The 144,179-nt window shown below is 48.9% G+C and overlaps 2 protein-coding genes and 5 non-coding genes across 7 annotated transcripts; 6 read left to right on the top strand and 1 right to left on the bottom strand.

Moving 5' to 3' along the window:
* Nucleotides 1-38,221: 38,221 nt before the first annotated feature.
* Nucleotides 38,222-73,339, top strand: KRI1 (KRI1 homolog). The gene is made up of 19 exons (XM_063931391.1): nucleotides 38,222-38,391; nucleotides 40,173-40,249; nucleotides 40,348-40,453; nucleotides 40,551-40,641; nucleotides 40,779-40,833; nucleotides 41,110-41,159; nucleotides 42,155-42,248; nucleotides 42,647-42,724; nucleotides 42,832-42,947; nucleotides 44,771-44,897; nucleotides 51,049-51,144; nucleotides 51,238-51,408; nucleotides 51,486-51,561; nucleotides 51,672-51,784; nucleotides 63,078-63,228; nucleotides 64,535-64,665; nucleotides 64,880-64,944; nucleotides 65,127-65,222; nucleotides 72,664-73,339. The coding sequence occupies exons 1-19, from the start codon at nucleotides 38,265-38,267 to the stop codon at nucleotides 73,202-73,204; spliced, it is 2,361 nt and encodes a 786-aa protein (XP_063787461.1). The 5' UTR covers nucleotides 38,222-38,264; the 3' UTR covers nucleotides 73,205-73,339.
* Nucleotides 73,340-74,130: 791 nt separating this feature from the next.
* On the bottom strand, nucleotides 74,131-98,484 carry ATG4D (autophagy related 4D cysteine peptidase). The gene is made up of 11 exons (XM_063931392.1): nucleotides 98,278-98,484; nucleotides 96,960-97,192; nucleotides 96,756-96,839; nucleotides 96,424-96,597; nucleotides 92,464-92,761; nucleotides 76,415-76,479; nucleotides 76,193-76,335; nucleotides 75,986-76,064; nucleotides 75,836-75,912; nucleotides 74,712-74,831; nucleotides 74,131-74,415 (listed from the first exon to the last, which is right to left on the bottom strand). Exons 2-11 carry the CDS (start codon nucleotides 97,141-97,143, stop codon nucleotides 74,248-74,250), a joined length of 1,392 nt encoding a protein of 463 aa, XP_063787462.1. The 5' UTR covers nucleotides 97,144-97,192; nucleotides 98,278-98,484; the 3' UTR covers nucleotides 74,131-74,247.
* A 451-nt stretch (nucleotides 98,485-98,935) lies between these two features.
* LOC134938365 (U4 spliceosomal RNA) lies at nucleotides 98,936-99,076 on the top strand. The gene has a single exon (XR_010180931.1). It is a non-coding gene; the product is annotated as a U4 spliceosomal RNA (small nuclear RNA).
* Nucleotides 99,077-103,664: 4,588 nt separating this feature from the next.
* Nucleotides 103,665-103,737, top strand: TRNAM-CAU (transfer RNA methionine (anticodon CAU)). Its single transcript has one exon. It is a non-coding gene; the product is annotated as a tRNA-Met (tRNA).
* A 22,940-nt stretch (nucleotides 103,738-126,677) lies between these two features.
* TRNAM-CAU (transfer RNA methionine (anticodon CAU)) lies at nucleotides 126,678-126,750 on the top strand. The gene has a single exon. It is a non-coding gene; the product is annotated as a tRNA-Met (tRNA).
* A 7,002-nt stretch (nucleotides 126,751-133,752) lies between these two features.
* Nucleotides 133,753-133,825, top strand: TRNAM-CAU (transfer RNA methionine (anticodon CAU)). Its single transcript has one exon. It is a non-coding gene; the product is annotated as a tRNA-Met (tRNA).
* A 6,354-nt stretch (nucleotides 133,826-140,179) lies between these two features.
* Nucleotides 140,180-140,252, top strand: TRNAM-CAU (transfer RNA methionine (anticodon CAU)). Its single transcript has one exon. It is a non-coding gene; the product is annotated as a tRNA-Met (tRNA).
* Nucleotides 140,253-144,179: the final 3,927 nt, after the last annotated feature.

Below are 144,179 nucleotides of genomic sequence, written 5' to 3'. Positions count from 1 at the left end.
GGGATATCTGGCACAGGGGGGCATGTATACCTGGCACTGGGGGATATCTGGCACAGGGGGGCATGTATACCTGGCACTGGGGGATATCTGGCACTGGGGGGGCATGTATACCTGGCACTGGGGGATATCTGGCACTGGGGGCATATCTGGCACTGTAGGGGCATTTCTGTATCTGGCACGGGGGGCAATGTATATCTGACACAGTGGGAGCATTTGTGTATCTGGCACTGTGGGGCAATGTGTATCTGGCACTGTAGGGCAATGTATATCTGGCACTGTGGGGCAACGTGTATCTGACACTGCGAGGCAATGTATATCTGGCACTCTGGGGGCATTTCTGTATCTGGCACTGTGGGGCAATGTGTATCTGGCACGGTTAGTCAATGTGTATCTGGCACTGTGGGGCAATGTATATCTGGCACTGTGGGGCAACGTGTATCTGGCACTATTGGGGTCATACATGTATCTGCCCCTCCCCCATATGTGTACCACGCCCCCATTTTCATTGACCACGCCCCATGTGGCATTTGGCCACACCCATTTTTTGCACGCGCGCCGAAGGCGCGCGCACACAGTACCCGTAAGACATTTTTTCTACTTGCACCACTGGTCTCGTCTGACCTCCGCTGCGAGGACCGTACATCATTATACAATCAATAAGCCGCAGAGTGTAACAGCGGGCAGCATCGACGGGAGAGTGGGGACATATCTATCTCCTAGCGGGGCTGTTCTGTACATTATCATTGAGCAACAAGTATACCACGTGTAAAATTGCCAAACGGAACCTTTAGGAACCAACACGGGGGTAATTATACTTAAGCCAATGCTGTTTTAATGAGACTCTAATCACTTTGAATCTTCTGCGGGACATTCATTATAGTAACACACTGGGACGCCAGTGTAACTATATATAAATACCTAATAGGAGAGTAACGTTTTACACCTTGTTATTATGTGTTCAATTACACCGTTATTCTAGGAGAGTAACGTTTTACACCTTGGTACTATGTGTTTATAAACATCCAATTATACCGTTATATAAAGTGTAATCCTTAGTGCTGAATTACAAGTTTTTTAACTACATATATACCATTAACTAGATTTTTTTATACATAAAAGCTACTAACTTACTAATATTTGTATGTTGTGATAAATGTTACATGTTGACAATCTTAGATAAAAAATATCAATATATAAAGTCTCACTGAGTTATTTACTCTACATGACAGACCACACGTAATTAAATTTACAAGGTGTTTCTAAGCGCAGAGTTATTCTTTTTTGTTCAGTTATGTTATGTGTCAACTTTATTGTTGTCCGTTATGTTAAATGTAATTCTCCATTGTCAACCTCTCTATCGCTCCTGTTCGGCTCAGTAAAAAACACTGAGGTACTCTGGGATATGGAGGGGAGGAGTAGTTTCAAAAATGAATTTATTCAGTGCCTTCTTCCAGTGGAAGCCGTCCATATCCCAAGAGTACTCCAGTGCCCCCTATGGATTCAAAGAAAAGGATTTACCTGGTAAGTACCAAAATCCTATTTTTTTATTTGTTATCTTATGTCCTAGAGGATACTGGGAATCCATGTAGTTCCATGGGGTATAGATAGGTCCACTAGGAGTCTTGGGCACTTTAAGAATTTGATAGTGTGCGCTGGCTCCTCCCTCTATGCCCCTACTACCAGACTCAGTTTAGAAAATGTGCCCAGAGGAGCCGGTCCCGTTGCATGGAAGCTCCTGAAGAGTTTTCTGCATTTAATTTCTCTTATTTTCAGGCAGGACAGGATGGCACCAGCCTTCCTGCTTCATGGGACTTGGGGGTGTGAAGGGGGGAACGGACCAACCTCTTGAAGGGTTAATGGTCTTGTTCCCCGCCGACAGGACACTAGCTCCTGAGGGAACTATTCGCACGCTCCACCACGGCAAGCGTACATTCCCACAGCACGCCACCACCCCTAATAGAGCCAAAAGAAAGAAGAGTTGTGAGCACTAAGCCGGCGTCCCGGTAAGCGGGTCCTCTGCAATTATGGTGGCATGAGGGTACAGAGACACACGGCTTCTACGGGGGTGGCGGGGTCTCGGGACTCCATATACAGTGCGGATGCACCACTTCTGAGGGAGCGAACTGAGTCTAGGTGCACTACGAGTGTACACAGTACCCAGACTGGCATTACAGACTTAAAAGGCGACTGACTCCATTTTAAGCATAAAAATTACCTCAGCCAGTATAAAAAAGCGGGAAGACCGCGCACCATTGTAGGGGCGGGGCTTCACTATGAGCGGATCCAGCAGCTCACCAGCGCCATTTTCCCTCTGCAGTGGACACAGACGCTGATTGACAGGGACGCGCAGCTCCTCCGGAGAGACTACAGATTATCTTAGTGGTACCAGGGGGACATAACAAGGGGAGAGCGCTTACTAGTCTACTAAGTCCCCAATCTGGGTACTTAGTCTGCAACCCGCTATCTCTGTCGCTCTTGAAGGGCTCTTTGTGGGTTAATTGTGCTTTTAACCTGTTCCTGTGTGTGTGTGCTGTCACTGTCACAGTATGTCAGACAAAGAGTGTGTTTCTTGTATGGCACAGTGTTCCTCTTTTTTCCAGGGGGTTCACTGCAGTGCACCCTCCCAGGCTAGCGGGACAGAACCAGCTTGGCTGGATTCCATTAGGGGAATGATCTCCAATATTTCCACTAAATTGTCCCGCAATGAGAAAGAGAAGCAATACTTAAGACAGACATTCCCAACCACGGTCCTCAAGGCTCACCAACAGTGCAGGTTTTAGTGATGTCCAGGCTGGAGCACAGATGGTTAAATCAAAATAACTGAGCTACTAATTAAGTCACCTGTGCTGAAGCCTGGATATCGCTAAAACCTGCACTGTTAGTGTACCTCGAGGACCGTGGTTGGGAATGCCTGACTTAAGACAATCGATGACTGTGTTTATGAACAAGGTTTCATACGAGGCCCTTCCAGCTAGATCTATTGGACAAATGGTCCGTATCACATCTTCACATGCACCAGAGGATCCGTCTTTCGCCAAGAGCCAGGATCTCCCTTCTATGGTGGCTACAGATTTCTCACCTCGTCGAGGTTCGGGATTCAGAATTGGATTCTGCTAACCACGGACTCAAGCCTCAGAGGTTGGGGAGCAGTCACCCAGGGGGTACAGTTTCAAGGAAAATGGTCAAATCAGGTACTCGTTCTTCCAATAAACATCCTGAAACTGAGGGCTATCTACAACGCCCTTCTGCAGGCCTTATCCCTACTTCGGAATCAGGCCATTCAAGTCCAGTCGGATGATGTAACAGCGGTAACGTACATAAATCGACAGGGCGGAACATAAAGCAGAGCAGCAGAGGTGTAAAAAAATTCTCCTTTGGGCGGAAAAACACGTCGTGGCGTGGTCGGCAGTCTTCATTCGGGCGTAGACAACTGGGAAGCAGACTTCCTCAGCAGACACGACCTGCACCCGGGGGAGTGGAGCCTTCGCCCGGAAATGTTCAGGTTCTTGACATGTCTGTGGGGATATCCACAAATCGACATGATGGCCTCTCGTCTCAACAAGAAGCTCAGGCGGTATTGTTCCAGGTCGAGAGACCCACAGGCAGTGGCGGTAGACGCTCTGACAACTCCGTGGGTCTACCAGATGGTGTACATGTTTCCTTCACTTCCTCTGATCCCAAGAATTCTAAAAAGAATAAGAAGGGAAAAGGTTAAAGCAACACTCATTGCCCTGGATGCTCCTCGAAGATCCGTGGGCTCTGCCTCTTCGCAAGGATCTTCTGCAACCGGGCCTGTTCGCCTATTAAGACTTACCGCTGCTACGTTTAACGGCATGGAGGTTGAACGGCTGATCCTAGCCAGGAGAGGGATTCCTTATAAGGTCATCCCGACTATGATCCAAGACAGGAAAGGGGCAGGGACGGATCTAGACTTTTCTTTAGGGGGGGGGGGGGCGGTTTACTGTTTATTCTTAACTCCTCCCTCTACAGTCCCAACTCCTCCCATCTGCAATCTTAACTCCTCCTCTCTCAATTCTGACTGAACTTTTTGAGTGAGACTGAGATAGAGCTTTGTGATTGTTCTATGAACATGTGACTGTGCTATGGGGTAATTGTATTTATTAGCCCTAGTACCCACACACCAGCAAGTGAGGGGCAAATGCTCTGTAACCCTTGCTCTCCTGGCTCCTCTCTGCTGCTGTGGTATAAGCTGCAGCCCATCGTTCTGCCTCGGGCTCTCCCAGGAGAGCTCTCTTCTGCTCAAAAGTGGGTGTGGCTATGACTGTGTTAGGGGGGGCGTTCGCCCCCTTCGCTTCCCCCTAGATCCGGCCCTGGAAAGGGGTAACATCTAAACATTACCACCGTATATGGAAGAAGTATGTTTCTTGGTGTGAGAACAGGCAATATTCTGCGGTGGAATGTCACCTGGGACGTCTCCTACTTTTTATGCTGTCGGGAGTGGATGTGGGCCTACGCCTAGGTTCCATTAAAGTCCAGATTTTGGCCTTGTCTATTTTCTTTCAGAAACAATTGGCTTCTCTCCCTGAGGTCCAGACGTTCTTGAAAGGTGTTCTGCACATCCAGCCTCCCTTTGTGCCTCCTACAGCACCTTGGGATCTCAATTTGGTGCTGCAGTTCCTCCAGTCGAACTGGTTTGAATTGTTACAGGAGGCTGACGTAAAGTATCTTATGTGGAAGACCGTCACACTATTGGTCTTGGCCTCAGCAAGACATGTCAGAACTAGGGGCATTGTCTCACAAGAGTCCCTACTTAATTGGTGGTGTCCGCTTCTCACATCAACCAACTTATTGTTGGGTTCGGCTATGACTGACACCTCTGCTACTTCAAAGTCTTTGGATGTTGTGAGGGCTTTGAAGGTGTATGTAAAGAGAACAGCTCCTCACAGAAAATCGGACTCGCTGTTCGTTCTCTATGATCCCAATAAAATTGGGTGTCCTGCTTCAAAGCAGTCTATTGCACGCTGGATCAAGCTCACGATCCAGCATGCTTATTCCACGGCAGGATTTCCGGTTCCAAAAATCTGTACAGACCCACTCTACTAGGTCAGTGGGTTCCTCTTGGGCGGCTGCCCGGGGTGTCTCGGCTTTACAGCTCTGCCGAGCAGCTACTTGGTCAAGTTCGAACACGTTTGCAAAGTTCTACAAGTTCGATACTTTGACCAAACTGAAGGTCCTCAGAGGCCAATCAGTTCTGCAGTTCTCAGCACTCTCCCATCCAGTTTGGGAGCTCTGGTACTTCCCCATGGTACTAAATGGATTCCCAGTATCCTCTAGAACGTAAAAGAAAATAGGATTTTAATTATCTACCGGTAAATCCTTTTCTCATAGTCCATAGAGGATACTGGGCGCCCGCCCGGTGCTTTGTTTTTCCTGCACTGTTACTTGGTTAAGTATTCTGGTTTGTTCAGCCGTTGCTGTTCATATTTCAAGTTTGGTTAGCATGGCTTTCCTATTGTTCTGTGTGTGCTGGTTTGTAATCTCACCACTGTTATCTATCTTTCTCTCAAACTATGTCTGTGTCCGCCGGCAACGGTTTTCTAGACTGAGTTTGGTAGGAGGGGCATAGAGGGAGGAGCCAGCACACACTATCAAATTCTTAAAGTGCCCAAGGCTCCTAGTGGACCCGTCTACGGACTACGAAAAAAGGATTTGCCGGTAGGTAATTAAAATCCTATTTTTTCACGTCCTTATGGGGTATTGTGTGTAGAATTTTGAGGGGAAAAAATTCCATTTTGGAATAAGGCTGTAACATCACAAAATGTGGAAAAAGTGAAGCGCTGTGAATACTTTCCGGATGCACTGTAAATATAGATTTCAGATATAAGTAATTAACCAACCTACCTAATTCCAGTCGGGAGAGGATAGTGTCTCAGTTATCAGAGGTTAACCTGTCACTTGAACTAAACATTGCTGAACCTCTCAGAGAGCAATAGGAGGAAAGGAGACATAGATATTTGGACTCTTAAATGCATTAAAGGAAAGCTTGATAGTCAGCAACTACTTATCTGCTGTGTAAAGGGTACCAACAGCTGTCCCACTGACCTTAAGTGTTGTGCAAAAATCTTTACCTTTTTACCTCAAAGGAGGAGCCCTAAGGAGAGTAAGACGTTACGCAACGAGACCTAGGGCCCTTTGGAATAGAGTTAGCCTATCCCTGCAAATTTTACATATTTAACATAACAGCGCGTGCAGTTTGGCCTGTCGTCCCAACATTAACAGCACTGAGCAGGGTAACTTTTTACAGCATCAATCCGGGGTAGGCCTGCCCGGAGGTGCGGCCTGACAAAGATTGGCAGCAGTGGGCAGAGCATGTCCATTTGTAAGTCTAATTAGTTTACCAGGAAGTCCCTCAAAATTAAAGTTACACCATACACACTGTCCTATTCTATGAAAGTCCACACCATATCCCAGCAGCAATGTATGCTAAAGCAGAGATTTCACCTATTTCCTTGTATTATCATGCATGAAACAGAGAATCCTAATAAAGTGTATCTGTTTCCATAATGTTCTTGGTATATTAAGCTATTACTATCAGCGCTGTGCCAGACATGCTAAACACCATACTTACCGACTGTTTGGCTGCTCTCTCCGGGAGAGAGCAGCCAGGTCGGTTCGGCAGGGGGGGCGGGCTGCGATGTGAGTGCAGAGGGGGGCGGACCGGAGGCGTGGCGTAGGTGGGCCAGGGGCGTGTCGGAGGCGGACCGGGGCGTGACTACGGGATCGTCCCGTGTAAGCCCCGCCCCCGCTGTGTAATACCGCTATTACCGGCATTATACAGCAGGGGGCGTGGCTATAATGACGCAATTCACCAAGAATCGCGTCATCGCCTGCCCGGACCGCCCACTTTACTCGCTAAGTGGGCGGCCGGGCAGGGGGGGACCCCTGTAATCGGGAGACTTGCCTGCTCTTCCGGGGGGCCGGGAGGGTCACCCGATTTTCGGGAGCCTCACGGCCATTCCGGGAGAGTAGGCAAGTCTGCTAAACACTAGCTAGATGGCTGCAAAATGCATAGTGCTACCTGGGTTTGTTAAAAGGCCACATAAGTCTGGGGAAGGAGCAATGGGGGTAATTCTAAGTTGATCGCAGCAGGAAATTTTTTAGCAGTTGGGCAAAACCATGTGCACTGCAGGGGGGGCAGATATAACATTTGCAGAGAGAGTTAGATTTGGGTGTGTTATTTTGTTTCTGTGCAGGGTAAATACTGGCTGCTTTATTTTTACACTGCAATTTAGATTGCAGATTTAACTCACCACACCCAAATCTATCTCTCTCTGCACATGTTATATCTGCCTCCCCTGCAGTGCACATGGTTTGCCCAACTGCTAAAAAATTTCCTGCTGAATTACCCCCAATATTTCCACATCTCTGAACTGCATAGTAAAATTAGGCCAGTGGCTGCTGATGCCTGTCTACGCAGCTATGGAAAGCCTACAGAAGTGTGGCGGTACGGACCAAGCAAGTGGAAATCAGTATGAAAAGCCAGCGGTAAGTTTCCCGATTCCTTCATTTCTGATCGCGGCAATGCCGACAAGGGTGCGTTAGGTACCGTAACCTCCCTTCCCTACCCCATAACACTAACCCTCCCTGTCTGCAACACTAAGCTCCCCTATTGGTGCCTAAACCTAACCCCCACTTTACCGCAGCCTAAGCCTAACTCTCCCCCCTTAGTGCCTAACCCCCACCTCACTGCAGCCTAACTCTAACCCCCTCTAGAGTGCGCCTAAACCTAACCCCCCCCCCTCCCGCAGCCTAAACCTAAGGCGGCCGTTAATACTTACCATTGGGATCCTGACTGTCGTGATTCCATCGTCGGGATCCTGATCCTTTTGGGATTCCATCGTCTGTGTTTTGACGGCTGTCGGGATTCTGGTGTCGGTATTACGCCTGCTGGGATCCTGAACGTATACCAGCAAGTGCTTGAACGCTAAAGGATTAATGGAAGTAGGATGAGATTGTAGAACTGAAATAAGTATCTGTGTATTACAATCTTTCCCCTTTCACATTCCCTCCTAAGTCTTTGGTGCAGTTGCACTTTGACACTTGTATAATCCACTGTTATGCTGAAAATTAGTTCAGTTTTGTTTTAGAGGTTTTCTAGGATTATCCCACTCATGCCTGCAAGTAATACTTCTTAGTATGCTGTAATCTCGGTCAGGTATGCCTGAACTGAGTAAGAGGGTTATGTATATGTAAGTACGTTTCTCTGAATGATTATCAGGGTAAACCGCTTTTACATTCTACAAAGCAAAATAATGAGAGAATCCTGTCAGTTATCTAGTAACCTTTACTACAGATATAGGGGCCCATTCAGAATTTGAGGTAAGTGGGCCATAATAACGCCAGAATTGTGGGCAGGGTTGTAACTAGGGGTGGAAAAACTGTGCTGTCTCCCAGGAGGCAGAGCTTTAGGGGGTGGCACCATCACTCCACTGTGGCGCCAGCATTTGGCTTTGAGAGAGACCTCTGCAGCGTTGTTAAGACGGTCTGCTTGCCGCTGCAGAGCCGGCCGGACCATCCTTAGCTCGTTCCTGATGGCACTGCCCCCTTGTTGTGACATCATGATTTTACATGTTTGGGTGCAGGAGTGGCACAGAGAGGAATTTTGATCTACTATGGCCTTGATTTTGTGCACGGAACTAAATGTGGATATTGCCCGTGGGTATGTATTCAAAGATCGATAGTCAATCAGGTTAAAAGGTCGATAGTTAAATGGCCAACATCGACTTATGTCGACATGGTAAAAAAAATAGATATTCAAATGGTCAACACAGAAAAGGATTACATGTTTTTTGTTATTTTAACATCTTAACTCTAAACCAAACCCTCCACCTACTGCCTAACCCTAACTGTCCCATCCGACAGCCTAACCCAGTGATGGCTAACCTTGACACTCCAGCTGTTGTTGAACTACACATCCCAGTATGCCCAGCTACAGTTTTGCTATTTGGCCACGCTAAGACTGATGCAGGGCATGCTGGGATGTGTAGTTCAACAACAGCTGGAGTGTCGAGGTTAGCCATCACTGGCCTAACCCTAACCTTCCCCCAAGTGCCTAACCTTAACACAAAAAATCATGAAAAACCATGTGTCAACCGGATCTGATTCAGCCATTCGCATGTCGACCATTTAACTTTTACTATTTATTTACTGTCTATCTTCCATCCGGATACCATTGCCTGTATACAGATTTGCATTTCTGCACCCGTTGTTTCATAGTGATCTACTACGGTATGCCGGCGCTCGGGATACCGGGGGCCCAGCATACTGCCACCGGGATCCCGACTGCCGGCAGCGACGTGAGCGCAAAGGAGCTCCTTGCGGGCTATGCGCGCCACGCTATTTATTCTCCCTCCAGGGGTGTCGTGGACACCCCAAGAGGGAAAATAGTTGTCAGATTCCAGCGCCGGGATCCCGACAGCCGGCATATCAAATGCCTCCCGTTTCATAGCGGTCATAATAATCACTGCACACTTGCATTGTTTGAATACAGGCATAATTATGTGAACACACAAATCTGCAAATCCATATACACCTTCACTAAGCTTACATGTGAAGTGAACGCCCCATTACCAATTAAATAGGTCCCTTCAGCCGCAAGTGGATGTGCTATGGAGCATGTGCAGTGTGAAAACATGTAACATCCACCCACAATATGGACTTGCAAGCAAGTATGTTAGGATTTCCTGGGATGGGCTATGAGAGGAGACGATAGTAGATCGTGTCAGGGATTTTGTAGTGAACAAACCTCTTTCTATAAAGTTGATCATTTATGGACAGTCCCACCGCCTGGGGATCAGAGATCCCTTCTGTGTACTGGGCCTCCAGCACAAAACAGAGGTGTTAGGATCAGGGCTGCCATCATATGGCAGTATGGGGCCTGACAACTTTATATTTCTAATTGCATTTAAAGTGCTTTGGCACCAGGTGAAGAGGGCTTACTGCTGCATATTCTGTGTGTCAAGGGGCCTTCCTGGGGTGTGGTATAGCACATAGACAGTTAAAAGATAGACAGTCATTAGGTAGACACCATATGGTCGACAGTCAAAAGTTGTTTTTTTGTTTCTTTTTGTTTTTACCAGTGAACAGTTTGTGTGTCCATTAGACACACACAGCTGATCACACTGCCGGGTCCTTGCACAGCTGATCACACTGCCGGGTCCTTGCACAGCTTTTTCTGCCAGGGGGCAGAGAAAGCTGTGCAAAATCAATAAATAAGCAAATCCCAGATGCGCTGTCACAGCTGCCAGTATTGTCAGTCCCACTAAAGAGATTACACAGGAAAACAAGGGAACTGGCGCTATAATGTATCTCCAATAATAAAGAGTGGATGGATAAAATAAAGATATTTTATTAAACAATATCGTTTAAAATTACACTAAGTTACAATTTTAAAAGGAAGTAAAAAAAGCTGGTTTTACACGTGGTCAGGGGCGTCAGAATGGGGGGGGGGGGGGGGGCAAGAGGGCAGTTCGCTCCCCCCAAACATGAGGGAGGCGCCAACACTGGGGCAGAGGAGTGGCGGTGAAATACCGCTGATGCACCTGTGTACTTTCGCCTCTGCCCCCCGTCACGCTGTCGCTGGGAGCGCTGCTGTTGGACACCCGCCGCGCATTGGCGGAACTACTGCACCGGGACCCAAAGAGGAAGGACGCGGTCCGGAGGCTTCCGTTTCCTTCCATCCCCTCCGACCTCCTCCGCTGACACACTGCTGCCGGCCCCTCCCCTCCTGCAGTTACTGAGCCTACTGATTCATACACACGCACTGTGTGACTCCAGTGCCTGCTGTGCATCCCAGTTCCCCTTGCGCCCTGCTCCGCATCCGACTGGCTACTTATTACGCCCGCCCCTCCTCCCTTTTGACCTGTACAGTCCTTAGCAAGTCTGACATCTCACCACCCTCCTGCTTCCCATGCTCGTCCCTCACCTCATGCTCCTCTGTCATTTTCAGTGACTGTCTCTCACCTCCAATAAGCCCCCCAACCAATGGAGATCGTCCATATTTGCCTGCACTGCTATGGTGACGGGGGGAGTGAAGAAACTTCACTGCCCCCTCCGCTGCTGGGTTGGCCGTATCCGCCACCGGGCAGCTCGGCAGCGGATCTCGCAATATGTAGGGCCCATAACAGGTTGGTTCTGCCCCGCATGCACATCAAAGTAGCTTTTTAACAGGTGAATATTTCAGCCATATATACCCTTTTGATGGGACACTTACATTAATATTTTGTCACGAGTTCCCATAAAGGTATCTTTCTCCTGCTTTTGGTCAAATTTCAGGTAAGCAGATTCAACAGGCCATGATCCAGAGTAATGTGGTTTTATTAAAAGTCACAATAAAAACAAACAATCTCCGTGCAAGTCTCAGGACAAAAAAAAAAAGGTAAGCGTTAAAGGTGCTGCTTCCACAAATACCGGCTGCAAATGTATGGCATCCAAAATGCTAAAGTCCTTCGATATCACCGGACCTCAAGAGGTGTATAAAAACGAATAGAACAGCTTCTGATTGTGTGTTTTTATTGTGATTTCTCTAACGTCCTAGAGGATGCTGGGGACTCCGTAAGGACCATGGGGAGAGACGGGCTCCGCAGGAGACATAGGCACTTTAAGAAAGAATTTAGTTTCTGGTGTGCACTGGCTCCTCCCTCTCCGCCCCTCCTCCAGACCTCAGTTTGATTCTATGCCCAGAGGAGCTGGGTTCTTTTCAGTGAGCTCTCCTGAGTTTGCCGATAGAAAGTTTTTTGTTAGGTTTTTTATTTTCAGGGAGCTCTGCTGGCAACAGACTCCCTGCATCGTGGGACTGAGGGGAGAGAAGCCGCCCTACTCTCTGAAGCTAGGTCCTGCTTCTTAGGCTACTGGACACCATTAGCTCCAGACGGATCGGTACGCAGGATCTCACCCTCGCCATCCGTCCCAGAGCCGCGCCGCCGTCCCCCTCGCAGAGCCGGAAGACTGAAGCCGGGTGAGTATGAGAAGCAAGAAGACTTCACAGGCGGCAGAAGACTTCGTGATCTTCACTGGAGGTAACGCACAGCACTGCAGCTGTGCGCCATTGCTCCACACACCTACACATACTCCGGTCACTGTTAGGGTGCAGGGCGCAGGGGCGCCCTGGGCAGCATTTGGGACCTCATTCTGGCAAATAAACACATATATACAGCTGGGCACTGTATATATGTAGGAGCCCCCGCCAAATAAATAACATTTAAGCGGGACAGAAGGGGCTTCTCCCTCAGCACTCACCAGCGCCATTTTTTCTCCACAGCACGCTGAGAGGAAGCTCCCCAGGCTCTCCCCTGCTGATACACGGTAGAAGAGGGTTGAAAAGAGAGGGGGGGCACATAATTAGGCGCAAAAAAGTATACTAACAGCAGCTACTGGGTTAACATTAAGTTACTGTGTTATTCCTGGGTTATATAGCGCTGGGGTGTGTGCTGGCATACTCTCTCTCTGTCTCTCCAAAGGGCCTCGTGGGGGAACTGTCTTCAGAAAGGACATTTTACCAAAAAGAGAAAAAAGAAAGGTAGTTCTATGGTGCACTTAGTCGATGAGTTTCACAGTTTTAGTTTATTAAAACGTAACTTTTATTAGTATCATAAAATATATAATCTCCCCACTTATGTATAAAAAGCGAAATATTAAAATATAGAGATAGAAAGAAATGAAATAATAAAATCTGGCGTTGGAGCACCCGATATTTCTCCTGTACTTATTAAATGTTCGATCCAAATATCAATAGTGTTATTGTGCCTGAACCATGACGATATATTAATTCTAATTCTCTAAATATATCCTAAAGTGATCTATTAATAATGTCCTTCCTCCTCTTATAAACCAGTCCAATTGTGTGGTTGTGAGGTAATTACAGGAAGGGTATATATAGATCACTAGCTATTAGATAGGTAATATGCAGTACAGTTTGATTGTCCTTTCAATTCAGTGATGTATTTCCTCATGCAATGTTATGAGGTTGATACAATGTATTATGTTCAATCCTTCACTGTTGCAAACTGACTGAGCAGATCACTGTAGCAGTATTATAACGGATGGGCTGCTCACTCACTCCTCTTATGCCTTGATCCAGAGCATGTTCCCAAATCAGTACATCTATAATAATAATGTACTGTGGTATGGTAATACGGGGTTATCCCATTCACAGTTACTGCCTAAATGTGATCTTTTTGATATATATAGTCCCTTGCTATTTGATAATTTGGGCTCGTGCAGGGCTGCAGAGACTTAGTTTATAAGTATACAGTCCTACATTAGACACTCGCAGACGTAATAATAATAATATTGTATGTCAGTTTGGCTATTGGATCTTTCCTCTATATAACCGTGAGGTGCATGGTCCAAATCGCCGCTGCTGTGTAATTACATGCAGATAAATGAATACTGCCCGTATGTTATCACCTGGGGCTGAAATTGATCTCTGCAAATCAGCCTTTATGTCTGCTAACAGTGTACTGAAAACACGTACGTTATACTAAGTAGGAAGATTTCACACAATGACAGTCTGCACGTGCTGCATATATTTAGAGCTTTCTCATAATGCAAGGAACTTCTATTGATATAGGTATACTTGAATTAAATAATTTCATTGGCGTTAATGACACATAACATGATTGTACATTATTACAGGAGCAAAAAACGGGGCTACCAGCGCCTTACTCCAATGCGCATTTCGCATGTAGCTTAATCATGGAGCCGGAAAGGACATTCCCTGTGTGTGTGGTGTGTCGGTACGCTTGTGTCGACATGTCTGATGTGGAAGGCTATGTGGGACAGGAGCGGGAGCAAATGAATGTGGTATCTCCGCCGACACCTGATTGGATGGATATGTGGAAGGTTTTAAATGATAATGTTAATTCTTTGCATAAAAGATTAGACAAGGCTGATGCATTGGGACAGTCAGGGTCTCAACCCGTGCCTGATCCTATGTCGCAGGGACCGTCGGGGTCTCATAAGCGCCCACTGTCCCAAATTGTTGACACAGATACCGACATGGATTCTGACTCCAGTGTCGATTACGATGATGCAAAGTTACAGCCAAAGTTGGCTAAATCACTCCGATATATGATTATAGCAATTAAGGAGGTTTTGCACATCACAGAGGAAACCCCTGTCCCTGACACAAGGGTTTATATGTATAAGGGAAAGAAACCTGAGGTAACTTTTCCCCCCTCACACGAACTGAATGAGTTATGTGAAAAAGCTTGGGAATCTCCAGATAAAAAAACTGCAGATTTCCAAATGGATTCTTATGGCGTATCCTTTCCCGCCAACGGACAGGTTACGATGGGATTCCTCCCCTAGGGTGGACAAAGCTTTAACTCGCTTATCCAAAAAGGTAGCCCTGCCGTCCCAGGATACGGCTACCCTCAAGGATGCTGCTGATCGCAAACAGGAGGGTACCCTGAAGTCCATTTATACACATTCAGGTACCTTGCTCAGACCGGCAAATGCGTCGGCCTGGGTCTGTAGTGCAGTAGCGGCATGGACTGATACCTTATCAGAGGAGTTTGATACCCTAGATAGGGATACTGTTTTATTGACCCTGGGGCATATTAAAGACGCTGTCCTCTATATGAGAGATGCTCAAAGAGACATTAGTCTGCTGGGTTCTAGAATAAATGCTATGTCGATTTCTGCCAGAAGGGTCCTGTGGACTCGGCAATGGACAGGTGATGCCGACTCAAAACGGCATATGGAGGTTTTACCTTACAGGGGTGAGGAATTGTTCGGTGAAGGTCTATCAGACCTGGTCTCCACAGCTACGGCTGGAAAGTAAAATTTTTTGCCTTATGTTCCCTCACAGCCTAAGAGAGCACCGCATTATCAAATGCAGTCCTTTCGTTCACAAAGAAACAAGAAAGTCCGAGGTGCGTCCTTTCTTGCCAGAGGGAGGGGCAGAGGAAAAAAGCTGCACAATACAGCTAGTTCCCAGGAACAGAAGTCCTCCCCGGCCTCTGCAAAATCCACCGCATGACGCTGGGGCTCCACTGGCGGAGTCGGGGCAAGTGGGGGCGCGTCTTTGGAATTTCAGCCACATGTGGGTTTACTCCCAGGTGGATCCCTGGGCAATAGAAATTCTGTCTCAGGGTTACAAGCTGGAATTCGAAGAGGTGCCTCCTCGCCGGTTTTTCAAATCGGCCCTACCGTCTTCCCCCCTAGAGAGGGAGATAGGGTTAAATGCAATACAAAAATTGTATCTTCAGCAGGTGGTGGTCGAGGTTCCCCTCCTTCAACAGGGAAGGGAGTATTATTCGACCATGTTTGTGGTTCCGAAACCGGACGGTTCGGTAAGACCCATATTGAATTTAAAATCTCTGAACCTATACTTGAAGAGTGTCACGATCCGGGTATCTGGACGCCATTACTTGCCTTTCAGATGTCTCCTGAGGCTGGCTCAGCGTTCCAAGGCCGGATCTCATCTGTGTCCACATTCTGCATATCCCTCCTGTCACGCTGAGACGCTGTCACAGCGGCGCCATGTTTGAATCCTGCATGGCGTCTCCTGTCCTCTGCGGCCGGCGCCGCCATTACAGTTATATTTCCACATGGATTCCCAAACCAGTTTTCCCTCCAAGTTCAAACATGGGCGCAGCCATGTTGGATTCAATCACATGCTTCAGTTCCTCCAATCCACTGCCTGGAAATCTGCATAATTGCCCAGCCAATACCTGCATTGCTGCAGGTATAAGTATCCTGTGCCTGGGCTAGCAAGTCGTCAGTGCTTTGTTTGTCATACCTTGTTCCAGTCTCTCTCTCCTGTGGTTGTTTTTCCAGGTTCCAGCTCCTGTCTCCAGCATCCACTAAGAGACCCACACCTGCCTACCATCCTGCGGTGCAGCCTGACTCTGCAGTCCCCCGTGGCTGATCCAGCTTCCAGCTTCCAGCTATTAACCCATCTGCTTCCAGCAGATTCCAGTATCCTTAAAGTGCCGGTGTTGTTCCAGCGGATTCCTACTTATCAGCAGTATCCACTACCACTGGTAACCATCCTTCAACTCCTCTGTTTCCACGCTCCCTAGCATCTTACAGTTTCCACTCCGTGTATCATTACCTAGCTGGTTCCATCCAGCATTCACTCAGTGACTTTGTCACCTGGCTGATCCCACTCAGCATCCACTCCGTGTCTTACCACCTGGCTGGTTCTATCCAGCAAACACAACAGCTGATTCAAGTTACCAGCTTCATCTATTCCATCTACTGGCATGTTCCTTGGTTATCTGCACTACTACAGCCAGGCCTGGTAAGGCTTTTCCATCAAGGACTTTAACAGCTGTTCTTAACCTACCAGTGCTCTGTTACACCTTCCATGGTCAAAGTGTTCCAGGAATATTATTTATTGCCACTGTCATCATTTGCTGTCTGTTGTTACACGGAGTTTGTCAATAAACTTTTAATTTACTTTTACCTGGTTGTCATGGTCACACCTTCGGGTTTCCTTTTAACACTTACATGTCCAGGGGTCTGATTAAACCTCCCCGGTTTAAGTTCCTCTCAGCCCCTACAACTGAGGCTTCCTCCTGTCAGCTAAAACCATCAGTTGTGACAGTAAGCACTGACCATATGAATCCAGCCGGAGACCAGGATCAAGCGGTTAGGCCAATGCAAGAACTGGCAGCACGACTTGAACATCAGGAGGCTGCACAAGGCCATATCATCTGCTGTCTCCAGGATCTCTCTACGCGGCTGGATGGGATTCAAACAACCCTCCGTGAACCTGACACGTCCGTTGCGTCCACCACAGTGACACCAGCTGTAACCCCACCCACCTTGCCCATTTCCATTCCACGTCTTCATCTTCCAACGCCAGCAAAATTTGACGGATCTCCAAGGTTCTGCAGGGGATTTCTCAACCAATGCGAAATCCATTTTGAGCTTCAACCTGGCAATTTCCCCAGTGACCGTACTAAAATTGCCTATATCATCTCCCTTCTCAGCGGCTCAGCCATTGACTGGGCATCACCTTTATGGGAGAAGTCTGATCCCCTGCTGTCCTCCTATACTGACTTTGTGGCAACATTCAGGCGCATCTTCGACGAGCCATGCCGGGTAACCTCTGCTTCATCTGAGATTCTCCGTTTACGCCAGGGAACACGTACTGTGGGACAGTATCTAATACAGTTCCAAATCCTGGCATCTGAACTGGCATGGAACGACGAGGCCCTGTATGCTGCATTCTGGCATGGCTTATCTGAGCGCATCAAGGATGAGTTAGCTACCAGAGACTTGCCCTCTAAGTTGGATGAGCTAATTTCATTATGCACGAAGGTTGATCTACGGTTCAGCGAAAGAGCAATTGAGTGGGGAAGGTCATCCACTCCAAAATCCTCTGCTCCTCCTCCTCGTCAACCGTCTCCGTCCGAAGATGAGCCCATGCAAATTGGTCGTTCCCGTCTATCCCCTGCTGAGCGCCGAAGACGTCTTTCTGAGTTCCTCTGTCTCTACTGTGCAGCTCCGTCTCACGCAATCAATGCCTGTCCCAAACGTCCGGGACTTCAAGTCCTAGCTCGCCAAGGAGAGGGCCGGCTAGGAGTAATGCTCTCCTCTCCATCTCCTCGTGATTGTAATCTCCCAGTCTCGCTTCAAATTGCTCAACGTTACAGGAACGTCATTGCCCTCCTTGATTCCGGAGCAGCTGGGCATTTCATAACCGAAGCTTATGTTAAACGGTGGTCCCTACCCACCGAGAGACTTTCCTCGTCCATCTCCTTGACTGCCGTGGATGGCAGCAAGATATTTGACGCAGTTATTTCTCTAAGGACTCTACCAGTTCGTCTGAGAGTGGGAGTTCTTCATGCAGAATTTATTTCCTTCCTAGTGATTCCAAGAGCCACACATCCAGTGGTTTTGGGCCTTCCATGGCTCCGCCTCCACAATCCATCGATTGACTGGATGACTATGCAGATACTAGCATGGGTTCCCTCCTGTGCTGAGACCTGTTTGTCCAAAGTGCTTCCTGTTTGTTCTTCTTTCCCCAGGTCGTCTGATGTTCCACCTCCTCCATATCAAGACTACACGGACGTGTTCAGTAAGGCTTCTGCTGATATCCTTCCTCCTCATAGAGAATGGGACTGCCCAATTGATCTCATTCCAGGGAAGGTTCCACCTCGAGGCCGAACTTATCCGTTGTCTCTGCCTGAGACGCACTCCATGGAGGAGTACATCAAAGAGAACCTGGCGAAGGGTTTTATCCGACCTTCTTCTTCTCCAGCTGGCACAGGCTTCTTCTTCGTTAAGAAAAAAGACGGTGGTCTGCGGCCGTGCATCGACTACAGAGGTCTGAACGACATTACCGTCAAGAACCGGTATCCTTTACCCTTGATTACAGAGCTCTTCGATAGAGTCAGCGGAGCAACCATCTTTACAAAGTTGGATTTGAGGGGTGCCTACAATCTCATCCGGATCCGTGAGGGTGACGAGTGGAAGACCGCCTTTAACACCCGTGATGGACATTATGAGTACCTCATCATGCCCTTCGGATTGAGCAATGTTCCAGCTGTCTTCCAGCATTTCGTCAATGAGATCTTCAGAGACATCTTATACCGCCATGTCGTGGTATATCTAGATGATATCCTCATCTTTGCCAATAATCTAGAGGAACATCGTTTTTGGGTAAAGAAGGTTCTGTCCCGTCTCCGTGTCAATCATCTCTATTGCAAATTGGAGAAATGTGTTTTTGAAGTTAAATCCATTCCGTTTCTAGGTTACATTGTGTCCGGTTCCGGACTAGAGATGGATCCTGAGAAACTACAAGCAATCCAGAATTGGCCGATACCCTTAACCCTCAAAGGGGTCCAGAGGTTCTTAGGGTTCGCCAATTATTACAGAAAGTTTATACGAGACTTTTCCACCATTGTGGCGCCTATCACTGCATTAACCAAGAAGGGTGCTAACCCGTCCAAGTGGTCTGAAGAAGCTACGCAAGCTTTTCATCTCCTAAAGCAACGTTTCATCTCTGCACCAGTTCTGAAACAGCCCGACATCGACTCTCCTTTCATCTTAGAGGTGGATGCCTCCTCCGTTGGAGTAGGAGCGGTGTTATCCCAGAGGGCTAAAGATGGCCATCTACATCCTTGCAGTTTCTTCTCCCGGAAGTTCTCCCCAGCTGAGCGCAACTATGCCATTGGCGACCAGGAGTTGCTAGCCATCAAGCTCGCTCTAGAGGAGTGGAGATATCTGTTGGAGGGAGCTTCTCATTCAATTACTATACTTACCGACCACAAGAATCTTTTATATCTGAAAAGCGCACAATGTCTTAACCCTCGTCAGGCCAGATGGGCACTTTTCTTTTCCAGGTTCGACTTTAAACTCCAGTTCTGTCCGGGTTCTCAGAATCGCAAGGCCGATGCCCTTTCCCACTCATGGGAGCAAGAAAATGAGTCGAGTCTGCGGACAAGCATCCTATTATTAATCCATTGGCATTCTCCACGGTAGGGATGGACTCTATGCCTCCACCAGGGAAAAGTTTTGTGAAGCCGGTGTTAAGGAAGAAGCTCTTGCATTGGGCCCATGCTTCCCGTTTTGCCAGACAAAAACCCTTGAATTTATTTCTAGGTCCTACTGGTGGCCAACTCTGAAGAAGGACATTATGGAGTTTATTGCTTCTTGCCCGAAGTGTGCCCAACACAAAGTCTCCCGCCAGTCGCCTGCAGGGCAACTGGTTCCATTATCTGTTCCCCGTCGACCGTGGACCCATTTGTCGATGGACTTTGTTACAGACCTGCCTATGTGCAACAAGTTTAATACCATCTGGGTGGTAGTTGACCGGTTCACCAAGATGGCACATTTCATACCCCTCATCGGTCTTCCGTCAGCTTCCAAGTTGGCTCAAGTGTTTATCCAAGAGAACTTCCGACTTCACGGTCTTCCTGAAGAGATCATCTCTGATCGTGGAGTACAATTCGTAGCCAAATTTTGGCGAAGTTTGTGTCAAGCCCTCCAAATCAAGTTAAAGTTTTCTACAGCTTACCATCCTCAGACCAATGGTCAGACCGAGAGGGTGAATCAGGACTTGGAGGCCTTCCTCCGCATTTATGTGTCTTCCTCCCAAGATGACTGGGTTCAACTCCTTCCTTGGGCCGAGTTTAGCCACAACAATCAATACCATTCCTCATCTTCAACACCATTCTTCATCAACTATGGATTCCACCCTAAAGTTCCAGAATTCCAACCGCTTCCAGCAACTTCTGTTCCAGCAGTGGATGTCACCTTGCGTCAGTTTTCAAATAACTGGAAGAATGTCCGCGCGGCCCTGCTTAAAGCCTTATTCAGGTACAAGAAGTTTGCCGATAGGAAGCGTAGAGCGGTTCCTGCTCTCAAGGTGGGTGATCGTGTATGGTTGTCCACGAAGAATTTGAGGTTGAGAGTTCCCAGCATGAAATTTGCACCTCGTTTCATCGGTCCTTTTAAAATTGAACAAGTCATCAATCCCGTTGCTTACAGACTCCAGTTACCTCCCTTCTTGAAAATACCCAGGACATTCCATGTTTCCCTGTTGAAACCGCTGATCCTGAATCGGTTTCATTCTGCACTTCCTCCAGCTCCTAAAGTTCAGACTCAACGGGGAGTCGAGTATGAGGTGGCCAAGATTCTGGACTCACGTTTCCGTTACGGTCAGTTGCAGTATCTTATTGACTGGAAGGGCTATGGTCCTGAAGAACGCTCTTGGACCAATGCCTCAGATGTCCATGCTCCTGTCTTGGTCCGGAATTTCCACTCGAAGTTTCCTCTAAAGCGTAAGAAGTGTCCTGGGGCCACTCCTAAAGGGGGGTGGGGTGCTGTCACGATCCGGGTATCTGGATGCCATTACTTGCCTTTCAGATGTCTCCTGAGGCTGGCTCAGCGTTCCAAGGCCGGATCTCATCTGTGTCCACATTCTGCATATCCCTCCTGTCACGCTGAGACGCTGTCACAGCGGCGCCATGTTTGAATCCTGCATGGCGTCTCCTGTCTTCTGCGGCCGGCGCCGCCATTACAGTTATGTTTCCACATGGATTCCCAAACCAGTTTTCCCTCCAAGTTCAAACATGGGCGCAGCCATGTTGGATTCAATCACATGCTTCAGTTCCTCCAATCCACTGCCTGGAAATCTGCATAATTGCCCAGCCAATACCTGCATTGCTGCAGGTATAAGTATCCTGTGCCTGGGCTAGCAAGTCGTCAGTGCTTTGTTTGTCATACCTTGTTCCAGTCTCTCTCTCCTGTGGTTGTTTTTCCAGGTTCCAGCTCCTGTCTCCAGCATCCACTAAGAGACCCGCACCTGCCTACCATCCTGGGGTGCAGCCTGACTCTGCAGTCCCCCGTCGCTGATCCAGCTTCCAGCTATTAACCCGTCTGCTTCCAGCAGATTCCAGTATCCTTAAAGTGCCGGTGTTGTTCCAGCGGATTCCTACTTATCAGCAGTATCCACTACCACTGGTAACCATCCTTCAACTCCTCTGTTTCCACGCTCCCTAGCATCTTACAGTTTCCACTCCGTGTATCATTACCTGGCTGGTTCCATCCAGCATTCACTCAGTGACTTTGTCACGTGGCTGATCCCACTCAGCATCCACTCCGTGTCTTACCACCTGGCTGGTTCTATCCAGCAAACACAACAGCTGATTCAAGTTACCAGCTTCATCTATTCCATCTACTGGCATGTTCCTTGGTTATCTGCACTACTACAGCCAGGCCTGGTAAGGTTTTTCCATCAAGGACTTTAACAGCTGTTCTTAACCTACCAGTGCTCTGTTACACCTTCCATGGTCAAAGTGTTCCAGGAATATTATTTATTGCCACTGTCATCATTTGCTGTCTGTTGTTACACGGAGTTTGTCAATAAACTTTTAATTTACTTTTACCTGGTTGTCATGGTCACACCTTCGGGTTTCCTTTTAACACTTACATGTCCAGGGGTCTGATTAAACCTCCCCGGTTTAAGTTCCTCTCAGCCCCTACAACTGAGGCTTCCTCCTGTCAGCTAAAACCCTCAGTTGTGACAAAGAGGTTCATGTTCAAGATGGAATCGCTAAGAGCGGTCATCGCCAGCCTGGAAGGGGGGGATTTTATGGTGTCACTGGACATAAAGGATGCGTACCTTCATGTCCCTATTTATCCACCTCATCAGGCGTACCTAAGATTTGCGATACAGGACTGTCATTACCAATTTCAGACGTTGCCGTTTGGTCTCTCAACGGCTCCGAGGATTTTCACCAAGGTAATGGCGGAAATGATGGTGCTCCTGCGCAAGCAGGGTGTCACAATTATCCCGTACTTGGACGATCTCCTCATAAAAGCGAGATCAAGAGAGCAGTTGCTGAACAGAGTATCTCTTTCACTGAAAGTGTTACAACAACACGGCTGGATTCTCAATATCCCAAAGTCGCAGTTGGTTCCTACGACTCGTCTGCCCTTCTTGGGCATGATTCTGGACACGACCCAGAAAAGGGTTTATCTTCTGATAGAAAAAGCCCAGGAACTTATGACTCTGGTCAGGAACCTTTTGAAAACTAGACAGGTGTCAGTGCATCATTGCACTCGAGTCCTGGGAAAGATGGTGGCCTCATACAAGGCCATTCCCTTTGGCAGGTTCCATGCGAGGACTTTCCAATGGGATCTGATGAACAAGTGCTCCGGATCACATCTACAGATTCATCGGTTGATCACCCTGTCCCCCAGGGCCAGGGTGTCACTCCTGTGGTGGCTGCAGAGTGCTCACCTTCTCGAGGGCCGCAGATTCGGCATTCAGGATTGGATCCTGGTGACCACGGACGCAAGCCTCCGCGGTTGGGGAGCAGTCACACAGGGAAGAAATTTCCAGGGTCTTTGGTCAAGTCAAGAGACTGGTCTCCACATCAACATCCTGGAACTAAGGGCCATATACAACGCCCTACGTCAAGCGGAGGCCTTACTTCGCGACCAACCAGTTCTGATCCAGTCAGACAACATCACCGCAGTGGCTCATGTAAACCGCCAAGGCGGCACAAGGAGCAGAGCGGCAATGGCGGAAGCCACCAGGATTCTTCGCTGGGCGGAGAATCATGTAAGTGCACTGCCGGCAGTGTTCATTCCGGGAGTGGACAACTGGGAAGCAGACTTCCTCAGCAGACACGACCTACACCCGGGAGAGTGGGGACTTCATCCAGAAGTCTTCGCACAGATTGTGAGTCGGTGGGAACTGCCACAGATAGACATGATGGCGTCCCGCCTCAACAAAAAGCTGCAGAGGTATTGCGCCAGGTCAAGAGACCCTCAGGCAGTAGCGGTAGATGCCCTCGTGACACAGTGGGTGTTCCGGTCCGTCTATGTATTTCCTCCTCTTCCTCTCATACCAAAGGTGTTGAGAATAGTAAGAAGAAAATGAGTGAGAACAATCCTCATTGTTCCAGATTGTCCACGACGGACCTGGTATCCAGATCTACAGGAAATGCTCACGGAAGATCCGTGGCCTCTTCCTCTAAGGCAGGACCTGTTGCAACAGGGTCCCTGTCTGTTCCAAGACTTACCGCGGCTGAGTTTGACGGCACGGCGGTTGAACGCCGAATCCTAGCGGAAAAAGGTATTCCGGTGGAGGTTATCCCTACGCTGATAAAGGCTAGGAAGGAAGTAACAGCAAAACATTATCACCGTATATGGCGAAGATATGTTTCTTGGTGTGAGGCCAGGAATGCTTATACGGATGAATTCCATCTGGGCCGTTTCCTTCACTTCCTACAAACTGGAGTGGATTTGGGCCTTAAATTAGGCTCCATTAAGGTCCAGATTTCGGCCCTATCCATTTTCTTTCAAAAAGAATTGGCTTCTCTCCCAGAAGTTCAGACTTTTGTTAAGGGAGTACTGCATATTCAGCCTCCGTTTGTGCCTCCGGTGGCACCTTGGGACCTTAATGTGGTCTTGGGCTTCCTAAAGTCACACTGGTTGGAACCACTGAAAACGGTGGAGTTGAAATATCTCACTTGGAAGGTGTTCATTTTATTAGCCCTGGCTTCGGCTAGGCGAGTGTCGGAATTAGCGGCTTTATCACATAAAAGCCCCTATCTGGTTTTCCATATGGATAAAGCGGAATTGCGGACACGTCCTCAGTTCCTGCCAAAAGTGGTTTCATCCTTTCATATGAACCAACCTAATGTGGTGCCTGTGGCTACACGGGACTTAGAGGATTCCGAGTCCCTTGATGTGGTCAGGGCTTTGAAAATGTATGTAGCCAGGACGGCTAGAGTCCGAAAAACAGAAGCACTGTTTGTTCTGTATGCAGCCAACAAGCTTGGCGGCCCTGCTTCAAAGCAGACTCTTGCTCGCTGGATCTGTAACACGATTCAGCAGGCGCATTCTTCGGCAGGATTGCCGTTACCTAAATCGATCAAGGCCCATTCCACGAGGAAAGTCGGCTCTTCTTGGGCGGCTGCCCGAGGGGTCTCGGCACTACAGCTGTGTCGAGCTGCTACTTGGTCGGGTACAAACACCTTTGCAAAATTCTATAAGTTTGATACCCTGGCTGAGGAGGACCTCATGTTTGCTCAATCGGTGCTGCAGAGTCATCCGCACTCTCCTGCCCGTTTTGGGAGCTTTGGTATAATCCCCATGGTCCTTACGGAGTCCCCAACATCCTCTAGGACGTTAGAGAAAATAAGATTTTACTTACCGGTAAATCTATTTCTCGTAGTCCGTAGAGGATGCTGGGCGCCCGTCCCAAGTGCGGACCTCTTCTGCAATACTTGTATATAGTTATTGCTTCAATAAGGGTTACGTTATTGTTGCATCGGGCGTGAACTGATGCTATGTTATTGTCATACTGTTTACTGGATTATTATCACAAGTTATACGGTGTGATTGGTGTGGCTGGTATGAATCTTGCCCTTGGATTAACAAAAATCCTTTCCTCGTACTGTCCATCTCCTCTGGGCACAGTTCTCTAACTGAGGTCTGGAGGAGGGGCGGAGAGGGAGGAGCCAGTGCACACCAGGAACTAAATTCTTTCTTAAAGTGCCCATGTCTCCTGCGGAGCCCGTCTCTCCCCATGGTCCTTACGGAGTCCCCAGCATCCTCTACGGACTACGAGAAATAGATTTACCGGTAAGTAAAATCTTTTTTTTTTTTAATATACCACATTACTCCAGACCATGGCCTGTTGAATCTGCTTACCTGAAATTTGACCGAAAGCAGGAAAAAGATACCTTTATGGGAACTGGTGACACAATATTAATGTAAGTGTCCCGTCAAAAGGGTATATATGGCTGAAATATTCACCTGTTAAAAAGATACCTTGATGTGAATGCGGGGCAGAACCAACCTGTAAGTGTCTGTCTGAAAGAGAGTTTCCTAGACAGCAGGGGATTCTCCGTTTGCTGCACATTCCCATGTACTATAACGCTGTGTTCCAGTCTTTTCTGTTTTATTTTGTGTAATGGTTATTAAGTGTTTTTAAGTGTACACTTGTTCTGAGAACCAGCAGCATTTTTAAAGCGCAAGGCTGCTTCTAAATTGTTTTATTTTAAATTGCATACAGTATGTGTATGACGGACACAGTGGGAGCTGTCCCACTGTGAAGTACTTACAGTTTGTGTTCTAAGTAGCACTACTACTGTGCAGCATAAGGGATCCGGTCTGAAGATCGACAGTGTCTAGGTCGACAATGTTTAGGTCGACCACTATAGGTCGACAGTCACTAGGTCGACATGGATGGAAGGTCGACAGGGTTTCTAGGTCGACATGTGCTAGGTCGACAGGTCTAAAGGTCGACATGAGTTTTTCAAATTTTTTTATTTTTATTTTTTCATACTTAACGATCCACATGGACTACGATTGGAACGGTAAAGTGTGCCGAGCGAAGCGGTAGCGGAGCGAAGGCACCATGCCCAAAGCATGGCGAGCGAAGTGAGCCATGCGAGGGGACGCAGTGCACTAATTTGGGATCCCGGTCACTCTACGAAGAAAACGACACACACAAAAAAATGTTTTCCTCATGTCGACCTTTAGACCTGTCGACCTAGCACATGTCGACCTAGAAACCCTGTTGACCTTCCATCCATGTCGACCTAGTGACTGTCGACCTATAGTGGTCGACCTAAACATTGTCGACCTAGACACTGTCGATAAAACGAACCACACCCGCAGCATAATGTGCTATAAGGGGCATTACTAATATGTGTGCCATATTATGAATTTGGGGGCCCTAATGTGTAGCATAACATGAACTGGGTATCCTACTGTGTGTTACTATGAACTGGGGGTCCTTAACTAGGTTGCTAACTTGGAGGGGTATTCTCTTTTCAGGAGGGACAGGGCTAACAAAAGAGGAGGAGGTGTATGTCTTTATGTTAAACCATCACTTAAACCATACCTAAAGGAGGTTATCTATGAGGAGACTGGCGATAATATGGAGTCACTATGGGTTGAAATCTCAAATGGGGGAATTGATGCAAAAAAAACTAGTCATAGGCACATGCTACAAACAGCCGGATATTAGCATACATGAGGAAGAACAACTATTGCAGCAAATCAAAACGGCTGCGGGATTGGGGGATATCCTTGTGATTAGGGATTTTAATTACCCGGATATAAACTGGAGTAACGATTCATGTGCTAAAGCGAGGGGCAGCAGGTTCTTAAATATGTTTAGGGATCACTACTTGTCTCAATTAGTCGAGGACCCAACTAGGGGTAAAACTACCCTGGATCTAGTAATTACTAATAATGTAGACATCATATCAAACGCTAAAGTTGGGGAGACTTTGGGTAACAGTGATCACTATATGATCACATTCGACATCAGTTTCAGGAAACATAGCTACAGGGGTTCCACCAAAACTTTTAACTTTAGGAAGGCTAATTTCAGTATGCTTAGATGTGCACTTAACGACATAGAGTGGGAGGTTCTGTTTAATAACAAGAACACTTCGGAAATGTGGGATGTTTTAAAAGGGTTGCTGGATAGCAATATTCATAACTTTATTCCCATGGGCAGTAAATGCAGGAGGATTAAACTCAAACCGATGTGGCTTAACAAGAAGGTTAAGGCAGAAATGGATAAAAAAAAAGCGGGCTTTCAAAGCATTTAAATCTAATGGAAAGGATGAGTCTTTCAGGTATTACAAGGAGTGTAATAAGAAATTCAAAAAGCAATAAGAGCAGCTAAAATGGAAAATTAAAAGCAAATCGCTATAGAGAGTAAAACCAATCCAAAAAAGTTTTTTAAATACATAAACGGTAAAAGGTTAAAAAAGGAGAATATAGGTCCATTAAAAGATGAATTAGGAGAATTGATAAATGATGACGAAATAAAAGCGGAAATACTGAACAAATTTTCATCAGTATTCACCAGTGAAGAACTGATGGTGGGAGTAGAGCATAACAATTGTGACAGTAATGATTCATGGTTAGATACTTGTTTAAGCTAAAATGTAGTCCGGGAGAGATTAAGCAAAATGAAGATTAATAAATCACCTGGTCCTGATAGACTTCACCTGAGGGTTCTTATGGAGCTTAGTTCACAACTAGCACAACCCCTATATTTGATTTTCAATAGTTCAGTTAGATCAGGCATGGTACCGAAGGATTGGCGTACAGCTGAGGTAGTGCCATTATTTAAAAAGAGATCCAAAAATCTTCCGGGAAACTACAGACCAGTTAGTTTAACATCTATAGTGGGGAAAATATTGGAAGGAATTCTAAGGGACGGCATACAGGAGTATCTACAGTCCGCTAGGATTATTAGCAAGAACCAGCATGGGTTTGTGAGGGACAGATCTTGTCAGACTAACTTAATTAGCTTCTACGAGGAAGTGAGCAATAATCTTGACCAAGGAAAAGCAGTGGATGTGGTCTTCCTAGATTTTGCAAAAGCCTTCGATACAGTTCCTCACAGGAGACTGATGATCAAATTAAAGGATATTGGCCTAGGAAAAACTATTTGCACATGGATAAGCAGCTGGTTGGATAGCAGGGTACAGCGAGTAGTGGTCAACGGGAAGTCCTCAACCTGGTCCTCAGTAGTCAGCGGAATACCACAAGGGTCCGTACTCGGACCACTACTGTTCAACATATTTATCAATGACCTAGAAATAGGCCTGGAAAGCACAGTGTCAATCTTTGCAGATTATACTAAACTGTGTAAGGTAATTAATTCAGAATTGGATGTGGAGTCCTTGCAGAATGATCTATCTAAACTTGGACTCTGGGCGTCTAAATGGAAAATGAGGTTCAATACAGACAAATGCAAGGTTATGCATTTTGGGAATAAAAACAAACTTGCATCCTACATATTAAATTGGGAACGCCTAGGGGAAACAGAGATTTGGGGGTATTCATTGATAATAGGCTTAATAACCATACACAGTGTCAAAACGCAGTAAAGAAGGCAAGTGAGGTGCTAGCGTGCATAAAAAGGGGAATTGAGACAAGGGACCCGGATGTAATCATGCCGCTGTATAAGGCATTGGTACGTCCGCACCTGGAATATTGTGTTCAGTTTTGGGCACCATTGTATAAAAAAAGACATCAGTGAGCTCGAAAATGTTCAAAGGCGAGCTACTAAATTGATTAAAGGCCTAGAAGGACTGGACTATAAGGAAAGACTTACTAGGCTGAATATGTATACCCTAGAAAAGAGGCGCCTAAGAGGAGATATTATTAATATCTTCAAATATGTAAAGGGACATCACAAAGAGTTATCAGAGGAATTATTTATTAAAAGAACACAGTTTTGGACACGTGGGCACTCGCTGCGACTGGAGGAGAGAAAGTTCCGAACGCAACAGAGGAAAGGGTTCTTCACTGTTAGGGCAATCAGGATGTGGAATTCCCTGCCAGGGAAGGTGGTAATGGCGGACTCTGTAATTGGATTTAAAAAAGGAATGGATAAATTTCTGAATGAAAAAGCTATCCGAGGTTATAATACTTAAAATATCAACGTGGTTAATCCGGGGGTAACATGAGTTATAGTAGCTAACTAGTCATAAAACATTATTCAGCAAGTATGTAGAATCATCACCTCTTAATACAGGTTGAACACGATGGGCAATTTGCCTCTATTCAACCTCAAATACTATGTTACTATATATGGCTTATTATGAATTTGACCTACACCAATGCAGTGCCAGCTTTACCTAACAGAACTAACCAAATACTAAATGTTTATGGCACATATTTTAATCCCCTGCAGGATGAGCTCTGTTGTGTGTATTTTAATACAGAGGATGATGTATACTTGCATGTTGTTCTAATATTAATTATATTTGTAAAAGCATAGACTAAGAAGTAGGAGGAGTCAGGAATAGTAAGGGGAGGAGTCTATGCCAGGAGCCAGATGCAGACACCGAGGTGGGCCTGTGTGTGTTAAATGTCAGGGCCTATTTTTAGTCCCAGTCTGGTCCTGATGCTGCTTCTGGCCGGGGTCTGACCGTGACATCTGATCTCATGACGTCTCCAGTACAAAAATTGAGGAGAGTATGCTCACCGCAAGGTACCCGCTTTTGCAAGTTTGGCAGTATACCAGAAACCAGCCAGTGCTTCCCTAAGCACTATGAGATATTAACTTATGTATATGGGGCTGAACTGTCAAGCTGACAAAGAGACTAGCCAGGGTACAGTATATATTATTCAACTGCTTGCACATTGGGGGTCATTCCGAGTTGATAGCATGTAGCAACTTTTTGCTGCTCGTGCAATCAACTAGACGCCGCCTAATGGGGGGAGGGTATTTTAGCATAGCAGGGCTGTGATCGCTTGTGCAGCCATGCTATGCTAAAAATGTTTTGTGCAGAACAAGACCAGCCTTATACCTACTTACCCTGTGCGATGGATCCAGCGATGAAGGTCCTGGAATTGACGTCAGACAACCACCCTCCAAACGCCAGGACACGCCTGCATTCAGATCTCTACTCCCGGAAAACGGTATCCGCCCCGAACGCCTCCCCGCTGTCAATCTTCTTGCGATCGCGCTAGCGATCACTTTCTTCTCTCTTCTGGCCGTTGCCCGGCGACGGCTGTCGCTGGGCAACGAAGCGTGTGCGCATTGCAGGCGCCGTGCTTTTGCGCAGTTCCAACCCGTTCGCACCGCAGCGAAAAACCGCTGCGTGCGAACGGGTCGGAATGACCCCATTGTCCACTCTGTGAGAACTGAGGAACAAGCTGCTTTTTACAAAAATATATTATTATTTTACTCACACAATAGTAGCATATGCTTTTTTATTGGATGGTATGGGGATGCTGGCGGTAAGAACACCTAAAGCTGCACCCCCATGCGCAGAATCCGACACCTGGGAGTTAACCCTCCCCCTCTACCTCCCTAACCCTCCCTACCTGCAGCCTCACCCTAACCCTCCAATCCCCGCAGCCTAACCCTAACCCTCCCTCACCGCAGTCGAACTCAACCCCCCCTCTTTAGTGCCTAACCTTCCCTCCCGGCAGCCTAACCCTAGCCCCCCCCCCCCTCCCTGCAGCCTAACCCTAACACCCCCTTCCCGCAGCCTCACCCTAACCCTCCCCCTCGCAGCCTAAACCTAACCTCCATTCCCCACTACTTACACCCTCCGTGGCTTACCTCTCCGGTTGCCCGGTACACAGACATCCAGGATCTGGCACCGGGATTGTGAGCCTATTCGGTTTGCCAACGCCAGCATTCCGAGCAGTGTCGGGATTCCAGCGTAGATATTTCGACTGCCGGGATCCAAACCAGATCCCGTGCTTACCATGTTACTGGTAATGCTAATAATCATAATGATGCCTTGACAAATATGCCTTTCATGTCACCCACTATCACAGTGTGCTGGGAAGCTAGGGGCGCCAAACTCAGATTATATCTTGCCCCCCCCCCCCCCCCAACCTAAAAACATTCTGACGCCCCTGCACGTGGTGATGGTAATGTCCAAGTGCACTTTGTATCCTCAGCAGGCAAGCTGTCTGTGCGCAGTTGACTTGGTTTTTCCAATCAAATGCTGTTATGTAGTATGGTCCCACAAAGGTATATTCCAATATCCAGTGAATCTTTCAATAGTCCATATCTGGATCCGTAATAAGGTGGAGCAGTGTAGTGGCAGTTGTTGATCTTAATGCGTTTCCCCAGGCACGGTCACCTAGCTTCGTCAGAAGCTGTGCAAAAGGCTGCATATTGCAGTGCTGCCCTGTGATTTCACCAGCCTGAGCTGGCAAAATTATCACAGGGCACACTGCAATTTTTTTCCCCCCCATTTTTTATTTTTTTTTGGGGGGGGGGGGGGGGGTAATTTCGGCCCATATGCATTTCCCATTATACGTATGAGGAATGCGATCTGGGTTACTAAAAAAAAGTGAATGAAAGTGTTTGGAGCAGTTTTTCATGAAAACTGCTCTAAAAGCCCTTTAATACATTTAAGTCAGGGCTGGCCAAACCAGTCCTCGAGCTCTACCAACAGTTCACATTTTCCAGACCACCTAGCTGGTGCACAGGTGTAGTCATTACTAATTAAGATGTGCTGCTTTCATTCCTAACTGACAATTCTACAGATCTACAGGAGGCCTGGAAAACATGAACTGTTGGTAGATCTCAAGGACCGGTTTGGCCAGCCCTGATTTAAGTGATACTAAAATAATATAAAAAGGGTGTGAAAACACCATTTTCACATTGTTTTAGTAAAAATAATTAAAAAATTTGCTCCTAATAAGTCAAAGTTGCTGATAACATTCCAGTGGACAACATAAAGATTCCAGGGTGGGAGTGAGCAGGGGCGTATCTACCCATTGGCCAGGATGGCACTCGCCAGGGGCGCCAGGCAAGGAGGGGGAGCCACCTGGCAGTGCCACCCGCAGCCAAAGGATAAAAAAGCAGTACTGTCAGACTGTACCTAGTGAGAGTCTGTTACTGCTGGAGCGGCGCCGGTGTACGGCAGCACCGCACTTGTAATCAGACTCAAAATAAACTACAGCTCCCAGCAGCCCTTGTTGCTGGGAGTTCCCAGCAGCAAGGGCTGCTGGGAACTGTATTTTATTGTGAGTCTGATTACAAGTGCGGTGCTGCCGGACACTAGTCTGATCACTTGTGCAGTGCGGTGCTGATGGACACCGGCACAGCGCCGGCAGTAACAGACTCTCCCCAGGGACACAGCAACTGTTATATAGCACAGGGCTAATAAAATTCTGGCAGTGTTTGGGAGAAGGGACTGTAGTACCTGGAAAACCACACGATTTTCATGCATGTTAGATGTTAGTAAGTAGTAAGTAAGCAAAAACATGTTGAGTGTAATAAAGAAAATACATATCTTACCTTTTTCAAGGCCAGGTTCAAGGAAATGTATATCAGGTTATTGTATAATTGATCATTTTATCTTGGAAGTGATGGCACCCTGATGTTTTTTCTAACAGGAAGCACTTCTTCCACCCAACTAATGGTGTTTGGTTAATGGCTGGGCCCATTTGAGGCTCATCTCACAGCATCTAATTAGCCAACACTGTCTAAATGACATGTAGAATACTTGTGTCCTGTAAATGCACAGCGCTGATGATTGTGGCGGCTTTACAGAGGAGACATTGTCCAGCAGTCCTAGAATCAGCTCAGCATGTGTGTAATGACACCCAAACACTGACAGAGAGTGAGGGAAACAGAGAGATGCAGCTCCAGGGTGGGAACATTTGCAGTAAATGGCGCCTGGGGCTGGGGGAGGGGCTATAGGTCAGAGCCTTATCCCCTTGCTGGACTTCACCATTGGGTACTGCGGGGCCTATTTAAGCGGATTATGAGGTAATCCACCCGTGCCCCTTGCCCTGGTGGTCTAGTGGGGCCCCTGTACGGCCACAGTGTCCACACCAGCGTGCACGGCCCGTCTCCTAAACACCACGGCGGATCGCGGTTTTCAGCGGGTCCTGCCTGGGGGACCCTCTCACCTCCTCCCTGTAACGCGGCCACGCAATCCTGGAGACCAGCGGAAAGTGCGTGTGCCTGAAGAGAAACCGGAGCCCTCCACTGTAAGTACCCGGCAACCAGGGTGCGGGAGTATACAGCGCCGCTGGGGGAGCCACAGCACGATATGTCAGTAGCCCTTGAAGTCTTCTGTCTTCTTAAAAAGCTCTTTTCAGGGCTGCCTAGCGCAGCCCTCCCTGTTAGCTGCCTGCACTGCAGGCACCAACTTACAAACTGAGCTCCTGTGCACGGAGGTGGGGTTATAGAGGAGGCGGCGCTGTGCATTTTGGGAACAGTCAAAGCTTTTAGCCTGTTCGTGCCTCGGATCAAGATCCAACTCTACACCCCGATGTTATTCCCTGTGGAACCTGTTAATGCTGATTAACTTTCAGGAAGAAAAAGCAATACCTTTAACTTATATTTGTGCAGGCCGCTGCGACCGCTAAGCGTGTGTGTGTGTGAAACCCCTAACAGATGCGTACACGTTGCGTGCGCATGCCGTCACATTGTAAGTACACAGTAGCAACACGTGAGGCGGAATACACTTTATAACCCCTAGCAGGAAAGGAACACGACACCAATAGTATTTTAAAATGTTGGGATCCGACCCACCAACAGTTATTTACTAAAAGGGGGTTACAACAATAATACAATCACAATAAGAGAAGAGGCTACAATCAGTGGATACATACGTTTGTTCGCCAGCGCCACCCGGTTCCGGTCCTCAGTCTACCTGGAAAGATGACCTTCAGAGAATGTGTCTGACCGGCCAGGCAGCGTGGCTTTTGTACATTAGTCCAAATCATGAAACAATGGAATCTGTAATCTCTTCACCCATAGGTGAAAGGGCTGGTCATTTACAGTACAGGAGGAGTCATAGGTTGGTTTGAATAGGTGGGCGATGCCTGGTCCAGGTGCACTTGCAGATGTTCTCCACTGGGTTCCCGACGAATATCAGAGTACAGTAAATACAGTGTTATATTAATATTCTGTTCCTGCGCATAGATATGCGCAGGAGCGTGCTATCTTCTGCAAACTGCTACCGGAATATTGCTCTTACAATACTGTACAGCTGGATACCAAACACCACCTCCTAACCTAATTCTGTCCCCTCATATCCTGTAAATTCGAATCCCTCTGTTGTTGTACCTTTCAAACAAATGGAACTTGCTGGTGTGGTGCATGTAGACTATGTGTAAATTATGTGCTATGTAAATTATGTGCTATGTGAATTAAATATGAGATATGTCTTTGTGGCTTTTCCATGCGAATGCATATACTACCGTAATTACTCATACCACGCGCTAAAACGTTAGACCGCGCGAGCGATTATACGTAGCTTGCGAGTATGCGCACGCACGGCAGAACAAGCACCCGCACGGAGGCCATCTGTGTGGTGTTTGTACGTGATGAATTATAATATTTTCGACTTCGACAAACCCCAGTGTACCCCGCTGCAGAAAAACAATTTTACATCCCAACTAATCCAAGGAGAGAGAATGCTGGGGTTCTCCACAGAGGGCACAGTTTTAAGTTTGGTGCTTGTAGTAACCGAATGCAGAATGGAAAGCAATAGATAATTGATCATCTCAATCCAGGTGGCAGATTCCATTAAACACAACAGTCTTAAGGAAATCTTAGAAATGTTCTTTTTTTTTCTCACACCCATCTTGCGCTATAGTGGCGCAACCTCGCAGCTAGTGGAACGTACCCCGAGGCCTTTTATTAGACAAAATTAGTTTGGAAATCTGTAGAATCTAAAGTGATATTTGTGATATAAAAGCCTGGAACATATATTAAAATATTGGTACAATGCTTTCACTCTTGTGGCCCATCTAGCCCAGTACTTCCCATCTCTTGTCCTCAGGGAACCCTAACAGAGCATGTTTTCTATATCTCCTTGCTTGGAGGCATGGTGGCGGGCCTGGATTCTGGTGGATCAGGTCCCTGCTAGCTATTACTGCAGAGTTCAGCAGCAGGTGTAGAGCAGCGGCGGTGGGTTTCCACCGATGCCCTATGTGCCATTGGCGGCATATACCTTTCAAAAATGATGCAGCAAGCCTTGATTGGCTCATTCACAGTGTTATTTTTAAAGTGCAAGACGGCCATGGCGAGCCAATTGCAGCTTGCCTTGTCATTGCCCCCGCCCCCTTGGACCGACTAATATTAGCATGTTTTATTTAAAAAACTTGCAACCATACATTATAAATACAGTCATGAGTAAAATAAAAAAAAAACTGTAATTTATTTGACAAAATTTGACTTACGTGTGCGGAAAATAATGACACACAGGATCAAGGCCCACTGTCATGCCGGCAGCCTTCGTCATGTCCCGCCACATCAGCGGATGATGCCTGGGTCCCACCGACGCCACACCCAACTGCTGCAGCAGTTAATCCACCAGCCACCCAGGCAGGGCAGCTGAGACTACACCCAGCCGCCATCTGCTGCAGTCTCAGCAGCATATTAATATTATTACATTTTATTTTTAAGGGGCCACAAGTGTTTCGTAGCACCGTACAAAGGACAGCACAGGGACACAAAACTTAACATTACAGTAAATAAATAACAAAAATAGAGTACAGGTAACAAAGAGCAGCACAATTCTCAAACATAATACAGCTAAGATGTAAGTAGCGAGTGAGTGATCAGCGCACTACTAGGTGCTGGTGGCCATAGATAGAGAGGAGCCTTTACCAGCAGGAGAAAAAGCGGGTAAAGATGGTCGCTGAGTAGGAGAGGAGTGAAATGTGTCGAGAAGAGGGTTTTGACAACAAGAGGGAAGAGGGCCCTGCTCTGAGGAGATTACAATCTAGTAGGAAGGGGCGACAGACAGATGACATGTGGTGCAAGCAGGCGGGAGATAGCCTGATGGCAGGATGTAAGCAAAGCAGAGATGGTCAGGGCATGAGGCAGGGGATGGAGGATGGAGGAGCAGCCTCAGGACTAGGTTATGCATCGGAAGGGTATGCTTTGATGAATATGTGGGTTTTCAGTGCCCGTTTGAAGCTTTGCAAGGTCGGGGGGAGTCTAACACACTGCTACATTGGTCGATTGGTCGACAGTCCAGTCTCCTGGTTTTTAAGCATGTTTAAAAACTGGGAGACCCGACAGGCGACCAGGTGAGGTATCGGGTCCAATGTCGGACCAACTGGTCAGCCGGCAGTAAGAACTCCTGACAATTGGATAAGTGTGTACCCGGCTATTGAGTTGGGAAACATTGATGTAACCCACCAGGTGGCTCCTTCCGTTGTTGAGGTCTGTCTTCTGTGTTTCCAGTCGCTATGGACGATTGGCCTCATACAAATGTCCATATTCGGACTCATTCTGAGTTGGGCACTAAGTGACTGTGTCCTTGTGATGCTGTGGAATCCGGATTTACTACTAATGCGGATTCAAGTCATAATTAGTAACAGCACTTTCACCAGCTCATGTCATGGAATGACAGAGATCTGCACAAATGTGTACAGTGGCATCTGCACATGTGCTGTATGATAGAACTCACTACATACGTGCCTACAGAGAGATCACTCACAAGTAACACAATTGTCTGGTGAGGTGGATTCCGCAATATCTTATACACAGTGGGACTGTCAGCAACAGTTGGAATTATTTGCAAGATGTGTAATCCTATCAGAGACAGTTATGGGGCTCATACACATGCGATGGATTGTCCCAAATCCCTGGGAATGGCGGCGCTGAAGTAGGGACCGCATTACACCTAATGCCTCAAATTCATCCACGTTTATTTTGAAATAAGATACTTTGAATGGACGAATTCGTACATTATGGTGGGACACTGGGTATATTTACTTACATTAAGATTGGTTTTGAATATCGATGATTCTCTGCGCCGTTGAGGCTGGATTTTAAAAGGGCAATAGCAGTATATGCAAAACAAGACTGCCTTTACTTATATTACTATCACTCTTTTAAATCCAGCCCTCACATTGGCAGCTTTGATAGACCAATTTACCCTATATAACAAGCCTGGTCAACCTGTGGCTCTCCAGCTGTTGTGAAACTACACGTCCCAGCATGCAATGCCACAGTTTGTCTCTTAGGGAATGCTAAAACTCTGAGGGCATGCTGGGATGTGTAGTTTCACAACAGCTGGAGAGCCACAGGTTGGCCAGGCCTGCAATATAATAAAAGGCTATAGCTGCTCTTCACCATTATGGGGGGAATTCAAGTGTTGTGCATACCAGCGCCACTAGATAGCACCTGACAGAGCAATTCAAGTTGCAATTCGGGCATTGACATTACTGTTATATTGTTCCGTCATTTTGACGCCCTGGTAACTAGTAGCATAGGCGTGCGCAGACGCCGACATAGGAGTGCTGCTCCGGACTCCCCCCCCCCACCGCCGGGGAATGGACTACCTGCTCCAGTCCTTGCTCTGGGACATAAGACTGCTCACCTGGGCCTCCCAGGTAAACAGTCTGTGTCCTGTACTAGGAGGGGGAGAGTAGACCATAATGCGGTGGGGGGGGGGAGTCTGAAGCAGCACCCCCGTGTCGGCGTCATCACACGCCTATGACTAGTGGTGAATAAACCCTAAGGACTTGAGAAATTGTGACAGTCCCTATATATTACACCAGCAGTAACACAAGAGCCAGCCAGAACAGACCATAAAGAATTGTTACATAGACAGATATGTACGGTTGGTTCTATATCCGAGTGGGAGAAGGGACCTTGTGACGTACCTAGGGGAGGAGACACGTCACCAGGGGTAGGAGCTACGGCCGAACAGGGTACCCAAAAAGTACCCTCGCTGGCTCGCTTCGGGCTCGGTGGCTCGCTCCGCTCGCCACCTAATTACTAAAGGTAATAGTTGGTGGCGGGGATAGTAGAGCAACTGTCCCGCTGGCCTAGCTCCTCCCCCTTGTGCCGTGGCTCCTCCCCCTGACGGAAAAGGTCCCTTAGGCCACTTGATTCTATTTCGGAGTGGGAGAAGGGACCTTCTGACGTATGTAGGGGAGGAGACACGTCACCAGGGGGAGGAGCTACGGGCAAAAGGGTACCCGAAAAGTACCCTCGCGGGCTCATTACTATAGGTAATAGTTGGTGGCGTGGATAGTAGAGGAACTATCCCGCTGGCCTAGCTCCTCCCCCTTGTGTTGTGACTCCTCCCCCAGACGGAAAAGGTCCCTTAGCCCACTTGATTCTAGCATCTACCCTCAAGATTCAAGTGGCCAACCTCTAGTCCTCACTAATATAGACTCTGAGTCTACACAATGCACATGAGCTGCCCAATCAGAGTGACCGAAGGGAGTCAGTAACGCTACACTGCATTACATAACAGCGCTGATGATTGGCTGCCGGGACGGGATGACAGCGCTCACTTGATTGGGTCAATGCGCCTGTTGGAACGCATGACGTAGTGATGGGCGTGTTCCAAGCTGTAACCCCTTCTTGGCCGAGACTCGGCAGCAGCATGGCCGAACTCCGGATAAACCGCAAGTTCGCAGAGCGCTATGACCGGTACCGGGAGAAGGAGGAGCTGCAGCGGCGTAAGTCATCTCTGGTGTGCTGGCCCCCGGGGGAGGACTCCATATCTACCCGCACAGGCAAAACCACTCACCACATGCCCACTCCCTGCTGGAGGCCTACCATTACATCTGGTGCTCTCCATGTGCTGCCGAACTACAAGTCCCAGCATGCCCTCTCCATCTTCTCACCTGTTGTGGAGGGGTAAGTACCAGCAGCAGGCCGGAGGCGGAGAGGGCATGCTGGGACTTGTGCTCCCACAGCAGTGGTGTAGCCACAGGTTGCTCTGCAGTAAAATATCGGTGTATAGTAGGTGCACAGTAGGTAGTCTCAAGGCACCCTGATTGCTGTATACATATGTTGTAGAACTACAAGTCTCAGCATGCCCTTCCACCATCTGGCCTGCTGCTGGGACTTGTGCTTCTACAGCGGGGCCTTCCTTTGCCTCTTTTTCTAGTAATAAGATGATATAGCGTTGGCTTATGGACATGATATAATGAGGATGTGGTTATGTGACCGGTGGAAAGCCCGACAGTCGGCATACCAACTGATGGGGACTACTCCCTACTGTCCACGACACCCAGAGTGGGAATCGAACCTGTGGCGAGCGCAGCAAGCCTGCAAGGGGCTTCGTTGTGCGCGCCTCTCCCGCCCCGCAGACAATCTAAACAACGGGATCCTGACGTTGGGATGCTGACCGGTGGTATCCCAACCGCGGGCACCCATACCCAACTCATATAATGCGTTAGGCCCTCGCTGTTTGTTTTAATATTAACATTTCAGTTTGTTCATTATTCTAGAAAATCCTAGAACTTATGGCCCCCATACACTACGACAAGGTCCGTCGCATGTGATTCCCCTTCAACTCCCCGCCAGCCGGCGGCAGGTAGTGGACTCTCGATATTGTGAGTCCAGGACACCTTCACTCATGATGTGCTAAAGTTAGATTGCATGCGATCTAACTTTAAGCTCCCTCATCGCAAGCGACAGGGCCACATCTTACCTGCTGCGGGTAAGATCTAAAAGCACTTCTTACGCCCACGCCTCAGATCGCAATTGTAATTGGCCACACACGGTGTGATCCACTTACGACGGCCCGATGCGTTAGTATTGTGCCAAAAGGCACGATACCGCTGTAGTGTATGGGGGCCTTAAGGCACCGCATAATACTTATCTAATGATAACCAGGTAGGCTGCATTGGGGCTTAGTAATGGCTTATACAGACTTCCTTATTGTATAATATGGGGAGGGGGGGGGGGGGGGTAGAACATTATCACGCTGAGTAATATCTTCACTCTGTATGTACACACTACACCGGTAGTATGGGATCAGTTACTTATTAACATTTAATGGTACAGCGCCACTACTCCTTACAATTCGTTTGATGCTCAGGCTATCCAGATGTGTTTTTCCATAGTTTGCTGAATTATAGAAAATAATGACCTCCATCCTTCTCTATACCATCTTTAGAGATATATGTAATCGGGTGTGTTCAAGGCTGTAGCTTAAAAGTGTCAATAATTTAAATGGCAAAACTAACCTGGTTGTGCTTTTTACATTTTTGACACTTATATGCTACAGCCTGAATCAATGGAATTGCGCAGGTTCATATATACGCACTACCCCCCTCCCCTCCTTATACCGTTGAGTTTGCAGTGCTGGTGTGAAGACCTCCCTCGGCAGCCATGTCACATTCTGGCAGAACAGGAGCTATTGTTCGGTTTCCTGTCCCGTGGTGGGAAATGTCACAGGTTTCTGTGTATATCTTTGTGAGGATAATGTGTGGGGATGTTTATCTTACAGTGAAGGATCGGTATGGGGATAAAGAAGAGGGCGGCAGCGGCTCTTCCAGCTCTGATTCAGACAGCGAAGATGAATTGGTTAGTGCTTCATGTGTCAGCCCCTCCCATTACCCTTGTTCTGCCCGGTTTGTGGTAACTTTGGAGTCTCTGATTGGGCAGCACCATGTCTCTTACAGGTGATCGATCCACAGTTGGACAAGGACTTTTATCGGACCCTCTCTCTGCTCAAAAAGAGGGATCCTCGGATATACCAAGAGGATGCTACGTTTTATAAGGAGACAGGTACCAGGGCACTATGACGTGTGGGTGGCCCTCTGCCCTTTATCGCTGTACTGTGTTGCCCGAATGCTCACCCACCGGGCGCATCTTTGTATTTCAGATCTGCCAGCTGCCAGTCAGAGTAAATCTGCCAAGGAGAAGCCCATGTATCTGAAGGACTATGAACGGAAAGTGATGCTGGAAAAGGAAGGGTGAGCACAGTGGGCAGCAGCGGGATATCTGAGACCTCTATGGCCAGTTATCTCTCCTTTATAGCATTAGTGCATTACTGGCGCTGCCTGTTGTGAGTCCCTCAGTCACGTAAAGTCATTGTCCTCTCTTCCTGCAGAAAATACGAAGATGAAGACAGCTCGGAGGGGGAAGGCGGCCTCATGCAGGACCAGGTAGAGATGGGGCAGGGTGGTTCGCTTGTCATTGACGTACAGTGATCTCATTGCTCTGGAGTCTCGGTGCTGCCACCGTTTCCTAATGAATAATGGAGGCACTTTTAATTTTTACCAGGAAAATATGATCTGCCACAAAACTAGTGTCTTACAAACACCATACAGTTGGTTTATATAATGTTACACAATAAATATATATTGTGACAGGTAAAGGTAAAAAAAACAACACATTATGTGACCGGATTCATTTTTTAAGCCCCTCTTTCTGTCCTGCAGAGAGCGCGATCTCCCACCTATCTGGAGGAGCAGAGACAAATTAAAGAAAGGTGAGTTATTTCACTGGGGTTCTAAATGGCACTGGTTACCTTTCATCATGTATTTTTATTAATATCTGTAAGCAGCAAATGTTGTATATAGAATATTGTTCATGATTGCTATCAAATTACATATTGATTGTAAACCAGTGAGGGACAAGTCTGTAATAATGTCAAAAGAATGGTCTCCCACCCAGCCCTGGGTGTCAAACAGGAGGGAGCTTTGTGACATGGGGTATGTCCCTCCCACCACAGGGTGACACAGACAGGAGGGAGCTATGTGACATGGGGTATGTCCCTCCCATCACAGGGTGACACAGACAGGAGGGAGCTATGTGACGTGGGGTTTGTCCCTCCCACCACAGGGTGACACAGACAGGAGGGAGCTATGTAACATGGGGTCTGCCCCTCTCACCACAGGGTAACACAGACAGGAGGGAGCTATGTGACATGGGGTATGTCCCTCCCACCACAGGGTGACACAGACAGGAGGGAGCTATGTGACATGGGGTCTGTCCCTCCCACCACAGGGTGATACAGACAGGAGGGAGCTATGTGACGTGGGGTTTGTCCCTCCCACCACAGGGTGACACAGACAGGAGGGAGCTATGTAACATGGGGTCTGCCCCTCTCACCACAGGGTAACACAGACAGGAGGGAGCTATGTGACATGGGGTATGTCCCTCCCACCACAGGGTAACACAGACAGGAGGGAGCTATGTGACATGGGGTCTGTCCCTCCCACCACAGGGTGACACAGACAGGAGGGAGCTATGTAACATGGGGTCTGCCCCTCCCACCACAGGGTAACACAGACAGGGGGGAGCTATGTGACATAGAGTCTGTCCCTCCCACCACAGGGTAACACAGACAGGGGGGAGCTATGTGACATAGAGTCTGTCCCTCCCACCACAGGGTGACATAGACAGGAGTCAGCCATGTGACTTGGGGTCCATCCCTCCCACCACAGGGTGACGCGGGTATAAATGTGTGCTTTCTGTTTGCAGCCTCTCCAAGTTTGTAGAGGACAGTGACGATGATGGAGACGATAGAACCACATCCAGTCTGTTGACAAAGCGCTTGAAAACCAAGAAAGAGCAAGTGAGTGACATTGAATGAATGTGTAACTATATGTAATTATATTGTGCGCTCGCTGTAGGGGAAAAGCACCACTAAAGAAGCACATATTATCCTGATGGCTGTAGTCTCTCATAACTGCCCTGCTGTGCCACTTATATGGTTGTGAATTTATTTTATGTTTGGCTGCACTGCCCAGAACACACTTGGCCATGAATGTTATTATTTTAGTTTATATTTTGCCACGATTTCATTATCAGGACCACTGTAGATGATTTGTTCTACCAATCTGCAATCGTCCCTTACACACAGTCACCACTAGGGGACAGTACTGCTCTTTTACTGCAAAGAGGGCTGGAAACCTATGAGGAGGGGATAATATCAGTATTAGGTGTGTAACGTGCTCCATGATCTACCCGCAGGATAAGGAGGATGAAGACTACATTGCGTGGCTTAAAGGGCAGAAAGATGTGGAAGAGAGAGACGACGTGAAGGAAATGGTGGGTACAGGTATTTCTTCCATAGAGGACACAGGGATGAATTGTGTTGTGTGACTGGGTTCCAGTGGTGCTGGACGGCGCAGTGACTGCAGTGTTTACCTGTACAGAGTTACCTGAAAGAATACTGGACTGACCCGGCTCTGGATGACGGCGAGAAGTTCCTGAGGAATTATATCCTAAACAAAGAGTACGTGGAAGAGGAGTCTGATGACGAGGAGGAATGGTGAGACATTGATAGACTGCTATTAAAGACAAACGCTTTCTTATGATTGGAATGACCGTATCGACCTCCAGCTTGTAGAACTACTAGAGGCATCTCAAAGCCATGACCTCCTGCTGGAGTGCAGTCTGAATATGGGATCAGCTGCATTACGCGTTATACATTTATATCCGCACTGAGCACTGGAACCACAGCAGGTGCATCTGCTGGGACCAGCTGCGATATCCTGCATACATTTATATCTGCGTTACGCTGCATACACTTATATCCACACTGCAGGCTGTGAGCCATGGAACTACAGAGGGGAGGGGGTCAGTTCTCAGCCGCCAGGGCCCGCATTAGTTCTGCTTGTTCACTCTAGACCGTAATAAAATATAGTTTTTTTTTTTTTTTTTTTTTTTTATTAATGTATTTTTACTTTAATGTTGTGCATGAGCAGTTATTCATTTACAGTGTTTGTACACCTGAAGCCTTGTAATTACAAAGGGATACAAAAGGGATTTTTCCCACGCACTCTGCTGGCTGTTAGTAAGAAGAACTATATACTATGTAATAATAGGAAATTTAGAGCTCTTCGTTACATATGTTTTGCAAGGGGTGGTCGGGCCTGAGCCGACTTTGTGGGGTCCAAGCCTTGGACCTATGCTTAGTTAGGGACCTCCAGCAATAGAGCAGCCGTGAAGTGGCCTGGAGGCTTATCATATCTTTTGCAAAACATATGTAACGAAGAGCTCTAAATTTCCTATTATTACATAGTATATAGTTCTTCTTACTAACAGCCAGCAGAGTGCGTGGGAAAAATCCCTTTTGTATTTCTTGTCTAGAGTAACCCCCTCCCGCAGCACCTGGGGATTGTTACCAGCTTGATTAGAGCAGTTTTCCACTATTTATTGCAGTTCAGAGAGGCATAGATGGAGCCAGCATTAGGAGGGCATGCTGGGTCCTGTAGTGCCATTTGGAGGATACAGGGGTGCCTCCAGGTAAACTAGCTCTCAATCTGGATATGTTCTGTATGTGCCATTATCATGTGGCCATATATTAAGCAATTGTATGACCCATAGTGGATGTTATTATTATTATTATTATTATTATGCTGTGTATGGGTTTGGGGAGTGGTACCCCCCGGGTCTGGTGGGGCTGGGCCACCTTGGGGTAGCATGCCATATTATTTATTTAGCACTTATGTAACACTCCTATTTTTTCACTAATATTACTCTTTTGAGTATTTTATTAACACCCTTATTTTTGTAGCACTTTCTAACCCATAGCTTCTGCTTCTTTCTTAACACATATTAACACTTTAGTATTTCAATGGTGTGCTGTCCTGGGGTGGTCGGGCCTGAGCCGACTTTGTGGGGTTCAAGCCTTGGACCTATGCTTAGTTAGGGACCTCCAGCAATAGAGCAGCCGTGAAGTGGCCTGGAGGCTTATCATATCTTTTGCAAAACATATGTAACGAAGAGCTCTAAATTTCCTATTATTACATAGTATATAGTTCTTCTTACTAACAGCCAGCAGAGTGCGTGGGAAAAATCCCTTTTGTATTTCTTGTCTAGAGTAACCCCCTCCCGCAGCACCTGGGGATTGTTACCAGCTTCATTAGAGCAGTTTTCCACTATTTATTGTAATTACAAAGGGACACTTCAGTGTCATGCATAAGAAATAGCAATGCTTGTCATGCGTGCAGCCAGCCTGGGGTATGGTACTGTAGGCCATGCCGGGATCAGGGGGTAATGAGGCCTTTGCTGTCTGTGACCGTGGAGTTTGTGTAACATTACCCAGAGAAACAAAGAAGAGGTCACTGAGCTGTTCCGTGTTCCCTGCAGCCCCCCGGCCTTGGAGGAGGCCCCGCAGGTATCTGACTCAGAGGATGAGGGGGAGATCTTCTTGAAGAAACAGGAAGATTTTGAGCGAAAATACAATTTTCGATTTGAGGAACCAGATTCTACGTTGGTATGTATGATGTGTGTGATTTTCTATAGATATAATAAGATTTTAAACCTACCGGTAAATCTTTTTCTCCTAGTCCATAGAGGATGCTGGGGACTCCGTAAGGACCATGGGGAATAGACGAGCTCCGCAGGAGACATGGGCACTATAAAGAAACTTTAGAATGGGTGTGAACTGGCTCCTCCCTCTATGCCCCTCCTCCAGACCTCGGTTATAGAAACTGCCCAGAGGAGACGGACAGTACGAGGAAAGGATTTTGTTAATCCAAGGGCAAGATTCACACCAGCCCACACCGTATAACCTGGAATATACGAACCAGTCAACAGTATGAAACAGAACAGCAGCAGTCAAAGACTGAACAAAATTGTAACATAACCCTTATGCAAGCAAATAACTATATACAAGTCTTACAGAATGTTGTCCACACTGGGACGGGCGCCCAGCATCCTCTACGGACTAGGAGAAAAAGATTTACCGGTAGGTTTAAAATCTTATTTTCTCTTACGTCCTAGAGGATGTTGGGGACTCCGTAAGGACCATGGGGATTATACCAAAGCTCCCAAACGGGCGGGAGAGTGCGGATGACTCTGCAGCACCGATTGAGCAAACATGAGGTCCTCCTCAGCCAGGGTATCAAACTTGTAGAATTTAGCAAAAGTGTTTGAACCCGAACAAGTCGCCGCTCGGCAAAGCTGTAATGCCGAGACGCCTCGGGCAGTCGCCCAAGAAGATCTCACCTTCCTAGTGGAATGGGCCTTCACCGAATTAGGTAACGGCAATCCAGCCGTAGAATGAGCCTGCGGAATTGTGTTACAGATCCAGCGAGCAATAGTCTACTTAGAAGCAGGAGCGCCAACCTTGTTGGCTGCATACAGGACAAAAAGAGACTCTGCTTTCCTAACCCTAGCCGTTCTGGCTACATAAATTTTCAAAGCCCTGACCACATCAAGGGACTCGGCCAGGTCCCTTGTAGCCACAGGCACCACAATAGGTTGGTTCATATGAAAAGAGGAAACCACCTTAGGCAAAAATTGAGGATGAGTTCGCAACTGAGCTCTGTCCACATGGAAAATCAGATAGGGGCTTTTGTGAGATAAAGCCGCTAACTCAGACACTCGCCTTGCAGACGCCAAGGCCAACAACATAACCACTTTCCAAGTGAGATATTTTAATTCCACGGTTTGAAGAGGCTCAAACCAATGAGACTTAAGGAACTGTAACACCACGTTAAGGTCCCATGGTGCCACTGGGGGCACAAAAGGAGGCTGGATATGCAGCACTCCCTTCACAAAAGTCTGGACTTCTGGTAGAGAAGCCAATTTCTTCTGAAAGAAAATAGATAGGGCCGAAATCTGTACCTTAATGGAACCTAATTTTAGGCCCAAATTCACTCCAGTCTGTAGGAAGTGGAGAAAACGGCCCAGATGGAATTCTTCCGAAGGAGCATTCTTGGTCTCACATCAAGACACATACTTCCTCCAGATACGGTGATAATGTTTCGCAGTCACCTCCTTCCTAGCCCTTATCAGAGTAGGAATGACCTCATCAGGAATGCCATTTTCAGCTAGGATCCGGCGTTCAACCGCCATTCCATCAAACGCAGCCACGGTAAGTCTTGGAACAGACAGGGCCCCTGTTGCAACAGGTCCTCTCTGAGAGGGAGAGGCCACGGATCTTCTGTGAGCATTTCCTGCAGCTCCGGATACCAGGCCCTTCGAGGCCAATCTGGAATATTGAGAATTGCCTGTACTCCTTTTCGTCTTATGATTCTCAATATTTTTGAGATGAGAGGAAGAGGGGGGAACACATAGCCAGACTGAAACACCCACGGAGTCACCAGGGCGTCCACTGCTATCGCCTGAGGGTCCCTTGACCTGGCACAATACCATGGGAGCTTTTTGTTGAGGCGTGATGCCATCATGTCTATTTGAGGCAGTCCCCACTGACTTGCAATCTCTGCAAAGACTTCTTGATGAAGTCCCCACTCTCCTGGATGGAGAGCGTGTCTGCTGAGGAAGTCTGCTTCCCAGTTGTCCACTCCCGGAATGAAGACTGCTGTCAGAGAGCTTACATGATTTTCCACCCAGCGAAGAATTCTGGTGGCTTCCGCCATTGCCACTCTGCTCCTTGTTCCGCCTTGGCGGTTTACATGAGCCACAGCCGTGACATTGTCTGACTGAATCAGAACCGGTAGGTCGCGAAGAAAATTCTCCGCTTGACGTAGGCCGTTGTATATGGCCCTCAATTTCAGTACGTTGATGTGTAGACAAGCCTCCTGGCTTGACCACAGACCCTGGAAGTTTCTTCCCTGTGTGACTGCTCCCCAGCCTCGGAGGCTCACGTCCGTGGTCACCAGAACCCAGTCCTGAATGCCAAACCTGCGACCCCCTAGAAGGTGAGCACTCTGCAGCCACCACAAGAGAGAGACCCAGGCCCTGGGGGACAGGCTGATCATCTGATGAATATGTAGATGTGACCCGGACCACTTGTCCAGAAGGTCCCACTGAAAGGTCCTCGCATGGAACCTGCCGAATGGAATGGCCTCGTAAGACGCCACTATCTTTCCCAGAACTCGAGTGCATTGATGGACCAACACCCTTTTTGGCTTTAACAGGTCCCTAACCATGTTCTGGAGTTCCTGGGCCTTTTCCATCGGGAGAAACACCCTTCTTTCGTTCCGTATCCAGAATCATGCCTAAGAAAGGCAAACGGGTCGCTGGAACCAACTGTGACTTTGGTAGATTGAGAATCCAGCCGTGCTGTTGCAACACCCTCAGGGAGAGTGATACGCTGTTCAGCAACTGTTCTCTCGATCTCGCTTTTATTAGGAGATCGTCCAAGTACGGGATAATTGTGACACCCTGCTTGCGCAGAAGCACCATCATTTCCGCCATTACCTTGGTGAAAATCCTCGGGACCGTGGAAAGCCCAAACGGCAACGTCTGAAATTGGTAATGACAGTCCTGTACAGCAAATCTCAGGAACGCCTGATGAGGAGGATATATGGGGACATGAAGGTATGCATCCTTTATGTCCAGGGACACCATGTAATCCCCCTCCCCCCCCCCCCCCCCCTCCAGGCTGGCGATGACCGCTCTGAGCGATTCCATCTTGAATTTGAACCTTTTCAAGTATAGGTTTAAGGATTTTAAATTCAGAATGGGTCTGACCGAACCGTCCGGTTTCGGTACCACAAACAGGGTTGAGTAGTACCCCGTCCCCTGTTGAAGCAGGGGAACTTTGACCACCACTTGTTGAAGACACAGTTTTTGAATTGCATTTAAAACTACTTTCCTCTCCGGGGGAAGAAGCTGGTAGGGCCGATTTGAAAAACCGGCAAGGAGGCACCTCTTCGAATTCCAGCTTGTAACCCTGGGAAACAATGTCTATTGCCCAGGGATCCACCTGTGATTGAATCCAGACGTGGCTGAAAAGTCGAAGACGTGCCACCACTGGGGCGGGCTCCCTCAGCGGAGCCCCAGCGTCATGCGGTGGATTTTGTAGAAGCCGGTGAGGACTAGAACTAGTTGTAGTTGGCAGCTTTTTCCCCCTGCCCTTACCTCTGGCGAGAAAGGAAGATTGGATTTATGCGACCGAAAGGACTGCATCTGATGTGGCGTTTTCTTTGGCTGGGAGGAAACATAAGGTAAAAAAGTGGATTTACCTGCAGTAGCTGTGGAAACCAGGTCCGTGCGACCTTCCCCAAATAATTCCTCACCCTTGTAAGGCAAAACCTCCATATGCTTCTTTGAGTCGGCATCACCCGTCCATTGTCTGGTCCACAGGGCTCGCCTAGCAGAAATCTCCATGGCGTTGGCTCTGGAACCCAGTAGGCCAACGTCTCTCTGAGCATCGCTCATATATAGGACCGCATCCTTAGTATGACCCAAAGTCAATAAAACGGTATCCTTATCCAGTGTATCAATTTCAGCAGACAAGGTATCTGTCCACGCTGCTACAGCGCTACAAACCCAAGCCGACGCTACCGCCGGTCTGAGTAATGTACCAGTATGTGTGTAAATTGACTTCAACGTAGTCTCTTGCCTGCGATCCGCAGGATCCTTGAGGGCTGCGGTATCTTGAGACGGCAGCGCCACCTTTTTGGATAAGCGTGTCAACGCTTTGTCCACCCTGGGAGAGGATTCCCACCGTATCCTGTCCTTAGCTGGGAAAGGATACGCCATAAGAATCCTTTTGGGAATCTGCAGTTTCTTGTCTGGAGTTTTCCAAGCCTTTTCAAACAACTCATTTAGCTCATGTGAAAGGGGAAAAGTAACCTCAGGTTTCTTTTCCTTATACATGCGCACCCTCGTGTCCGGGACCCAGGGGTCATCTGTGATATGCAAAACATCTTTTATTGCAATAATCATATAATGAATACTTTTTGCCAATTTCGGCTGCAAATCATAGTCGACACTGGAGTCAGAATCCGTGTCGGTATCAGTGTCTGCTACTTGGGATAGTGGGCGCTTTTGAGACCCAGAAGGGCCATGTGACATAGTGAAAGGCAGGGATTGACTCCCTGGACTCTGCTTTGTCCAACCTTTTGTGCAATAAATTCACATTTGCATTTAAAACATTCCACATATCCAACCAATCAGGTGTCGGCGTTGCCAACGGAGACACCACACTCATTTGCTCCACCTCCTCCCTAGAAGAGCCTTCCGCTTCAGACATGCCGACACACGCGTACCGACACCCCACACACTCAGGGAAATCTCTAATCTGGAGATAGTTCCCCCAACAAGGCCCTTTGGAGAGACAGGGAGAGCGTATGCCAGCACACACCCAGCGCCAATGACCCTGGAAACACAAGTCCCAGCTATATACAGCGCTTTTTTATTTATATATAAATAAGGATGGACGCAGTCTATATATATATATATATATATATATATATATATATATATATATATATATATATATATATATAATATATTGACTGCGCCCAAATTATGTGCCCCTCCCTCCTTCAAAGTCCTCTGTCACCGTGTTCAGCAGTGGAGAGTCCGGGGAGCCAGCTTCTCAGCAGCGTGCTGTGGAGAAAATGGCGCTGGTTAGTGCTGCGGGATCAAGCTCCGCCCCCTCAGCGGCGGGCTTCGGTCCCGCTCAAAATACAAAAAAACCTGGCGGGGGATGGTATATTATAATGCCATAGCTGAATATACCCTTTATGCCAGCCAAGAGGATTATTGCTGCCCAGGGCGCCCCCCCTGCACCCATCTGTGCCTGTGTGTGTGCGGGAGCAATGGCGCGCACCTCAGTGAAGATCCGAAGTCTTCTGCCGCCTATGAAGTCTTCTTTCTTCTTATACTCACCCGGCTTCAATCTTCCGGCTCTGCAAGGAGGACGGCGGCACGGCTCTGGGACAAACGGCGAGGGGGGACCTGCGTTCCGATCCCTCTGGAGCTAATGGTCTCCAGTAGCCTAAAAAGCAGAGCCTATCACTGAAGTAGGTCTGCTTCTCTCCCCCCTCAGTCCCATGGCGCAGGGAGCCTGTTGCCAGCAGTGCTCCCTGAAAATAAAAAAACCTAACAAAATTCTTTATTACAGAGAAACTCGGGAGAGCACCCCTGAAAGCACCCAGTCTCCTCTGGGCACAGGATCTAACTGAGGTCTGGAGGAGGGGCACAGAGGGAGGAGCCAGTGCACACCCATTCTAGAGTTTCTTTATAGTGCCCATGTCTCCTGCGGAGCCCGTCTATTCCCATGGTCCTTACGGAGTCCCCAGCATCCTCTAGGACGTAAGAGAAATATAAGTTTTCATGTGTGTACAGTTTACTTGTATAGTTCTCCAACCGCGTCTGTGTGGCAAGTATGATCATCTCTACCATGTTCCATGTGCTTTTGCCAAGGCAGTGTAAGGTCTTGTCACCCTCAAGCATTGCCTGTGGCCCAGGTTTTAGAAGAACCTGTCTCCAAGGCAAGGGGATTAAAGGTTTGTAATTATGCAGATACTCCGTCACGTAGCATGTTCAGCACATAACCAGCCGTGCTCTGCGGCATAGCTAGTGAGGGGCACTAGTCTAGAGTAGGAGGATGTAGGCAGGGATTTCTCATCTGTAAGCCGTGTGATCAGAGAATGAGTGTGTACCTTTGAGTACAGTTGTTGCTATATGGCTAATTGTCATCCACACCGTTTATCCACTTGCAGATTAAGACCTTTCCCAGAGCCATCGCTCACTCTGTGAGAAGGAAGGATGATCGGAGGAAGAGGAAGCGCGATGAGATAAAGGAGAGGAAAGCTAAGGTGAGATTTAGACCCTGGTATCTATCAGCGGTGGCACCAGTGGGTAGCGAGTGGAAGAACTGAAGCAACCATCTTGCTCTGTCCTGTCTGCAGGAGAAGGAGAAAAAGCAGGAGGAGCTAAAGCAGCTGAAGAACCTGAAGCGGCGTGAGCTGCAGGAAAAGCTGCAGAAGCTGCAAAAGCTGACTGGGGAGGAGCGCCTAGACGTGACCGAGGAGGACTTGATGGAAGACTTTGACCCGGTGAAACATGACCAAATTATGCAGGTAAAGTGTCCGTCTTGTTTAATATTAGCAGACTGCATGGTTAGCTAGTACTCACCACACATTCCTTCCTGTGACAGAAATGCTTCGGTGATGATTATTATGGGGTAGAAGAGGACCAGAAGCCTCAGTTTGAGGATGAAGATGAGCTGGAGGGTGAGTCTATGTCCTTTAGTCTTCTGACTGTTTTCACGTTGTGCTTGAAACATTCACTACTCCTACACATGGTGTTCACGTCACGTGCCTTGATGTCCCTGCTCTCACAGAGGAATGGAACTGGGACACTTGGACTGGAGCGGAAGAGACAGAGGAGCCTGACGAGCAGGAAGGTGGAGAGGAAGAGGATCACCAGCCCCACTGTGACGACCCAAACTTTGTGGTAAAATTGTGTTCTCTGGTCTATAACATCCCCCTCCTCATAGTCCTGTGATTACCTGTAGCAGCAGCCATTATACAGATGTGTCCTCATTGCCGCAGTCACACCAAATGGCCCCTCTTGGCACGCCAGGTTCTGTGAGAATTTAATTTTTTTTGCCAAAAATGCATTGTTGTCACAACGCAATGCGACTAGGACACACCAGGAGACTGTGCTGAATAATTTGATATGACACTTGTATATCTGAGTGGGACTGAGTCTCTGAATCTGTATGCAAAGTGCTACAATGTAGCAGCCACAGCTGTTTTTTAATACAAGTTCTGTCCTGTATAGCAAATGAATCAAGTCTCCTCATGCGTCCTATTCACATTGCATTGCAACGAAGACACCTTTTTGGCAAAAAAAAAAAAAAAAGACGCCGGAACCTTAGAGATGCACGGGACCTGGCACCTCACTCACACCAGGCATCTCAAGCTTCATGGCGTATTGAGGCTAGAGGTATGAGGACACATCTGTGTTATATGTCATAGTGCTCAGTGGCTGAGCTGGATAGATATTCTTACAGGACAGATATTACAAAATAAATAGGATTTTAATTACCTACTGGTAAATCCTTTTCTCGTAGTCCGTAGAGGATACTGGCGTTCCATTTAGTACCATGGGGGTATAGATGGGTCCACTAGGAGCCATGGGCACTTTAAGAATTTGATAGTGTGGGCCGGCTCCTCCCTCTATACCCCTCCTACCAGACTCAGTCCAGGAAACTGTGCCCGAGGAGACGGACATACTTTGAGAGAAGGCTATAAAGGATAGTGGTGAGATTCTGAACCAGCACACACAAACCAGAGGAAAGCTATGCTAACCCAACTTTACACAGGAACAGCAACAGCTGAACCAACAATACTTAACCAAGTAACAGTGCAGGAAGAACGAAGCACCGGGCGGGCGCCCAGTATCCTCTACGGACTACGAGAAAACCAAGGCCAGCAGTGTGACAGTCTTCCACGTAAGATATTTTACGTCCACCTCCTGTAACGGTTCAAACCAGTCCGATTGGAGGAACTGCAACACCAAATTGAGATCCCAAGGTGCCGTGGGGGGCACAAAGGGAGATTGAATGTACAGAACACCTTTCAAGAACGTCTGGATCTCAGGGAGAGAAGCCAATTGTTTTTGAAAGAAAATGGACAAGGCCGAAATCTGGACTTTTATGGAGCCCAGATGTAGGCCCACATACACACCTGCCTGCAGAAAGAGGAGGAAACGTCCCAGATGAAATTCCACCGCAGAATAATTTCTGCTCTCACACCAAGAGACTTATTTCTTCCAAATACGGTGGTAATGTTTAGACGTTACCCTCTTCCTGGCTTGGATCATAGTCGGGATAACCTTGTTAGGGAACCCTCTTCTGGCTAGAATCAGCCGTTCAACTTCCATGCCGTCAAACGTAGCCGCGGTACGTCCTGACAGACGAATGGGCCATATTGCAGAAGATCCTTGCAAAGAGGTAGAGGCCACGGATCTTCGAGGAGCATCTCCAGAAGGTCCGCATACCAGGCCCTTCTTGGCCAGTCCAGAGCAATGAGTACTGCTTGAACCTTTTCTCTTTTTATTTTATTTTTTTTAATTCTTGGGATCAGATAAAGTGGAGGAAACACGTACACCATCTGATAGACCCATGGAGTTGTCAGAGCGTCTACCACCACTGCCTGTGGGTGTCTCGACCTTAAACAATACCGCTTGAGCTTTTTGTTGATACGAGAGGCCATCATGTCGATTTGTGGATATCCCCACCGACTTGTCAAGCACCTGAACACTTCCGGGTGAAGGCCCCACTCCCCCGGGTGCAGGTCGTGTATGCTGAGGAAGTCTGCTTCCCAGTTGTCTACTCCCGGAATGAAGACCGCTGACAATGCCACAGCGTTTTTTTTTTTCTGCCCAGAGGAGAATTCTTGACGCCTCTGACATTTCTGTTCTGCTTTTCATTCCGCCCTGTCGGTTTATGTACGTCACTGCCGTCACATTGTCCGACTGGACCTGAATGGCCTGATCTTGAAGAAGATATGAGGCCTGCAGAAGGGCGTTCTATATGGCCCTGAGTTCCAGAATGTTGATTGGGAGGATGACTTCCTGACTTGACCATCTTCCTTGAAACTGCACCTCCTGGGTGACTGCTCCCCAACCTCTGAGGCTTGCCTCTGTGGTTAACAGAATCCAGTTCTGAATTCCGAACTTCTGACCCTCGACGAGGTAAGAAGTCTGTAGCCACCACAGAAGGGAGATCCTGGCTTTTGGTGACAGACGTTTCCTCAGGTGCATGTGAAGATGCGATCCAGACCATTTGTCCAACAGATCGAGCTGGAAGGGTAATGCGTGAAACCTTCCATATTGAAGCGCCTCGTAAGAGATCACCATTTTTCGCTGAAGGCGAATGCATAGATGCACCAATATCCGGGTTGGCTTCAGGACATCCCGAACCATCGACTGGATTACCAATGCCTTTTCCAACGGAAGGAACACCTTCTGCGACTCCGTGTCCAGTATCATTCCCAGGAATGGAAGCCTCAGTGTTGGCTCTAGGTGAGATTTCAGAAGGTTCAGAATCCACCCATGATCCTGGAGAAGTTTGGTTGAGAGAGCAATGCTGTCCAGCAACCTCTCCCTGGACGGCGCCTTTATCCGAAGATCATCCAGGTATGGAATTATATTCACTCCCTGTTTGCGGAGTAGAAACATTATCTCTGCCATCACTTTGGTGAACACCCTCGGTGCCGAGGAGAGACCAAATGGCAAAGCCTGGGACTAGTAGTAACAGTCCTGCAGTGCAAACCGTAGATAAGCCTGATGAGGCGGCCAGATCAGAATGTGAAGGTACGCATTCTTGATATCAAGAGACACTAGGAATTCCCCCTCCTCCAGACCTGAGATCACCGCTCTCAGAGACTCCATCTTAAACTTGAACACTCTTAAGAGCGGGTTCAAGGACTTGAGGTTCAGAATCGGCCGTACCGAACCATCCGGTTTCGGTACTACAAACAAGTTGGAATAGCACCCCTTGTTTTGCAGATGAGGTGGAACTGGAACAATGACTTTTGAGTCTGTACCAGTTTTTGGATGGCATGCTGTAAAGTTATACTTGCCTCTTGTGAAACTGGTAAGCCTGATTTGAAGAATCTGTGAGGTGGGAGCTCTTGTAACTCCAGCCTGTAGCCCTGGGAAATAAGATCTATGACCAAGGGATCCCGGCACGAACTTGACCAGATGTGACTGAAGAATTTTAGTCGGGCTCCCACCTGACAGCCTTCCAAGCATTGCGGTCCGCCGTCATGCTGAAGGCTTTGAGGAAGCAGAGCCTGAGCTCTGTACATGAGCACCTGCAGTTGCTGGTTTGCGTGGTTTACCTCTTGCGCCTCTGGAGGCCGTAGAAGCACCTCTGGATTTGCCCTTAAACTTGGCCGTCCAAAAGGACTGTAAATTTGAAGCTGAATAAGATACGTAGACTTACCCGAAGTAGCCTTGGAGATCCATTTGTCTGGATCATCTCCAAACAAGGCCTCTCCTGTGAATGGTAGGCCTTTCACACCTTTCCTGGAGTCCACATCAGCAGTCCACTGGCGTAGCCACAAGCCCTTGCGTGCTGACACTGCCATAGCGGTGGTGCGTGCATTAAGCAAGCCTATCTCTTTTATGGCTTCGACCATAAAGTTTGCAGAGTCCTGTATATGCAGCAGGAGTAAAACAACATCCCGCCCTAGACAAGGAATCTAACCCCTCAATTAGGTTACCTGACCATTTAGCAATGGCTTTTGTGATCCACGCACATGCAATAGTGGGTCTCTAGGCCACCCCAGCAGCTGCGTACAATGATTTGAATGTAGTCTCAATTTTACGATCTCCCCGTGTTTTTTAGGGAGGCTGCACCAGGGACAGGCAATACAATTTTTCGTGACAGCCTAGAGACTGATGCGTCCAGTATCTGTGGATTTTCCCATTTTTTTTCCTATCCTCCAGAGGAAAAGGAAAAGATGAGAGCAACCTTTTAGGGATTTGAAATTTCTTATCTGGATTAACCCACGGTTCTTCAAACAGGGTATTCAATTCCTTTCACACAGGAAGTGACTGAGGACTTCTTTTTTAACATTAAAATAAGATTACACACTCCTCTGACACCTTATCAGGAATTTGCAGAACATCTCTGATAGCCTCTATAAGAGCCTCTATTCCCTGTGACAGAGTAGCATCCCCCCCCCCCCCCCCCAAAAAAAAAGAACATCCACCTCATCCTCCTCCATGTCTGACCTGTCAGCGTCCGAGTCAGACTGCAGGATATAGACCAGAGATCGTTTTTGCAGACAAATTGGAGGGGATTGAGACGCTGGTTTGGGGATTGAGTCTCTTCATAAACTCATCCACAGTCTGTCTTAAGTATTGCGTCTCTTTCTCATTGCGGGATAATTGCGTAGAACTATTGGAGATCATTCCTTTAATGGAATTAACCCACTCCGGTTCAGCCCCGCTATTCTGGGAAGGTGAACTGCCCGGAGTACCCAGTAGTGAGCCCCCTGGTGAAGAGGAACACTCTGCTGTACAAGAAACACATTCTTTGCATGACATAATGTAAAATGTGACCGCACACACACACAGGAAAAGGTTAAGCACAATTAACCCACAAAGAGCCCTTCAGGGAGACACAGTTATTTGGAGCAAGCTCCCACCGCACCCTTATCGCTAATGCCGAGCTTAGCCAGGTCACAGACTAAGTACCCTGAGAGCGGACCTAGTACACTAATAATCGCTCCCCCCTGCTATGACCCCCTGGTACCGCTGAGGTAAACTGGAGTAACTCCGGAGGAGCTGCGCGTCCCTGTCAGTCAGCGTCTATGTCCACTACAGAGGGAAAATGGCGCTGGTGAGCTGCTGGATCCGCTCATAGTGAAGGTCCCGCCCCCTCAGTGGCGCGCGGTCTTCCTGCTTTTTTATACTGGCTGAGGTAATCTGGTGCTTAAAATGGAGAGAGAACTGTTTTAAGGCTGTTTTTGTCAGTGTGGGCACTGTGTACCGTGTACTGAGATGCAGCTGTGTACTGTGTCTGGAGACGCATTCCGCCCCGGTTAGAAGCCGTGCGTCTCCGTACCCTCATGCAGCCATAATGGCCGGTCCTGCTAACCGGGACGCCGGCTTAGTACTCACCACTCTTCATTCTTCTGGCTCTGTTAGGGGTGGCGGCGTGCTGCGGGAATGTACGCTTGCTGTGGTGGGGCTTGCGAATAGTTCCCTCAGGGGGAACGGGACCATTAACCCTTCAAGAGATTGAGCCGTCCCCTCCCCCCCCTAAGTCCCATAAAGCAGGCAGGCTGGTGCCATCCAGCCCTGCCTGAAAATAACAAACATAAAATAAATGCAGAAAACTCTTCATGGGCTTCCCTAAGCGTGACCGGCTCCCTCGGGCACATTTTCTAAACTGAGTCTGGTAGGAGAGGCATAGAGGGAGGAGCCAGCACACACTATTAAACTCTTAAAGTGCCCATGGCTCCTAGTGGACCCATCTATACCCCATGGTACTAAATGGTACCCCAGTATCCTCTAGGACGTAAGAGAAAATAAGAATTTACTTACCGATAATTCTATTTCTCATAGTCCGTAGTGGATGCTGGGGACTCCGTAAGGACCATGTGGGGGGATAGCGGCTCCGCAGGAGACTGGGCACAAAAGTAAAAGCTTTAGGACTACCTGGTGTGCACTGGCTCCTCCCCCTATGACCCTCCTCCAAGCCTCAGTTAGGATACTGTGCCCGGACGAGCGTACACAATAAGGAAGGATATTGAATCCCGGGTAAGACTCATACCAGCCACACCAATCACACCGTACAACCTGTGATCTGAACCCAGTTAACAGCATGATAACAGAGGAGCCTCTGAAAAGATGGCTCACAACAATAATAACCCGATTTTTGTAACAATAACTATGTACAAGTATTGCAGACAATCCGCACTTGGGATGGGCGCCCAGCATCCACTACGGACTATGAGAAATAGAATTATCGGTAAGTAAATTCTTATTTTCTCTAACGTCCTAAGTGGATGCTGGGGACTCCGTAAGGACCATGGGGATTATACCAAAGCTCCCAAACGGGCGGGAGAGTGCGGATGACTCTGCAGCACCGAATGAGAGAACTCCAGGTCCTCCTCAGCCAGGGTATCAAATTTGTAGAATTTAGCAAACGTGTTTGCCCCTGACCAAGTAGCTGCTCGGCAAAGTTGTAAAGCCGAGACCCCTCGGGCAGCCGCCCAAGATGAGCCCACCTTCCTTGTGGAATGGGCATTTACAGATTTTGGCTGTGGCAGGCCTGCCACAGAATGTGCAAGCTGAATTGTACTAAAAATCCAGCGAGCAATAGTCTGCTTAGAAGCAGGAGCACCCAGCTTGTTGGGTGCATACAGGATAAATAGCGAGTCAGATTTTCTGACTCCAGCCGTCCTGGAAACATATATTTTCAGGGCCCTGACTAGGTCCAGCAACTTGGAGTCCTCCAAGTCCCTAGTAGCCGCAGGCACCACAATAGGCTGGTTCAAGTGAAATGCTGAAACCACCTTAGGGAGAAATTGAGGACGAGTCCTCAATTCTGCCCTGTCCGTATGAAAAATTAGGTAAGGGCTTTTATAGGATAAAGCCGCCAATTCTGAGACACGCCTGGCTGAAGCCAGGGCTAACAGCATTACCACCTTCCATGTGAGATATTTTAAGTCCACAGTGGAAAGTGGTTCAAACCAATGTGATTTTAGGAATCCCAAAACTACATTTAGATCCCAAGGTGCCACTGGAGGCACAAAAGGAGGTTGTATATGCAGTACCCCCTTGACAAACGTATGTACTTCAGGAACTGAAGCCAGTTCTTTTTGGAAGAAAATCGACAGGGCCGAAATCTGAACCTTAATGGACCCTAATTTTAGGCCCATAGACAGTCCTGTTTGTAGGAAATGCAGGAAACGACCCAGTTGAAATTCCTCTGTAGGGGCCTTCCTGGCCTCGCACCACGCAACATATTTACGCCAAATACGGTGATAATGTTGTACGGTTACATCCTTCCTGGCTTTGATCAGGGTAGGGATGACTTCATCCGGAATGCCTTTTTCCTTCAGGATCCGGCGTTCAACCGCCATGCCGTCAAACGCAGCCGCGGTAAGTCTTGGAAGAGACAGGGTCCCTGCTGGAGCAGGTCCTTTCTTAGAGGTAGAGGCCACGGGTCCTCTGTGAGCATCTCTTGAAGTTCCGGGTACCAAGTCCTTCTTGGCCAATCCGGAGCCACGAGTATAGTCCTTACTCCTCTCCTTCTTATGATCCTCAGTACCTTGGGTATGAGAGGCAGAGGAGGGAACACATACACTGACTGGTACACCCATGGTGTTACCAGAGCGTCCACAGCTATTGCCTGAGGGTCCCTTGACCTGGCGCAATATCTGTCTAGTTTTTTGTTGAGGCGGGACGCCATCATGTCCACCTTTTGGTTTTTCCCAACGGTTCACAATCATGTGGAAGACTTCTGGGTGAAGTCCCCACTCCCCCGGGTGGAGGTCGTGTCTGCTGAGGAAGTCTGCTTCCCAGTTGTCCACACCCGGAATGAACACTGCTGACAGTGCTATCACATGATTTTCTGCCCAGCGAAGAATCCTTGCAACTTCTGTCATTGCCCTCTTGCTTCTTGTGCCGCCCTGTCTGTTTACGTGGGCGACTGCCGTGATGTTATCCGACTGGATCAGCACCGGCTGACCTTGAAGCAGAGGTCTTGCTAGGCTCAGAGCATTGTAGATGGCTCTTAGCTCCAGGATATTTATGTGAAGTGATGTCTCCAGGCTTGACCACAAGCCCTGGAAATTTCTTCCCTGTGTGACTGCTCCCCAGCCTCTCAGGCTGGCATCCGTGGTCACCAGGACCCAGTCCTGAATGCCGAATCTGCGGCCCTCTAGAAGATGAGCACTCTGCAACCACCACAGGAGAGACACCCTTGTCCTTGGAGACAGGGTTATCCGCTGATGCATCTGAAGATGCGATCCGGACCATTTGTCCAGCAGATCCCACTGAAAAGTTGTTGCGTGGAATCTGCCGAATGGAATCGCTTCGTAAGAAGCCACCATTTTTCCCAGGACCCTTGTGCATTGATGCACTGACACTTGGCCTGGTTTTAGGAGGTTCCTGACTAGCTCGGATAACTCCCTGGCTTTCTCCTCCGGGAGAAACACCTTTTTCTGGACTGTGTCCAGAATCATCCCTAGGAACAGCAGACGTGTCGTCGGAATCAGCTGCGATTTTGGAATATTTAGAATCCACCCGTGCTGTCGTAGCACTACTTGAGATAGTGCTACTCCGACCTCTAACTGTTCCCTGGACCTTGCCCTTATCAGGAGATCGTCCAAGTAAGGGATAATTAAGACGCCTTTTCTTCGAAGAAGAATCATCATTTCGGCCATTACCTTGGTAAAGACCCGGGGTGCCGTGGACAATCCAAACGGCAGCGTCTGAAACTGATAGTGACAGTTCTGTACCACAAACCTGAGGTACCCTTGGTGAGAAGGGCAAATTGGGACATGGAGGTAAGCATCCTTGATGTCCAGAGACACCATATAGTCCCCTTCTTCCAAGTTCGCTATCACTGCTCTGAGTGACTCCATCTTGAATTTGAACCTTTGTATGTAAGTGTTCAAGGATTTCAGATTTAAAATAGGTCTCACCGAGCCGTCCGGCTTCGGTACCACAAACAGCGTGGAATAATACCCCTTTCCCTGTTGTAGGAGGGGTACCTTGATTATCACCTGCTGGGAATACAGCTTGTGAATGGCTTCCAATACCGCCTCCCTGTCGGAGGGAGACGTTGGTAAAGCAGACTTCAGGAACCGGCGAGGGGGAGACGTCTCGAATTCCAATTTGTACCCCTGAGATACTACCTGCAGGATCCAGGGGTCCACTTGCGAGTGAGCCCACTGCGCGCTGAAATTCTTGAGACGACCCCCCACCGTACCTGAGTCCGCTTGTAAGGCCCCAGCGTCATGCTGAGGACTTGGCAGAAGCGGGGGAGGGCTTCTGTTCCTGGGAAGAGGCTGCCTGCTGCAGTCTTTTTCCCCTTCCTCTGCCCCGGGGCAGATATGAGTGGCCTTTTGCCCGCTTGCCCTTATGGGGACGAAAGGATTGAGCCTGAAAAGACGGTGTCTTTTTCTGCTGAGAGGTGACCTGGGGTAAAAAGGTGGATTTCCCAGCCGTTGCCGTGGCCACCAGGTCCGATAGACCGACCCCAAATAACTCCTCCCCTTTATACGGCAATACTTCCATATGCCGTTTGGAATCCGCATCACCTGACCACTGTCGCGTCCATAACCCTCTTCTGGCAGAAATGGACAGCGCACTTACTCTTGATGCCAGAGTGCAAATATCCCTCTGTGCATCTCGCATATATAGAAATGCATCCTTTAAATGCTCTATAGTCAATAATATACTGTCCCTGTCCAGGGTATCAATATTTTCAGTCAGGGAATCCGACCAAGCCACCCCAGCACTGCACATCCAGGCTGAGGCGATTGCTGGTCTCAGTATAACACCAGTATGTGTGTATATACTTTTTAGGATATTTTCCAGCTTCCTATCAGCTGGCTCCTTGAGGGCGGCCGTATCCGGAGACGGTAACGCCACTTGTTTTGATAAGCGTGTGAGCGTCTTATCTACCCTAGGGGGTGTTTCCCAACGCGCCCTAACCTCTGGCGGGAAAGGGTATAATGGCAATAATTTTTTAGAAATTAGCAGTTTTTTATCGGGGGAAACCCACGCTTCATCACACACCTCATTTAATTCATCTGATTCAGGAAAAACTACGGGTAGTTTTTTCACACCCCACATAATACCCTTTTTTGTGGTACTTGTAGTTTCAGAAATGTTCAAAACCTCCTTCATTGCCGTGATCATGTAACGTGTGGCCCTACTGGAAAATACGTTTGTTTCCTCACCGTCGACACTGGAGTCAGTGTCCGTGTCTGGGTCTGTGTCGACCATCTGAGGTAACGGGCGCTTTAGAGCCCCTGACGGTGTTTGAGACGCCTGGACAGGTATTAACTGTTTTTCCGGCTGTCTGATGTCGTCAACAGTCTTTTGTAAAGTGCTGACGCTATCACGTAATTCCTTCCATACGACCATCCAGTCAGGTGTCGGCTCCCTAGGGGGTGACATCACTATTACAGTCAATTGCTCCGCCTCCATACCATTTTCCTCCTCATACATGTCGACACAACGTACCGACACACAGCACACACAGGGAATGCTCTGATAGAGGACAGGACCCCACTAGCCCTTTGGGGAGACAGAGGGAGAGTTTGCCAGCACACACCAGAGCGCTATATATATACAGGGATAACCTTATATAAGTGTTTTTCCCTTATATAGCTGCTGTATTATTAATCTGCCAAATTTAGTGCCCCCCCTCTCTTGTTTTACCCTGTTTCTGTAGTGCAGGACTGCAGGGGAGAGCCAGGGAGCTTCCCTCCAACGGAGCTGTGAGGGAAAATGGCGCTTGTGTGCTGAGGAGATAGGCTCCGCCCCCTTCTCGGCGGCCTTTCTCCCGCTTTTTTAAGGAAAAACTGGCAGGGTTTAAATGCATCCATATAGCCCAGGAGCTATATGTGATGTATTTTTAGCCATCTAAGGTGTTTTTATTGCGTCTCAGGGCGCCCCCCCCCCCCCAGCGCCCTGCACCCTCAGTGACCGGAGTGTGAAGTGTGCTGAGAGCAATGGCGCACAGCTGCGGTGCTGTGCGCTACCTTATTGAAGACAGGACGTCTTCTGCCGCCGATTTTCCGGACCTCTTCAGTCTTCTGGCTCTGTAAGGGGGCCGGCGGCGCGGCTCTGGGACCCATCCATGGCTGGGCCTGTGATCGTCCCTCTGGAGCTAATGTCCAGTAGCCTAAGAAGCCCAATCCACTCTGCACGCAGGTGAGTTCGCTTCTTCTCCCCTTAGTCCCTCGGTGCAGTGAGCCTGTTGCCAGCAGGTCTCACTGAAAATAAAAAACCTAAAACTAAACTTTTCACTAAGCAGCTCAGGAGAGCCACCTAGTGTGCACCCTTCTCGTTCGGGCACAAAAATCTAACTGAGGCTTGGAGGAGGGTCATAGGGGGAGGAGCCAGTGCACACTAGGTAGTCCTAAAGCTTTTACTTTTGTGCCCAGTCTCCTGCGGAGCCGCTATCCCCCCCCATGGTCCTTACGGAGTCCCCAGCATCCACTTAGGACGTTAGAGAAATTTATATTTTTTCCTTTCGTAGATGGACGTAGAATATGACCCCCAGGCCCCTCCTGCGCCAACGCGTAAAGAAAGGAAGAGGCTGCGATTAGAGCAAGAGAAGGCCGCCAAGAAGAGAAAGAAATCTAAATTCGCAGAGGCTGTCAGCAGGAAGAAGCCCGTTTTTAACCCAGGTCAGTAGGTGTGAAAGGGTCACATGATAGTGTCAGCTTTGTGAAATGTGGGTGCAATTATACAGAGGGTAATGATGAGTTCTTGGGAATATATCTCTGTGGCACAGTAGTTAGCATTGCTGCTTTACAGCACTGGGGATATGGAAACAGTTCTGACTAGGGCTGTCTGTGTGGAGTTTGTATATTTTAAGTCTGTATGCAGGCTTTTCAGAGTGCTCCAATGTTTTTTTTTTTACAGTCCAAAAACGTACTGGGGACTGATTGAATAATAAAAGAGCTGCGTAATATGTAAGCGCTATACAAATAAAGAGTTATGAGAATGCCATGATTGAGCAAAGTTACAACAATGGATGGAAGCATATACTCCATGTATAAGGGTTTGTACTGCTCTATAACCTAGACAGCAACTCTCAATATATACACTATCGGGCAACCTGCTTTTTATGCACCTAAAATATTTTTCCATTTCAGTCCAATAAATGATATCCAGTATGTTTAAAATCACCAAGTTATTAGTATTGATTCTGGTAATGTGTGAGTGTCGGTGACTGGTCCACTTCACACCTGTCTGGCATACTCTCTGTAATATTACATGGAGAAATGTACATTTTCAAAAAGGTACTTGAAAACATCTTTCATCACTACTGATCTCAGTAACTGGCTTGCTGCCTCGTAGGTAACGGAAATTATCTACTAGCTAATACCCCTTTTCCACTTAGCACGGGTCGCAGCCGTGTCGCCTGACACGGCTGCGACCCGTGTTACCGCCCCCTTTTGAACAGCGCTCACCAACCCGGCATATTGATCACATGATCTCCCAGCGCCGCCCTCCCTATACACTGTGAACGGGAGCCGTGTCGCCTCGACAGCTAGCTGGGTTGAACACGTGTTCAACCCGGCTAGCTACCCGGGTAGGATTCCCGGATCACTTGATCCGGGAATTTGCCGGGGGACCCTTTTCCACAAGGAAAAAACACGGGTAAATGCGCTCCCCCGCACATTTACCCGTGTTTCTAAGAGCTAGTGGAAAAGGGGTATTAGTGAGAAACCACATGCATTGCTGCTATTGTTCTTTACTTCAGCATCCTGAGTCACTGGGTACAATACGAGAAATATGTGATTGCTGTTTGTGGCGTAGGATTATTACAACATGCTTCATCTATACACAGGAGTGTATTGCATTTTTTCTGATGAAAGCCTCATTTTTGGGCATTGTTGCCTTCTGAAGGACCAATGTCCATGTTTCTTGGGGTAGAAGTTCAATTAAATGGCTCTGACAAAACACTGGCCCTCATGTCTCCTGCAGATGATAAAACGTTCCAAGAATATGTGGAGGAGTATTACAAGCTAGACTGCGAGGATATAGTGGATGATCTTCCATGTCGATTCAAGTACCGTCAGGTGGTTCCCTGTGACTTTGGACTGGCCACAGAAGAGGTATGGAGGTGTGACAGGCCCTCAATAGATCTCATGTAGGTCCCTGCAATACTGGAGGGGGGCAGTGATGTGCTGCTGCAGAGGCGATGGAGACTCGGCATGTCACATGGAAAGGCCCAGCCTCCACTGGTGGCACACAGTTGCTTTGCTGCGTATCCGACACTCTGGATAATGTTGAGCTTTATCGTATAACTGTGCACCTCTTATCCTTTAGATTTTGAAGGCTGATGACAAGGATCTGAATCGATGGTGCTCCCTAAGGAAAACGTGTATGTACAGGTGAGAGACCTGGGTACTGCCGCTGGGAACCAGAGCCGAACATAGCAAATGTAACGGAGCAGGGGTCATGGTGCCCTTAGGCAACGGTTTACAGCGCCTAACTGCTTGTCTCATAGTAATGGGCACTGGCTAAAGGTAACTCTGCATGTCTGGAAAGTGAAGAAATGTAATCTCTCTTACAGAACCGAGAAAGAGGAGCTGTTCGATAAAAATATCTACACCCAGAAAGGACAAAATTCATGGAAGAAACAGCAAATCTTAAAGTCTCTGTCCCAGAGGTGAGTTCCTTCCCTACACCAGTGTATGTCTGATAGATGTTATATGGTTGTTCCTGTGGAGCTTTGCTAGTGATGGCCATTGACCATCGTTTACAAAACATTGATGGATAATGGCCGATGTTAAATAGTTTTGACAGTGATGGGAGAGAAACCACAATGGTTGTTTCCCCCCCTCCTTCCTTAAAGCCAGGTATGGAGCCTAGCTCCACCCTCAGCTCTGATTGGCCAACAACTTACTAATTCATAGAGCAGGGAAGACCACCGGTGGGTGAAGCCATCCATGGCTTCCCTCTTCCCTGTGAACGGTTTCATACCATCAAGGTTCACCAGCGATGGTGCCCATTGATGTTTAGCCACCAATGGCCATCATTAGGTTTTGAATGCAGACAGCTTTTCTATGGTAAAGAGTTTCTGTAACATTAATGTCGGTTTCCCTTGGTTGTTAGGAGGCCTCTTTCCCGCACCTAAAATGTTAAACTTCTCTTGTGCTGCTGCACTGTGTGTAATAACCTTATAGTACGTCACTCTCCTCCGGTAACTGCGGCTGTATGCTTTAATCTACAGAATCCGATTAGCTAAGACACTTGTTGAGTAATGCATACTTATGTTTCACTCTGAGCAAATGATTCTCACCACAATAAAATTAGGAAATGTATAGATAAATCACAAACTATATTTTTAAATATTCAGCAAATTGTGCAAACTTCTATTTCCCCAAAGAGAGCCTACATAGAAAACCATGTGCCATTCAGTTATCCACGAAAGAGCTACACAATTAATGCCAACTGGCACTTAGGTATATAGTGTACATGAATGAACCCACAAGTATTGCCTTGATGATCCCTCAGTCATAAAATGTTTCCAATGATCCTCTGATGAAACTCCAGTTTCATCACCCATGAAATGCGTCAGAAGTGCCAGTGAGAGGGGTTGTGTACGGGATCCCGGCGGTCAGAATACAGACACTGGGATCCCGACTGCCAGAATGCCGGTGCGAAGCCCCTTGCGTGCTCGCCACAGGTTCTATTCCCACTCCATGGGTGTCGGCGCTGACTGCCGGCATCCTGACTACATACCGGTGAGAGCTGTAGTAACAGATCTGAAGTTGTGCCTTTGAACCCATAAGGCTACCTATACTTGTGAATAGACATGCAATTGTTTTTTATGACCTCGTGATCATTATGTCCGATCATTAATTACTATGGCCTCAACATAAGATTTTAAATTATGATCACAATATTTTTTAACATAATTGTCCCAATAGTAAATTAAATTATTCTGGAACCCTTAAATTCCTAGTTAGTGGCAATGTAGTAGATACTTGTATGTGGCCCTTTGTTATGCTGTGAGCAGATACTGCGGGTGGCGGTCCTGCCGGCCAGTGTGACCACTTCTATTCTGTGATGTTTTCTGGCACATTTCCAGTGAGGTTACAAATTGCAACTTGTAACTGATGGCTCATTAAGGCAATGCTGTGGTTGAGTTTAGGCCTATGTGTGTTTTCTTTAGGGAAATGGCCATTTACACATCTAAATATTAATAATAATATTGTATTTCCTAATATTATGGCCAGAATCTGTTGTGGTCATTAGTGTCAGTACTTATTTATATTTCTCTGACGTCCTAGTGGATGCTGGGAACTCCGAAAGGACCATGGGGAATAGCGGCTCCGCAGGAGACTGGGCACAACTAAAGAAAGCTTTTAGGTCACCTGGTGTGCACTGGCTCCTCCCACTGACCCTCCTCCAAGCCTCAGTTAGATTTTGTGCCCGGCCGAGGTTGGATGCACACTAGGGGCTCTCCTGAGCTTCTAAAAAGAAAGTATATAATTAGGTTTTTTATTTTACAGTGAGACCTGCTGGCAACAGGCTCACTGCAGCGAGGGACTAAGGGGAGAAGAAGCGAACCTACCTGCTTGCAGCTAGCTTGGGCTTCTTAGGCTACTGGACACCATTAGCTCCAGAGGGATCGACCGCATGGAACTGGCCTTGGTGTTCGGTCCCGGAGCCGCGCCGCCGTCCCCCTTACAGAGCCAGAAGCAAGAAGAGGTCCGGAAAATCGGCGGCAGAAGACATCAGTCTTCACCAAGGTAGCGCACAGCACTGCAGCTGTGCGCCATTGCTCCTCATACACACTTCACACTCCGGTCACTGAGGGTGCAGGGCGCTAGGGGGGGGCGCCCTGAGCAGCAATAAAAACACCTTGGCTGGCAAAAATACCACAATATATAGCCCTAGAGGCTATATATGTGATAATTACCCCTGCCAGAATCCATAAAAAAGCGGGAGAATAGTCTGCGAAAAAGGGGCGGAGCTATCTCCTTCAGCACACTGGCGCCATTTCTCCCTCACAGCTCCGCTGGAAGGAAGCTCCCTGGCTCTCCCCTGCAGTCTACACTACAGAAAAGGGTAAAAAAGAGAGGGGGGGGGGCACTAAATTTAGGCGCAGTATATATAACAGCAGCTATAGGGGACATAATTCAGTTAGTCCCTGCATTATATAGCGCTCTGGTGTGTGCTGGCATACTCTCACTCTGTCTCCCCAAAGGGCTTTGGTCGGTCCTGTCCTCTGTTAGAGCATTCCCTGTGTGTGTGCGGTGTGTCGGTACGGCTGTGTCGACATGTTTGATGAGGATAATGATGTGGAGGCGGAGCAGTTGCCTATAGAAGGGATGTCACCCCCTGCGGGGCAGACACCTGCGTGGACGGACTTATGGAAGGAATTGCGTGCACGTGTCGACTCCTTACACAAAAAATTTGACGACATGCCAAATGCGGGACAGCCGGCTTCTCAGCTCGTGCCTGTCCAGGCGTCTCAAAGGCCATCGGGGGCTCTAAAACGCCCGCTACCTCAGATGGCAGACGCAGATGTCGACACGGATACTGACACCAGTGTCGACGACGATGAGTCTAGTCTAATGTCCACTAAGGCCATTCGTTGCATGATTGAAGCAATGAAAGAGGTGTTACAAATTTCTGATATAAACCCAGGTACCACTAAAAAGGGTATTATGTTTGGGGAGAAAAAACTACCCGTAGTTTTTCCCCCATCAGAAGAATTAAATGAAGTGTGTGAAGAAGCGTGGGCCTTCCCTGATAAAAGATTGGTTATCTCTAAGAAGTTACTATTGCGTTCCCTTTCCCGCCAGAGGATAGGTCACGTTGGGAGACACCCCCTATGGTGGATAAGCGCTCACACGTTTGTCTAAAAAGGTGGCACTACCGTCTCCGGATACGGCCGCCCTCAAGGAACCTGCTGATAGAAAGCAGGAGGCGATCCTGAAGTCTGTATATACACACACTCAGGCATTGTACTTAGACCAGCTATTGCGTCAGCATGGATGTGCAGTGCTGCCGCTGCGTGGTCAGATTCCCTGTCAGAAAATATTGACACCCTAGACAGGGACACTATTCTGCTAACCATAGAGCATATAAAAGACGCAGTCTTATACATGAGAGATGCACAGAGGGAGATCTGCCGGCTGGCATCTAAAATAAGTGCATTGTCCATTTCTGCTAGGAGAGGCTTATGGACTCGCCAGTGGACAGGGGATGCAGATTCAAAAAGGCACATGGAAGTTTTGCCTTATAAGAGTGAGGAGTTATTCGGGGATGGTCTCTCGGACCTAGTTTCCACAGCAACTGCTGGGAAGTCAGCATTTTTACCCCATGTTCCCTCACAGCCTAAAAAGGCGCCGTTTTATCAGGTACAGTCCTTTCGGACTCAGAAAAACAGGCGTGGAAAAGGCGGGTCCTTTCTGTCCAGAGGCAGAGGTAGGGGAAAAAGGCTGCAACAAACAGCAGGTTCCCAGGAGCAAAAGCCCTCCCCCGCTTCTTCCAAGTCCGCCGCATGACGGTGGGGCTCCACAGGCGGAGCCAGGTACGGTGGGGGGCCGCCTCAAAAATTTCAGCGATCAGTGGGCTCGCTCACAGGTGGATCCCTGGATCCTGCAAATAGTATCTCAAGGGTACAAACTGGAATTCGAGGCGTCTCCACCCCACCGGTTCCTAAAATCTGCCTTGCCGACAACTCCCTCAGGCAGGGAGGCTGTGCTAGAGGCAATTCACAAGCTGTATTCCCAGCAGGTGATAGTCACGGTGCCCCTACTTCAACAAGGACGGGGTTACTATTCCACACTGTTTGTGGTACCGAAACCGGACGGTTCGGTGAGACCCATTTTAAATTTTAAATCCTTGAACACATACATAAAAAAATTCAAGTTCAAGATGGAATCGCTCAGGGCGGTTATTGCAAGCCTGGACGAGGGGGATTACATGGTATCCCTGGACATCAAGGATGCTTACCTGCATGTCCCCATTTACTATCCTCCCCAGGAGTACCTCAGATTTGTGGTACAGGATTGCCATTACCAATTCCAGACGCTGCCGTTTGGACTCTCCACGGCACCGAGGGTGTTTACCAAGGTAATGGCGGAAATGATGATACTCCTTCGAAGAAAGGGAGTTTTAATTATCCCGTACTTGGACGATCTCCTAATAAAGGCGAGGTCCAAGGAGCAGTTGTTGGTGGGAGTAGCACTATCTCAGGAGGTGCTACACCAGCACGTTTGGATTCTGAATATTCCAAAATCACAGCTGGTTCCGACGACACGTCTACTGTTCCTGGGTATGATTCTGGATACAGTCCAGAAAAAAGTGTTTCTCCCGGAGGAGAAAGCCAAGGAGCTGTCATCTCTAGTCAGAGACCTCCTGAAACCGAAACAGGTATCGGTGCATCACTGCACGCGGGTCCTGGGAAAGATGGTGGCTTCAAACGAAGCAATTCCTTTCGGCAGGTTCCATGCCAGAATTTTTCAGTGGGACCTGTTGGACCAATGGTCCGGATCGCATCTTCAGATGCATCGCCTAATAACCCTGTCTCCAAGAACCAGGGTGTCTCTGCTGTGGTGGCTGCAGAGTGCTCATCTTCTAGAGGGCCGCAGATTCGGCATACAGGACTGGGTCCCGGTGACCACGGATGCCAGCCTTCGAGGCTGGGGGGCAGTCACACAGGGAAGAAACTTCCAAGGACTATGGTCGAGTCAGGAGACTTCCCTACACATAAATATTCTGGAACTAAGGGCCATTTACAATGCCCTAAGTCAGGCAAAATCCCTGCTTCTACACCAGCCGGTACTGATCCAGTCAGACAACATCACGGCAGTCGCCCATGTAAATCGACAGGGCGGCACAAGCAGCAGGATGGCAATGGCAGAAGCCACAAGGATTCTCCGATGGGCGGAAAATCACGTACTAGCACTGTCGGCAGTGTTCATTCCGGGAGTGGACAACTGGGAAGCAGACTTTCTCAGCAGGCACGACCTCCACCCGGGAGAGTGGGGACTTCATCCAGAAGTCTTCACGCTGATTGTAAATCGATGGGAACGGCCACAGGTGGACATGATGGCGTCCCGCCTAAACAAAAAACTAGAGAGATATTGCGCCAGGTCAAGGGACCCTCAGGCGATAGCTGTGGACGCTCTAGTGACACCGTGGGTGTACCAGTCAGTTTATGTGTTCCCTCCTCTGCCTCTCATACCAAGGGTACTGAGAATAATAAGAAAACGAGGAGTAAGAACAATACTCGTGGTTCCGGATTGGCCAAGACGAGCGTGGTACCCGGAACTTCAAGAGATGATCTCAGAGGACCCATGGCCTCTGCCGTTCAGACAGGACCTGCTGCAGCAGGGGCCCTGTCTGTTCCAAGACTTACCGCGGCTGCGTTTGACGGCATGGCAGTTGAACGCCGGATCCTGAAGGAAAAGGGCATTCCGGAGGAAGTCATTCCTACGCTGATTAAAGCCAGGAAAGATGTGACTGTAAAGCATTATCACCGCATATGGCGGAAATATGTTGCTTGGTGTGAGGCCAAAAAGGCCCCAACAGAGGAATTTCAACTAGGTCGATTTCTGCATTTCCTACAAGCAGGAGTGACTATGGGCCTGAAATTAGGCTCCATTAAGGTACAGATCTCGGCTCTGTCGATTTTCTTCCAGAAAGAACTAGCTTCACTACCTGAAGTTCAGACGTTTGTGAAAGGAGTGCTGCATATTCAGCCCCCGTTTGTGCCTCCAGTGGCACCTTGGGAACTCAACGTGGTGTTGAGTTTCTTAAAATCACATTGGTTTGAGCCACTTAAAACCGTGGATCTAAAATATCTCACGTGGAAAGTGGTCATGTTACTGGCCTTGGCTTCAGCCAGGCGTGTGTCAGAATTGGCAGCTTTGTCATGTAAAAGCCCTTATCTGATTTTCCATATGGATAGGGCGGAATTGAGGACTCGTCCCCAGTTTCTCCCTAAGGTGGTATCAGCTTTTCACTTGAACCAACCTATTGTGGTGCCTGCGGCTACTAGCGACTTGGAGGATTCCAAGTTACTGGACGTAGTCAGGGCCTTGAAAATTTATGTTTCCAGGACGGCTAGAGTCGGGAAAACTGACTCGCTATTTATCCTGTATGCACCCAACAAGCTGGGTGCTCCTGTTTCTAAGCAGACTATTGCTCGCTGGATTTGTAGCACAATTCAGCTGGAGCATTCTGCGGCTGGACTGCCGCATCCTAAATCAGTAAAAGCCCATTCCACAAGGAAGGTGGGCTCATCTTGGGCGGCTACTTGGTCAGGGGCAAACACGTTTGCAAAATTCTACAAATTTGATACCCTGGCTGAGGAGGACCTTGAGTTCTCTCATTCGGTGCTGCAGAGTCATCCGCACTCTCCCACCCATTTGGGAGCTTTGGTATAATCCCCATGGTCCTTTCGGAGTTCCCAGCATCCACTGGGACGTCAGAGAAAATAAGATTTTACTCACCGGTAAATCTATTTCTCGTAGTCCGTAGTGGATGCTGGGCGCCCGTCCCAAGTGCGGATTGTCTGCAATACTTGTACATAGTTATTGTTAACTAAAGGGTTATTGTTGAGCCATCTGTTGAGAGGCTGTTGTTTTCATACTGTTAAACTGGGTATAGTATCACGAGTTGTACGGTGTGATTGGTGTGGCTGGTAAGAGTCTTACCCGGGATTCAAAATCCTTCCTTATTATGTCAGCTCGTCCGGGCACAGTGTCCTAACTGAGGCTTGGAGGAGGGTCATAGTGGGAGGAGCCAGTGCACACCAGGTGACCTAAAAGCTTTCTTTAGTTGTGCCCAGTCTCCTGCGGAGCCGCTATTCCCCATGGTCCTTTCGGAGTTCCCAGCATCCACTACGGACTACGAGAAATAGATTTACCGGTGAGTAAAATCTTATTTTTGCTCTCTAGTATTTTTTGGTATTGACAATTTTTTTTTGCACTTTTTTGGAATTGTGACCCAATAAGAGATTCCAAGTCCCTTTTTTTAGAACCTCTGTGGCAGCAACATTTTTATAGGCTCATTCCTGGTGTTCTGTGTCAAGTGCGTCTCTCCATGATCTCGCGTTACATATAATTGTTTCATCCTTTCCTTAGTGATGACAATCCAGGGTCTACAGCCTCCTCCAAGTTTAAGGTAGGCAAGAAACGACGGGACAGATTAAAGCACCAAGAGGAGGAGAGGAACTTGGCTCTGAAATCGGTGGTAGAAACAACACCACCAATGGACCTGGGTCAGAAACAGGCTCCAGCTGCTGATGTTCCAGTCCAAGCGGAGGCAGTCATTGTGAATCAACAGGCGGCACTCACTAAAGTTGACAATGAGGAGTACAAGCCGAAAGACACGCCAACCACCCATAAAGTACCAAAGGAGGAAAAAGACTCTGCAGTGGTCCCAGCTACAAAGACGGAGGTGGTGGTTAAAGACTTGTACTTGAAAGACAAGCGGAAGAAATTAAAACGAAACGGTGGTCCTCGTCTGCTGGGCACCAAAGTGCGACTAGGAGGGCAAGAGTTTAGCGGGCACAGGTTGTGGGCCTATGGCTTGAACCCCAAGAGGCTGCGGTATAGGCAGCTTGGGCGGGAGAGACGGAAAAAAGAGGAACAGGCCAAGAAGAAAAGTAGGAAGGAGAACTAGCATGGGTTAATGAGACATTCACAACGTCACATGATGATGAGGAGCCCAATCCAATAGAAGGGACTTTCACACTAAGTAAGCCCAATATAAAAGCTTTATTTCCCTAGATAAATAAATCATTTGTTTCCCACAACATACAGATTTAATGTTTTCTTTCCAGTTTAAAACATACATGAAGACAGACGCACATGTATACAGTGTATTCTTGTTACTCCTCCACAAGGGTTCATTCCTGAGAATATCCCATTTACTGTACCACAAACTTAAGTTCCAAGAAATAAAACGCAGGCAGCCAAACAGCGAGGTTGCCCGGTCTACGACTAGCTGTGGGAGCTGGCAGAATAATAAATAATCTCCATATATAATCTCTCTGCTCCATATTAATCATTGCAGGAGGATATAAAATACAACTCAAGGTTATGGCGTCATTTCTCCTTCATCCACTAGGGGACACTGGAGCGCCCTTCAAGGTTTGGCACCAACCAATGCTTGCCGGTGACCTTTCCAGTTTCGGAGGCGCTAGATGCGCTCATAACGGCAGCCTGGTGCCAAACCTTGAAGGGCGTAACTGCGCTCCAGTGTCCCCTGTGGAATCGGAGAAAGGGATTTATTGGGAAGTACCAAAATTCTGATTTTACATAACATGGGGGGCAGGTTTCTGGGTCATCTGCCGCTGTAGTACAAACAAAGACCTTATAAATTATACCAGGCAAAGGGAAAGCTCCCCGCAGTAGGGTCTTCAGCTGCCTGATTTTCTATTTAAAGGTTTAAAAACAGTGCTTATTATGTTCTCCTGCCTATAAGCTGTAGGCAGAATAACATTGTGTACGTTACATGTGACACAGACACACAACCATGATTCATTGGTGTGGTGAGCAACTTACTGACGTGTTTTAACAAGTTAAAAGCGCAGCAGGGTTCGGATATCAGTGTCACGTCTCATCAAAAAGAGACTGAATTGCTTTAATCCCTAAACAGCAGCCCTAAAAAGTAATGAATACCAAAATTGGCAAAATACTGGACAAATTATACAAGTCCCCCTCTCATAAGAACTCAAACTCATCTGAGCTGGGTCTCTTCGCCATTGTCCCCCTCTTACGGCGGGCAAAAGTGGAGAGGGCTGGCCCGTCTGCATTGAAGAATTCCTGAGCCTGACCATCTGAGATGCTGAATACAGGGTACTTCTCCTCTGCGGACGTGGAGCTCAGCACCTGCAGGATGAAGAGAAGAGACCATCAAACTATCAACCTAACAGAGAAGAGGAAGAGACCGGACACATCCAATAACCCCCCCCCCCCCCCTCCGGCTCCTCCTAAAGTAGAACATTCCTTTGCAACCTTTTTTAGCCACAGCAGCTGGCAGCGTGCCCCACCTCCCTTAATGGATTCCAATCGTCTTTGGGTTCCTGAGATGCAACACTTCTCTACAGGATAGCTCTGTACGTGTCTGCCTCACACTTATGTAGGGCCAGCAAATTGGATGATTTAAGTACATTATAGTACAGTACCTTTACTAGCTGATCGCAAAGTGTTCCAAAATGTTCACGATTTTTTGCATAGAAAGCAAATGTACAGCTTGGATCCATCTTCACGATGGGCATTTTCCTAGGGAATTTACAGTGAAAGGTCTGCAGAGGGTAAGGAGAGAGACAAAGACAACTATCACAGAGGAACTCTACCTGGAAGAGACATACAGACACTAGGACACAGACCTCTCCCCTCCTCCTAATACACAGACATCAGGACACACTGACCTCCCCCCTCCTCCTAATACACAGACATCAGGGCAGCCTGACCTCCCCCCTCCTCCTAATACACAGACACTAGGACACACTGACCTCTATCCTCCTCCTAATACACACACCTCTCTCCTCCTAATACACAGACATCAGGGCACACTCACCTCTCCCCTCCTCCTAATACACTGACATCAGGGCAGCCTGACCTCTCCCCTCCTCCTAATACACAGACATCAGGGCACACTGACCTCTCCCCTCCTCCTAAGACACAGACATCAGGACACACTGACCTCTCCCCTCCTTCTAATACACACACTAGGACACACTGACCTCTATCCTCCTCCTAATACACACACCTCTCTCCTAATACACAGACATCAGGACACACTGACCTCTCCCCTTCTTCTAATACACAGACACTAGGACACACTGACCTCTATCCTCCTCCTAATACACAGATATCAGGGCACACTGACCTCTCCCCTCCTTCTAATACACAGACACTAGGACACACTGACCTCTATCCTCCTCCTAATACACAGATATCAGGGCACACTGACCTCTATCCTCCTCCTAAGACACAGACATCAGGGCACACTGACCTCTCCCCTCCTCCTAATACACAGACATCAGGGCACACTGACCTCTCCCCTCCTTCTAATACACAGACACTAGGACACACTGACCTCTATCCTCCTCCTAATACACACACCTCTCTCCTCCTAATACACAGACATCAGGGCAGACTGACCTCTCCCCTCCTCCTAATACACAGATATCAGGGCACACTGACCTCTCCCCTCCTCCTAATACACAGACATCAGGGCACCCTGACCTCTCTCCCTCCTAATACACAGACATCAGGGCAGACTGACCTCTCCCATCCTACTTACTTCTAAAGCAAAGTCATCCTTGCTGGTGTCAATGTAGGTCTGGCAGTAATGTGGATCCAGGTATAAGAGATCGTTATCTGGTCAGATAAGATAAGAATGATAAATACAAGTGCCATGTGGGGTTTAAAATGCTGTTATGTCAATGCTAACCTTGGTAGCCGATGAAATACAGTGAGTGCTTGGGTTTCCCTCCTATAATGCCTAGGCATGCTGGCATCTGCAGGAACTCCTGAGAAGAGAAACATTCAGCACTGAGGCTTTGCCCACATACTGCCGCTACACACAAACACCTGACTTACTGGTGCATAAACCAATGAACCCAGTCTCTCCTCCCCTCTGGGTGACATGTCCCTTTACCTGAATACACTGCTTATATACTGGGTTGAAATGCTCGCCCCCGAGACGTACAGGTACGAGGATGATAACGGCCCTCCCAGCAAGACTCCTCTCTGGGGCACAATCCGATCCATCCAGCAGCTGCTCCACATCCGCCCTGTACACTGAGCAGCACAAACGCAGATTATGGGTTCAGTCTCCTTCCCCATAACAAAACATGTACAGAGCCAACACATGTCTTACCTGTGCAATCCTGGGACACATAGACCGATAGCTCCGGGACTGCCGATGCCGTTTCCAGGGCTTTCCTGGTGGATAGAAATACAAGTCACAGAGACAGAGACCGAAATCTCTAGCAACATGAGCTCATACATTCTGCTATTGGCCAGTTTTTATACTACGCTGTGACATCACCAAGATTAATATTATACATTCTAAGATCACGGCCGATCACAAACAGGTGAGGTCTTTCCTGCTGCTATTGGCCATTTTCTATACTACGCTGTGACATCACCAAGATTAATATTATACATTCTAAGGCTCACTTATTCTATTCTGACACATTACAAAGGAACAGAAGTGAGGAATGATAGATGCCATTTTCTCATGGCCTTGTAGGGGGCGCTATTCATACTTTTCCTGTGAAGAGTTAATAGCGGCACACAGTTTCCTAAAGTTCTGCTCTAGAACACAAGTCCTCCCCCAGACTATGGCTGGATCTGGTCAATGGAATTTATATATGGTCTACATTACCACTGACAATGCTTCACAAATTATATGTGTCTTCTATAACTCCTCTTCATTGTTGCTTTTATCGTAATTGTAACGGGATGTAGTTATGTGACCGCCAGTCACAATACCGACGGCTACATCCTGCCCCCCACTAAATCCCGACAGTCGGCATGCCTACTAGCAGGGACTATTCCCAATCGTGGGTGTCTACGACACCCATAGAGTGGCGTCGAGCGCAAGGGGCTTTGTTGTGCGCGTGCTCACCCCCCCCGTCGGCATTCTGCTGTTGGGATCCCGCGGTCGGTATGCTGACCGCCGGGATCGCCTAACCAACCCATTGTAACATATTCTTCCTGGGCCTTCCAACTGGATACACCATCCGAAACAATGGACTGGAATCAAACAGAAGCTTTAAGCCACTAATTAACATCTAGAAGATGGTATCCATTCAGATGGTCGACAATGTTACGGTCGACACATTAGGTCGACAGTGTCATGGTTGACATGGACAAATGTGAAAGGTCGACACATGAAAAGGTCGACATGGCCTTTAAAAAAAAAAAAAGATTTTTTTTTTTTTTTTACTTTTTCATACTTTACCATCCATGTGGACTACGATTGGGAATAATAACCTGTGCCGAATGCAGCGGTAACAAAGCGAGGCACCTTGTCGCGAGCCATGCAAGGGGACACTGTACAATAATTGGGGTTCCTGGTCATGTTACGGAAAAAATGACACCAAAAACAGTTCAAAAATCCATGTTGACCTATGCATGTGTCGACCATTTTCATGTGTCGACCAATAGTGGTTGACCTAATGACTGTCGACCATTGATACCGGAACAGTAGAAGATGCTGATTACTCATACATGAAATAACTGGAGTGTTCTAGGTCACAGTCTGTCCTCACCCCTCTGCAGCAGCCTTGCTGTGCAATAATGCAGTGTGACAATCTGCTTATACAATGTCATGTGCTAAAGATGTGGGGACTATTACAGCAGACAGTAATTGGGAGGGAAGTTAATACTTTCTAACAGAGCTGCAGTAGAGGCTCAGGGTAACAGCGTATTGTGCCGCCAAGGTTCCTATATGAATATTTAATTTGTTTTTTCTTAATCTCTGTGTCACTAGACAGCATACAGCAAGAGAAAAGGGAGATTAATATTTCCGTTTTGAGGTTTCAGTGGTCCCTTAATCTGAATAAACACCTATCTCACAATGGGGTCTATTCACAAAGCAGTGAAAAAAGTGTGGAGAAGTGAGCCTGTGCAGAAGTTGGCCATGGCAACCAATCAGCTGCTCTGTATACATTTTATAGTATGCAAATTATAAATGTTACTGCAATGCTGATTGGTTGCCTTGAGCAACTTCTCCACACTTTTCAATGTCATAATGCATGTGCTGCAGTGTCTTAAAGCATAAGAACGTTTGGTCCACTAGCACCAAATCACAAAGAATATAAAACACAAATAAACAGTAAAAAAAACGCCAGCTCCACAACAGGAGAGATCTCACCTCCAGCACCCATGCCATAAGGGGAAGCATTCCAGGAGCGCCAAATACAGTCATACTTATCCAGGCAATTACATTTGGTGTACACCACTTCATTCATCAGCCTAAAATTGTGGCCTCTACAGGCCCTCCATATACGGGCAGCCAAGGTCAGGGAGCCGAGGATATATTGGCTGGTCACTCGAGAAACCATGTTTAAGACCCAACATGAAAAATTACATCCCAGGAGACAGTAAATAAGAATTTACTCACCGGTAATTCTATTTCTCGTAGTCCGTAGTGGATGCTGGGAACTCCGTAAGGACCATGGGGAATAGCGGGCTCCGAAGGAGGCTGGGCACTCTAGAAAGATCTTAGACTACCTGGTGTGCACTGGCTCCTCCCACTATGACCCTCCTCCAAGCCTCAGTTAGGTACTGTGCCCGGACGAGCGTACACAATAAGGAAGGATTTTGAATCCCGGGTAAGACTCATACCAGCCACACCAATCACACCGTACAACTCGTGATATGAACACAGTTAACAGTATGAAACAATAGAGCCTCTCAACAGATGGCTCAACAATAACCCGATTTAGTTAACAATAACTATGTACAAGTATTGCAGATAAACCGCACTTGGGATGGGCGCCCAGCATCCACTACGGACTACGAGAAATAGAATTACCGGTGAGTAAATTCTTATTTTCTCTAACGTCCTAGTGGATGCTGGGAACTCCGTAAGGACCATGGGGATTATACCAAAGCTCCCAAACGGGCGGGAGAGTGCGGATGACTCTGCAGCACCGAATGAGAGAACTCCAGGTCCTCCTCAGCCAGGGTATCAAATTTGTAGAATTTTGCAAACGTGTTTGCCCCTGACCAAGTAGCTGCTCGGCAAAGTTGTAAAGCCGAGACCCCTCGGGCAGCCGCCCAAGATGAGCCCACCTTCCTTGTGGAATGGGCATTGACAGATTTTGGCTGTGGCAGGCCTGCCACAGTATGTGCAAGCTGAATTGTACTACAAATCCAACGAGCAATAGTCTGCTTAGAAGCAGGAGCACCCAGCTTGTTAGGTGCATATAGGATAAACAGCGAGTCAGATTTTCTGACTCTAGCCATTCTGGAAACATATATTTTCAGTGCCCTGACAACGTCTAGCAACTTGGAGTCCTCCAAGTCCCTAGTAGCCGCAGGCACCACAATAGGCTGGTTCAGGTGAAACGCTGACACCACCTTTGGGAGAAAATGGGGACGAGTCCTCAATTCTGCCCTATCTGTGGCCGGAGAGCCCCAGCCACGAGGCAAATGGCCGCCCTGGCACTGAAGGGGTTAATCCCTAGTGCCCGGCGCCATTTGCAAGGACAAAAGGGGCTCTTGGCGCCAAAATTTGAAATATATTGTGGGCGCTAGGCGCCGTGTGTTATAAATGTATTTTTAAATGTGCCGTGGTCCCGGACCCCTCCGGAGACCACGGCAGGGAGGACAGCCCCCGGCGCGCTCAGCAGAGTGTGCGCGCCGGGGGAGAAGAGGCAGCCTCTGACCGCCGGAGTCCGGGAGCTCCGCTCCCGGCAGCGGTCAGTGTAGCCCCGGGCGCCCTGGAGTGTGCGCGCCGGGGAGAAGGGTGAGCGCTGCGGCTGGGAGCTCGGCTCCCGCTGCAGTGCTCTATGTGAGAGCCGCCGCTGGGGGCCGGGAGCTCTGCTCCCAGCGCCTCAGCACAGCACGGGTGGCCAGCCGCAGCAGCCGGGACGGACGTCCCGGGCTGCTAGGCGGCGAGGGGGGTGCGCTGCAGCCCGGCTCCCCGCCGGACGCTGCAGCGAGGCCAACAGACAGGCGCCGCTCATGGGGGACCGGGCTAGCCGGCTCCCTAGCGGCGTGGGCACATTAGGCGGGCCAGCAGGATGGTGAGCGCTGGGGTCCGGGAGCTACGCTCCCGGCGCCTCAGCGCTGAAACAAGCCAGGGTCACGGCGGCCGGGACAAGTGTCCCGGTCCGCCGGGCTTATGGTACAGGGGGGTGCGCCGCTGCGTGCGGCGAGGCCACTGATTAGTGCCACCCTGGGGGGACAGGGAGAGCCAGCTCCCTGGAACCCCAGAGGCAGAAAAGCAGGCTGGAGGATGGGGGAAGCCAGCCCCATACCTCCAGCACACAGAGAGCCCTCGCAGCCAGGCTGCAGGGCTAGGGAAGGCACTGCAGTGCCTGAGTATGTAGAGCCTGTGCAGGGCACAGGCTCAGTGTATATTTAACAAAGGGAAATGTACAGTGTGATTCAAAAATGTAATGTATTTAAAGATAAAATGCACTTACTTGGTTGTGTGTCCCAGGAGGGGGGAATCCATGGCTGTGCGGGCTGATGGATTCTCCCAGACCTTTTCCCTAAGGGCGGAGTGCATTCCCGTCCAGCCTCACAGTTCCAATAGGGACAGGGAGAAAGAGAAGCAGCTCAGCTGTAGAACGGGCTGGGGGGTTTCTTGGAGCTCCATGGAGATCAGCCGTGGTGAACCGGAGACCTGGACCGGGGAGCCAGGCTGCCCAGCTCTGGAGCCCAGGTCCGGGCTGCGGGCAGTGAGAGGGGTCCCGGGCAGGTTTCTGGAAGTCAGTTTAGGAGGGAAAAACTTCCCCCCAGCCAGACTGAACGGCACCGTGGGAGTAGCCTGCTCTCCCAGATGGGAGAGACAAAGGAGACCGGCCACTCCCCACTGTCCATTGGGGACAATGTTAGGTGTGCATGAGTCCAGAGCATGCACAGCTCATGGGTAAACATTGATTGGTTGTACACCACAGGGCGGGCTTACCCCCTGTGGTAAGGGGTCTTGGAGAGGGATAAAAGGAGGGCAGTTGGCCCATAGGAGTGTGTAGTTATACCATCTTATTCTGCTGGAACATCTTGCTGTATGCTGTTGCCCCTAGCAATAGGGAAGAGTTCTCTTTAGAACTATATTTGAGCAAATAAACATCATTGCCTCAAGAAGATTGCTTCATCTTGTGACCAACAGGGTTAGGCCAAACCTAGCCCCGTCCTCCGGCTGTCCAGGGAAGCACCTAACGTCTCCAAGCTCCGCCTTCCGCCAGCTACCGGTAGAGGCCTAGCAAGTGGCTAGTGGGGATTCGTCGACACCACACAGGTGTGGTAAAGCAGTGCGTCGGCACATACAGAGCAGAACTGTGGTTCCAAACGCCACGGCAGGTTAGGAGTTTGGTGGTGGCAGCAAGAACCCGCCCACAGCGCAGTGGGTGGAGTCAGTAACAGGCGGTTACTGACGGTAAGCGGGAATCCCCTATGTGGTCAGGCCTCGTGCGGCTTGACCTTCCATTCTGTGCGCAGTCAACGGGACGCGGCAAGCGGCGAGTGCTTCCGTACGGTATCGTCCTGTCACAGAAATTGGTGGCATAGTGGTGGGATAATCCCAGGCGGCTTTTCATCACCCGATTGGAGAAGCCGAGTTACTCAGGAGAGGAGTAACTGCAGCGCAGGAGAACGCACAAGATGGCGGAATTCAGCGGAATGTCCAAGGAGGATCTGGAGATCGTATGCCAGGGGAAGGGTGTGGATATCCCTTCCAACGCGTCCAGGAGCGTCATGCAGGCGGCGCTCAGGAGCTGGGAGGAGTCTCATCGGGCGGAGGTGGAAAGCACTGACGGCGTCAGCATCGCAGAGGACGGCCCAACAGTGGACCTTCGTAAGGAACCGGTGAGAACCACAAGCCCCGCCCTCTCTCACAGCAGCAATGTTTCCCAGCAATCCCTAGCAGGGCCAGGATCCCAACGTCCCAGGGGGGGCGGCCCGGATACCCTAGCAGATCGGCTAGCGGAATTGGGGGAAAGGGCAACAGAGCAAGAACGCTTGATCATCATCCAGATGTGGCGTGATGAGCGGGCACCACAGGCCGTGGTACCCCGGGAGCCGTTGTCAGCTGTTGTTCACAGATCAGGACGTATTCAGTTTGCCAAGTTTGCAGACAGTGATGGGGACATTGATGGACATTTGCAAGTTTTTGAAAGGACTTGTAAACTACACGATCTACCCAAGTCAGAGTGGGTGAGACACCTTGTGCCCACTCTGCATGGAGAGGCCTTGGAGGCCTATCGAGGAGTGGCGACGGAGGACTGTGGGAACTACGACGAAGTCAAGAAGGCCCTCCTCCAGCGATTCTTCATCACTCCTGAGTCTTACAGGAAGAAATTCAGAGACTTGCCCAAGAATCCTAGCAGCACCCATGAGCAGTTCGCCACCCAGCTGAGGCAGTACGTGGTGAAGTGGGTGAAGGATTCAGAAGCCACTACATGGGACGCACTGATCGACCTGATCTGCAGGGAGCAGTTCTACCGCCGGTGCGCCCAAGAAGTGAAGGAGTGGGTGCTAGATCGGGAGCCACCCAGCTTAAAGATGGCTGCCCAATTAGCAGACAAGTATGTGGCAATTCGGCCACGGGGGCAGAAGCGCCCCGCCAGCAGCCAGCTCCAACAGACTGTACCACCAAGGGGACCCCCCTCTTCAGCTCATCACCCCCAAAGACAAGCATCTTCCAACCCGGGTGCTCTTGGCCAGCAACCGCACCGCAGCGTCCCTGCAACTGATCAGAGATCATCGGTGCCACGACTGGAGAAGAAGTGCTACGGCTGTGGGAAAATCGGACATCTGAGGATGAACTGTCCTGCATCCCAAGCACCCCAGACTCGTGCCCCAAATCCGAGTGCTGGAGCCCGGATCGCTTGTTTGACGAGAGGAGATGAGCCTACAGAGACTGTTCCCCCTCCAGTCAGTCCGATGGAGTGTGGCGAGAGACAGGTGCACTCTGCGGAGAGAGTCACCTGCATGGCCACACAGCCCCTACACAACATGTGGAGGCACCTGCAGCCAGTCCACGTGGGACCTCTGCAGGGAGAAGGCCTAAGAGACTCTGGGGCCTCAATCACTGTGGTGAGCCCCCACCTTATAGATCCTGCTGCAGTATTGCAGGGTCGCACTGCCACGATCACCCTGGCAGAAGGAACAGAAAAAGCGGTTCCCATGGCAAGAGTCTACCTGGACTGGGGAGCTGGACCAGAGTTGCGAGAAGTTGCCGTCATGGATGGTCTCCCAACTGATGTGGTCCTAGGAAATGATCTGGGTGGTGGGATCGTCACTACGTTTGTTGGCGCCATTTCCCGGAGTCAAGTTCCAAAACCACCGTTGACATCAGCTACTCCAGCACAGCCCAGCCCAGAGGAAAAGACTACAGCTGCTAGACAACTGCCAGCACAGCCAACCACAGCATCAACCAGCCCAGAGGAAAAGATTACAGCGGCTAGATCGGCACATCGACCCCGCATGCCTTTTGCCTCTGGTATGCCCACGTCCACTAGCAACGCAGAGGATGTCGGTTCCAGCTCGTTTGATCCTGTGGGGGTGCCCAATGATGCTCCTGACCCAAGTGGTTTGCCAACTCCGGCGGTGAGTATGAGAAACCACATTGACCTTTCCATGACTGACCCCTACCAGACTGACCCTAGTAGTCCCCACCTAGATCCCCCTGTAGAGTGTCCCAATTTAGGAGAGATTGAGGGCCACAGGCAGGAGTTTAGGGAGGCTCAACTCTCTGACCCATCCCCGAAAGGCATGAGGCGCCACTCTGGCAGCGGCCTTGACAGGGTTGGGGCGGGGAGGTTGACCTGGCGGGAAGGGTTAAGGTACAGGGTAGCCAGGAAAGTGGGAGGGGATAGACCAGATAGGGAATGTGTCCAACTGGTCCCCTCAGGGAACGTTCCTGCGCAACCGGTGTCGGTTGCCAGCGAAACCCCTTTGGACAGTAACCCGGAGACAGACCGTACCCTGAAGTGCCTGACACAGAGCTTACCCTGGTCTGGAATGTCGGATGACGCCCAGACCACATGTAAGGCTGGTGCCATGCGTTGGCAGCCGGGGCACTCCAGCGGTTGTGTTGTCTCTGGGCCTCTGCCCATAGGAGAACCCTTGCAGCAAGTTGCTGTGGACATAGCCGGTCCCCTGCCTGTGCACAGTAGATCGGGGAAGACACGCAGCCTCCCTGTAGTGGATGCCACACAGGATCCAGAGGCTGGTGGTCTGGCCGCCATCACTGTGGCACAGGTAGCGGACGAGGAGGAAGGAGTAGGCCTAGGTGACAGGGTAGGTTTCCCGAGTCATAGGTCGACGGAGGAGGATTGGAGGGCAGGTCTGACGGTTAGGGCAGACAGTTGCCAGTTAGGTATGACGGAGGTGCAGTGCCTGGGGCACCATGTGGGAGGAGACAGGGGTAGGCCCAACCCAGAGGGGGTGGAGGCAACCAGAGGCTGTCCCCGACCCACATCACCCAGACCGGTACTGACCTTAGAACCTGTAAGGCCCTACGGACATGTTGTCATTGACTTTAGTCCTGTAGTGAACCCCTTGACAGAGATGGCTAGGAAGGGCATTCCCAAGTCAGTGGACTTTGCACCCGCTTGCGAGTTGGCATTCCAGTCATTGAAAGAGGCTCGGGTACCCGCTCCAGTGCTGATGGCGCACATTCTTGACCAGGACTGTGTGTTACGAACTATTGCGCCACTGCACGGACTGGGAGCAGTACCGAGCCTGAAAGAGCCATATGGGCAGGAGCACCCTGTGGCCTGTTTGAGCAGAAAACTGCTAGGGTGGGAGGTGGGGTATGCCACAGTTGGGACACCGTGGGTGGCACTTGTTTGTAACCGGCCCCCCACCGTGGTGACTTACCACCTACCTGTTAGGTGGCTGCAACCTACCTTGGGGGAATTGGACAGACTTTTGTGGTGGAGCCTTGAACTTGGACTTCAGGTGGACTATTTGAACATTGTGCACCCACGAAGAGAGGCCCACTACACTATGGATGAACTGTCTAGGCCAGAGCCTACACCCCCCAGGTAGCGTCCCCTTCACCCCAACGGACTGCGGGACCAGGACCCAAATCGTTGGGACATGGGTCCCTGGTTGACCCGCTTGAATGGGGGGGGAGGAGTGTGGCCGGAGAGCCCCAGCCACGAGGCAAATGGCCGCCCTGGCACTGAAGGGGTTAATCCCTAGTGCCCGGCGCCATTTGCAAGGACAAAAGGGGCTCTTGGCGCCAAAATTTGAAATATATTGTGGGCGCTAGGCGCCGTGTGTTATAAATGTATTTTTAAATGTGCCGTGGTCCCGGACCCCTCCGGAGACCACGGCAGGGAGGACAGCCCCCGGCGCGCTCAGCAGAGTGTGCGCGCCGGGGGAGAGGAGGCAGCCTCTGACCGCCGGAGTCCGGGAGCTCCGCTCCCGGCAGCGGTCAGTGTAGCCCCGGGCGCCCTGGAGTGTGCGCGCCGGGGAGAAGGGTGAGCGCTGCGGCTGGGAGCTCGGCTCCCGCTGCAGTGCTCTATGTGAGAGCCGCCGCTGGGGGCCGGGAGCTCTGCTCCCAGCGCCTCAGCACAGCACGGGTGGCCAGCCGCAGCAGCCGGGACGGACGTCCCGGGCTGCTAGGCGGCGAGGGGGGTGCGCTGCAGCCCGGCTCCCCGCCGGACGCTGCAGCGAGGCCAACAGACAGGCGCCGCTCATGGGGGACCGGGCTAGCCGGCTCCCTAGCGGCGTGGGCACATTAGGCGGGCCAGCAGGATGGTGAGCGCTGGGGTCCGGGAGCTACGCTCCCGGCGCCTCAGCGCTGAAACAAGCCAGGGTCACGGCGGCCGGGACAAGTGTCCCGGTCCGCCGGGCTTATGGTACAGGGGGGTGCGCCGCTGCGTGCGGCGAGGCCACTGATTAGTGCCACCCTGGGGGGACAGGGAGAGCCAGCTCCCTGGAACCCCAGAGGCAGAAAAGCAGGCTGGAGGATGGGGGAAGCCAGCCCCATACCTCCAGCACACAGAGAGCCCTCGCAGCCAGGCTGCAGGGCTAGGGAAGGCACTGCAGTGCCTGAGTATGTAGAGCCTGTGCAGGGCACAGGCTCAGTGTATATTTAACAAAGGGAAATGTACAGTGTGATTCAAAAATGTAATGTATTTAAAGATAAAATGCACTTACTTGGTTGTGTGTCCCAGGAGGGGGGAATCCATGGCTGTGCGGGCTGATGGATTCTCCCAGACCTTTTCCCTAAGGGCGGAGTGCATTCCCGTCCAGCCTCACAGTTCCAATAGGGACAGGGAGAAAGAGAAGCAGCTCAGCTGTAGAACGGGCTGGGGGGTTTCTTGGAGCTCCATGGAGATCAGCCGTGGTGAACCGGAGACCTGGACCGGGGAGCCAGGCTGCCCAGCTCTGGAGCCCAGGTCCGGGCTGCGGGCAGTGAGAGGGGTCCCGGGCAGGTTTCTGGAAGTCAGTTTAGGAGGGAAAAACTTCCCCCCAGCCAGACTGAACGGCACCGTGGGAGTAGCCTGCTCTCCCAGATGGGAGAGACAAAGGAGACCGGCCACTCCCCACTGTCCATTGGGGACAATGTTAGGTGTGCATGAGTCCAGAGCATGCACAGCTCATGGGTAAACATTGATTGGTTGTACACCACAGGGCGGGCTTACCCCCTGTGGTAAGGGGTCTTGGAGAGGGATAAAAGGAGGGCAGTTGGCCCATAGGAGTGTGTAGTTATACCATCTTATTCTGCTGGAACATCTTGCTGTATGCTGTTGCCCCTAGCAATAGGGAAGAGTTCTCTTTAGAACTATATTTGAGCAAATAAACATCATTGCCTCAAGAAGATTGCTTCATCTTGTGACCAACAGGGTTAGGCCAAACCTAGCCCCGTCCTCCGGCTGTCCAGGGAAGCACCTAACGTCTCCAAGCTCCGCCTTCCGCCAGCTACCGGTAGAGGCCTAGCAAGTGGCTAGTGGGGATTCGTCGACACCACACAGGTGTGGTAAAGCAGTGCGTCGGCACATACAGAGCAGAACTGTGGTTCCAAACGCCACGGCAGGTTAGGAGTTTGGTGGTGGCAGCAAGAACCCGCCCACAGCGCAGTGGGTGGAGTCAGTAACAGGCGGTTACTGACGGTAAGCGGGAATCCCCTATGTGGTCAGGCCTCGTGCGGCTTGACCTTCCATTCTGTGCGCAGTCAACGGGACGCGGCAAGCGGCGAGTGCTTCCGTACGGTATCGTCCTGTCACACTATCCATATGGAAAATCAAATAAGGGCTTTTACAAGACAAAGCCGCCAACTTTGATACTCGCCTGGCAGAAGCCAAGGCCAATAACATAACCACCTTCCACGTGAGATATTTCAGATCCACGGTTTTTAGTGGTTCAAACCAATGTGATTTTAAGAAACTCAACACCACGTTGAGATCCCAAGGTGCCACAGGAGGCACAAACGGGGGCTGACTCTGCAGCACTCCTTTTATAAATGTCTGAACTTCAGGTACTGAAGCTAGTTCTTTTTGAAAGAAAATCGACAGAGCCGAGATCTGTACCTTAATGGAACCCAATTTAAGGCCCATAGTCACTCCTGCTTGCAGGAAATGCAGAAATCGACCTAGTTGAAATTCCTCTGTTGGGGCCCTTTCGGCCTCACACCATGCAACATATTTTCGCCATATGCGGTGATAATGAGTTGCTGTAACCTCTTTCCTGGCTTTAGTAAGCGTAGGAATGACTTCCTCCGGAATGCCCTTTTCCTTCAGGATCCGGCGTTCAACCGCCATGCCGACAAACGCAGCCGCGGTAAGTCTTGGAACAGACAGGGCCCCTGTTGCCGCAGGTCCTGTCTGAGTGGCAGAGGCCATGGGTCCTCTGATATAAATTCTTGAAGTTCTGGGTACCAAGCTCTTCTTGGCCATCCACGAGTATCGTTCTTACTCCTCGCCTTCTTATTATTCTCAGTACCTTTGGTATGAGAGGCAGAGGGGAGAACACATAAACCGACTGGTACACCCACGGTGTTACCAGAGCGTCCATAGCTATCGCCTGAGGGTCCCTTGACCCGGTGCAATATCTTTTATAGCTTTTTGTTGAGGCGGGACGCCATCATGTCCACCTGTGGCCTTTCCCAATGGTGTACAATCCTATTGGAAGACTTCTGGAGGAAGTCCCCATTCTCCCGGGTGGAGGTCGTGTCTGTTGAGAAGATCTGCTTCCCAGTTGTCCACTCCGGGAATGAACACTGCTGACAGTGCTAACACATGATTTTCCGCCTATCGGAGAATCCTTGTGGCTTCTGCCATCGCCATCCTGCTTCTTGTGCCGCCCTGTTGGTTTACATGGGCGACTGCCGTGATGTTGTCTGATTGGATCAGTACCGGCTGGTTTTGAAGCAGAGGCCTTGCCGGCCTCAGGGCATTGTAAATGGCCCTCAGGTCCAGAATATTTATGTGTAGGGAAATAACCTGACTTGACCAAAGTCCCTGGAAATTTCTTCCCTGTGTGACTGCCTCCCAGCCTCAAAGGCTGGAATCCATGGTCACTAGGACCTAGTCCTGTATGCCGAACCTGCGGCCCTCTTGAAGATGGGCACTCTGCAGCCACCACAGTAGAGATACCCTGGTCCTTGGAGACAGGGTTATCAGCCTATGCATCGGAAGATGCGATCCGGACCACTTGTCCAACAGGTCCCTCTGAAAAGTTCTTGTATGGAACCTGCCTAATGGGATTGCTTCGTAGGAAGCTACCATTTTTCCCAGGACTCGCGTGCAATGATGCACCGCTACCTATTTTGGCTTCAGGAGGTCTCTGACTAGAGATGACAACTCCTTGGCTTTCTCCTCCGGGAGAAACACTATTTCTGGTTTATGTCCAGAACCATCCCCAGGAACAGTAGACGTGTCATAGGAACCAGCTGTGACTTTGGACTGTTTAGAATCCAACCATGCTGTTGTAGCACTTTCCAAAATAGTGCTACCCCGACTACCAACTGCTCCTTGGACCTCGCCCTTATAACGAGATTGTCCAAGTACGGGATAATTACAACTCCCTTTTCTCGAAGGAGTATCAACATTTCGGCCATTACCTTGATAAAACACCCTCGGTGCCATGTACAGTCCAAACGGCAGTGTCTGGACTTGGTAATGGTAATCCTGTACCACAAATCTGAGGTACTCCTGGCGAGGATGGTAAATGGGGACATGCAGGTAAGCATCCTTGATGTCCCAGGATACCATGTAATCCCCCTCGTCCAGGCTTGCAATAACCGCCCTGAGCGATTCCATCTTGAACTTGAATTTTTTCATGTATGTGTTCAAGGATTTTAAATATAAAATGGGTCACACCGAACCATGCGGTTTCGGTACCCCAACCCGTGTGGAATAGTAACCCCGTCCTTGTTGAAGTAGGGGCACCTTGAGTATTACCTGCTGGGAATACCGCTTATTAATTGCCTCTAGCACAGCCTCCCTGCCTGAGGGAGTTGTCAGCAAGGCATATTTTAGGAAACGGCTGGGGGGAGACATCTCGAATTCCAGCTTGTACCCCTGAAATACTACTTGAAAGAAACAGGGATCCACCTGTGAGCGAGCCCACTAATTGCTGAAATTTTTGAGACGGCCCCCCACCGTACCTGGCTACACCTGTGGAGCACCCGCGTCATGGTGTGGCCTCACAGGAGGCGGGGGAAGAATCTTGATTCTGGGAACAGGCTGACTGGTGCAGCTTTTTCCCTCTACCCTTGTCTCTGTACAGAAAGGAAGCGCCATTTGACCCGCTTGCTTTTCTGAAGCCGAAAGGACTGTACCTTTGTCTGTGAGGAAACCTGAGGTAAAATTATTTCTTCCCAGCAGTTGCTGTGAATACGAGGTCCCAGAGACCATCCCCAAATAATTCCTCACCCTTATAAGGCTCTCTATGCGCTTTTTAAGTCAGCATCACCTGTCCAATGACAGGTCTCTAATACCCTCCTGACAGAATGGACATTACATTTATTTTGGATGCCAGCCGGCAAAATATCCCTCTGTGCATCCCCCATATATAAGACGACGTCTTTTATGTTTTTATGTTTGCCAACTAGTATCCCTGTTTGACAGGGTCACCGACCACGCTGCAGCAGCACTATCTGCAGGTCTCAGTCTAGTACCTGAGTGTGTAAATACAGACTTCAGGATAGCCTCCTGTTTTTTATCAACAGGTACCTATTAAAGTGGCCGTATCCTAAGACGGCAGTGCCACCTTTTTTGACAAACGTGTGAGCGCCTTATCCACCCTAGGGGATATCTCCCAGCGTAACTTATCCACCTGGCGGGAAAGGGTACGCCATCAGTAACTTTTTATAAATTACCAGTTTCTTAACGGGGGAACCCACGCTTTCACACACTTCATTTATTCATCTGATGGGGGAACAAAACACTGCCTGTTTTTTCTCCCCAAACCTAAAACCCATTTTTAGAGGTGCTTGGGTTAAAGTCAGAAATGTATAACACATTTTTTATTGCCGGGATCACGTCACGGATGTTCCTAGTGGATTGTGTATATGTCTCCACCTTGTCGACACTGGAGTCAGACTCCGTGTCGACATCTATGTCTGCCATCTGAGAGAGCGGGCGTTTTTGAGCCCCTGATGGCCTTTGAGACGCCTGGGCAGGCGCGGGCTGCGAAGCCGGCTGTCCCACAGCTGTTACGTCATCCACCCTTTTATGTAAGGAGTTGACACTGTCGGTTAATACCTTTCACCTATCCATCCACTCTGGTGTCGGCCCCACAGGGGGCGACATCACATATATCGGCCTCTGTTCTGTCACCATATAAGCCTCCTCATTCAACATGTCGACACAGCCGTACCGACACACCGCAGACACACAGGGAATGCTCTAAACGAGGACAGGACCCACAAAAGCCCTTTGGGGGGACAGAGTGAGAGTATGCCAGCACACACCAGAGCGCTATATAATGCAGGGACTAACTGAGTTATGTCCCCTATAGCTGCTGTTTTTATATATAATGTATACTGCGCCTAAATTTAGTGCCCCCCCTCTCTTTATTAACCCTTTGTAGACTGCAGGGGAGAGCTAGGGAGCTTCCTTCCAGCGGAGCTGTGAGGGAAAATAGCGCCAGTGTGCTGAGGAGATAGGCTCCGCCCCTTTTTTGCTGCCTATTCTCCCGCTTTTTATGGGATTCTGGCAGGGGTATTTACCTCATATATAGCCCCAGGGGCTATATATATTGAGGTATTTTAGCCAGCCAAGGTGTTTTTATTGCTGCCTCAGGGCGCCCCCCCCCCAGCGCCCTGCACCCTCAGTGACCGGAGTGTGAAGTGTGTATGAGGAGCAATGGCGCACAGCTGCAGTGCTGTGCGCTACCTTGGTGAAGACAGGATGTCTTCATGCCGCCGATTTTCCGGACCATCTTCTTGCTTCTGGCTCTGTAAGGGGGAGGCGGCGCGGCTCCGGGACCGAACATCAAGGCTGGGCCTGCGGTCGATCCCTCTGGAGCTAATGGTGTCCAGTAGCCTAAGAAGCCCAATCCGGCTGCAAGCAGGCGAGTTCGCTTCTTCTCCCCTTAGTCCCTCGATGCAGTGAGCCTGTTGCCAGCAGGTCTCACTGAAAATAACAAATTCTAAGACTATAACTTTCTAAGAGCTCAGGAGAGCCCCTAGTGTGCATCCAACCTCGGCCGGGCACGAAATCTAACTGAGGCTTGGAGGAGGGTCATAGTGGGAGGAGCCAGTGCACACCAGGTAGTCTAAGATCTTTCTAGAGTGCCCAGCCTCCTTCGGAGCCCGCTATTCCCCATGGTCCTTACGGAGTTCCCAGCATCCACTAGGACGTTAGAGAAATGGGATTATATCTCCGAGTAATACACCACGTGAACTAGCCCCAGAAGGAAACAGACCCACGAGAGATGCCAAAAGGAACATTGGGAAGAGAAGCGCTTAGGGTACACCGACCAAGGCTCAGATCCAAGTTTCCTCAGCCCCCGGGGGTTAAGGCAAACCCTGTAGAGGAGAAGAAATTGGATCTGCTGGAACTGTACCAGAGTTGCGGGCAGGGGGCTACCCAACATCCAGGCTCTACAGGCCACTATAAGCCCTTATCCTCTAATGGACCTAGGTCTTCCTTCCTTAAGTCTAAGAGGCTCTATGAATATTCTGTACACTCTATTATGTAGTGCATTGGAAAGGATGTAAAGCTTTCCCAATAATATATCCCCCACACGTCATACCAGATCCGCTGTAGATTATATTCTCACCGCAGGATGTGAGCCACGATACTGGGGCCATACCAGTCTCCAGCCTTCTTGCCGAGGCTTTCTCCTAATTTAACCATGTGGTGGAGACCAAAAGGGGCATCAGGGTGGTCTGACAGCCAGCGCAGGATGTCCCTGTGGATCAGCTCTTGGTGAGGAACCTGTGGAGGATGTCGGTTTGGGAGGGTCCTTGACCGGCTGGCAGTTGAGGACAGGATGGGATATGGATTTGAGCTGGATGGGGAAGATGATCGCATGGATTCCATTTCTACGAAGTTTAATGCTTCTGGCCAGAACCAATCTAAGTGACCAAAAATGGAGACGTGAGAGACAGATCTGCAGACTACATGGCCCATAATATCCCCCCCCCCCGCCACTTGCCTATATGTGACACTGAACTAAAAATGCTTTGTCGAAAAGGAATTTCTTGGAAAATCCAAACAACTGTTCCATTACTTTCCACAGTAAAATGGGGAGTGGATCACTAGAATTGGTATTGAACTGGATTGAGCAAGAGACTGGTAGTTACTACGCCTGAAAATAAGTCATTTTAAGCAAATGGTGGATCTGCCCCTCTCACTGCTAAACACACCATGTATCACACAGGAAACAACCTATGATTGTTTCGAGTGCAGCCCAAATGTGATGGAAATCAGTGGTGAGGTGGAGCCCTAGAGACAGAGGGTAGTCAGATGCAACACATCAACCCTAGAAACCAGGGGAGCATTTCTTATAGTGAATTTTAAAGGTAGCTCCACAAACCTGGGTAGGGCCTGATGGCAGTGGCTTACAGTAGTGGGGGTGGGAAGAGAACCTAATGAACATAGCAGTGACTTCCAGGTGTGATGTTAGGAAACCGAGGTAAGAGAACAGCTAGGAGGAGGCAATGAGTATCAAATAGCCAGAGGTGAGTTGCAGTCACAGAGTCTGGGCGTGGAGGGTGGTGCAGTTATAAGGTCTGGGGGCAGCGGGTGGTGGAGTGAGGCAGAGAGTGTCAGAGGGTGGTGCAGCCATGGGGTCGGTGGTACAGAAGGTGTCAGAGGTGAGGTACAGCAATAGATACTGGAGTCAGAGGGTGATGGAGTGAGACAGAGAGTGTCAGAGGTGAGGTACAGCAATAGATACTGGAGTCAGAGGGTGATGGAGTGAGACAGAGAGTGTCAGAGGTGAGGTACAGCAATAGATACTGGAGTCAGAGGGTGATGGAGTGAGAGAGAGTGTCAGAGGTGAGGTACAGCAATAGATACTAGAGTCAGAGGGTGATGGAGTGAGACAGAGAGTGTCAGAGATGAGGTACAGCAATAGATACTGGAGTCAGAGGGTGATGGAGTGAGACAGAGAGTGTCAGAGGTGAGGTACAGCAATAGATACTGGAGTCAGAGGGTGATGGAGTGAGACAGAAAGTGTCAGAGGTGAGGTACAGCAATAGATACTGGAGTCAGAGGGTGATGGAGTGAGACAGAGTGTCAGAGGTGAGGTACAGCAATAGATACTGGAGTCAGAGGGTGATGGAGTGAGGAGTGTCAGAGGTGAGGTACAGCAATAGATGCTGGAGTCAGAGGGTGATGGAGTGAGACAGAGAGTGTCAGAGGTGAGGTACAGCAATAGATACTGGAGTCAGAGGGTGATGGAGTGAGACAGAGAGTGTCAGAGGTGAGGTACAGCAATAGATACTGCAGTCAGAGGGTGATGGAGTGAGACAGAGTGTCAGAGGTGAGGTACAGCAATAGATACTGGAGTCAGAGGGTGATGGAGTGAGAGAGAGTGTCAGAGGTGAGGTACAGCAATAGATACTGGAGTCAGAGGGTGATGGAGTGAGACAGAGAGTGTCAGAGATGAGGTACAGCAATAGATACTGGAGTCAGAGGGTGATGGAGTGAGACAGAGAGTGTCAGAGGTGAGGTACAGCAATAGATACTGGAGTCAGAGGGTGATGGAGTGAGACAGAAAGTGTCAGAGGTGAGGTACAGCAATAGATACTGGAGTCAGAGGGTGATGGAGTGAGACAGAGTGTCAGAGGTGAGGTACAGCAATAGATACTGGAGTCAGAGGGTGATGGAGTGAGGAGTGTCAGAGGTGAGGTACAGCAATAGATGCTGGAGTCAGAGGGTGATGGAGTGAGACAGAGAGTGTCAGAGGTGAGGTACAGCAATAGATACTGGAGTCAGAGGGTGATGGAGTGAGACAGAGAGTGTCAGAGGTGAGGTACAGCAATAGATACTGGAGTCAGAGGGTGATGGAGTGAGACAGAGAGTGTCAGAGGTGAGGTACAGCAATAGATACTGGAGCCAGAGGGTGATGGAGTGAGACAGAGAGTGTCAGAGATGAGGTACAGCAATAGATACTGGAGTCAGAGGGTGATGGAGTGAGACAGAGAGTGTCAGAGGTGAGGTACAGCAATAGATACTGGAGTCAGAGGGTGATGGAGTGAGGAGTGTCAGAGGTGAGGTACAGCAATAGATGCTGGAGTAAGAGGGTGATGGAGTGAGACAGAGAGTGTCAGAGGTGAGGTACAGCAATAGATACTGGAGTCAGAGGGTGATGGAGTGAGGAGTGTCAGAGGTGAGGTACAGCAATAGATGCTGGAGTCAGAGGGTGATGGAGTGAGACAGAGAGTGTCAGAGGTGAGGTACAGCAATAGATACTGGGATCAGAGGGTGATGGAGTGAGACAGAGTGTCAGAGGTGAGGTACAGCAATAGATACTGGAGTCAGAGGGTGATTGAGTGATACAGAGAGTGTCAGAGGTGAGGTACAGCAATAGATACTGGAGTCAGAGGGTGATGGAGTGAGACAGAGAGTGTCAGAGGTGAGGTACAGCAATAGATACTGGAGTCAGAGGGTGATGGAGTGAGACAGAGAGTGTCAGAGGTGAGGTACAGCTATAGATACTGGAGTCAGAGGGTGATGGAGTGAGACAGAGAGTGTCAGAGGTGAGGTACCGCAATAGAATACTGGAGTCAGAGGGTGATGGAGTGAGACAGAGAGTGTCAGAGGTGAGGTACAGCAATAGAATACTGGAGTCAGAGGGTGATGGAGTGAGACAGAGAGTGTCAGAGGTGAGGTACAGCAATAGATACTGGAGTCAGAGGGTGATGGAGTGAGACAGAGAGTGTCAGAGGTGAGGTACAGCTATAGATACTGGAGTCAGAGGGTGATGGAGTGAGACAGAGAGTGTCAGAGGTGAGGTACCGCAATAGAATACTGGAGTCAGAGGGTGATGGAGTGAGACAGAGAGTGTCAGAGGTGAGGTACAGCAATAGATACTGGAGTCAGAGGGTGATGGAGTGAGACAGAGAGTGTCAGAGGTGAGGTACAGCAATAGAATACTGGAGTCAGAGGGTGATGGAGTGAGACAGAGAGTGTCAGAGGTGAGGTACAGCAATAGATACTGGAGTCAGAGGGTGATGGAGTGAGACAGAGAGTGTCAGAGGTGAGGTACAGCAATAGATACTGGAGTCAGAGGGTGATTGAGTGAGACAGAGAGTGTCAGAGGTGAGGTACAGCATCAGAGGGTGATTGAGTGAGACAGAGAGTGTCAGAGGTGAGGTACAGCAATAGATACTGGAGTCAGAAGATGATGGAGTGAGGCAGCCAGAGCAAGGACAGACAGAAATAGGGATGGCTGCTATGTGAACAAAGCCAGCTGCTGCATTCAGGATATCCTCAGGTGGTGGGGGGGTGAAGAAGATGACCAATTAGCAGAGAATTGATAAAAGTTGTGAAATAGCAAAGTGTATTGAACAAAAAAAAAAAGTTAGTTTTTATTAAAGTTTTAACAAATTTTTAGATAACCAAAACAAGAATCCTCTTAAACTTAGTTAGCAGAGTGGTGGAAAGGGCAAGGATTGATCAGGACATTAGCCACCCAGAACTCCTAAACCAGAGAGACCATATCAAGTGATACACTGCTATAGAAGCCACACGTTTACCCCAACACTAGCCTGAAGGGGGCAGTGCTGACCTCTGTTTAGAAGATGCATCAGCAGAGCATGCGCCAGTAACATTTGTGCGCTCCTGATCATACAGCCCCATCCGCAGTCTGTCGTGAACTGGGTCCCTTCCAGAGCAGGAAAATCCCGTCTGTACGTCAGCCAAACCCGTGAGACAAAATCCTTCTGGAAATGTTCTATGTCACCTGTGAACACGAGAGAACTACATGACTGACATAAATAAATGATCACTCAGACACTACAGTATCCCCTCAGTTATTCAGCAAGCTAAATCACATCCGATAATGCTTCAGCTTCACCCCCATCATTCCTCCTCCGTCACACCATCTAGCTCGGCTCTCACCTTCAAGCCTGAACTGGTAGCGTTTGCCCAACAAATATAAGGGTGATACTCTGTTGAAATTTGTCTTCATCTTCACTGTCCAGCCTGTCAAACAAAACACTGGGTGAGAGGAGATGGTGCACTTCTAGCTCATATGCCTTAACGGATATCTGCAAACCCTTCATATTATAGATCTGTCAGGATTTTTTTGTTCCATTTCCTTACCATACTTGACATTGTTCCATGCAGTCAGCAGTTTGCTCTTGAGTTTATCCACCTCATCAATCTCCGCGTCTTGGCCAGCTCCTTGGTAACCCATCTTAGGCCGATCAGGGCTCCCAAGTACGACCTGGCGTCGTTGTCCCCTGGGGCTGCCGTACTGAGTGCCCACGGGAGAGATGGAATTCATCTATCTGATCTGGCTTCCCACAGAGGGGAACAGCATGACCGGAGTCACTCTGGGGAGAGAAAGAGCCCAGCTATAAGGATTACGGGTGTAGCATGGCTGGTCGGCTGTCGGGATCCCGGCGCCGGGATCCTGACCGCATGGGCGAGCGCAAAAGAGCCCCTGGTGGGCTCGCTGCGCTCACCACGCTGCGGGCACAGTGGCACGCTACGCATGCCACGCTATTTATTCTCCCTCCAGAGGTGTCGTGGACACCACGAGAGGGAGAATAGTTGTCGGTATCCCGGTGCCGGCATGCTGAGCGCCGGGATCCCAACAACTGGTATATCGAATGCCACCCAAGGATTACTCCTCCATCAGTCAGTTTGGGTGCACGGTTTTATTTCCGCCATCTGTAAATTGCATGTAAGTCATGGACAGGCCGGGACAGCCCCTCCTGAGATTGATACAAACGTGAAAACCAGAGACTCCCGTGCGACGAACGGGTAGAACAGCTAGTTCTCTATGGGCCTAATTCAGACCTGATCGCTCCCTAGGTGTTTTATTGCACTGCTGCGAGCAGATAGTCGCCGCCCATAGGGGAGTGTATGTTTGCTGGGCAAGTGTGCGAACACAAGTGCAGCTGAGCAGTACAAAAAGTTTTGTGCAGTTTCTGAGTTGCCCAGGACTTACTCAGCCGCTACGATCACTTCAGCCTGTCTGGGCCCGGAATTGACGTCAGGCACTCGCCCTGCAAACGCTTGGACACGCCTGTGTTTTTCTAAACACTCCCAGAAAATGGTCAGTTGCCACCCACAAACGCCTTCTCCCTGTCAATCTCCTTGCGATCGGTTGTGCAAATGGATTCTTCGTACAATCCATCGCAAAGCAACGATCAGTTTTGTAGCCATACGACGCGTCTGCGCATTGCGGTGCATATACATGCACAGTTCTGACCTGATCGCTACGAAAAATCCTAGCGTGCGATCAGGTCTGAATGACCCCTCTATATGTGATCGCTATACAAACTTGCACAGCACCCGGGAACACCGATCACAATGGTAACCTTCACAGTATAACGCGCTGAATGTATATATTCTATATCATCACTAACTGAATGCCACAGACACCAGGATAAACAGACAGACAATCACTCACCTTGACCCCAGATTGGTATCTATGGAGCAGGGACTCCCCCCACTGCAGGAAGAAGACTGACAGTCCGGGTCCAGCGGTCTCACCTCACCTCTTCCCGCAGAAAGCCATACATCAGACTCTGCCGGTATCGTTTCAGCTTCACTTCCGCCCTAATACACCACCGAGACCGTTCAGACGCGCCCACAGTACACTTCCTGGAAACCAGTGACGTCAGACCATCCCCGGAGTTTCTCACTGACATCTTACAATGGCCGAAGACTAACACGGCGGCCATCTTGTGGCTGGCATATTATTATTATTATTTTTTTTTTTACAGAATACCTTTATTGAGGATTTACAAATTAACAATACGGGCATCGAGGCACCGCCTGTACAGATATTAAACATTTGTGTTACATTGCTGGGTAATCGCCATATATGACTGATAGACACAGGTCAGACACAGGACACCTATTACATATTACACATTACACACAGAGGTCATAGAGAGACAATGCACGCAGCAGCCCGGGTCTATCAATGGGAGAGCTGCTTGTAGAGTGCAATTTGCATATATCTTCCCATGAACCTCAGCGGTAATAACAACCGCTGCATCGCCTCTCCATAATGTAAGTAAGGATTGCTCGGGGGGTGATGCTCGCTGGACGCTAGGATATTTAGCTTTGCGCAGTGGCAGTATCATAGCCAATGAGGTTTATCCGAGGCGTGATTATTGCTTATTGAAAACTTTTCCCAATACCCCGCCATGATGACTTGAAATATAGTCAGCATTGGCAATTTTTGACAGTCTCCCAGGAGACTGATTGTTGTGTGAAAGATAGAAAAGCTTAATAATTACTAATATAGTATTAGGCAGTGTTCTTTCTCTTACGTTCTAGAGGGTGCTGGGGACTCCAAAAGGACCCATGGGGTATAGATGGGATCCGCAGGAGCTTGCCTTGGGCACACTTAAAAGTCTTAATCTGGGTGTGAACTGGGGTATAGAATGGGATCCGCAGGAGCTTGGGCACACTTAAAAGTCTTAATCTGGGTGTGAACTGGCTCCTCCCTCTATGCCCCTCCTCCAGACCTCAGTTACACTTTGTGCCCAGGAGTGATTGGATGCACACTAGGGGAGCTCTCCTGAGTTTCTCCAGAAAAGACTTTATGTTAGGTTTTTTATTTTCAGGGAGACCTGCTGGCTACAGGCTCCCTGCAGCGTGGGAGTGAGGGGAGAGGAGCAGACCTACTTCTTCTTAGTTAAGGGCTCTGCTTCTCGGCTACTGGACACCATTAGCTCCAGAGGGTTCGATCACCTAGCGCGCCGGGAAGGGGACATTCTGACAATGTGGAAATTTCTCCTGATGAGAAATTTCTGAGAATGTTGCCTGTTGACATTCTATGGGTTAACGTGCGTCAACAGGGTAATTTATTGAGCAAGAAAAATCCTAATCCTCCTGCCTGAAGCCTTACCCCAAGCTTCCCTCTAGTGCTTTACCTTAACCTCTCCCCCTGCAGCCTAACCCTAAACTCTCCCCCGCAGCCTAACCCTAACTTCCCACCCCACAGCCTAACCATCCCACCCACAGCCTAACCCTAACCTCTTCCCTGCAGCCTAATCCTAACCTCTCACCCCACAGCCTATCCCTAACCTCTCCCCCCACAGCCTATCCCTAACCTCTCCCCCCACAGCCTAACCCTAACCTCTCCCCCCACAGTCTTACCTTAACCTCTCCCCCCACAGTCTTACCTTAACCTCTCCCTCTGCAGCCTAACTCTTACCTCTCCACTGCAGCCTAATCCTAACCCTCCCGCCCACTGCCTTACCCACATCTCAACACTCTGACAATGTGGAAATTTCTCCTGATGCGAAATTTCTGAGAATGTTGACATGTTGCCTGTTGACATTAACAAAGCTGACATCATTGTGGTGTCAGCAATATGAATGTTGACATTGTTATTTTCGACCTTTGACTACATACCCATCAAGATGTATTAACCCCTGGTTACTTACACTCAGTGACATCACAGGTACTCATATCTCTGTGAGCAGACATAACCACATTTTTATATTATTTCCCTAACACCCGATTAGACTAAAATCATTACAGTATATTTAATTAAAAGCGAGAAGCTTCGTGGCAGGTAAAAAAACTGAAAACTTGCAGTAAGATCCGTCAGGGTTTGCTTCCCCCTAGAAACTAAACATCTCTTCACTTATTTACTGCCTTGATAGCGCCATCTTTTGGGCATAAGTGGTATTGCAACAGCTTTCAGTCTTTATACTAAGGACCTGATACCGATTTGTAAGGAATTGCACAGACGCACAGTAGTGCAGGGAACAGGGGTATGCTGGCAATTTTCAGCCTGGAGGACAAACATTACCAAGTGGCCCCTGCTTTTCTACAAGCATATTGCAATGTGGGCTTGGTTTATCTAATGTGGGCTTGGTGCCCCCACCACCCCACACCCCACTCCCCAGTAGCAGTGGTGTCACAAGGTGGGTGCGGGGTGTGTGGCCTGCACCCGGGTGTGACGTAGGGTTGCCACCTGATCCCTTTCCATACTTGCCTACCTGACCCTCTCCATGAGGGAGAAAATGCTCTGTTCCTGGACTTTCCTGGTAATGTATGATTGCCAGCACCTGTGGTGAGCTAGTTAATTGATAAGAAAGGCGTTTCACCACAGGTGATGGCAATCATACATTACCAGGAAAGTCCAGGAACAGAGCATTTTCTCCCTCATGGAGAGGGTCAGGTAGGCAAGTACCTCCCAACATGACCCTCTCCAGGAGGGACACAATGCTCTACTCCTGGGCTTCCCTCTTAATGTATGATTGCCATCACCTGTGCTGAAACACCTTTTCTATCCATTAACCTGTTCAACATAGGTGCTGGCAATCATACATTATGAAAAAAGTCCAGGAGCAGAGCATTGTGTCCCTCCTGGAGAGGGTCATGTTGGGAGGTATGCTTTAATTCTGGACACATATTAATTACACAGGTTCTGTGGCGGATTAGCCAGGTGAAATGGAGTCTTGAAGTCAACCAGCCACAGAACCTGTGTAATTAATATGTGTCCAGAATTAAAGGGATCAGGTGGCAACCCTACTGTGACGCCTGGAAGACATACTTGCCTACCTGACCCTCTCCATGAGGGAGAACATGCTCTGTTCCTGGACTTTCCTGGTAATGTGTGATTGCCATCACCTGTGGTGAGCTAGTTAATGGATAAGAAGGGTGTTTCACCACAGGTGATGGCAATCATACATTACCAGGAAAGTCCGGGAACAGAGCATTTTCTCCCTCATGGAGAGGGTCAGGTAGGCAAGTATGCTGGAAGGGTGACACCAAACTGTGGGCTCCTCCGCAGTGACAGGAACCAGGTGCTGCAGTGTGAAATTCCGCTACAGCACCCGGCTCCTGTCATAGAAGAGGAGCCGACAGCGCTGGGAGCCAATCTTCAGGGGCAGCCCAGTACAGCCCAGCATCTCCGGAGATGTTGGGCATGCGCATGCCCCCGGAGTTTCAATCCCACGAGGCCATGCCCTCTTTTTGCCACGAGCGGCTGGGATATCAAGGGTGTGCACTGGGTGTCACCACACCCGGTGACGCCCTGGATAGTAGTCACTATCGGTCTGCTTTAATACAGACATCAACAGCATTGTAAAATGTAGGTTGAGGGCAACCCATATTTGTTCCTGTTACATTCAGATGCTAATGCCTGCTACATTTATTCTGTGAGGAGTGTCTTTGTGTTTACATGGAGCCTACAGGCTCAACTGCTTCAAGACTCAAAGTTAAGTATCGCTCCCTGTACCTCACCCACCACAGCAGAGATAGGCGGATGCGCACAGTATCTATCGGTGCAGGAAGGGTTAGCCAGGGGCTGCCCAGCTGCTCAGGGAGTGCTGGGCACGCCCCCAAAATGACAAAAATGGGGATCGCGCATTAGGTCCTGCCCCTAGGCCCTACCCCTTTTTCAGGCAAACCTCCATTGCGGCAGGTCCCGACTCCGTAGAGTCGAAAGTTGGGAGGTATGAGCAGCATATATCAGTGGTATAAGTATCAGGGCGGCAGAAAACAGAGGGATTTGATGCCGTCAAATAGAGTATGGAGTAGAAGATAGTTTAAGTAAGAGAAGTAAAAGCACATGAGGAAGAGGGCCCTGCTCGTTAGAGTTTAACATTTATTTATATAGCACCAGCATATTACATTGCACTTTACAATTGGGAAGGAAACCGTAATACAATTAGACTGGGTAGGGATGGTCATCAGTGCAGTTAACATCGATGGCTACCATTTATGGCTGACACCTATACAATGGATAACCATCGATGATTTCACCAACCGATTGTCATTCCTGTTCTTTCGCTGACTGGCCCATGGGCCAACCAGAATCTTGGAGGGGGGCTTCGCTGGTATCAGGGGGCAGATTTAGGCCATGTCCCAGCACCATGTTAAAGGAAAAACAAAAAAAATTTGGTTATGCTGTGCCATCGATGGAGGGAAACTATTTGGTTCTCCTCCATTGATGGTAAAAGTATTCGATGTATTCTGCATCGACCATAAACCATTAATGATTATGACTCATTGATAGTCGATGGCCATCCCTAAGATTGGGTCATAACAGGCTGTGCTATATAAGAAACTGTTAATAAATAAATAAATAAATAAATAAATAAATAAGAGGTATGAGGGCACCGCATGTTCACAATCTGTAGGTGTTAACATTTATGTACGAAAATTAAAAACATTTTTTTTGTTTTTTTTTTACGTTTTTTTGGTTAAAGTAGAAATCCCAATTACATCATAGGGGGTTTTTCAATTACCTCTGATAATTTCAGAGCTATTGAATTCACCCCCCCACCCCCCCTGCATATTCAATGGCGGGCCATTTTCTTCTGGTCATTTTCGCCAAAGCCTTTTCATGTCTTCTTTTTTATCAAAAAGGCATTGACAAAAAATACCTCAAAATCGTCAAAAATGGTCTACGTTTTCGCCAGCACAGGTGTGAAAACACGTGTGGGTTTGCCGAACCACAAGTTTTTTGCTCATGACAAATTTTTCGCCTAGGCAAATAAACGGCCCTGCTATTGCATAGGACGAATCCCTATTCGCCCTAAAAAATAGCAAAACGTGGTTTTTTCGCCCAGGCGTAAAAATGGCTCTAATTGAATACCCCCTAGTTTAACTGGAACTAAAGTGTGTGATAGCTGTTGCAGTCATTGCAGTTTGTTAAGAGGGAGAAGATCTATCTCTGGCAAAAAGACCAGTTTTGCTGGATTTAGGCTCTTCTCTGTATGATATATAGAACCCTATAGGAAAGCAATGTTGTTTTCTTTATTTAATTTTTTTAGCCATTTCTTCTACACACTATATGGGCAGCATTCTACATGATGTGCAGCTGCCTCGTTAGCGCAGTAGGTAGCGCGTCAGTCTCATAATCTGAAGGTCGTGAGTTCGATCCTCACACGGGGCACATGGTTTTGTTTGTTTTTTAATTGTGTGAGCAGTGATCTTTTTCATGATAGAATTCACTGAAAAATATCAGACTTCACTTGAGATTACATGTCATATTTACTTTGTGTAGCAATGAAAAGTGGATGGGTTCCTCTCCCCGCACCGCTCCTGAGTATCTAGAGAGGCAAAGGAGACTGTTCAGCAGGATTCAGTATGGGATCCCAGAAACCAGGATCCTAGCTGTCATAAGACTGATGCCGGAATCCCGTCAGGCGGGATACCGATGGCGAGCGCAGTGTGTCTCCTCATAGGCTTGCTGAGCTCGCCACGCTTCAGGCCTGGTGACTTTCCACCTAAATTTTACCACTGCCATTGGCTCTTCAGTATTGTAGAACTACAAAACACAATGGGTGGTATTCAATTGTTTTGCACACCCCATCTCCCATCTGAAGTGATGGGAGATCATGAGCCACAATTCAATTGGAGTTTTTTTCGTGTTGTTCACGCCTTCATGCATGAACCACCATGGGTGTGAGCTGAAATGCAGACGCCCGCAGCCATCGCGCCCGAACAGAGCTACAATTGAATAGCTCTGAATATGTCTTAGCAGAGAACAAGCTGTTGCCTTGATGGTATTGGTGATATAAGTGACTTGTTATTGTTTCATAACATGTATAGTGTGTGGTCATGACCACTCCATTTTCACCCTCAGTATTAAAGGGGGGTACTCAAGGAGAGATCCATGCTTAAAATCTAAGCAATCTGACTAGATTGCTTAGATTTTAAGCACAGATCACTCGTGTGTAGCCCCCTCAGCAATAGCGATGCGCGGCCCCGCACATCGCTATCGCCGGTGCTAGATTTGCCTGCATGCAGGCTCAATCTAGCACGTCGCTCATTTCACCCGCTGGGTGAAAGGAGCGGCCCCCCGTCCTCCCCCGCATCGCTCAGCACACATCTCCCCCGTCTATATGGGCCTTAACTCATATTTCTCCAAGTGTACATTTTATCTAACAATACTGCGCATGTGCTAATTAATCATTACTCCACAAATAGACAATGACCTAATTTGCACTGAGTACTAAAACAGTAAAACAGAACAATTCCCCCCAGTATTGCACATCCAAGAAAAGCAACTTACACGTTTGCTATGAATTTTTTTCTTTTACTAATATGAAGACACAGTAAAACTGTATATATCAATTTGTATAACAAACTAAATACACATGTACCCTCTTCTATATAAAAACACAGATGGCACAGCTGTGCCAGCCCCACATTAATACACATCTCAAGCTGCTTTACTGGGGAGGCAACTGGAAATAAACCCTTTTCTTTCTGAACTTTTATTTTAAAACAAAACATTTCTATTTCTCAGGAGGGGTTTAAATGATTAAAATAACACAGTAAAAAAAAAACCTTTTCACTAACTTTGGGGGAGTAAGCCCATACTATACCTCCCAACATGACCCTCTCCAGGAGGGACAGAACGCTCTGCTCCTGGACTTCCCTTTTACTGTATGATTACCATCACCTGTGCTGAAACACCTTTCTTATCCAGTAACCTGTTCAACGCAGGTGTCGGCAATCATACATTAAGAGCGAAGTGCAGGAGCAGAGCATTGTGTCCCTCCTGGAGAGGGTCATGTTGGGAGGTATGCATACAGCATACTTGTTTACCTGACCCTCTCCATGAGGGAGAAAATGCTCTGTTCCTGGACTTTCCTGGTAATGTATGATTGCCATCACCTGTGGTGAGCTAGTTAATTGATAAGAAAGGTGTTTCACCACAGGTGATGGCAATCATACATTACCAGGAAAGTCCAGGAACAGAGCATTTTCTCCCTCATGGAGAGGGTCAGGTAGGCAAGTATGGGTAAGCCATACCTCCCAACTGTCCCGATTCCAGCGGGACAATTCCGCTATTTGGACACTGTCCCGCCAGCAAGCCATAGTGTCCCGTGTTTGGGGGAGCCAGTGATCACCACTTCTATGCCATGCAAACCAGCAAGTGATCACTGAATAGATGCCGTGTGCATGTGCACGGCATCAAACAGTGCGGGGGTGGGGGGTTTGGTGAGCCGACGACTGTCCAGATGCTCAGGGAGGTCCCATCCCTTTACCCGAGGCCCCTTCCCTGTTTTGGGCGCAGGGGCTAACATTGGGAGGTATGGTGTAAACAATACAGATGAATTATTATTATTTATTAACAGTTTCTTATATAGCGCCGCACATTCTGTTGTGCTTTACAATTAGAACAGTAATAGAACAAACTGGGCAAAAACAGACAGACATAGAGGTAGCAAAAACCTGACCTCTTCCACCAGGAACAACATGCTTTGCTCCTGGACTTCCCTCTTAATTTACTATTGTAGGCACCTGTAGTAATTGGATAGTTGGTGAGACTTTACCTATACAGGTGACTGCAATCGAAAAGTAATTGGAAAGCCCTGGATAGAGCATTGTAAATCTGGGGAAGGGGTCGTGGGGATACGGTCATTAGGTCGACCACACTTAGGTCGACAGTCATTAGGTTGACCACTATTGGTCGACATGCATTAGGTCGACATGATCACTAGGTCAACATGGAAAAAGGTCGACATGCGTTTTTCACTTTTTTTGTTTTACTTTTTCATACTTTACGATCCACGTGGACTACGAACCTTTGCCGAGCGCAGCGGTAGCAGAGTGAGGCACCTTGCCCAGAGCATGGTGAGCGAAGCGAGCCATGCAAGGGTACACGGTGCACTAATTGGGGTTCACCGTCACTTTACGAAGAAAACGACACCAAAAAAAGTAAAAAAAAAATCCATGTCGACCTTGTTCATGTGAACCTAATGACCATGTCGACCTAGTGACCATGTCGCCCAATAGTGGTCGACCTAATGACTGTCGACCTAAGTGTGGTCGACCTAATCACCCAAACCCGGGTCGTGTTGGAGGGTGTGGAATTATGCATCATTTCCCTTGTGATCTTTCTCACAGATTTTGGAACTGAAGAGATTTTGAATGCACCCATGTGATTAAAATAAATGTGAGGTGACATATGACAGAACTCGGTGCTCAACTGTCACAATCACATTTGTCTCCAGTGCCGAAGTCATGATGGTAGGGTTTTTCCAAATAGGTCTCAATGCATTTTTGGTCTACGGAAAACGTTGCCTACCTTGCTGCCTCCTTCTCTGGTAGGCTGGTGTCACGATGGGCTGTCCGTGAACATGGCTGGTGGCAAAGTGGGCAGTCTGGGGACATGGATGGTGGCAAGGTGGGCACTCTAGAGGTAGGGCATCATGATCATGATCGCATCATCGTGACTCCGCCCCCACTTTACAGTGCAGAGAAAATATGCCCTGTAAAGCGGGGGCAGAGCTATGATGACGCAATTCAACCAGGGCCGGTTCTTGCCCTTTCGGCGCCCCGGGCAAAATTTAGGGGCGTGGCTTAACATGGGGGCGTGGTCAGTCACGCCCCCCATTTGTAGCGCTGCTGGAAAAAAAAATAAAAAAAAAATTATACTTACTGTACCCCGCTCCTGTTTCCAGACCCTGCAGACCGGCGCCGCTCTTCTCCTCGGATCTATGGGAGAGACGTCAGTCATGACGTCTCTCCCATAGCACAGCATAAGCGCTAGAGGTCAATTATGACCCCTAGCGTCTATGCCACAATGCTGTGCGGTGCGCGATGACGTCATCGCGCACCGCACACCAAAGGTCCTCTCCATGAAGGGAAACTAGACGCTTAGCGTCTGATTCCCTTCAGAGCGGGGGAGGACCAGCGCCACGAAGGGAAACCAGACGCATAGCGTCTGGTTCCCTTCTCACAGCGGGAGGGGGGGCACAGCGGGGGGACACTGCTGGGGCGCACACTGACAGTGGAGGATCTTGCCATGGTGCGGCGCCCTCCGGATGGCGCCGGCGCCCTCCGGAAGGCGGCGCCCCGGGCAAAAGTCCTGCTTGCCCGTGGCAAGATCCGCCACTGAATTCAACACAAATCACGTCATTGGAACCCCTCGGATCTGCCCACCTTTCCGGGTGCCAGGAGGGTCACACGACTTTTGGGAGCCTCCCGGCCATTCCGGGAGGATAGGCAAGTATGACAGAGACCCACTACAAGGTGAAAGTTAATTTACCTAAATCTAGTGGCAAAACCATACTGACAACTTTCCCTCAGCACTGCAACATGCACCTGGAGATCTACTAATACATCACAGCCAGGTACTTTGCAGATAGAGCCAGCATTTTGCATATTGAATTTTACTCTTAAGGGTAGATGTACTAAAGCTTCTACAAATGAGAACCAATCTTATTGTAACTTTCATTTCTCTGTTGTATTCTAGAAAATGAGACAAAATCTGATCGGTAGCTATGACATACCTCCCAACATGACCCATTCCAGGAGGGACAAATTGTTCTCTAGCTGGACTTCCCTCTTAGTATATGATTGGTGTCGCCTGTGTTGAACTGTTTAATTCATAAGAAAGGTGTTTCATCACAGGTGATTTCAATCATGAATTAAGAAGGAAGTCCAGGTAGAGAGCATTTTATCCCTCCTAGAATGGGTCATGTTGCTATGCACATCACCACTTTTCATTTTGGTGGCTGGTGGGTCACATCATAGGCAAACGCAGGAGGGGGGGGGGGGGGGGGTTCCGGTTGATTAGAAACCCCCCTTTAGAAATACTGCATTTGCCACTGCACATGGAGGGCTTGCTGCCGGAGCAGGGAGCTGTCTGCGGCTGGCTAGCTGTGGGGGATACTGACAGGGAGGTGGAATCGTGGCAGCAGCAGTTCCCTGCACATAAGCAGGAGGATTAGGAGAAGGGGCTAACCTTTGAATTTACCCTCAGCCTGCATAAAGCTGGGGCTTGGAGGGGAGGACTGGCTGTGCAGGACAGGCTCTGCCGGCTGCCATGGGGGGAGGACTCCCGGCCTGCTGTTGGTGGTCGTCTGGGGTGTCTGGAGGCACGGCTTGGTGAAACCCAAGGTGAGTGAGTTCCACTGGCTACAGCATGGGGAGGGGGTTCTTCTGACTCATCTGCATCTGAGGTGGACAGTGTCATAGGATCAGAGCGGCCGGGAGCATACCCTGCATATCTCCCAGCCACAAACTATGCACAAGCACAGCGCATCTAGTGGCCCCAAACAGCAGCATCATACAGCCTGGGGGGTAGATGGCACCGTGCCCCCATCCCAGGAAGCTGTGCAATTCCATACAGATAAAATGCAAATGCAGCAAGAGGCATCTGCGGGAGCCAAATGCTGCACCTGAGGTAACATTCTCTGGTCACCATCACGACCATTGGTCATGACTCACACTGTATCTGCGGGAGCCAAATGCTGCACCTGAGGTAACATTCTCTGGTCACCATCACGACCATTGGTCATGACTCACACTGTTAGCAGACTGAGCTCATACTGACCGTAGGATCTGGACAGCCGGGTACCGGAAGTTCAACAACGCCGATCCTGGGCCTGACATGCCTATAAAATTAGGCTACATGCCCATTTTGAAGAACAATGCCTGTTGCTGCCCCCAAAACACCATAGCATGTTACTCATACTGCGGCTAAGGCGGAACGTGAGCGTTATCGCAAGGTCCATTCTGCACATGCGCAGACCACATTCCACCGGATTTCTTCGTAAACCATCAGGAATAAGGCATCGCTGGCCGCCGGGTATGTCAGTGCAACTAGGGGACATATACTTGATTAGAAGCAGAAAAATATTCTAAAACAAATGATATGTATATATTAAAACTAATTTCTACCCACACATGTATAAAATATATATTGAACATGAAAATATAATAATGGCACTACATTTACAGCAATAAAGGTTTTTTCACCAGCATTTTGCACGAAAGGGAGACCTGAAGACCTCAACGGGCTTTATGGTTTTGTGGGACGTAGATTAAAAGGATTTGGAGAAGGCTCAGAGCGCAGATGACTCTATTCTGCACTTTTGCTACATTTTGCACAGAGCAAGTGTAAAACCCCACTGGTACTAGGTATGCAAAATCTGCAGTCACTGTGTATAGTGCATCACACTTACTCTGCCCCGGCTAGTCATGGGTTCAGGCACAGATACCAGAGGGTCCCCTGAATAATCAGGTGTTTAATTACAGGTGCATTGTGGGAGTGGACTGCAGGTGTCGGTGCAGCGCATACAGAATTGGGCACCAGGCCATCTCATAAACAGAATAACGCTTTATTTTAACATCAAAGCAGGGATATAGCAGGGATAACTTCTTACCGCACCTCCTCCAACACAAAGCATTACAGTTACATTAGATCAAATATCAAGGCACCTCCTCCAGCGCATCACATAATTGCAGCGGCATGAATATGGCAAACAGCATTACGTACCAAGGCATTCTGTGACCAGTAGTGCTACATGTAACCCGTGGACTATAACAAATACAGGCCACAACATAGGGGGCTATGAACAAAGGTGAATACCAAGAGAAGTTTCTAGTGACCATAGTGCCCTGTCCGCGGGGACAAAGGGAGAGCAAGAGTAAGCCTCGAGGCACTAAGAAAAACGACGGTTGAACGTGCGGGTGAGGGGGCTGACGCAGATAACGAGAGGAGAGAGGACGGAGCCGCCAGCTCGACCAGGAACAGCCGGACAAAAAGGCTGTATAACCTGGTGAAATAAGTAAAAGTAATCTCCCGAAAAGTATACGAAGGTCATCAGAGGTAGGCCCTGGGAGCCGCATCACCCTTCTTACCCAGTATCAGACTTCCTCCTCCCCCGGTGAAAGAGGCAGCGGCGGGTCGGATGACGGAGCGGCCCGGCAGACGTGCGGCCGCCAAGGATATCCCCAATTGATGGGCATTGCGGAGAAGCGACCGAAGGTAACCTCGCCGGGGAGAGACGCCCTCCGACACAGCGCTCCGAGACTTTCTGTAGCTGGCTCAGGGTAAGAGACAACCACGCTACGTCATCCACCCTGAGGCGGTACCTTCCCTCCTCAAGCAAGGGGGTGACCAGGGCGGAGTAACGCATAGTAATAGCCAGCTGGGAGGAGGCCAGAGGAGGAGCAGGGGGCGGAAGATCCCTCTGTCAGGGCTAGCAACCCGATGCTCACAGCTGAGTAGAGCCAGCCTTAAACTGACTGGAAACGGCTGCGGAGGTAGAGAGTAGGGGGAGAGGTGCTGCCCGACTTAAGATAGTGGAGCGGAGGTCAAGGAGAGCGGACAGACTAGGCCGATGAGGGGGTCCTTGTTGAAAGGAGCAGCCCCGCCCGGAGCATACTAGCAATCGAGAATGAAGATGATTGGCGGGCATGGTCTAATGCAGCAACTATAGCTCAAGTCAGTAAAGGGAACCGAACCGGAGTCGGGGAGTCAAGCAGTTTACACACAGAGGACGCCTTAAGCTGTAAGCGGCACCAATGCCCAGCAACATCTAGTCACAGACTATTGACTCTAATATATTGAAAGTCAGAGACATCATACATCAAGTGAGGCTAAAGAAGGCAGTATACAGCTACAGCCCCATGACCATTTCTACAGCATAAAGTACACATTCAGCTCCTTAGCACCCCTTATCTCTCATAAGAATGGCAGCATATCTAGAGTCAGGTTTGGAAATAGCACAGGTAAACTCCTATCCTGAATAGAGAGAGAGAGTTCGGCCAGTCCACTGATTGACTTGTATCAGATCTTTTAAACATTTAGTAACACGTCACTAGCCAAGTAAGCTGTATTTGCGGGGCACTAAAGGCTATGACCGCTGGTATTAGATCTGGAATAGATACAATTGTAGCAGAATTCAGAGCATCTGTTATAGAGGGAAAGTTAACAAAACCTAGACGGCAGATAACTATAATTTACGCAATTATAAGATACGGCCCTGCCTGGTTAAGAAATGTATAGTCCCATGGATGGTGATATGATATAATACCGATAAGATAAGGATGCAGTAACAAATTTTTTCCACAGTTTACCTATAATTAATCTTGCATTTATCTTGCACTCTATATACCCACTGAAGGTAATAGTGAATGGAGAAGATTGTGGATATGCCAGGACTAATTACCGTTGTTTAATCAGTTATGGACTGGAATCCCCCCATATTCTCCACAGAAACGGTGGGACTGATGGTGAACCTACCATAGAGAATATTACACAGATTAACTATTACAGTAATAAGCTGAAGATAGAGAGGCGTCACACAGGTGGATATACAGTATACATATAAGGGAGCTGGTCAGGTATCATTATTCTTCGATAGACAGTGCCCCTAGCTACTCAGTCCTGCTACCTAACTCTACGCCTGAGGATTACCAACCTCAACTTCCAGTCGAAGTCGAACAGATATCACACCCGTCCACAAGCGACGAAGGATATAGAGAGACTTTACGCCTTAACTCTGAGTAGAGACCAAAGAGGAAGTACCCAAGAGTGATTCCATTGCTAGAACGGGACCCGTAAATAAATTAGAGTTCTGGGGCAATTTGTAGAGTTATACTCAAAGACCCAAGGTAAATTCTGAGCTCAGTATTTTTATTTGGTACCAATGTACAGATAATAAGAATTTACTTACCGATAATTCTATTTCTCGGAGTCCGTAGTGGATGCTGGGGTTCCTGAAAGGACCATGGGGAATAGCGGCTCCGCAGGAGACAGGGCACAAAAAGTAAAGCTTTACGATCAGGTGGTGTGTACTGGCTCCTCCCCCTATGACCCTCCTCCAAGCCTCAGTTAGGTACTGTGCCCGGACGAGCGTACACAATAAGGAAGGATCTTGAATCCCGGGTAAGACTCATACCAGCCACACCAATCACACCGTACAACCTGTGATCTAAACCCAGTTAACAGTATGATAACAGCGGAGCCTCTGAAAAGATGGCTCACAACAATAATAACCCGATTTTTGTAACTATGTACAAGTAATGCAGATAATCCGCACTTGGGATGGGCGCCCAGCATCCACTACGGACTCCGAGAAATAGAATTGTCGGTAAGTAAATTCTTATTTTCTCTATCGTCCTAGTGGATGCTGGGGTTCCTGAAAGGACCATGGGGATTATACGAAAGCTCCCAAACGGGCGGGAGAGTGCGGATGACTCTGCAGCACCGAATGAGAGAACTCCAGGTCCTCCTTAGCCAGGGTATCAAATTTGTAGAATTTTACAAACGTGTTCTCCCCCGACCACGTAGCCGCTCGGCAGAGTTGTAATGCCGAGACCCCTCGGGCAGCCGCCCAAGAAGAACCCACCTTCCTTGTGGAGTGGGCTTTTACCAATTTTGGCTGTGGCAGGCCTGCCACAGAATGTGCAAGCTGAATCGTACTACAAATCCAGCGAGCAATAGTCTGCTTAGACGCAGGAGCGCCAAACTTGTTGGGAGCATATAGTATAAACAGTGAGTCAGATTTCCTGACTCCAGCTGTCCTTGAAATGTATATTTTTAAAGCTCTGACAACGTCCAACAACTTGGAGTCCTCCAAGTCGCTTGTAGCCGCAGGCACTACAATAGGCTGGTTCAGATGAAATGCTGACACCACCTTAGGGAGAAAATGCGGACGAGTCCGCAGTTCTGCCCTGTCCGAATGGAAAATCAGATATGGGCTTTTGTAAGATAAAGCTGCCAGTTCTGACACTCTCCTGGCCGAAGCCAGGGCTAGTAGCATGGTCACTTTCCATGTGAGATATTTCAAATCCACAGTTTTTAGTGGTTCAAACCAATGAGATTTGAGAAAGTCCAAAACAACATTGAGATCCCACGGTGCCACTGGAGGCACCACAGGGGGCTGTATATGCAGCACGCCCTTAACAAAAGTCTGGACTTCAGGAACTGAAGCCAATTCTTTTTGGAAGAAAATCGACAGGGCCGAAATTTGAACCTTAATAGATCCCAATTTGAGACCCATAGACAATCCTGATTGCAGGAAATGTAGGAATCGACCCAGTTGAAATTCCTCCGTCGGAGCACTCCGATCCTCGCACCACGCAACATATTTTCGCCAAATGCGGTGATAATGTTGCGCGGTTACTTCCTTCCTTGCTTTAATCAAAGTAGGAATGACTTCTTCCGGCATGCCCTTTTTCCTTTAGGATCCGGCGTTCAACCGCCATGCCGTCAAACGCAGCCGCGGTAAGTCTTGAAACAGACAGGGACCCTGCTGAAGCAAGTCCCTTCTCAGAGGTAGAGGCCACGGATCTTCCGTGATCATCTCTTGAAGTTCCGGGTACCAAGTCCTTCTTGGCCAATCCGGAACCACTAGTATCGTTCTTACGCCTCTTTGCCGTATAATTCTCAATACTTTTGGTATGAGAGGCAGAGGAGGAAACACATACACCGACTGGTACACCCAAGGCGTTACCAGCGCGTCCACAGCTATTGCCTGCGGATCTCTTGACCTGGCGCAATACCTGTCCAGTTTTTTGTTGAGGCGAGACGCCATCATGTCCACCATTGGTCTTTCCCAACGGGTTACCAGCATGTGGAAAACTTCTGGATGAAGTCCCCACTCTCCCGGGTGAAGGTCGTGTCTGCTGAGGAAGTCTGCTTCCCAGTTGTCCACTCCCGGGATGAACACTGCTGACAGTGCTATCACATGATTCTCTGCCCAGCGAAGAATCTTTGCAGCTTCTGCCATTGCACTCCTGCTTCTTGTGCCGCCCTGTCTGTTCACATGGGCGACTGCCGTGATGTTGTCCGACTGGATCAACACCGGTTTTCCTTGAAGCAGAGGTTCTGCCTGGCTTAGAGCATTGTAGATTGCTCTTAGTTCCAGAATGTTTATGTGAAGAGACGTTTCCAGGCTCGACCACACGCCCTGGAAGTTTCTTCCTTGTGTGACTGCTCCCCAGCCTCTCAGGCTGGCGTCCGTGGTCACCAGGATCCAATCCTGTATGCCGAATCTGCGGCCCTCCAATAGATGAGCACTCTGCAACCACCACAGAAGAGATACCCTTGTCCTTGGAGACAGGGTTATCCGCTGGTGCATCTGAAGATGCGACCCTGACCATTTGTCCAACAGATCCCTCTGGAAAATTCTTGCGTGGAATCTGCCGAATGGAATTGCTTCGTAAGAAGCCACCATTTTTCCCAGGACTCTTGTGCATTGATGTACAGACACCTTTCCTGGTTTTAGGAGGTTCCTGACAAGCTCGGATAACTCCTTGGCTTTTTCCTCCGGGAGAAAAACTTTTTTCTGAACCGTGTCCAGAATCATCCCTAGGAACAGCAGATGTGTTGTCGGAATTAACTGGGATTTTGGAATATTCAGAATCCACCCGTGCTGTTTTAGCACTTCTTGAGACAGTGCTAATCCCATCTCTAGCTGTTCTCTGGACCTTGCCCTTATTAGGAGATCGTCCAAGTATGGGATAATTAATACGCCTTTTCTTCGAAGAAGAATCATCATCTCGGCCATTACCTTGGTAAAGACCCGAGGTGCCGTGGACAATCCGAACGGCAGCGTCTGAAACTGATAGTGACCGTTCTGTACGACGAACCTGAGGTACCCCTGGTGTGAGGGGTAAATTGGAACGTGGAGATACGCATCCTTGATGTCCAAGGATACCATAAAGTCCCCTTCTTCCAGGTTCGCTATCACTGCTCTGAGTGACTCCATCTTGAACTTGAACTTCTTTATGTACAGGTTCAAGGATTTCAGATTTAGAATAGGTCTTACCGAGCCATCCGGCTTCGGTACCACAAATAGAGTGGAATAATACCCCTTTCCTTGTTGTAAAAGGGGTACCTTGACTATCACCTGCTGAGAGTACAGCTTGTGAATGGCTTCCAAGACCGTCACCCTGTCGGAGGGGGACGTTGGTAAAGCAGACTTCAGGAAACGGCGAGGTGGATCCGTCTCTAGTTCCAACCTGTACCCCTGAGATATTATCTGCAGGATCCAGGGATCTACCTGCGAGTGAGCCCACTGCGCGCTGAAATTCTTGAGACGACCCCCCACCGCCCCCGAGTCCGCTTGAGAAGCCCCAGCGTCATGCTGAGGCTTTTGTAGAAGCGGGGGAGGGCTTCTGTTCCTGGGAAGGAGCTGCCTGTTGCTGTCTCTTCCCCCTTCCTCTGCCTCGTGGCAGATATGAATATCCCTTTGCTCTCTTGTTTTTAAAGGAACGAAAGGGCTGCGGTTGAAAAGTCGGTGTCTTTTTCTGTTGGGGAGTGACTTGAGGTAAAAAGGTGGATTTCCCGGCTGTAGCCGTGGCCACCAAATCCGATAGACCGACACCAAATAACTCCTCCCCTTTATACGGCAAAACTTCCATATGCCGTTTTGAGTCCGCATCGCCTGACCACTGTCGCGTCCATAAACTTCTTCTGGCCGAAATGGACATAGCACTTACCCGTGATGCCAGTGTGCAGATATCCCTCTGTGCATCACGCATATAAAGAAATGCATCCTTTATTTGCTCTAAAGACAGTAAAACATTGTCCCTATCCAGGGTATCAATATTTTCAATCAGGGACTGTGACCAAGCTACCCCAGCACTGCACATCCAGGCTGTCGCTATAGCTGGTCGTAGTATAACACCTGTATGTGTGTATATACTTTTTTGGATATTTTCCATCCTCCTATCTGCTGGATCTTTAAGTGCGGCCGTCTCAGGAGAGGGTAACGCCACTTGTTTTGATAAGCGTGTGAGCGCCTTGTCCACCCTAGGAGGTGTTTCCCAGCGCGCCCTAACCTCTGGCGGGAAAGGGTATAAAGCCAATAACTTCTTTGAAATTAGCATTTTTTTATCGGGGGCAACCCACGCTTCATCACACACCTCATTTAATTCATCTGATTCAGGAAAAACTATAGGTAGTTTTTTCACACCCCACATGATACCCTGTTTTGTGGTACCTGTAGTATCAGCAATATGTAACGCCTCCTTCATTGCCAAAATCATATAACGTGTGGCCCTACTGGAAAATACGGGTGATTCGTCACCGTCGCCACTGGAATCAGTGCCTCTGGGTCTGTGTCGACCGACTGAGGCAAAGGGCGTTTTACAGCCCCTGACGGTGTTTGAGGCGCCTGGACAGGCACTAATTGATTGTCCGGCCGTCTCATGTCGTCAAACGACTGCTTTAGCGTGTTGACACTATCCCGTAATTCCATAAATAAAGGCATCCATTCTGGTGTCGACCCCCTAGGAGGTGACATCCCCATATTTGGCAATTGCTCCGCCTCCACACCAATATCGTCCTCATACATGTCGACACACACGTACCGACACACAGCAGACACACAGGGAATGCTCTTAACGAAGACAGGACCCCACTAGCCCTTTGGGGAGACAGAGGGAGAGTTTGCCAGCACACACCAAAAGCGCTATATATGACAGGGATAGCCTTATAATAAGTGCTCCCTGTATAGCTGCTTTAATAATATAGTTTTGCCACAATTTTGCCCCCCCTCTCTTGTTTTACCCTGTTTCTGTAGTGCAGTGCAGGGGAGAGCCTGGGAGCCTTCCTGACCAGCGGAGCTGTGTGAGGAAAATGGCGCTGTGTGCTGAGGAGATAGGCCCCGCCCCTTTTTCGGCGGGCTCGTCTCCCGCTCTTTAGTGGATTCTGGCAGGGGTTAAATATCTCCATATAGCCCCCGGAGGCTATATGTGAGGTATTTTTAGCCAAAAAAGGTTTTCATTTGCCTCCCAGGGCGCCCCCCTCCCAGCGCCCTGCACCCTCAGTGACTGCCGTGTGAAGTGTGCTGAGAGGAAAATGGCGCACAGCTGCAGTGCTGTGCGCTACCTTAAGAAGACTGAGGAGTCTTCTGCCGACGATTCTGGACCTCTTCTCGTTTCAGCATCTGCAAGGGGGCCGGCGGCGAGGCTCCGGTGACAATCCAGGCTGTACCTGTGATCGTCCCTCTGGAGCTAATGTCCAGTAGCCAAGAAGCCAATCCATCCTGCACGCAGGTGAGTTCACTTCTTCTCCCCTATGTCCCTCGTTGCAGTGATCCTGTTGCCAGCAGGACTCACTGTAAAATAAAAAACCTAAGCTAAACTTTTCTAAGCAGCTCTTTAGGAGAGCCACCTAGATTGCACCCTTCTCGGCCGGGCACAAAAATCTAACTGAGGCTTGGAGGAGGGTCATAGGGGGAGGAGCCAGTACACACCACCTGATCGTAAAGCTTTACTTTTTGTGCCCTGTCTCCTGCGGAGCCGCTATTCCCCATGGTCCTTTCAGGAACCCCAGCATCCACTAGGACGATAGAGAAATATAATTTTTTTTGTAATGCATGTATATGACTTTGTATAGGCCTAAAGTTATATTGTTAATTTAGCAAATTTGGATTTATAAATCACTTATTTAATTATACTGTTATGTGGATGTAGTGTTTTTGTGTATCCATACTTACCCGGACTTGAGAAAGTGATCCATTGGAATTCTTCAAGTGGAGAACTGAAAGACAAAGAAGAGCAAAAGGTATTCAAATTGGTAATTGTACTATTCTGTTATAAAAGTATAACTATTATATTTTTAATGGCTTTCCCAAGCAAGCCCAGTTTATAATTAGTGCTTGGGTGGAGGCACGCCTTAAGGAGTAACCTAGTAACCCTAGTGTACCATTCACATAGTAGGGGTTACACTACACATACCAGGTTAACATCTCTCTTCCTGTCATAGCGAGGACTCTTGTCCATGGGGGGCTTCTAATCATGCCACGTGGCTTCCGACCACTCCCCAGATACCTCCTCTCTCTCTCTCGAGTCACACCTGTAGCACACACTTCTCCTGGCATCACCCTTTTCACAGTGGCGTGCGGTGAGGTCAGTGGCTGGTGAGGCACTGCAGCCATAAAGTCCGCCGAATCCCGCCGATGACCCCTACCAACGCTGAGCCAAAGCCCACTACTGCCCCTGAGCCAATGCCCGCTACCCCTGCCACCGCCAATGGCTTACAAAATCGCCCTCCATCATCTGCCCCGACCCTCCAAAACTAATTTGCATCTCAGTCCGATGCCGCCACCATTGCCCGGAGCCTGCCTGCTTATCAAACATGTGATGAGCAGGCGGCTAATATATTGTACATTTTTATAGAAGAAAAAAATAGTGTTTGGGACTGGGGGAGAGTGGGAGGAGAACATGAATGCAATTTTGTTGTCCAGGGCTTCCATTAACTTAATAGCACCGTGGGTGTGGCGCTATTAAGTTAATGGAAGTCCTGGACAACAAAATAGCCAGCAGTGGGTGACAGGGAGAGGGTGACGCCAAAGAGAGGTTGACAGCACTGGGTGACAGGGAGTGGGTGACGCCAGGGAGAGGGTGGCACGCTATGTTTGTATTTGCCTATGTCTGTATGTGCTGCTCTATGTCTGTATGTGCCTATGTCAGTATGTGCTCCTGTATGTCCGTATGTGCCTATGTTTGTGCTCCTCTATGTCCCTATGTGGAATGATATGTCTGTATGTGCTCCTGTATGTCCGTATGTGCCTATGTCCATATGTGCTCCTGTATGTCCGTATGTGCTCATGTATGTCCATATGTGCCTATGTCTGTATTTGCTCCTGTATGTCCGTATGTGTCTATGTTTGTGTTCCTTTAAGTCCGTTTGTGGCACACAGGGCCGGTGCTAGGGTGTTCGGTGCCCTCCTGCATACTATAAATTTGCGCCCTCCCATACAAAGCAGTGACATGTATACACATAATGCTACCTGCAGCAGTGCCGCTTACACACGTAATGCTCCCTGTACCAGTGACGCTTTCACACGTAACGCCCCCTGTACCAGTGACGCTTACACACATAACGCCCCCTGTGCCAGTGATGCTTACACACATAACGCTCCCTGTACCAGAGACGCTTTCACACGTAACGCCCCCTGTACCAGTGACGCTTACACACATAACGCCCCCTGTGCCAGTGACGCTTACACATGTAACGCCCCCTGTACCAGTGACACTTACACATGTAACGCCCCCCTGTACCAGTGACGCTTACACAAGTAACACCCCCTGTGCCAGTGACGCTTACACACGTATCACCCCCTGTACCAGTGACGCTTTCACACGTAACGCCCCCTGTATTAGTGACGCTTACACACATAACGCCCCCTGTACCAGTGACGCTTACACAAGTAACACCCCCTGTACCAGTGACGCTTACACACGTATCGCCCCCTGTACCAGTGATGCTTTCACACGTAACGCCCCCTATACCAGTGACGCTTACACACATAACGCCCCCTGTACCAGTGACGCTTACACAAGTAACACCCCCTGTACCAGTGTCGCTTACACACGTATCGCCCCCTGTACCAGTGACGCTTTCACACGTAACGCCCCCTGTACCAGTGACGCTTACACACATAACGCCCCCTGTAGCAGTGACGCTTACACACGCAACGCTCCCTCTAGCAGTGATGCTTATACACGATATGCCGCAGTCACACACACACAGATACATACTGTACATACATTACACACATACACATACATACATACACACACACTTTCACTCAATCACATCACCTCCCCCCTCGTGTCATCTCTCAGCACGCCATCACCTCTCCCCTCGTGTCATCTCTCAGCACGCCATCACCTCCCCCCTCGTGTCATCTCTCAGCACGCCATCACCTCCCCCCTCGTGTCATCTCTCAGCACGCCATCATCTCCCCCCTCGTGTCATCTATCAGCACGCCATCATTTCCCCCCTCGTGTCATCTCTCAGCGCGCCATCATCTCCCCCCTCGTGTTATCTCACAGCACGCCATCACCTCCTCCCTCGTGTCATCTCTCAGCACGCCATCACCTAACTCCTTGTGTCATCTCTCAGCACACCATCATCTTGAACTAAGAATTGGCGAGGTAGGCCACATAGCAGGCTAGCAGACATACATTGTGCTCAACAACAACAGCTTAATACTGTATGTACATCTAGGATTAGTAGCAGCGGAGTGTTGGCCTGCTGCCGGTATACTTAGGTACAGAATAACATGAAGGAATATGAGACAATAGACAGCTGGACACAACATATAAACAATGTTCTCATCCAATCCTCCAGCGGGGTATGTGCTCAATGCTGTTCAATAAGTGACTATTAGCCTATTTTTCTTTATTTGTTCTGTGCAGGGAAATACACTTACATTGGATTACCTTCCCTGTACCTTTAGGAATGAAATAAAAGCAGGTAAGCAATTGCTTGAAGTGTGTATGGCAGAGCTGCGCTGTTGCGCTTCCTTACTGCGCTCCAATGACACTCACTTTTAACTTATAAACTAAAAGTGAGTGACATTGGAGCACAGTAAGGAAGCGCAACAGCACAGCTTTGCCATACACACTTCTAACACTGAAGCTGCACACAAACAGCCGAGTTGCATTAACCAGTAGTGAAGCACAGTAGATCAAACTGTTGCATACCTGCCTTTATTTCCTTCCACCACGGGCAGGTAGGAGGACAGCAGCTTCGCCTTCTCCTCCGCTCCTCATCATCATAGCCAGATAGCGCGGACGGGCGGCCACAGCACACAGGACAGATGCAGTCAGACTTCGAAGAGCGTGGGTGGGAGGACAACAGCTTCACCTGTGAAAGTGCAGGAGAAGGCGCTGAAGTGCTGCAACTAAGCGGCGCTGGCGCTGGCAGTGCTTACATATATTACTGACCTTTGCCTTTGAAATGAGAGTAGACGGCCTGCGGAGGACGGACCCGCTGCATCCGAGTGACTGTGCGCACACAGGGAGACCGAGCTAGCCGGCTCCCTGAGCAGTGCAGGGTGCTGAGGTCCGGGAGCTTAGCTCCCAGTGCCCCAGCGCCATGTGCAGACAGAGAAGGCGCTCAGACGGAGCTTGTTATCTGCACTGGGACCGGGAGCTCAGCTTACCGCTGCACACCCCCCCGAATCCACCACTGCCCAATTACCTCCTTCTCAGTGACAGGGACGTGCTTTCATATGGGCTGAAAGCACGCCCCTGTCAAAGCGGCACTTATACCAGTGCCGCTTGCAGGGCTTTTTTTCAATGGGATTTTACTCCCTGCTGCTTGGCCCCGCCCACCGCTTCCGGCACTTTAACATAGCCAGCAGGAGGCACCGACAGCAGTGCCTCCTAAACACTTTTAATATGTACTTTTGCAAAGATCGAAATGATTAAAATAATACAAATATACTTATGACACAAAATCTGTGTCATAAGTATCTTCTTTGTATTATTTGAATCATTAATGACAGGGGAGGCACTGCCTCCCCTGACTGCACGTCCCTGCCTTTTCACTGGATTCTGAGTACTGCTGCTCTCACACTGCGGTGTCTACCTCTGTCAGGTGCCTTGCTGTGTCTGGCTAGGTCTGGCAGTTCTTCCCACATGTTTATGTGAGGAGTCCTCACTAAGGCTACATCTTTCTGGCTAACCAACCAAGCTTCTGCTAGCTAACACACGTGCTTCTGGGCTGCAAAGACACCAGGCTGCAAAGACTATGCTGCTGCTGCATGACAGCCTTTTATAACCTTTTATTCCCAGGGAGACATTCTATCTGGGATTTCCCGCCCTGAGCTCATCTGGGATTTCCCGCCCTGAGCTGCAACTTGGTGAGTCCTGCATTTGCTTTTTGCAGGCTGATCTGTTGTGCTGTGAGCTGGGCTGTTAACCCCTTCTGTGCTGCAAGCTGTAGACTGCTGGCTCAGTTCTATACAGCTCCAACAACCCATTTACTTTTATTACAGTCATGCTGGTACCTGTAGTGCCACAGTTGTTTTGTGCTTGCAGGCTTAAAAATATCTGCACTTGAATGTTTTTGAATATACTTCCCATGCAGGAATTTTTGAGATTTTCTTCAAGATTTTCATGTAGTTCCTGCAAAACTTAAATTTCCTTCTTCTATAGCACCATCTTTTGGGCAGAAGTGATATTGCGACAGTTCCACTTTTATTATTTCATTTTTTATTATTATTATTATTATTATTATTAATAACCTTTATTTATATGGCGCCACAAGGGATCCGCAGCGCCCAATTACAGAGTACATAAACAAATAAGCAAAACAAGAAAACAGTGACTTAAAGTTCAAGGCAATATAGGACAAGTACAGGCAGTGGTGAAAGTAGAAATATTTTCTTAGTGGTATGGAGTACCAAAAACGGGCGTGGTCATGTGTTGTGAGGGGGCGTGGTCACATGATACTAGGGGAGTAGCTACATGAGACTAGCGGCGTGGCCGCATGACACAGCTCCTTTTCTTTGCACTCTGGAGGCAAGGCTAGAAATATACAGTAATGCCAGTATAATAGAAATGTATAGTAATGCCCCCAGTATAATAGATATATATAACAATGCCCCCAATTTAATAACAATATACAGTAAAGCCTCCATTATAACAGTAATATATATTGTAGTAGTGCCCCTCGTATAATAGAAATATGGGATCCGGTCCCTAGGTCGTCATTAACTAGGTCGGCCACTATTGGTCGACAGGGTCTCTATAGCGACATGTTCTAGGTCGACAGGTCAAAAGGTCGACATGAGTTTTTCACAATTGTTTTCTTTTTTTTAACTTTTCATACTTAACGATCCACGTGGACCCCGATTGGGAATAGTAACCACGGCTGAGCGCAGCGGTAGCAGAGCGAGGCACCTTGCCCGAAGTATGGCGAGCCATGCGAGGGGACGCGGTGCACTAATTGGGGTTCCCAGTCACTGTACGGAGAGAACAACACTAAAAAAAACTATAAAAAACTCATGTTGACCTTTTGACCTGTCGACCTAGAGACCCTGTCGACCAATAGTGGTCGACCTAGACACTCTTGACTTAGTTACTGTCGACCTTCCATACCACACCCTAGAAATAGCACATGAGGGAAAAGGGCCCTGCTCGTGAGAGGTCACCATTTATTTTTATAGCACCAGTGTATGTCATTGCACTTTGCAATTGGGAAGAAAACAGTAATAAAAACAGACTGGGTAGGGATGGCCATCAGCACAATTAACATCAATGACTACCATTTATGGCTGACACCTATACAATGGATAACCATTGATGATTTCACCAACCGATGGTCATCTGTTTTTCCGCTGACTGGGCCAATCAGAACCTGGGATGGGGGCTTTGTGGGTGTCGGGGGGCAGATCTATGGTCCGTGTCCCGGCAACTTGTTAATAAAAATAAAAAATTGGTTATGCTGTGCCATCGATGGAGGGAAACAATCTGCCATAAACAATCGATGATTATGAGTCATTGATGGTCATCCCTAAGACTGGGTCACAACAGACAAAGAGGTGTGAGTTCACTGCACTCTTACAATCTATAGGTATTAACATTTATTTAAGAAAATGAAATGGTTTTTATTTCAAGTTTTTTTTTAGTTATCTTAAAACTTTAACTGGAACTGGAGTGTAGCATGTGATAGCTTTTGTGGTCTTTGCAGTTTGTTAAGAAGGAGAAGATCTATCTCTGGCAAACGACCAGTTTCGCTGGATTTAGGCTCTTCCTCAGGGGCGGAACTGTGGGAGGCAGTGGAGTCGGCTGCCACCGGGCTCCTGACCTCAAGGGGGCACTTCTCCTCCAATGTCTCACGCTGACGATCGCTCGCTGCTACTTTTTTTTGTAATGATTCTTACAGACGGAGGAGCTGTGTCCGTGACACGGAAGCTGCCTCCTGTATATACAGAGAGCTGGCACTGGCTGCAGCCAGGGGGAGCTCCGGAGCGCAGCTCTTCCCGAGCCCTTCCAGTTAAGCAAGCCAGCCGAGTGAAGCTCTCTGTTCCTCCATCAGGCTGATGATAGCCAAAGGTAGGCACTGGCCTCAAGCTGCACTGTGGGGGGGAAGGTGTATTTGGGGCAAACTTACCTACTCTCCCGGAAGCTGCGGGAGGCTCCCGTTTTGTGGGTAGCCCCCCGCACCCCCGGAAGAGTGCGTAGGTCTCCCGCATCCTGCTCGCACCTTAGTGATGCGAGCAGGATGAAGAGAAAATCTCCCGTTTTCGCGGGTCCGTCGGGTGGGGAAGGGGTTAAAATGACGCAAATTGCGTCATTTTAGCTCCGCCCCCTTCCCACGGACCCGCAAATTGCGGCATTTGCCAATGTGGGGGCGAGGCTTGGTGATGTCACCATCCGGTCCCGCCCCCCGAAGACTACTGCAGCGTCTCCTCTCCGGGCTTCTCCCGGAGAGGAGACATACAATGTAGGCAAGTATGATTTGGGGGTGCTGGGGGGCTTTGATAAATGTTGGAAGCACTGTGTTTTGTGTGTGCATGTTTTAAGTGAGGTGTGTGTGTGTGTGTGTTTTTAAGGAAAGGTGTGTGTGTAAGTGAGAGGCATGTGTGAGAAGCGTGTGTGTGTGTGTGTAAGTGAGAGGCATGTGTGTGAGAGGCATGTATAAGTGAGAAGCGTGTGTGTGTGTGTAAGTGAGAGGCATGTGTGTGAGAGGCATGTGTGTGTGTGTGTGTGTGTGTGTGTGTGTGTGAGGCATGTGTGTGAGAGGCATGTATGTGTGTGTAAGTGAGAGATGTGTAAGTGATGTGTGTGTGTGTGTGAGAGACGTGTGTATAAATGAGAGGCGTGTGTATAAGTGAGAGGCATGCAAGTGTGAGAGGCATGTGTGTGAGAGGCAAGGATTAAAGGAGGCATTTGAGCATTTCTACAGGACTTTGGGGGTCATTCCGACCCGTTCGCACGCAGCGGTTTCTCGCTGCGGTGCGAACGTGAGTGGAATGCGCATGCGCGGCGGACGCTGTGCGCATGCGCAACGTTTGCCGGGTTACGTCGCGCCTACCGATGGAAACGGTCGCTGAGGCGACCGCTAAGAAGATTGACAGGAAGGAGGCGTGGCAGGGCGGACCCGGACCATTGGAGACCGTTTTCGGGGAGTGGCGAGTAAAACGCAGGCATGTCCAGGACAACGGAGGACGGAGGTGTGAAGTCAAAGCCGGGCACATCATCGCTGGATCCATCGCACAGGGTATGTCCAGGGCTGGTCTACTTCTGCTTGAAATTTTTTTTTAGCTTAGCAGGGCTGCACAATCGATCGCAGCCCTGCTAAGCTAAAATACACTCCCCCATAGGCGTGGCCTATTGATCGCAGCAGCAGCTAAAAGTTTCTGGCTGCGATCAACTCGGAATGACCACCTATGTACAGAGCACACACCTGGTCTGGGTACACGCTACCTTACATATTTATGGAGGGGTGTCTATTTCTGAATGTGTGTGTGTGTGTGTGTGTGTGGCATGTGTGTGTGTAAGTGAGAGGCGTGTGTGTGTGAGAGGCATGTGTGTGTGTGTAAGTGAGAGGCATGTGTGTGTTTAAGTGAAAGCGGCGTGTGTGTTTTTAAGTGAAGGAGGAATGTGTGTGTGAGTGAAAGAGGCATGTGTGAGAGGCATGTGTGTGTTTTTAAGTGAAAGAGGCATGTGTGTGTTTAAGTGAAAGGCGTTTGTGTGTTAAAATGAAAGCGGCGTGTGTATATTTAAGTGAATGAGGCGTTTGTGTGCTTTTTATATATAGCGGCACACCGCTGCGCCAAAGCATCTCCATCGAGACCCGCTGGCGGGTGAGGGAGCATTTTCTTTATGTTATTTTAGTGCCCATTTCTTCTACACTTTAGGGATGGCCATCACATCGGTGTTGCCTCCATCAATGGCAGGCAACTTTTCTGTGCATTATCACTGATAATTTTACCATCGTTGATTATGCATATGTGCGGAAGCTACCGCTGTTTCAGCGTGAAGCCGGGGGTGGGGCTAAGCTGTGAGTGACAGCTCAGCCTATGTAAGAGGTGGGACTTCCCATTCCCAGTTCTCACACACAGTGCAAGCGACGGGGGCTGCGCAGGCTTGCTGGATGACAGCCTAGCAGCCCTGTACAGTAACAGCATGACTGAAAATGGCAGGGGGGAGGAGAAAAACTATCTGGCAAGCAGCTACTATCCATGGTGTATAACCATCTGGTTATTCGCCATCGATGGTAAAAGTATTCGACATTGTCCATGGACCATCGATGATTCTGAATCATCGATTGTCAATGGCCATCCGTACTACTCATTATGTGCGCAGTATTCTCTATGATGTGCAGCCGCCTCGTTAGCGCAGTAGGTAGCGCATCAGTCTCATAATCTGAAGGTCGTGAGTTCAATCCTCACACGGGGCACATGTTTTGCTTTTTTCAATAAAAAATGATGTGAGCAGTGGTCTTTTTCATTATAGAAAACCCTGAGAAATATCAAACTTTACTTGAGATGACATATCATATTTACTTTGTATAGCAATGCAAGCTTCCCACGTGGGTGGGCTCCTCTCCCCGCACTGCTGCTGAGAAGCTACAGAGGCAAAGGAGACTGTTCAGCACATGGGCTGCAAGGTACAGTAGGTGACTTAAGGTGGGTACACACTATTAGATATATCTGCAGATCAATTGATCTGCAGATATATCTATGTACGGATCGGGCAGTGTGCTGTGCATACACACAGCCCGATCCGTCGGGGGACTGACGTCATGAACTGGGCGGGCGGGCGCTCGCGCCCGCCCAGTTCACCTGTCAATCACCGCCGGCCGCCGCAGCATGTGTACGGGCGGTCGGACGACCGCCCCGTACACACACAGCGACGGGCCAATATATCGTTAGATATATTGGCTGTCGGCTGTGCTGCGCGGCCGACGCGATACGTCTGTGAACGACGGAGTTCACAGACGTATCGCCCGTACACACTGGCCGACGGTCCCGCGATGTATCGGCCGTTCAAGAGAACGGCCGATACATCGCCCAGTGTGTACGGGCCTTTACAGTCACTGACACTTTACTTTTACCACTGCCATTGACTCTTCAGTGTTGTGGAACTACAAAACACAACATGCCTTAGCAGAGGACAGGCTGGGGCATTGATGGTATTGGTGAAATAAGTGACTTGCTCTGTGCTACATTTTGCACAGAGCAGGCACCAGAATTCGGGGGTTAAAAATATCTGCACTTGAATTTTTTGGAATATATTTCCCATGCAGGAGTTTTTGACATTTTCTCCAAGATTTTTTTGTCGTTCCTGCAAAACTTAAATTTCCTTCTTCTATAGCACCATCTTTTGGGCAGAAGTGATATTGCGACAGTTCCACTTTTATTATTTCATTTATTATTATTCTTATTATTATTATTATTCTTATTAATAACCTTTATTTGTATGGCGCCACAAGGGATCCGCAGCGCCCAATTACAGAGTACATAAACAAATAAGCAAAACAAGAAAACAGTTCAAGTCAATATAGGACAAGTACAGGCAGTAATGCAAATATAAATATTTTCTTAGTGGTATGGAGTACCAAAAATGGGTGTGGCACATGACACTAGGGGGAGTGGCTACATGACACTAGCTGCACGATCACATGACACAGACTCTTTTCTTTGCACTCGAAACAAGGCTAAAAATATTTAGTAATGCCAGTATAATAGAAATATATAGTGATACCCCCAATATAATAGAAATATATAGTAATGCCCCCAGTATAATAGATATATTAAGCAATGTCCCTAAATTAATAACAATATATAGTAATGCCTCTATTATAACAGTAATATATACTGTAGTAGTGCCCCTGGTATAATAGAAATATATAGTAGTGTCCCACATTGCTATAGAAATACTGTATTTATTATTGCCCTCATAATTATAGAAATATATAGTAGGGTCCACATTATGGCCCAAATGTATTAAGCCTTAACAAGAGATAAAGTTGAGAAGCATATGTAGTGATAAAGATCCAACCAATCAGCTCCTAACTGTCATTTTTCAAACAGCCTGTGACATTGCAGTTAGGAAACTGATTGGCTGGACATTATCACTCTTTATCCGTCTCCACTTTATCTCTTGTTAAGGCTTAATACATTTGGGCATTAAATTAGAAATGAATGACCCCACACCGTGAAGCCAGAGATATGGCCAGCAGCCCAGCCTGTGAAGAACACAAGCCGCTCAGTGCTGATGCATCACACAAGCTGAGTGAAGGGAAATAGCTGCATTGTTGCACCCAACAAGGAACGCCACAGGAAATTGCACCCAGGCTCCTCTCTTCACGACAGCCACGGTCACCAGAGGGCATGGGTGTTTCTATAATGGGTGCAACGTGTGCGGTGCACACGGGCCCCTAAGTCCAGCGGGGCCCACACCGCACACATTGCGCCCATTTAAATACTTACCTTACCGGAGTCCAGCGGCGGGCGCAGCATCCGCGATGGAAATCACCACCAAAATGGCTGCCGCACATGCACAGTAGCCAAATTGGTTTCCGGATCATGGCGGGCGCCATGTTTCCGGAAACCTGCGCATGTGCAGTAGACTCCGGCACATTGCCGGTGTCTACAGCGCCATTCAGAGGAGGGGGCCCACCCGGAAGTACACACGGGCCCCCTCCTCTGTAGAAATGCCCCTGCCAGAGGGGGAAGCGTGATGTGATGTCATGATGTCACTGTTGCACTCCCAGTTACCCTGACAAAGTGGGAGGCGCCGTAATGCTGCCAAGCACCATGGTCTTGTTGCTCGGTGGCACATTATAATTGTGGTAATGGCAGTCACGGGTGCACAGTGTGTGGCAGGTGGTACTGCCAAATTCTTAAGGGTATACCGTACCCAAGCGTACCCGCATACCTGCACCACTGAGTACAGGGTATTTAAACATAAGCTGCATCAGCAGACGACACTGAAATAAGTATCAGGGAGGCAGAAAACCGAGGGATTTGGTGCTGTCAAAGGGAGTATGGAATAGAAGATAGTTTAAGTAAGAAGGAAAAGCACATGAGGGAAGAGGGCCCTGCTCGTGGCAGCTTACCATTTATTTATATAGCACCAGTGTATGTCATTGCACTTTGCAATTGAGAACAAACCAGTAATAAAAACACTGGGTAGGGATGGTCATCAGCACAGTTAACATTAATGACTTCCATTGATGGCTGACACCTATACAATGGATAACCATCGATGATTTAATCAATCGATGGTCATCTGTTTTTCCGCTTACTGGCCCATGGGCCAATCAGAACCTGGGATGGGGGCTTCACGTGTGTTGGGGGACGAATCTATGGTCCGTGTCCCAGGAACTTGTTAATAGAAAAAAAAATTGGTTATGCTGTGCCATCGATTGAGGGAAACCATCCACCATAAACCATTGATGATTATGACTCATTGATGGTCGATGGCCATCCCTAAGACTGGGTCATAACAGGAAAAGAGGCGTGAGTTCACCGCACTCTTACAATTTATAGGTATTAACATTTATTTAAGAACATTAAATGGTTTTTACTTTCAAGGGTTTTTTTTTAGTTAAAGGAGAAATCCCAATGAAATCTTAAAGTTTAACTGGAACTGGATGTAGCATGTGCTAGCTTTTGTGGTCTTTGCAGTTTGTTAAGTAGGAGAAGATCTATCTCTGGCAAAAAGACCAGTTTCGCTGGATTTAGGCTCTTCCTCATATGATAAATAGAACCCTTAATGAGAAGGTTCCCTCCCTCTTGTCCACAATGTTGTTTTCTTTATGTTATTTTATTTTAGTAGCCATTTCTTCTACACATTAGGGATGGCCATCACATCGGTGTTGCCTCCATCAATGACAGGCAACTTTTCTGTGCATTATCACTGATAATTTTACCATCGTTGATTATGCACATGTGCGGAATCTGTTTCAGTGTGAAGCCGGGGGCGGGGCTATGCTGTGAGTGACAGCTCTGCCTATGCAAGAGGCGGGGCTTCCCATTCCCAGCTCTCACACACAGGGGGTAATTGCATACTTGCCTACTTTTGAAAAAGCATTTCAGGGATATTGTGACAGTGACACCTATCAGTGCAGATGTGTACTGCTTGCTACATCTGAGAGGTGTGTCATAAAAATGACTTACATCCATATGAAAATGAGCCCCAAAGTTAGTAAGATCTACTTGTTGAAGAAAAGACACTGATATTTAGCAGGATTTGTTTGTGTATTGGGGGTCATTCCGAGTTGATCGCTCGCTAGCTGTTTTTAGCAGCCGTGCAAACACTAAGCCGCCGCCCTCTGGGAGTGTATCTTAGCAGAAGGGCGAACGAAAGGAACGCAGAGCAACTACAAAAAAAAATTGTACAGTTTCAGAGTAGCTCCAGACCTACTCAGCGCTTGCGATGACTTCAGATTGTTCAGTTCCGGATTAGACATCACAAACACGCCCTGCGTTCGCCCAGCCATGCCTGCGTTTTTGTGAACACTCCCTGAAAACGGTCAGTTGACACCCAGAAACGCCCACTTCATGTCAATCACTCTGCGGCCAGCAGTGCGACAGAAATGCTTTGCTAGACCATGTGTAAAACTACATCAGCTGTTGTGAAAGTACGTCGCGCATGCGCAGAAGTGCCTTGTTGGGCATCATCGCTGCGCAGCGAACATTTTTATCTAGCGATCAACTCGGAATGACCCCCATTGTGTTTTACAAGAGGTTGAGGTTCCATATACTGTAAGTGGCCATGAGAAACCTTATTTAAAATGCATGCAGCCATAGGGATCATTGTGCCTTATAGCCAATGCAGAGAAATGCCACTGATGAGCCTATTTGAATTTATGTATATCTGATTTCTCTTTTTTCCCCAAGAAAGTAACAGCCAGGGCCGTCTTTTCGTATGGGCTCAATGGGCTCTTGCCCAAGGGCCCCAGGAGTATAAGGGTCCTAGGCTGATAGCTGAGGGTCCCCTCTTTCCAGGGGCACCAGATTTTTGAAAATCGGCCCTGGGGAACCGGAGATATCCGACTTGAAAGCAGTGGTCCCCATCCAAGCCTGTTAATTGCTCTTCCCAGCCAGATATCTCGGGTTCTGTCTGACTTAGAGTTTTTCTGAGTATAATCCTAAAGCTGAGAATCTCCCCTTTGGTGGACACTGGCAGCTTGTCTGTACTATGCCCAGAACCAGAGATATCAGCCTTCAAGCAGCTACTCACTGCTCCAGCTCCACACGCCTAATATGCAGTTTTAGAATTTAATTGGTGAATTGCTCTGGCTCCTGAACTTTGATCCCCAAGTCCCCAGAACCTCCTGAAAGGTGGGACTCTCTAGTTTTTTTTTTATCCCATTCAAAGCTAAGAAATACATTTTCAGGAACTTGAGATATCTGCAGTCAAGCAAGCTGCCCTCCCACCAGAAATTGATACATATTAAGCCCACTCCACTATCCACCCCTCCCCTACATATTAAACACCCCTTACCTCCCTGGAAGTCATGTACTAGGGCTTCTTCATTCATCCCAATGCCCCCTTCTACAGGTTAGCCCCATCTGCACAGTAAAGGAGTAATAATTAGTAGAAATTACTGCTCCAGGTCCTACATGCTGAGTGGAAGATAGAACACCTACTCCCGCACACGGGACATCAAAGCTGCCGCTGAAGCACCCCCGACCCCTACCGCTGGAGGATGGGTAGGGGGCCCAGTGCATTGCTGTGCCCAGGGGCCTACACTGCTGTTAAGACGGCCCTGGTAACAGCTACATAATGGGGGTAAGGTGCAATCAGGGAGATTAGTGGTCTATTCAGGGAGTCAGGGAGATTGCTGCTATTTCAGGGAGTCTCCTGCAGAATGAGGGCGGGTAGGCAACTATGGATTCAGAAAAACCATGTGCACTGCAGGGGAGGCAGATATAACATGTGCAGAGAGAGTTAGATTTGGGTGGGTTATTTTGTTTCTGTGCAGGGTAAATACTGGCTGCTTTATTTTTACACTGCAATTCATAGTTACCTACTTTCTGGCAGCCCTCTCCGGGAGAGAGCTGCCAGGTTGTCTCAGTGGAGGGGCTGTCCGGGACGATGATGAGAGGAGGGGGCGGGGAGGAGGCGGAATGGGGCGTGGTGGAGGCAGGTCGGAGGCGGTACGCGGGCGGAGTTACAGCGACAACACGTTTAAGCCACGCCCCCCGCTCTGTAATGTAATGCTATAACCGGCATTTCCAGCAGGGGGCGTGACTACGATGATTCTTGTTGAATCGCGTCATCGAGTGTCCGGACCGCCCACTTTACTCTCAAAGTGGGCGGGAGGCAGGAGGGCAGTGAAAAGTTGTCTGCTCTTCCGTGGGCCTGGGAGGGTCACCCGATTTTCGGGAGCCTCCCGGCCATTCCGGGAGAGTAGGCAAGTATGTTGCAATTTAGATTTCAGTTTGAACACACCCCACCCAAATCTAACTCTCTCTGCACATGTTATATCTACCTCCGCTGCAGTGCACATAGGGGGTAATTCCAAGTTGATCGCAGCAGGATTTTTGTTAGCAATTGGGCAAAACCATGTGCACTGCAGGGGAGGCAGATATAACATGTGCAGAGAGAGTTAGATTTGGGTGTGGTGTGTTCAATCTGCAATCTAAATTGCAGTGTAAAAATAAAGCAGCCAGTATTTACCCTGCACAGAAATAAAATAACCCACCCAAATCTAACTCTTTCTGCACATGTTATATCTGCCTCCCATGCAGTGCACATGGTTTTGCCCAATTGCTATCAAAAATCCTGCTGCGATCAACTTGGAATTACCCCCATGGTTTTGCTCATTAGCTAACAAATTTGCTGCTGCGATCAACTCTGAATTAGGCCCACAGTGCAAGCAACGGGGCCAACACAGGGCTGCTGGATGACAGTCTAGCAGGGATGCGGTCAAGATGCCGCCGGCCGGAATCCTGGCGGTCGAATTACCGATGCCGGAATCCCGACCGCCACAATCCCGACATATTCTCCCTCCGTGGGTGTCCACGACACCCATAGAGGGAGAATATATTAGTGTGCCGAGCGTAGCGAGGCACCGTGTCCGCAGCGTGGCGAGCGAAGCGAGCCCGCAAGGGGCTGCGTTCCGCTCGCCACCCCAGTCGGGATAGTGTGGTCGGGATTCCGGCGTCGGTATTTCGACCACCGGGATTCCGGCCGGCGGCATTTAGTACTGATCCCGTCTAGCAGCCCTGTACAGTAACAGCATGACTGAAAACTGCAGGGGGAGGAGGAAAACTATCGGGCAAGCAGCTACCATCCATGGTGTATAACCATCTGGTTGTTATAAGTCATCGATGGTAAAAGTATTTGACATTGGCCATGGACCATCTGTGATTTTGAATCATCGGTGGTGAATGGCCATCCCTACTATACATTATATGGGAAGTATTCTCTATAATGTGCAGCTGCCTCGTTAGCGCAGTAGGTAGCGCGTCAGTCTCATAATCTGAAGGTCGTGAGTTCAATCCTCACACGGGGCACATGTTTTGCTTTTTTCAATAAAAAATGATGTGAGCAGTGGTCTTTTTCATTATAGAAAACCCTGAGAAATATCAAACTTTACTTGAGATGACATATCATATTTACTTTGTATAGCAATGCAAGCTTCCCACGTGGGTGGGCTCCTCTCCCCGCACTGCTGCTGAGAAGCTACAGAGGCAAAGGAGACTGTTCAGCACATGGGCTGCAAGGTACAGTAGGTGACTTACAGTCACTGACACTTTACTTTTACCACTGCCATTGACTCTTCAGTGTTGTGGAACTACAAAACACAACATGCCTTAGCAGAGAACAGGCTGGGGCATTGATGGTATTGGTGAAATAAGTGACTTGCTCTGTGCTATATTTTGCACAGAGCAGGCACCAGAATTCGGGGCTTAAAAATATCTGCACTTGAATTTTTTGGAATATATTTCCCATGCAGGAATTTTTGACATTTTCTCCAAGATTTTTTTGGCGTTCCCGCAAAACTTACATTTCCTTCTTCTATAGCACCATCTTTTGGGCAGAATTGATATTGCGACAGTTCCACTTTTATTATTATTATTATTATTATTATTTTTATTAAAAGCTTTATTTATATGGTGCCACAAGGGATCTGCAGCGCCCAATTACAGAGTACATAAACAAATAAGCAAAACAAGAAAACAGTGACTTACAGTTCAAGACAATATAGGACAAGTACAAGCAGTGGTGCAAATAAAAATATTTTCTTAGTGGTGCTGAGTACCAAAAATGAGCGTGATCATGTGTTGTGAGGGGGCGTTGCTACATGACACTAGTGGCGTGGCCAGTAGCGGATCTTGCCACGGGCAAGCAGGACTTTTGCCCGGGGCGCCGCCTTCCAGAGGGCGCAGGGCGCCATCCGGAGGGACGCCGCACCAGGGCAAGATCCGCTGCTGCTGTGTGCCCCCCGCTGCCGCTTGCCGCTGCCCCCCGCTGCCGCTGGGAAGGGAAACTAGAAGCGTACGCGTCTAGTTTCCGTTCGTGGAGAGGTCCTTTACTGTGCGGTGAGCGATGACGTCATCGCGCACCGCACAGCAAAGGTCCTCTCCACGAAGGGAACTAGATACTACGCGTCTAGTTTCCCTTCCTGGAGAGGAACTTTGCTGTGCGGTGCGCGATGACGTCATCGCGCACCGCACATCATTTCAGTCTGTACAGGGGGCGTAAATGACCACGCCCCCTGTACGAAGCCACGCCCCTAATGCCGCCCGGGGCGCCAGAAGCCCCGGAACCGGCCCTGAGCGTGGCCACATGACACAGACGCTTTTCTTTGCACGCTGGAGGCAAGGCTAGAAATATTTAGTAATGCCAGTATCTCCTATATAATAGCCCAGATGGGTGACTCTGTGCCTGTGTGTATAACGCTGTGCGTGGCTAGGAGCTCTCATTGGGTTAGCAGCAGGTCTATTACACCCAGTCCACAGCTGATTGGGTGAGAAACGCCCTCCAACACAGGTTAGCACCAGTGTATGTCATTGCACTTTGCAATTGGGAACAAAACAGTCATAAAAACAGAGTGGGTAGGGATGGCCATCAGCACAGTTAACATCACTGACTTCCATTGAAGGCTGACACCTATACAATGGATAACTATCGATTATTTCACCAACCGATGGTCATCCCTGTTCTTCCACTGACTGGCACATGGGCCAAACAGAACCTGGGATGGGGGCTTCGCGGGTGTCGGGGGGCAGATCTATGGTCCATGACCCGGCAACTTGTTAAAAAAAAATTGGTTATGCTGTGCCACCGATGGAGGGAAACCATCTACCATAAACCATTGATGATTATGACTCATTGATGGTCGATGGTTATCCCTAAGCCTGGGTCATAACAGGCAAAGAGGTGTGAGTTTAGCGCATTCTTACAATCTAAGGGCCTAATTCAGAGTTGATCACAGCAGCAAATTTGTTAGCAGTTGGGCAACACCATGGCCCTCATTCTGAGTTGATCGCTAGCTGCCGTTGTTCGCAGCACAGCGATCAGGCTAAAAAGCGGCATTTCTGCGCATGCGTACGGGCAGCAGTATGCACGCGCAAAGTACTTTCACACAAAACTATGCAGTTTTACACAAGGTCGAGCGACACTTTTCTCTCGTGCTGTTGATCGGTGAGTAATTGACAGGAAGTGGGTGTTTCTGGGTGGTAACTGACCGTTTTCCGGGAGTGTGCTAAAAAACGCAGACGTGTCAGGTAAAAATGCAGGCGTATCAGGTAAAAACGCAGGCGTGCCTGGGGAAACGGGGGAGTGGCTGGCCGAACGCAGGGCGTGTTTGTTACGTCAAACCAGGAACTGAACTGTCTGCAGTGATTGCAAGGTAGGAGTAGGTTTGGAGCCACTCTAACCTTTCGGTCGCACTTCTGCTAAGCTAAGATACACTCCCAGAGGGCGGCGGCCTAGCGTGTGCACTGCTGCTAAAAGCAACTACCGAGCGATCAACTCGGAATGAGGGCCCATGTGCACTGCAGGGGGGGCAGATGTAACATGTGCAGAGAGAGTTAGATTTGGGTGAGGTGTGTTCAAACTGAAATCTAAATTGCAGTGTAAAAATAAAGCAGCCAGTATTTACCCTGCACAGAAACAATATAACCCACCCAAATCTAACTCTCTCTGCACATGTTATATCTGCCTCCCCTGCAGTGCACATGGTTTTGCCCATTAGAGAAAGATTTTGCACTATGGGGGTCATTCCGAGTGGATCATAGCTGTGCTAAATTTAGCACAGCTACGATCATCTTACCAGACATGCTGGGGACACCCAGCACAGGGCTAGTCCGCCCCGCATGTCAGATGTCAGTCTGCCCCCCGCCCCGCACATGCGGCGATGCTTTTGTACTTGAAGAGTAACTCCCGGCCAGCGCAGCTCCTGTGGCTGGCCGGGAGTTACTCGTCGCTGCCCCAGGTCGCAGTGGCTGTGTGTGACATCATGCAGCTGCTGCAGCCCGCCCCCCGCACGGTCCACACACACCTGCGTTGGCCAGACCGTGCCCCAAAAATGGCATCTAAACGCCGCCGTGCCGCCTCCTCCCGCCCAGCGAACGCCTCTGCCTGTCAATCAGGCAGAGGCAATCACTAGGTAACGCATGCGCCAGCACACTGCAGCGCCGGCGCATGCGCAGATCTGACCCGATCGCTGCGCTGCAAACTGCAGCGTGCGATCGAGTCGCAATGATACCCATGGTTTTGCCCAACTGCTAACAAATTTGCTGCTGCGATCAGCTCTGAATTACCCCCTATTGGGTATTAACATTTATTTAAGAAAATTAAATGGTTTTTATTTTCAAGGTTTTTTAGTTAAAGGAGAATCCCAATGAAACCTTCAAGTTTAACTGGAACTGGATGTAGCATGTGATAGCTTTTGTGGTCTTTGCAGTTTGTTAAGAAGGAGAAGATCTATCTCTGGTAAAAGATCAGTTTCGCTGGATTTAGGCTCTTCCTCATATGATAAATAGAACCCTTAATGAGAAGGTTCCCTCCCTCTTGTCCACAATGTTGTTTTCTTTATGTTATTTTAGTTTAGTAGCCATTTCTTCTACACATTAGGGATGGCCATCACATCGGTGTTGCCTCCATCAATGACAGGCAACTTTTCTGTGCATTATCATTGATAATTTTACCATCGTTGATTATGCACATGTGCGGAATCTGTTTCAGTGTGAAGCCGGGGGCGGGGCTATGCTGTGAGTGACAGCTCTGCCTATGCAAGAAACGGTGCAGATTGGCTAACCACCAAACCAGTAGGTTTCCACAGATGTGGTAAAAGCAGATGCACTATGTGTCACCATATGGATCGCAAAAAAACATCTATTTCTATACCAGGTTCCTTTGAGAAATATATTCTCAAATCCTTTATGAATTGTGACTCAAAATTCGTGGTATATTTACTAACTTGTGGGTGTGGCCTTAATTATGTGGGACGGACCACGAGAGCAATACACACACGCTTCATGGAACATCGTCGAAATATAACACGCAAATTGGAGACACATAGTGTCTCACGACACTATCTAGCGAAACACGAAAGTAACCCTGCCTGTCTTTCCATTATCTGTCTGGAACAAATTACACCAACAGACAGAGGGGGCGATAGGTTTAATCAACTATGTCGCAGGGAAGTCTTCTGGATGCTTAAATATAATTCACTATATCCGGATGGCCTGAACGAAGCCATAGAACTAAACTCTGTCATATAGAGATATGTGTAATTTCCTTTAACATCATGACATATAACCTTTGTTGGAGTGTCAACATTCATATATATGTTTTCAGGACAGTGCTATGGATATTAATATTGTCTGACTATTAATTATACTGTATGCATTCTCCATGGATGTCAGACAGAGTAATTCAAAGTTATGGATATCTCCACTAGGAGACATGTGGAGACATATAAATTGTTATATATATAAAAAAAAAAATATAAAAAATTGAAATAAGAACCAGGTGATAATTATCCTATATATATTAACTATTGTTCTATAAATAATTAGAATGACATCTATGGAGAATCATATGTAGATCTTGGAAAAGAGTTCTGGATCTATTTACGGATATATCCAGGTCCATTTGAATCACAATCAAGTTAATTTATCTAATCCCATGGCACAGATGAAAAAGAAAGAAATGTTTATATCTATTTAAAGTAAAGGGTACTCGTTATGGACGTGTTCTTAACCATTTATGTATTTATTGTCTGTGCTTTTATTCTCTTTGTATATAATATCGCTTCATGTATTGAGATATACATATAAAAGATCTTTGTTATACAAAAAGTACGATCTGTAGAAACTTTGGAATACCTATAATGCTGAAATGTTCCTATGACGACTATACATTATGGAAGCCGAAAATGGACAAACCCGCGGCGTACATAGCATTACATCAAACTACTCCATAGACTTCCGGGTCTTTGGTTTGAAGGGGAGCCTGCAGAACGTGGGATGCGCTCACGTGACGTGCCGGGTACTGACGCACGTCACGTGGGCGCTCCGTCAGGTGGGATGAATCTGTGTGAGGGGCGGAGGACCGTCTAGGTCCCAGTGGAAGCAGGGATGTACCCTGGACGAAGGGTGTTTAGCACGGGGTCACATGCTAGTTGTCATGTGACCATAGAACAACACTTCTGACCAATGGGATTGCTACCTTTGCCGATCACGTGACGAGACAAGTCACGTGATCGGCACTATCTTATGTTTCCTTTCGTTTTTTCTGTCTAAATAGGAGAAAAAGACTCGTTTTCTAAACATAATACAATTATAAAGTGATACTAAGTTTGCACTTTGGAATGATAATTTTTTACATTGTTATTGTGGATGGTTTACTCTCTGTTTATTAGTGTCAATCCAAACAGGTGATGCTAATCAGTTCATTAGGAAGGGTATAAATGGAGGACCCTATGCTCATAAAATTTATGCTCCTGAGGAAGCTGGATCTTACCAGTGAAACGCGTTGAGCCTATCCTGTCCACTGGGACTTCAGCATAATCATCTGCCTGGATCTTGTTCTCCAAACCGGCCCGCTAAGCCGTGTCATTCCTTGGTACAATTTGGACGTTTCTTCCATCACTGGACCTTATCATCAAATCGGTCTACGATACCCCTACAGCGACTAAAGGACTTGTTCCAACGCTGATGCATACCAACGGGGCGATCTGGTAATTATTTACCCATACAGTGAATGCATAAAGGGAAGTCGTCCTAGCCTTTGGGAATGGACAATTCTAACACAGGAGAACCTATGAAATTTTATCCAGACAAGATATATTGAAATTTTATCGCCACCTAGTGGCTATAGGAATTCCTTTCTTTTAGATTTGTTATATATGTCATGTTAAATAAATTGTGACCTTTTTACACAGAGTAAACCATCCTTATTATCATTTTTATTATTATTATAGTTTTAATACAAATTCTAACTGATTCATCTATTCAGCCAGCGCTGGTATAACATTTCTTCTACATGTGCAGAAGCTGCCGCTGTTTCAGCGTGAAGCCGGGGGTGGGGCTAAGCTGTGAGTGACAGCTGTGCCTATGCAAGAGGCGGGACTTCCCATTCCCAGCTCTCACACACAGTGAAAGCAACGGGGGCAGCACAGGGCTGCTGGATGACAGCCTAACAGCCCTGTACAGTAACAGCATGACTGAAAATTGCAGGGGGGAGGAAAAAAACTATTGGGCAAGCAGCTACCATCCATGGTCTATAACCATCTGCTTATAAGCCATCGATGGTAAAAGTATTCGACATTGGACATGGACCATCGATGATTTTGAATCATCGATGGGCAATGGCCATCCCTATTATGTGGGCAGTATCCTCTATGGTGTGCAGCTGCCTCGTTAGCGCAGTAGGTAGCGCGTCAGTCTCATAATCTGAAGGTCGTGAGTTCAATCCTCACACGGGGCACATGTTTTGGTTTCTTTAAATCAAAAATTGCGTGAGTACGGTAGTGGTCTTTTTCATTCTAGAAAACCCTGAGAAATATAAAACTTCACTTGAGATGACATATCATATTTACTTTGTATAGCAATGCAAGCTTCCCACGTGGGTGAGCTCCTCTCCCCGCACTGCTGCCTAGAAGCTACAGAGGCAAAGGAGACTGTTCAGCATATAGGCTGCAAGGTACAGCAGGTGACTGAAGGTGCATACACACTTGCCGAGAAAGTAAACAACGTCGTTAATTTTCACTCTTCCTGAGTGTCATCCTTTACTTTCTTGGCAAGTGTGTATGCCGGCGATGATGAGCGATGTGCTGCCCCACGGGTCATTAATTACCCTCGCTGTTAGCCATGCATGCAGCTCAATTTGGACTGTCATCCAAGAGCTGCCTGCGCGGCCTGGCCGTGGTGTGATGTCACTGAGTGATATGGTCATCACATCGCTGAGTGTATGCACTGCCACCGACCACCCCGGCCCAGGAGAGGGAAATTCTAGGCGACGTCGCTCATAGAGCACTTCTCCTAGTGTGTACCCACCATTACAGTCAATTAAACTTTACTTTTACTACTGCCATTGGGGGTAATTCCAAGTTGATCACAGCAGGATTTTTGATAGCAATTGGGCAAAACCATGTGCACTGCAGGGGAGGCAGATATAACATGTGCAGAAAGAGTTAGATTTGGGTGGGTTATTTTGTTTCTGTGCAGGGTAAATACTGGCTGCTTTATTTTTACACTGCAAATTAGATTGCAGATTGAACACACCCCACCCAAATCTATCTCTCTCTGCACATGTTATATCTGCCTCCCCTGCAGTGCACATGGTTTTGCCCAACTGCTAACAAAATTCCTGCTGCAATCAACTTGGAATTACCCCCATTGTCTCTTCAGTGTTGTGGAACTACAAAACACAACATGTCTTAGCAGAGTAATCTTTGGCATTGATGGTATTGGTGAAATAAGTGACTAGTTATTGTTTCACTAGGTGCTTCATCGCGCCCTACGGGCGCTCTTCACACCATCGCAAGGGGCTACGCCCCCTTAACCCTTGCATGCCTTTCTGGGGTTCAATATTTGTATTATATGGAGTATTACCTGCATTCCTTTGTTAGTGGTTAAATATTGCACAATGAAAGGGCGTGCAATGGTGAAGGAGGTGCAGCCCCTTGCGACGGCGTGAACAGCACCTGCAGGGCATGATGTACAGAATGTAGCGGGTGCGGGGGGGACTGCGGATGGGGGAGGGTCCGGATGGGGAAGGGTCGGGAGGTAGATGCGGATGCGGATGGGTAGATGCTGCGGGTGGAGGAGGGGGCGGAAGCGGGGGAGGGTCCGGATGGGGAAGGGTCGGGAGGTGCTGCGGATGGGGGAGGGGCAGAGGAGTGGGGGCTGCAGATGGGGGAGGGGTCCAGAGGCACTGCAGGTGGGGGAGGGGCAGGGGTGCTACTGGTGGGAGATGGGCAGGTGCGGGGATGTTGCGGATGGGTGAAGGGTTTCGGAGATGCTGTGGGATGGGAAGGGGCGGGGGTGCCGGGGGTGTTGTAGGGGGTCCAGAGGTACCATGGGTGGGGGAAGAGCAGGTACAGGTGGTGCGGCAGATGGGGAAGGGGGTCTCGAAGCGCTGCAGGTGGTGGAGGGGCAGGTGTGGGGGTGCCGTGGGTGGGGGAGGGGTGGGGGAGTGGGGGACCACGAATTGAGGAGGGTGTCTGCAGATGCTGTGGGTGGAGGGGGGGCAGGTGTGGGGGGAGATATATGTGGGGTGGATGGTGGAGGGGGCCTGGAGGTGCTGTGGGTGGTGGAGAGGCGGGGGAGTGGGAGCCGCGGGTAGTGTAGGGGGTCTGGAGGCACAGCGTGGGGAGAGGGGTGCCGCATGTGGTGGAGGGGAAGGTACGGAGGTGTGGTGCATTGGGGAGGGGTCTGGAGGCGCTGCGGGTACTGTACCTGCCAAAAAGGTAGTTGGAGGGTATGCAGTAACAGGCCAGGACAGGGGTGACAGGGCCAGGACAGGGGTGACAGGGCCAGGACAGGGGTGACAGGGCCAGGACAGGGGTAATGGGGCCAGGACAGGGGAGATGGGGCCAGGACAGAAATGACTGGGACAGGATAGGGGTAACATGGCCAGGGTAGGGGCGGCAGGACCAGGACAGGGGTGACAGGGCCAGTATAGGGTTGACAGGGCAAGCACAGGGGTGACAGGGCCAGGATAGGGGTAACAGGGCCAGCATAAGGGTGACAGGGCCAGGATAAGGGTGAAAGGGCCAGGATATGGGTGACAGGGCAAGGCCAGGGGTGACAGGGACATGACAGAACACAGGGCACGGGAGAGGTTGGTATTAGGGACAAAACAGTGATGACAGACAGATGTGTCTTACCGGAGTCACTGCTGCTGGCTGCTGCTGTTCCACTCCAACCTGTTGGGATCTGCTGCTGGTGGAGACTTGGCATGGCTGACTCTCTCAGGCTGGAGTCCTGCTTCCTCTGCCCGTCCGCATCCCTCCTCCCCTCCTCAGTCACACACCGCAGACCTCGCGCAGCTGCCGGGCACTGTGGTAAGGGTAGACTGGGAGTGACTGGTTAGCCCCCGGGAGACGCTGCTGCTGGAGGGAGGAGGGGGTCATAGCATGCACGCGGCGCGGACCTCGCGGCTGCCGGGCGCTGTGGAAAGGGGAGACTGGGAGTGACTGGTTAGCTCCCAGGAGACGCTGCGGCTGGAGAGAGGAGGGGGTCGGAGCCTGCAAGCAGCACAGACTTCTGCAGCGCTACCCGCCGGCTAAAGTTTGTGAAGGAGCTGGGCGCACCTCACTGCGGGTGGCAGCGCTGCAGCTAGCGGTGGGGTTGCCGGGGCTGGAGATAACAGAGGCAGTACGGAACCTGTACAGCGGCAGGTGCCCCACAAAACTGCAGCTAAGAAGCGTGGAGTGTGCCAGAAAGTGACGCTCCTCCGCGCCAGAGAGACCCTGCTGAGTATGCTGATGTGGGGGGGTCAAGCACACAGTGAGCCGGTGCCCGTCTGTCTGTACGGCTTACCCCCTCACACACCCCCATACCTCCCCACTGTCCCGATTTTTGCGGGACAGTCCCATTTTTTGGGGTCTGTCCCGCTGTCCCACCCATGGCCCGCAGTGTCCCCTGGTGCGGGGGAGGGAGGGGGGGGGCAGTTGGGAAGCTCCTGAACTCGCTGTTCTGCTAAGCAGAGCAGCGGTGAATAGATGCGCACAGCGTCTATTTAGTGGAGACAGGAGGAGAGGGGGCATCAGGGGGTACGGATTAAAGGGGGGTTCTGGCAGCAGAGCCGGATTAAGGGGGGAGGGCCAGGGGGTACGTACCGTGGGCCCCACAGTTTTAGGGGCCTCCCCGGCTGGAGTAGCTCTGTCCCAGCTCTGAAGATCCCCTGTTCTGCCAGCAACAGCAGTAGCATTGTGCTACAGTCAGCACACGCTCCTGCGTGTTGGCAGGTCTGTGGTGTTGCAGGGTCCCTGCTTTCTTCTGCCTGTGCGGGTGTGTAGGGGGGAGCGACCACCCCCTCTGGATTTACCCCTAGCTGAGGGGCCAAAATCCCATGAAAAAAAAAATATATATATGGAATTTGCATAAGGGGGCGTGGCCACGTGGCGATTAGGCCACGCCCCCAAACCCACAGCAGGCACAGCAATGAGATAGGGCCCCCCTGTCTCAAGTGCGCTGGGCCCCCCGGACTCATAATCCGCCCCTGGGGGCATGCCAGCAGCTCACAGAGCGCTGGGCATGCCCCCTCACTGACGAAAACGGGGGCCCTCCCGTGAAGCCACGCCCCTTTTCGTTGGTCATGCCCCCTTTTCGCAGCGTGTGTGTCCCTCCTGTCTGAAGAAAGCTGGCAGGTATGCACCCCTGCCTGTGCCATGCCCATACCATCTGC

This window comes from Pseudophryne corroboree, chromosome 6, assembly GCF_028390025.1.
Source record: "Pseudophryne corroboree isolate aPseCor3 chromosome 6, aPseCor3.hap2, whole genome shotgun sequence".
In the NCBI taxonomy this organism is placed as follows: Eukaryota; Metazoa; Chordata; class Amphibia; order Anura; family Myobatrachidae; genus Pseudophryne; species Pseudophryne corroboree.
This window is presented reverse-complemented; position numbering and strand designations above follow the sequence as displayed.

Coding starts and splice junctions, on each gene's coding strand:
- ATG4D (XM_063931392.1), bottom strand. CDS start 97,143: ATGAATTCCATCTCTCCCGTGGGCACTCAGTACGGCAGCCCCAGGGGA. Junction 76,480..92,463: donor ATCGTGGCTCACATCCTGCG/GTGAGAATATAA, acceptor TCTATCCACCAG/GAAAGCCCTGGAAACGGCAT. Junction 74,832..75,835: donor AGGATGACTTTGCTTTAGAA/GTAAGTAGGATG, acceptor TACCCTCTGCAG/ACCTTTCACTGTAAATTCCC.
- KRI1 (XM_063931391.1), top strand. CDS start 38,265: ATGGGCGTGTTCCAAGCTGTAACCCCTTCTTGGCCGAGACTCGGCAGC. Junction 42,725..42,831: donor GAGACGACGTGAAGGAAATG/GTGGGTACAGGT, acceptor TTACCTGTACAG/AGTTACCTGAAAGAATACTG. Junction 64,945..65,126: donor AGGAAAACGTGTATGTACAG/GTGAGAGACCTG, acceptor TCTCTCTTACAG/AACCGAGAAAGAGGAGCTGT.